The sequence below is a fragment of the Centropristis striata genome, chromosome 22 (assembly GCF_030273125.1).
Source record: "Centropristis striata isolate RG_2023a ecotype Rhode Island chromosome 22, C.striata_1.0, whole genome shotgun sequence".
In the NCBI taxonomy this organism is placed as follows: Eukaryota; Metazoa; Chordata; class Actinopteri; order Perciformes; family Serranidae; genus Centropristis; species Centropristis striata.
The window spans coordinates 6460491-6604669 of record NC_081538.1 but is presented as its reverse complement, the minus strand read 5'-3'; positions in this window follow the sequence as shown (position 1 = coordinate 6604669).

Sequence of the window (144179 nt, the reverse complement as noted above, 5' to 3'; positions counted from 1 at the left end):
CAGATCACTCTCATGCACTCTGTGCCAATTTACATGCCTCTGTGCCACCTACAGGCTGCATAGAGGGGAGGAGAAGAGAGGTCAACAGTGGAGAAGAGACTGCAACAGAAGGAGGGGAGAGACAGTGATAGAAGAGGAGAGGTGGGGACTGAAGTGGAAGTGGGAGAAAAGATGAGATGAGAGGAAGCGAGGGAGGTTTGAAGGAGAAGGCAAAGAACAATAATAGAAGAAAAATCGAGCTCCTACACACTATGAAGTGGCATCCTTATACTGCACAGAGGTCGGTGGGCGATCCAAAGCCCAGGACCTTTAGATGAAGAGCAGGGTTTGTGTGAACATGGTCTCACAGGAATCCGTGAAATAGCCACGGATTCGCTTAACTCAAAATCCGTGGAATAGCCACGGAATCGCTCAAATTTCACACGGATTTCGCTACAATGCATGTTAATGACAGTCATATCCCGTGGCTATTGGTTTGTTCCAAGTCACGTGACTTTCAAGCTTCCGGCGGTCAGAACAAAAAACATGGCGGACAGTTCTCTCATTTTTAGTGAAAAATCAATATTTTGACTTAGTTTCTGCATAAAATGGATCTTGATCACATTTCTAGCGAGAAATATATGTTTTATTTTCTAAATATTCACTCAGTGAATGTACATAATCACTTTGTATGTTGGAATAGCCACGGGATATGACTGTCATTAACTTGCATTGTAGCGAAATCCGTGTCAGTTTCACGGAAATTTGAGTGATTCCGTGGCTATTCCACGGATTCCTGTGAGACCATGTTGGTTTGTGTCCTGCACCCTCCTGATGTTAGGCTCAAGCAGCTAAAACAATTGGTTATGATTCTGTAACATTATGATTTTGGTTAAACCTATGTGCCCAGTTTTAATGAGGCTTACTTACACATTAACTGACTGGGGAATCTAGTTGTCCATCTTGTTCAGTGTGAGCAATCTGTTGGTTGTAATTCCTCCTTCTGGGTGTTTCAGACTGTTGAAAAAAGAAAAAACTGGAGAGTACACTTTTTTATTCTAAATGGTAGCCTGTAACTCGTTCATGACGTTATGATCACTTCCAGGGGTGGAATGTTACTAAGTACATTTACTTAAGAACTGTACTTAAGTACAATTTTGAAGTACTTGTACCTTACTTAAATATTTCCATTTTATGTAACTTTATACTTTTACTTCACTACATTTTAAGGTAAATATGGTACTTTTTACTCTTTTACTTTTGACTGACATGAAAATCCTGATAGATTTAAAGTGATAAGATGTTTTTGCTTTTATTAAACCTCATAACAGTATATTGAGAAGTTAAAATGAGCCCTGTTTTGAGGAAATTAAAATGCTTTTTAAATAAATGCATCAAAAAATATAATTTAATTAAATATTTAGAATATATAACAATCTGAGTTGGTTCATCCTGCTTGTTGAGTACTTTTACTTTTGATACTTTTAGTACATTTTGATGCTGATACTTTTGTACTTTTGAATGCAGGACTTTTACTTGTAGTGGAGTACTTTCACAGTGTGGTATTAGTACTTTTACTTAAGTAAAGGATCTGAATACTTTTCCCACCACTGATATTGTAGTGTTGGACCTTGACACCATATGAAGTCTGCATTAAATGTGTGTGAGTGTGTGTATGGATTGCCTTGGGTAAAATCTACTTGGAGAGATTTGCTGTTGCACGTTGTAAACTCTTTCTGTCAGTCCTCACAGATTTCACCGGTTAGTTGGATTAATGATCTATCGAATCTGACACCTTTAGAATGTTAATAAGTTCATTTTCTGACAGGATTTTTCAAGGCGAGCATAAATTCTATATGAATGTATAATTCATTGTAAATATTGAATGAAATATTCACATTAAATATTTCTTCAGTTTCAAATAGCCTGAAAATAAAAATGTGCATCAATATTTGATGCTAATAAGAGACTTTGAGAGCCTGTTAAGTGGGAGTAGTATATAGTTATAGTATACAATTTTGACAACAAAAAAAAAAAGTTTGACAATACATTTTTTTAAAAAGCCTTCATTGAATAGTTTTTCTTTAACCTTTAAGTGCTTTGAGTTGCCTTAAAGGGGAAAAAATCCACCTTTTATGTGGATGATCAAACAGTCATGATGGTCAATTTTATCAATAGTATAAATAAATTCTTCAGAGTGTGCTGTATTGAGTGCTTTCTCCTGATGGTGTAGCCTTGCCAGTCGTGCCGATATGCACAAGGATGCATTGCACGTGAGCTTCTGTCCAACTGAACAGCACATATCCTCCTCACTGCAGCTTCAGCCTCAGTCTCTCTACGTTGCATTTCTTAGGTTGTGAAGTCTAAATACTCCTGCAGAATACTGCTGCTGGGGCAATATTAGATGCTTAAAGTCAATGATGTAATATAAAAGGGGCACGGTGGCGCAGTTGGTAGTGCTCTCGCCTCACAGCAGTGTCAAGAAGCAGTCTGCCAACTCAGCATGTATCGGAGGAAGCATGTGGCCTCACAGCTAGAAGGTCCTGGGTTCGATTCCCCAGCTCCATGTCTCCGGTGTCCGTAGCGCTTGTCGGTGTCGACAAAAGGGCTTTTCTGTGTGGAGTTTGCATGTTCTCCCCGTGTCCCCCGAGGATCCCCTTACAGGGACTTCTCACAAAAACATGCATTGATCCTGGTCGCTATAGAGCCTCCCTCTGGTCGGTCGGGGTGCCTGATGGGGGGGGAGGAACCGGTGGGAATAACACGATCCCACCGGGGGAAACTCCCCCTGTCAGGTGTCAAGAAGCGGTCTGCTGACTCTGCATGTATCTGATGAAGCATGTGGCCAGTTCAGGGCTCTCCCCAGACCGACAGGGACGAGGTAGCAGGATCATGAAATAGGACAAACTGGGTGATAAATAAAATGGGTTACAAAATCGTAGGATAAAAATGAATTTAAAAAAAGAAGAAGATGTAATATAAAGAGCGTAAAGGTTGGAAGGGACACTCAGATTGGAAGGGAAGGGAGGCGGACAGGTCAACAAACCCTCAACAAACTCTGACCCAGGAGACGTTTTAGTGTCCCATATAAAGCCAAGAATCAATGTTGTTATTTGAAGTAGTTGTTTTGAAGTGCAGCCCTGTTCGTTTACCCTAACCTTAAAAAGTGGGTTTATTGCCTGAAGTTAACCATTTCATATGAACATGGGAGTTTATTTTGAAAAGCCACTATGATTGTAACTAGGGTTGCAACAGGGTGGAAAATTTCCAGTAAATTTCCAGAAACTTTCCATGGGAAGTTAATCTGGGGAATTTTGGAAAACTCAAAATAAAAAAAAACAAAAAAAAACATGACATTTCTTTGCAAGTAGAACTGTATCAAGTTTTAATTATTTAATTATATTGAAAAATCGAATCTTTCATTGAACAACAAAAACATGAATATTGAGTTAATTAAATAAAACTCCCATTCCACATGTAAATGTTGAATTGAACATGTGATGGAGGAGTGCACAGTGCATGTAGGGGGCGTGGCCTCAGCAGCCCTGCAGTAAGCAGTGGGCTATGTGCATGTGATTAAAGAATAGCAGATATTCAAGTGTACTTGAATAAAATCTGGTTGTTTTAATCAAGATCGTGCTAACTATATTTAAGTTCCATTTTAAGGGAGAGCCTTCGATTTAGCAAATCCCCAGTTTACTCCCATTTATTCCCATTAATACCCATGGAAAAATTCAGAATTCGAAAATTCCCAGAATTTTGCAACCCTAATTGTAACTGTACAGGTCCAAAGAGGACGAAAAGGGGGTTCTGTGTGCATCAGTATTCTTCAATTCTATAATTCTAAAATGTAATTTAGCAGATGCTTTTATCCAAAGTAACTTGTGAGTTCATATAACTCAAACAAAGATCAAGTCAGAAAACAACACATGAGTAAGGGCAATGGGTTTGAGTCCGAGAGGTATCAAGCATTGTTATCTGGCAAGCTGAGATGCGTTGAATGTACACTGTAAAGATTTCAGCAAACTTTCAGGTGTTCAGCCACTAAGGACGGCCCATGGAAACTAACAACGATAATGTTCGTCCTCAATATAAGCAATGATAACCGCGGTGCATTTTGAGCCAAAATATTTACCATTAAATTAAACATAAACAAAGGTTCATAATGAAAACCCTTCCTCCTGAAAATATTAATCATTTACATTACATTACATGTCATTTAGCAGACGCTTTTGTCCAAAGCGACTTACAATAAGTGCATTCAACCTGATGGTACTAGACATAGACCATAGGAATCAAGTAAGTACATAACTTCAAGAGCCAACTGTCATCGCTGAAGGAGTACTATATGTTAAAGAAGAAAAGAAGAGAAAAGAATAAGATTTTTATATGTTAGGTGACCATGACTTAACCTTAGAGATAGGTCTTCAGCCTGCGGCGGAAGATGTACAGGCTGTCTGAGGTCCTGATGTCGGTAGGGAGCTCGTTCCACCATTTGGGAGCCAGGACAGAGAAAAGTCTGGAAGTGGTTTTGAGGCGAGTTGACCCACGCAGGGTGGGAGTCGCCAGCTGTTTGGTTGATGCACAGCGTAGAGGACGGGCAGGGGTGTAGAGTTTGACAAGGTCCTGGATGTAAGTAGGACCTGAACCGTTAGCAGCAGAGTACGCCAGAGCTAGAGTCTTGAAACGTATCCGTGCAGCCATCGCTAGCCAGTGGAGGGAGCGGAGGAGGGGTGTTGTGTGTGAAATCATTGTTTCTTTGCTGTTACGTATAATGTTGGAGGTAATTTAATGTCCTTGCTATGCCAGGTGTTTAGTAGGAGACAGCACACATGTATTGATAAGAGTAAAGCAGATTTGGAGGCTGGACGTTTCCAGGGGCCCAGGCATTTCTGTGCGTGGGCCTGATAAAAATCCTCGTCCATAAGAGCCTCTTGGAAATGTAACTAATTTGCAATGCAAGCGAAGACAACAAGGGAGTCCGCCCTCTGGATACCCAGAGATATCCAGGCTAAAATAGCCTGCCTTTCTTTCTCGCCTCCAACTATTTCACTCTTTTGCAGCTGCAGAACTGGGCTTTCTCTTAACAGAACCTTGCAGAGAGACAAATGTAATGGCAGATACAGGTGATATTGCAATTCATCTAAAACTGTTGCTTATCTAACAACGTGAACTTTTAGGAGACAGGAGAGGAGAGGGTGGAAAAAAGAGGCGGTACTATAAGAAAGAGCAGCAAATACAAGCAAAACAACCAAACGCAGCAGCAAGAGCAGTTAGGATTATTGAGGAGTAACTATAACATGTGGTTAATGTGAACCCCAGGCTTAAAACCTTCTCTCTGCCCACAAGACTAATCAAAGCAAGGTTTGGCGACCACACACCGCGCTGTTTTCCTGCGATGAAGCCATAACAGCGCTCAATATAGTCATCACAAATGAGATGGGAAAAGAGGAGCAGCTCTTATTTTAGGGTCTTTTCTTATGTAATTGTCAACATCTGTGCGTAACAATGTGATTTTACACTTTGTCCCTTGAAGTGTGGCGTGTGGCAGAGAAACGATGCTAAGGGTTTGATAATTAGATGAAGTGCTCTCTCATTCTCTCTATCTCTCCCTCAGTCTGCTTTGCATTTGTTCCCTCTCTGTGTCTCAATCACATAACATGACTATCTCTGTGTGCTCGCTGCCTCTGTCTCCTCTGCCGTTACCCTCTGGCTCCCTCTCATTTTGACAAACTAGGACATGAAAATAAGCCTCCACAGTGCCAGGAGAATGCTAAATACAGGGCCTCTTTTCTTTGGCAGTGCCTCTTTAATCAACTTCCTCTTATCTGTGCCTTGCATCCCTTGTTTCTCTCTTTTCAGAATGTAATGGAGGAGAAATCTGCACACCGCCAACGTCTTCTCCTCTCAACACTCTTCCTCCTCCGTCCTCGCTCCTTGCTTGTTCATTCGTCTGCCGTTGTGTTTCTCGCTCTCTCCCTCAATCTCTGGCATTCCTCTTGCCACCTTTCTTACTCTTCGCCATGCTGTATCTTTTTTCTGTCTCATTTCCTCGCGCTTTTCTTGCATAGCCTTGCGCCTATCTCCCCCTTGCCTCGCCGTCTTTCTCCTTCTCTGCACCTCATCCTTCTTTTCGCTCCAATTTCTGCATAACGTCTCCTTTTTTTCTTTACTTCTTCCTTTTCCATTTCCCTCCTCTTTCCATCTCTGCGACTGTCTTACTGCGCTCATTAAGAAAAAAAAGCCCTACTACCGTTGATGTCAGCAAAATGTTTGAGTGAAAACAATTCAGTTCAACTCTGTTGAAAGACGTGCCCCTGGAGTTGAAGTAAATTTGCAATCATGTAAGGCAGAGGTTGCATGAAGATTACCCAGCTTCACCTAAGTGGACACTGACAGAAAGAAACACTCACTTGGCTTTATTGAAGTGAATCATTATGCATATGTCTGTGAGAGAGTGAAAGCAGAGCAGAAGCAAGAAGTCCACCAGACCAACCTGTTCTCACAGGAATCCGTGAAATAGCCACGGAATCACTCAAATTTCCATGAAACTGACATGGATTTCGCTACAATGCAAGTTAATGACAGTCATATTCCGTGGCTATTCCAACATACAAAGTGATTATTTACATTCACTGAGTGAATATTTAGAAAATAAAACATATATTTCTCGCTAGAAATGTGATCAAAATCCATTTTTATGCAGAAACTAAGTCAAAATATTGATTTTTTCACTAAAAATGAGAGAACTGTCCGCCATGTTTTTTGTTCTGACCGCCGGGACCTTGAAAGTCACGTGACTTGGAACAAACCAATAGGAAAAAATATCCATGGAATAGCCACGGGATATGACTGTCATTAACTTGCATTGTAGCGAAATCCGTGTCAGTTTCACGGAAATTTGGGTGATTACGTGGCTATTCCACGGATTTTGAGTTAAGCGAATCCGTGGCCATTTCACGGATTCCTGTGAGACCAGGTTCACCAGACATAACAAACCAAATCCTCCTTGCCTTTCTATCCTCCTCCGTTCCTTTCCTATGTTATTCTCCAACTTTGTTGCATCCCTTCCCTTTCTCTCTATCTGTTCTTAGTTTCCAAGCGTATGTGTTCCTTTTGTGGTATTTATGTCTTGGCTAATAAATCCCTGTTGAATGCACTCCTGTCAACTCCATCAATTAAATTGCTGTGGACTGCAGGGCCATTTTCTCCAACAAGATCTTCAACCTAAATGACAGAATAGACCGTTTGTATATACCACCCTCAACGACAAATATGAGCTTTTCGCAGCTCACGGTACAGCGGAGCTTTCTAAAAATAGCACACACGTCATTATAAATACACGCATGATTCGTGGCTGTAAAAAAGGCTGCGGTTTCAAAACCACTGACCTAGGTTTAGGGCAAAAACTCTCTGGTTAGATGTCATAAAAGTCAGTTTAATTGTACGTAAATGCCGACAATGAAGTAGTTACGTGAGCCACGGAAGTTACATAAAACAATGTAAGTTACATAAAAAAGTTTTCAAATGGGACGCGAACCCCATTCACCTGGAGGAAAGTCTGCTGTTTGTTCGACCCATCCACCATTTAGCTCTGCATTGCCCTCAATCATTTCTATATGTTAGCAAGAAGACGGCAGAGGACAGTCTAAAACGTAAATATGACTCGTATTTTGCTGCCTGTACAAACGCTCAATTATCTCTGCATACACACCCTGTCTGTTGCGCAGCTGTTTATCTTTGTTACATTGCTTTTTGTTCATGCTTTGCTTTCAGCTTCCTCTCCTTCTTACTATTCTCCCTCTTTCCTTCATTTCCCCACTTCTTTCATTTACTCTCTAATTCTTTGCAAACATCAGTGTTGACCCTTCTCTCTCCCCCACTCTCTCTTCTCTGTCTTATTGATTTGAACTTTTGAACATTTGGACTAAACTCTGTTGGAGTTTGGTTGCGGTGAGAATTTGAAGCAGACCAGCCACGAGACTGTGGTAGTCAAAATGACAGTTAAACTATTCTAACAAGCTAGTTACGCACTGCGTAGTTATCCATAATGGGCGATATTGTTACAATGTCACCATAACAGGTTAGAACATCTGCAAATACATTGAGGACTTTTCCATAATAGGAAGGGAGAGAAAATGGTTTAAAACAAATGTGTTGTGATGTGACTGTCTTACAACAGGTCTTCACTAAAAGTGGGTTAAACATAATGACCAGTGGTAGAAAAAGTATTCAGATCCCTTACTGAAGTAAAAGTACTAATACCACACTGCAGAATGACTCAATTTCATATCAAAGTCCTATATTTAAAACTTACGTAATTAAAAGGACAAAAGTGTTAGCATCAAAATGTACTTAAAGTATTAACTAAACTTACTTAAATGTACTTACAGTAAAAGTGCTCGTTATGCAGGATGACTCCACTTGGATTGTTCTAAATATTCTAAATGTATTATTAAATTATTATTATTGATGCTTTTATGCAAGCAGCATTTCACTTTTGTCCAGAAAGGGCTCATGTATACTGTTGTGTGTTTTTTTTTTTATATAAATGTGTAATCGCTGTAAATTTATTGTGTTTTTCATGTTAAATCTTGACTTGAAAAGTAACTGAAAAGTAGCTGTCAGCTAAATGTAGTTGAGTAAAAAGTACAATATTTGCCCGAAAATGTAGTGAGGTTGAATTATGAAGTTACATTTGTATGTACATGTAAATGTACATGGCTACATTCCATCACTGGTAATGACCAGAAAGCTTTTTTTCATGGAAACATTTTTGTAGTTCAAAACACCTCATTTTTAGCCTCTGTTTATTTTTCCATAATTATTTATGATGGATGAGGTCCAGTTGAAGACTTGACTAATGATGCTCATAAACAACAATTTATTTTTGAGCTCTTTGTTACTATTCGAGAAGATAATTAGTGCTTTCAAATGCAGTGAAGTACAGTGTGACTAACAGTCAATCACAGGAATAAAATGAATTGAGATTTTTTCTAACCTAATATACACATTTTTTATTTTATTTCTCCCTCCCTGTCTCTCACACTCAGCTGTGTCTCTTACGGTCTTTTTCGTTTCCTCTTTGCTCTGCTGTTGTTTTGCCTATTGCGATCACATTCCTCTCACCTTTATGTCTCCGTGTAAGAAAAGGCTGCAGCCAATTACTCCGTGACAAGGGTCAAACTCATGTCAAACACTAGTCCTCCAATCTCTCTAAACCTCCAGCGCTTTTTTGCCCTCTTTCCTCTTCCCACTGGGGTTAAAAATTACACCGCCGCTATCAAAGAGGGTCAGACCAGCCAGTAACATGTCGGGTCAAGCCCTTCCTTTCTTGCTTCCACTTCTGTCTTCTCCTTCCTCTTTCGTTTTGCTACTCTGCCACTCTGTGTTCATCGTCTCTGTGTTATCCTTATCATAATGGGGGGATTAAATAATGTATTAAGCTGAGCTATATTGCGGATGTCCAGGGGATGTCATGGAGTGGCTTTAACATGGCCCCTATGAATGAATGTTTTAAAAGGGTAAAGGATTCCTAAAATCCCAGAGACACACTGCCAGTTTGGTAGCACGGATAAGTCCAAAGGGCAGGAGACAATTAAACCTGAGGATTTGATCCCTGTAGCCGAGGCAGATGAGGGAACGAGGGACTGAGATAGACGTAGGGGAGAGAAGAGACGCGGAAACATATTGGGAAGACAGATTGACAGGCGGACTCAACAGGTTTCCTCTCCACCTGGCAACACTGTAAAATGCATTTCATATCCAGAGGTGATTCAGCTGCATTATATTTACACATTCACTGTCTCTCCTATAAACACTGCACCTCAGCTCTCAAACCAAACACGGGTTCTCTTGTATAATTTACATCTTTTCAAATTGACAACAAACATCTTGCGTCGTATAAGTATGCTGGCCATAAATTTTTTACAAGTAACAATTTACATATCTCCATTCCACCTGTTAGTTCTGCTTGTGCTACCTCTCACAAAGTGTATTTCCGAATCATTCCTATACATAGGCCGAATTTGAAGTTCTTCTTTTGGGGTTTCTTAATGCCTGAGGCTGTAAATAATAACTAGCAGCTCTGTAAGGCTGCAGCAATGCACAACCACCACCACCACCACCACCACCAACAACAACAAAAACAGGTTAGTAAAACTGCTAGTCATAGCCTAAAAAGGGTGTTGAAGCTGGAAAGTTTTGAAAAGCTACATTTGGAAAGTTTAGAAAAGCTGCTAAATCCAATTGCTTTTATCCAAATTTAAGTTGGCATAAGGCTGAACCAGAACTTACCTGACGGAAGTCTTTAGACGTGTTTCCACTGAGTACTTTAGTACTTTTTGGAAAGCGGCTGAGTTTTTTGGCTACGCCTACTAGTTAGTTCCCCTCGGCCTCTGTTCCCAATACAGGTACTTTTGTAGCGGCTAACCAATAGAGTTCAAATGTGACGTGAATAGTTCTGTGACAATAGTGACTATTCAGCGAAAAGTTTGACCGTGATACCGTGTTTGACACTGACAACAGACCGACGCGGCAAGTCCAAACAGTTGAGAAATTATCCATCCATCATCATCTTTTCTTTGGTTTCTTGCTCTCGATTCTCTCATCTCAGTCTGCTCTGCTTATTTATTTTAAAAATGGCGCTGTTATGTGGTTGTGTCGAATTCTACTCACGTCATATCCTGCCTCAACCGTATCCAATCAGCGTCGACTAGTTAGTAACCGCTCAGAAAGTACTTGCCCTAGGCAGGAGGTACTCTCTGAGCTACTCCCTGAGCCGCTTACCGGTGAAGTTGGGCGGATCCTCTCTCCCAAGCCACACCCATAGCAGCTCACTAGAGGAAAAAGTACCACGCGCCTTTTGTTGATTGTTGAGAGAAGATTAAATCCCCCCTCCCGCACTGAAACAGGGTTAGGTAATGTCAAACTGAAGATGGAAACAGAGTCTCTGAAGTCAGTGCAGCTGTGGATAAAAACTGTAAGACAAACAGACAAAGAGACAGACAAAAGGTAGACACAGGAGACAAAAAGTTTCAGAAATTCCCCCTGAGCGTATTCGGACTCTTTGTCATCTCGGAATAATGGGATGCAAAAGGTCATCTGGTGTTTTTGTCCCCGTGTCTCTTGATGATGATTGAGGAAACAAAAGACCGGCAGACTAAGAAAATAATCCCTGTGGAGCCAGAGAGATACAATGAAAGCAAAGACAGCACATATTCATAACTACCATCACAGATTGTTTTGGTGGCACGGAACAGCTTGTTTTCTATTGTCTCTTACTTAATTAGTGATTGTATCAGAACATAATAAGAGTCATGAGACCCGACCTGCGCCTCAGCGAGTTGAGGCCCCACTGTTTGGAAATTACACAAAAGAGATGTAAAGGTTTGATCTCTTTTTTTCATCAGAAGCATTGATGATGATGTAAATTAGATTTTTAAAACAATCTAGTCTTTAAAATAGACCGAAGAGGATCACATAAAAGACCAATGTTTTTGAGCATAACAATAAAATGTGCTACAGTAATTAATTCACTGTTTTATCATTTCAAAAGATCGAGTTCTAATTTTCTATTCATGGCACTTTGAGAAAATCAAGAGATGTAACTAAATTTCCATGAAATATGCACTGTCATAACATCAGCGTCTTTTTCATTATGAGGAAAGTGTCGATTGACTTCACCTCTACCCCATTTCACAGCCATGACATTTTTATTCACTTACGTAAGTGTGGAAATTACCGAAGAATCCCAGGCTACATGCATGAATTGAATTATGTTCAAGGTGAATTTAGCCTCTATAGGCAAATCACCGAACAACGTCATGTTAAATCATCCCTCCGCTGTTTCCCATTGAAACACTCTGCACCTCTCCTGTACTGACATGAATACATTGCTTTAACTTGAGTTTCAAATGTGGCATTAAATTGCCCTTTTTAGTTCTGGAGTGGTATGAATGTCTCGTGGGAATTTATGTTAATATTTGATATGTTAATATTTGTTTTGCTGTCAGCGAATGAATAATGCAGAGAAACTGAACTGAGGATTGGCACACACTGGTGTTTTCATTGCTGGATGTATAATGATTGTTCTCTGAAGGCTTTTATTTCTCCCTATGTGGCCTTTGGTTGTTTTGGGGCTCAGTATAGCCAATAATATTGTTGTTAGCTGCATCACTAATTCATATGTGCATGAGAAAGCACATATGCATGCACATTGTTATGCAATCCTATACGAACTTCTGCGCAGCGCTTAAAGGGACAGTTCACCTAAATCAAATTTACATATTTTTTCCTTTACCTGGAATGCTCTTTATCAGTCCAGATTGTTTTGTGGTGAGTAGCTGAGTATTGGAGGTATCAGCTGTAGAGTAGCGGTGGGCGATATGGGCAAAAAAAAAAAAAAAATCTTAATTGTTTAAAAATAAATAAGGTAACACTTTACAATAACCATCATTTATAAATGATAAACAGATAGTTTATTAATGTTTAATCATCATTTATAAACCGTATATAGACCATTTAGAATGGTAAATAGATAATTTATTAAAGTTAAACTATCTTAATCTTTTAAAAAATGGCAAATAGATGGTATATTAATGTAAGTTTATAGTTACTTTACCATTAAACAATTAAATTATAATTAATAGTTTATTAATAGTGTTAGTTGCACTCATTATAACACTTTTAACACCATATTTAGTATGTTAATGATTTTGAAATGATTCATATACCTTTAAGAAATTGGTTGAAAACATTTAAAGATTAAATATGTATAGCACTTTGTAAATGGTTAATAATTGGTTTATAAACAATCTATAAACATCACTTAGTTGGTTATTGTAAAGTGTTACCAAAAATAATAATGTTTCAATAACGACATCTGACAATAACCTTTAAAATGTGATTTTTTTTTTTTTTTTTTTTTTTTTTACCCCCCCAAACAGTTGTTAAAATTCTTCTTGCTTACCAGGACATCTATGGATGGACGCAATGTTTCAGAACAAAAGCCCTTGTATTTTCTTTAAACTTAAGCATTTAAGAGACTCCCAGTTAAACTTCAATGTAGAGACATTAAATGTAAAACACAAGCATGAGCAGAGTGGCACAAAGTGGCACCAAAGTGGCACATTATCATTTCTTTATATTGTTTACAAAGTGACATTCATGCACCTCTCCTCTAATGTCTATGCGCCTTTCCTTTGTTTTCTTTTGGAGATATTACAAATACTCTAATTTAAAATTTCACATCGTCAAAACAAGGTTAATGATATTATCGAAGACAATATATATCGCCCACTTCGTCCGTAGAGATGTCTGCCTTCCCTTAAATGTAAAGGAACTCTATGGCACTTTGCTTGTGGTACTCAAAGCGCAGAAAAAACAGCAATGTCACTGCAACATTCTCTCTCTCTGTGAATTTAAACACACAGCTGCAAACACAAAATGGATTCACAGCCTGACGGTTCAACTACCAAACACAAAAGCATCTCACCAGACCTCGACAATTTTTGCATAACGCATAGAAACACACAATAAATTGGTAGGTTTAAGGCGTCTACATACAAATACTACCAGCAGATCAAAGCGTGCAGCAAACAATCTGAGCGTGATTGTAATTCTGTGTTAATTTCCATAATAACTATCATAATAACATGCTGCTAATTCTGTATACTTTGGCCTTTGTGCTGCAATTAAGGGCAACAATGGTAATTAACATAATCACGTTTGAAAACACACTGGGCTCAATATTTTATATTTATGCATTCGGTGTACTATTCACTGCAATATAAAAGGCTTTCCGAGCTGCCTGTGATGTGGCTGATTTATATCTGATTTATCTGAGGCCTCAGTGGCATGTCAATGAATTAGGCCTAACTGTGCTTGTCTTGCCTGGGTACAGCTAAATACTAACTGTTTTCCGTCTCTTTTTATGCTTTCTTTTGTACACATATTTTAGCAGATCCGACACATTAGACAGAGAAAAATAGAGGAGGCAATATAGCAGCTCAACAAAGAAAATACTATGTGTTTATTGCAGCCAAGTATCTCTATGAATTATGTTCTTATTGGATAATTCTGCAGCACATGATTTACGCCTGGTGCCAACGTTTAGTGCAATCAAAGAAACAGTTTGCCTTCATGAGTTAAGCCAGAAAAGTAATCCAAATCATTATCTCTAACAAATGCAATTAATTGTAATTGCACTGCCTATAAAGAGTATTCACCCCCCTTGGTTGTTTCACCCTTTTGTTGCTTTTACACATGGAATCATGCTCAATATAATTGACCTTTCTTTAATATCAAAGTGAAAAAACAGATTTTTACAAATGAGTGCCAATTAATTAAAAATATATAAGGTAAAATAAAAGATTGCATAAAAATTCACCCCCTTTTAAAGTATCTGACCTAATTCAACAGAGGTCCGGCTAGTTGATAGTAAATGGACTGCACTTTTATCCAAATTGCTTTACACTACAGACGGCGCTCATTCACCTGTTCACCCACACATTCATTATGGTGCCCGAGGCTATCCTACAACAGTTCCACCTGCCACCATTGGGAATTCATTCATACACAGATGAATGCAGCATCGGGAGCCATAGGCTGCCGTGGTCAGGGATCGAACCACCAACCTTCCGATCAGTGGGTGACTGCTCTACCAACGGAGCCACAGCCGCCCCAGTGTCAGTTGATGCCAGCAGTGTCACAGTTAGTGAAATGGAGATCACCTGAGTGCAGTTGATGTGTGTCAAGTGATTGTCTTGTAAAAACACCTGTTCAGGGAGGTCCAGTCACTCAGTTTGTGAGGACGGTCAGCTCTAAGCAGATTTAGACAAGTGCCATACTACTTCTATTTCATAATGATGGATTTAACTGAACTGGGATGTCCAGTGAGTTCTTTTTTTTTGTAATGATCAATGATCTTTTCTCTGAGTTGCTTGGAGTCTTCTTTTGTCTTCATGTTGCAATTGCAGCAGGAGTAGTGATGAACCAGAGACTGGACCTCCCAGACACATGTTTTTTTTTATATACTTAAATCACTTGACACACATCAACTGCACTGAGCTGATCTCCATTTCACTAACTGTGACACTGCTGGCATCAACCAGCTAGCTCTGCTGAATTAGATCAGTTACTTTATTTATTCATTCTTTAACCGCTTGTCTGCACTCGGCCATTTTTAGAGTCACCAATTAAACCTAAGTGCATGTTTTTGGACTGTGGGAGGAAGCCGGAGTACCCGGTGAGAACGCTGACACGGGGAGAACATGCAAACTACACGCCACCGTGTAGCCATCAGTTACTTTAAAGGGGGTGAATATTTATGCAATCATTTACTATACCTGATATATTTTTAATTAATTTACATTATTTTGTAAAGGTCTTTTTAATATCAAAGTGAAAACAGAGGTCCTTTTTTTTTCAAATTCTTGTCAAAAAAGGTAAATTATATTGACCATGATTTTATGTGTGAAAACAACAAAAGAGTGAAACATCCAAGGGGGGTGAATTCTTATAATAGGTAGTGTAGGAAATGACTGATTCAATATGTATTTTATATATAAAATAATGGGGAAAAAAAGAAAAAAAAAACTCAATGAAAAAAATAAGAGTACTATATATACTATACTATATCATGCATGCAAATATGCAATGTGAAGGACAGTGCAAGGATTCACTGTGCTACACATATGTATGCACACATGGTTTCAAACATATTGGAAAAAAATGCTATTAAACCTAATTGGAACAGCTCAGAAGATGAATGTTGACAGAGGTCAACAAAGTAGCCAAACCTAATCACAAAGTGTTTTAGGTAGATCAAAAGACACAAATCTATACGAGGATAAAACCAAGGATGATTGCATCACATAAGTAAAATCACTAACTATCACTAATGAATAAGCCAGGCAAAGAAATTGCCATTCAACTAATTGCAGCCTTAAACCCAGAGCATAAAACAGCTTGGCCCTGTGTATTATGTGTTGTGACTGACCACATTAAAGTTTGATAGATCTTTGTCTAATGAGGATGGAATATCTCTGACCTGTGAGCTTGTTCTAGGCCCGCAGCTTTCAACTCGCTTGAGTACCGTAAATAAACACTTATTAGCACGCTTATTTTTAATTAACTGGCTCAAAACAATAATTAGCATATGATTTTTATTAATATGGAAGTGGGCCACCAGCATCACTCATTAAGTAAATGGAATGCTGACTTGTTTGCTGTTCTCGGTCTGATTTGATGTGACATGATAAACCGAGAAGAAAAAGACAGAGCGCGAGAGGAGGTTAAATATGCAAATGACGGACTGCTACCTCTGCCAAATGAATCAAAACAAGTATTTTCCCGAAGTAAAAGGCATACTGATGTGTTTGATGTTTACAGTCTCCTGAAACTTTAAAGTATGACTACACACTTACATAACAGGAACTTCTGCAAATAAACCTTTATCATAAGCAATCAGATTTGTCAGCTATACAGTATTTGAACCTGAATGACTGACTTCAACAGCAAAAAGGGGCATTTTTTTCTGCTCATCTAGGTACCTCAGGTCTTATTTTCTCCTATTCAGATTTTAGTTAAATTAGGTTTTGAACAAAAAAAGTTAATAGATTGCTGCAATTCGAGAATCCCCCCATATCTTTCTTATAGCCGAGGCAATTATAGGGGACTCTGCTTAATCAGCTGAATTCTAGAGGCCTGCAGGGATATTATCAGGTCCACTTATGCCCCCAATCCTATAGCTGTATACCACTAAAAGTAGAAATTATATTGTCTCAGACCAATGATAAAGGGCAGCCTGTAAAGGCAGGAGCGTGAGATAAAATAGTTTGAAGATGAGATGGGAATTTGCAAATGCGATGAAAAAATCCAGCAAAGTATAAGGAATAAAAGTGAATTAGTCAGTCGCCATCGGTGGTAAAATGTACAAGACTTACTTCTCTGTGTAATGATGAGGAAAGCTTTAACACCAGCACTGGGTTGCACCAGCTATGCATAAGTTCAAATGTAGCATTGAAGTGAGTCATTTCTCACTTAGCTCTGAATTTGCGCACTACGAACTTTTAAAAAGTTGCACTAGCTGAAATAGTTCCAACTTTGGCGAGTTACAACTTAATTCTACACCTATCCTTTTTTCATATAAAGTCCTCATTTTGAAAGGTGGTATAACTTGGATGATTATGCTGTCTAAGGTTAGCTATTATCAGCTAATCATAAGGCTTTGTCCTCATTTTTTCCCCCTTTTTTTGGTCTTTGGAAATTAGCGTTAGCTATTTCTGGTTATTAGCCTTTGCCCTATTGAGTGTTAAGTGTTCCAAGACATACTGAGCATGACAGGTTGTATCCTGTTAAAAAAACAGCAATAAAAACAGTGATTAACAACAACAAGTTCTTTATTTGAGAGCATCATAACATGATAAATATGAAAGCCCCAATTTGTGGTCGGCGACAACCTCGTCCCAGATTGTTTTTATTCTGTTTTATATTATTTGACATAGTGGTGGACTCAGGCTGTCTGAGGGGCAGGGGTGAAAAATTATAAAAGGCACCAGCTGAGGCACCGGCATATTTGCTACACATGATTGAAATGTAGCTGCGAAAATATGTATTATTGAACATTAACATATTCAAATATGAGGTAAGTAAGACACGCAGCTATGCATAAATAGACCTATCTTCCATTTGTATGAGAAAAGCATTATCATAGCATGCGGTAGCTGTTTAGCAATAGTTGTATAATACGCTTTTTTCACTGCAGACACAAGCACAGGTGTTACTGATGACACTAACAATGGTTCTGATTTGTTCAAGTGCCCCAGTAAGCCATGGCAGTGAGCCAGCATGCAAAACAGCTGGACCCTGAAACTGAATCATGTAAATGGGATTCAGCTTTTATTAATTTTATCATTACAACTGTGCTGTTCCTACTGTGACATGTCAACATGTCTTCTGTCAAATGGCACTATTGTAAAAACACACACAGCACCCACTGAGAATGTGGCACCCAGGTTGTTTTTTTTCATGGTTTCAGCTTGTAAAAAAAGTTTGCATTTGTTTGTTGACACAGGTAGTATTTTTGGTCCAGAGTTCTCTTGTGCTCTCCTATATATCGCTCAAACTTATAGTACAAACGACCTCTGTATAAATGGTGCTGTTTTGTTCTTTGTCACAGCTTGGTTCTTAACCCTTGGCTCATTGTTTAATGCACTAAGTACTGTATGCTTATGTGTGTGGGTTACACTAAAAAGAAAGTTTGGATTTACAGAACTACTGCTTTTCTGCCCCCATTGTATTTTATATCCGTATACCTGCAGATGATGCATAGTGTGCTGAAGTAGCGTTATAGCAGATGCTGTGGGTGTGCTTCACCCATGAGTGAGAAGGATCCTCGTTTAGAATATGTAAAAGAAATAAAGACAAGCTTTGTTTTGCATAGTGAGATCCTGTTGCCTTTTGTCTTTTTGAATCACTAAGAAACAGGGCAAAATGTAGCAAAAAATATTGATTTTCTTTTGCTAAAACTAATGGAGCGATGGAACACATTTAAACTCATAAGACCAGGTTCACCCAGGCCTTTCTGTTTGTGTTTTTCCGGCACAGATGTGACACATTCTGCCCCAAACACACGCAGTGTATTTATTAAGCAGACGCACCGGACTTTGCGTGTCATTCATGCGAGTATCTGCAGGGTGCGCCTCACTCCTCATTGCATATGAATTTAAGGGAGGATTGCTCAAATAATAGGAGCAGACATGTCAACAGAGGTTCATTGTGTATGGAGCTGGATTTACTGAGGTCACGCTATCTGTGACTGTCAGTTTTGCAAGGGAAATATGCCTATATGGGGTTTACAGCAGCCACTAGGAAGGTTTTAGTGGTGAAATAATGTATTAAATATGGTCTTGTGTATGCTTTCATTGGATATACAGGTGCTTCTCAATACATTAGAGTATCATGGAAAAGTCCATTTCCAGTAGTTCAAGTCAAATAGCCCCAACCAAGTATTGAGTGCAGATAGATAGACATACTTTTCAGAGGCCAACATTTGCATATTAAACATACTTTTGTCTAATTGGTCTTTTGTAATAGTCACATTTTTTTGAGTCACTGAAATTCAGGTCTTAGTTAAATGTAAGCCATACTCAATATAATTAGAAGAAATTAAATAAATTAAGACATGAAATGTTTCATTCTGTGTGTAATGGATCTATATAATGTGGTATTTCCACATTTTGAATGAAATTACTGACACAAATAAACTTTTCTATGACGTTGAGATTTATTGAGATGCACCTGTAAACATGAAGCAGGGTTTTATAAATGAACACTATCTGAACACTGTATTGGATTTGTGAATTGTGGTTTATGTTAGTAATCATATATGACTGTAAAATCACTACAGACCACTTAGTTTTAAGATTTTTAAGCGATTGTGTGGATGCATTTATCTTATTTATTAACATCCATATCAGCACCATCTCCAATCTCACTGAAATCTCTGCACTCCAGTCATGTTGGCAGTGTGTGTTTGAGTGGGTGTGCATGCTTGTGTGTCTTTGCCCCTCCTTGTTCGACCACATCAGTGTGTGTGTGAGCTTTAGTGTTTCTGCATGTTTTTCTGTGCCGTGTATGAACATGTGTGTGTGTGTGTGTGTGTGTGTGTGTACCCCTGCGTGTGTGTAAATATATTTGATTGACAGCTCTGGGCTGGTGGGCCTAGTCCACTGCTGAGAGGAGACCACTGGAGAGGAGCAGGAACCGGCATGAAAGCAACAAATTATACACACAGCACACAAACATATTTCTGCAGCCCATAAAATGTTCTCAACTACATGTATACATACAGGGGGAAGTCAGCATGAGCACACAGAGTTCTAGCCCTATAAAATGATTGCTGTCAACAAGTAATACCCATGATAGTGTACATACCACACACATGCAAACACACACCTGGCTTTCTTTTTTGCAGCAAAGGTGTGAGGCATTGTGTTTTCCCATCAGGCGTGTTCATGAGCCAGACAGCTACGGCTTCTCGGCCATGCTGGGTCTTAGCCACTTCCTGTGCTGACTGTTGAATAGGGAAAAAAACTAAACTGTGAATGAACTTGAAGAATTCACTTCATTTCATTTTAGTAACTTGTAAATTCACTCTTTTCCAGTTTGAGTGTCAGACTGACCCTCACTTTTATCCTGAACTCTCTGGCTGGATGGTTTAATAACAAAGTGTTAGACTGTAGGAGACATTGACATATTAAACTTCCCATCCTGAGTTACTGTCCCAGTCTAAAGATGTGTTAAAATAGCCTATTATAGTCTCTCACCTCTTTCCATCCTGCTCCATTCCAGGCCGTTTCATTCTGTGTGTAATGGATCTATATAATGAGGTATTTCCACTTTTTCAATGAAGTTACTGACACAAATAAACTTTTCTATGATTATTGAGATGCACCTGTAAACATGAAGCAGGGTTTTATAAATGAACACTGCATTGGATTTGTGAATTGTGGTTTATGTTAGTAATCATAAATGACTGTAAAATCACTACAGACTGCTTAGTTTTAAGATTTTTAAGCGACTCTTTCCATCCTGCTCCATTCCAGGCCGTCTATTACAGACCCCCGTTATTCTCTTCATTTTAATTCTGGTTATGAAAATTTCAAGCCAATGCATTCATTTAAATGTCATTGACAAACAACTGTGTTTGCTGCTTCCTCTTCTTTTAACAATCTGTCATGTACAGGCACTCAAAAAGAAGGCTACTATGGTTCAATATCCAGTTCTGTTCAATTCTAAATTCTCTTAAGCTAAACTCAAAGAATCATTTTAGCGTTAAAAATAAGTCTGGCCTTTTTCTTTCGAATTTTCAACCAAGTCACTGGCAAGTTTTGCAAAGGTGGCCATGTTAACCAGAAAAACCCTGCTCAAGAACTTTAAACATACACAAAAACAAACAAACTTATTAAAGAAATCACTGAAAGTGTGCGAGACTCTTTGATTATAACTCAAGATTGAAAACATTTTGAGTCTAACATTACCAGACCAAATCACAAATTCAGATTAGTCTGGAACCTCTCAGCTCATTTTTGATTTCCATGGAGAGTTATCAACATGTGAAGTGGCACTGAGCAGTGTAGATGGCCAAAGCACATTAGGGTTTGACTTGGTGCAAAGTAGGTGGGGGAAAAACATATACAATTACTAATAAGAACAGTATTTATCGGAGAATTTAGAATTATTTCATTGGTCCAGTTCATCCATTTAATGGCTTGCATCCATAAACGTCTCCTTCCAGCTTCAAGGGGAGTTTCTGATGAAGTAATCAATAAGAATTTTTACTATTTCGGTCCTGACATTCATCGTTACCCCTTAAACCCTTCTGTTTACCTTTATTTCCTTATTGTTTTCATAGAACACTTGTTGAAAGTAGATTTCCCTCTGAGAAAAATCCTCAGACAAATATTGATGTTCAGCCACTCTAAATTTGGCCATTTATTGCTATTTTGGGTCCTTTTCCCATTCAGTGAATACAGGTCAGGAAAATCTCACACCATTGGTACAGGTTGCACTCATGAAAGATAATCTGTCTTTTGCTGACAAAGCATGAAAAAAAATCGGGAAAAGCCATCTGAACAATTCATATTTATTTGACAACTGTACCGCTGGCTTGTGCCACTGGGACCAGCAACTGTTACTTTCTGCCACCAGTTAGGCTCCGCCCACAACACATGTCATTGTTTGTAAACAGTAAATTGGTCAATAGTATATAAAAATTTGGACAAATCCTGTTACAAGTACAGAGAGCATCTCTTCTTTAGAAAAGCTTTAAGTTCAGCTTTTTTTAGCAAATATATACCGTATATATTATAATATAATTCACTGATGTTACAGCAGCTTCAACACGACCCATATTAGATAAACAGTTATGATTGGCCCGGCACTTTGCAGGCTGCTGGAAATCTGTCTGTCCTCTCAGTGGAGGGGGACCAGAGGAGTCTGCCAGTGTAAATAAAACATGAGCTGGCAGATTAGTCTGGTTCCCAGGCAAGTTCATTTTCCAACAAATGCTGTCTCACTTAGTCAGATACACACACTATTTCTCTTTCAACTCTGAGGTCAAGTGTGTAAAAAATGATGCATGAAATACTCACATTCAACCAGATACTACTCCACATTTAAAGCCACTCGACCAGCCCATTTTAATTAGCTGATATTTGCTTGTGTAGTGAAAGTGCTCATCAAGCCCATGCAATACATTAATTTAAACTATTCACAAGCTGAACATAAGTGCTTTTTGTGATGCTTGTATTATTTGTCATTAGGGTGATTGTGGTAAAAGACATTTGTTTGGAATGACATAAATTACATTAGATTAATATAAATGACTTAAATGTCAGTCAGATTTGGCGAAAAAAAGGTAATTACGTCATAAATTAACCCTAAACTTACACAAATTTGTTTCTTAACGTCTAACTTTTGTGAGCCAGATCCTGTGTTCATATGTACTTGTCATTTTCCCTTATGCCATTAATTGAAGATGTTAATGACAAACTTTATTTCCTCAATTAAAGCATTTCTTCGAATTTTATTTTAGGACTTAGAATAAATGTCATATGCCAAGCTGATTTTAAATAACTCCAAGGCACATGTGTAATCCGGGGCAATATCTTATAATAGATGTCTGACCAATTATGAAGCTATCACATGCAGCTAGTTAGCTTAGCTTGCCACAAAGAGTTGCTGTTTTACGCAGGATTATGTGTCGGACTGTTTCTTGGATGGGACCAGTTTACAGGCAGAGCCAGGCCCGCTGTTACATTGTTTTTTATCATTATGCTAAGATATAGACTGTCGGCTCCATATTTACCATAAAGACACAAGAGTGTAGTGGCAATTTCCTAGAAAGTTTTAAACTGTAACTTAATCCATTCTGGTATCTCTGACGCGTGTCCACTGTTCCACAATTTGAAATTAATCACAGCTTTACTCACGGATTTGTTGATTTTCTCTGTATTTATTTTGGTGATCAAAGAAATCCACAACACCATTGTCAACTTATAACATGTCCAAAAAACTGGTTCAAAGCATGGTCAAAAAACATTTACTGTGACGCTCCTCACCACTTTTATCAGACAAAGGAAAAGTCCCTCCACCACGACCTGTGCATCCTGTCATATTTGATAAACAAAATATTTACCAAATGATATACAAACAATGAATCAATTCATCTAACAAAACCTTTGCTAGTTATTTGAATTATCACATCAAACACATTAGAATTTTTTGACTACCTAAATCAAAAGTAACTAATATTTACCAGAACATTTAAGTTATTACCAATTGAACCATGATTAATACGGCTTAGGTATCAAAATTCTCACCAAACTCATCCAAAAATTTGATGAAAAGTGGGCAAAATATTGTTTTGGATCGTATTTTAGCATTGCTGTTTTGCTCCCTCCTTGCTCTTTTTTGTAACAAAGATTTTTAATTTCTGTAGAAAACTTTTCATGTGTATAATTCACTTTGGAGGTGCATTTGTCTCTTTGAGATAGGCTATTCATTCGGAACAAAGCCTGTAATTTGCATCTATGATATCTTTTATCATTTATGATAATGAAAACCCACACAGGTTCACAACTTGAATCTTTCCTTCATTTTCTTACATAAAGACACGATAAAAACACAACATTATAACTGCTCTGTGTCCAGGCAGCAAGTGTCAAACAAGTCTCCAAGTGGCCCTCTTCTTATGCTCCTTGATACTATGGAAGTTATAAATAATCCAGGATATTTTTGCAGTTTGCTGCTGGCGGGTGCATATGTGTCACCACATATAAGCCTATACTGTATGTATGCGTAGGAGCGTCAGTGTTTTCATTGCTGTGAATGTGTTTGTGAACACGTGCATGTGAGAATGTAAGCGATGTGTGGAGGCATAATGCAACATGAGCAAATTTGTGTATCTGTGTGTGTGTGTGTGTGTGTGTGTGTGTGTGTGTGTGTGTGTGTGTGTGTGTGTGTGTGTAATGTGCATGTGAGCATCTGTACTCCCTAGATAAGAATATGGTGTTATTGCTGAATAAAAGCCCTTTAGAATTGGCCCTGTGGGAAAAGTGGACACAGTTATCATGGAGCCAGAGACCCCTACAAGACGTCAAAACTGTAGGAATAATATAACATGAGGATGAAGAAAAGCAAACCTCAATAACATTATCTGTGTTGCTTTTATTAATTCTCTATCATGCTCTCTTTCTCTTCCTGATACTCCCACATGTGTATGACTTTGGCTTTCATAAAATACCTATCTTTGACACTGCAAATCTCTTTTTTTTTTCATTTACATGAAACCAGGACCTGGGAAGATTCTTAATGGCAGGTGCTGGATTTCTTTCTTATGACAAAAGGCAGGCTTTTAGTTTAAACATGCACAGTTTTTGACTGTGCTTTTACAATAGCGTCTTCTGTTAAAGCAGTAATGGAATTTTGACTTCCAGTTTTAAATGTCTTAATTGAATCCCATTTCCACTTCCACTTAAAGCTGAGGTGTTATCTTAGTCATTATATCTCTACATCAAGACCTCAGAATTTATTATTACACCAATAGCATGCCACTTACAAAAACAATAGGAGAAGCTGTTTGACAGTCAATGTCCATATTTGAGTTAGGGCCAGGCAATATTTCAATATTATATGGACAGCATGTGAAGACTGAACTTACCAGACTTTTTTCTAGCTGTTCCATTATTTGGCTGTGGCCCAACAAGTAAATCAGTTTTTGTGAGTTGATATGAATGTAATTGAATGATATCATCTCATATCGATCGCACTCCCCTGAATTGAATTGAATTGAATTGAATTGAATTGAATCTAACCATGGCAGAGAGGCCATGGTTCTCTGCCGGAAAACAGTGGACTGCCCCCTCTGGGTGGGGAGAGAGGTACTGCTTCAAGCGAAGGAGTTCAAGTATCTCGGGGTCTTGTTCATGAGTGAGGGTAGAGCAGAGCATGAGATGGACAGGCGGTGCGGCGTCAGCAGTGTTGTGGGCGTTGTACTGGACAGTCGTGGTGAAGAAGGAGCTGAGTCAGAAGGCAAAGCTCTCGATTTACCGGTCCATCTACATTCCAACCCTCACCTATGGTCATGAGCTTTGGGTAGTGACCGAAAGAACACGATCGCAGATACAAGCGGCTGAAATAAGCTGGCTGGGCTCAGCCTTAGAGATATATATAATAGGGTGAGGAGCTCAGACATCCGGAGGGAGCTCAGAGTAGAGTCGCTAGAGTCGAAAGGAGTCAGCTGAGGTGGTTTGGGCATCTGGTAAGGATGCCTCCCGGGCGCCTCCCGTTAGAGGTGTTCCGGGCACGTCCAACTGGTAAGAGGCCGATCACGAACACGATGCAGGGATTATATCTCTGCCTGGGAACGCTTCTGGGTCCCCTAGGAGGAGCTGGACGCTGTGGCTGGGGAGAGGGGCGCTTGGAATGCCCTGCTTAGCCTACTGCACCCGCGACCCGGCCCCAGATAAGCGGAAGAAAATGGATGGATGGATGGATTGAATTGAGTTAAAATGAATTCAATTGAACTGAATTGAATCCAAATCGTATCATGGCAGACTTTGTGAGATCACTAACTATCATATTGTTCTCCACAGTATCGATAAGGTATCATATCTTGACCAAACTTTTGATTTCCACCTATTAGTATTTGCATTGATGCTATGACTACCTGCCTTTACACCAATTCCAATCAGCAACTAAAGTAATGACCAGAACTATATTTGAGGTTTCCTGTTGCATAATTTTAGAAAGTCTTATTTTCAGTGGCAGTGTTATTAACTGTGGTGCAATGTAGGCTTTAGGATACATGACGTGTATAATATGGTGGTATAATATATGCCAGATAAAAGGCTATGAATAAATTTCCTTTGATTTGACTTACTACATGTTGTTTAGAAGAAGACTGGTGGGCAGAAGAATATTTATCAGACGAAGGGGGACATCATCCAGGCTTTGTCTTCTTTTACCACCATTAATATGTCTGTTCCCGCTGAGAACATCTTTAGCTAAATGCTGCGTCTTTTTATCCAAAAACCCATGGCGCCCTCCAGTCCCAAACAACCCTCTGTCTGTCTCCAGCGCCTGGGGTCCCCTACAATGGCTCTACAGTATCTAGTGATGCAGCCCCCAGACGTGCATTCAACCAGCCTGTTTGTTAATTTCCTGCAGCAACAGCTTCTCAACACCTTGCCAAACCAGCACTAAATATGAGTCAAATGATGAAAATGCACAATATGCCAAATTCTTTATAATAGCTTAAGCTGAAAATGAAGGTGACTGTGAGGTTTAAAATTCAGCACCTTCATGAGACAGATTTTAACGGGAAGATTAGGCCATGGAAATATTACTTTGTGTGGGTGAACATAAGAGAGAAGAAGTTGATATCTAATGTGAACAGATGTTTAGACGTTCTATGTCTCTGGGCTTCCTGGCTCCACCATCACAACCCTGGTGACTTTTCGTACCACTGCTGCACCTGCTGCCAAACTAAATAAGTTGGTAGTTTATTTACGGTTCAAACAGTCTTTAAGGAGTGTCAATGAAATCCTTGCCCTCCATGACCCTTTACAAAATCCACTTTTTCATCTGATAAAGTCTAGAGGACATCCAAAATTTCACAGCCTTGGCTGTCTATAGAAGTAAATTTGGCCATGCACCTCTGGGTTTTCTTTTCTAATGAAATTGATTTTTTTTTTCATGCCTTACAAAACATTTCTTGGCAAAATATTATATTTCAGTCATTTGAGGGATAATAGTTGGGTAATGTCAGGATATAGGCCTTAAAGGTTGGTTCAGAGTATGACTTAGCATGTCATTCTTTTTTCTGATATCATGAAGATATTAGTGCTTTAAAATGAGCGTGGGATTTAGTGTCATCTAGTGGTGAGTTTGCAAATTGCAACCAACTGAATTCCCTTCCACTCACCCCTTCTTGAGAGCCAGTGTTTGGTTGGTTTGTTCCGGTCTACTTTAGAAACATGGCAGTGCAACATGGCGGACTCTTTGGAAGAATACCCAATAGGGGCGTTCACAACCCAAAGTTTTGTCCGTTTTAATCAAACTGGTACGGTTAAATCCTTGTTACAGTTAGTTTGGTTGCTTGTGAACGCTCCAATCGTACTTTGGTGCAGACCAAAAGAAAACGGTCCAAGATCACGAGACCACAAGGGGGGTCTCTGTCCGTTTCCAAACAGACCCTAATGCGATTCAATCGCACTGTGAACGTAATCCAACCAGAATCCGACCCAATTAAAGGAAATTAAACCAAATGCTGAGCTAAAGCTAATTTGTCACCGTCTGTGGAAATAATGGATCAACATATTTTTGACGACGTGGAACCTCAACAGTTGCTTGTTCTGAGCATTTCTCTCCAAATTAGTTTGGTGGCAACACCAGAGCAGATTACGGCCGGTATAATAAAAGGTACTCAATTTGCGCCAACTTTTCAACCAATAAGAAATAATACTGGGACTATATTTCCAGCCCTCCACCTTCATACACACCCTCTTCAAATCTTTTTTTTAAATTGCTCTGCTTTCATTTCTGCACTGTGAAAACAAACCAGACTAAATACAAAACAAACCAAATGTACCAATTTCACTCTGATTCGGACGAACCAAATGGACTTGGATTGTGAAAGCACCCAGAGGTAGATAAGAAGGGCTCATTCTACACAACAATACTTCGTTTCTGGATATTTAACACTAATGAAAACATAGTTATGAATATTACATTCTCTTTCTATCACCTTTGGACCAAACCCGTAATAACAGTTACTGCCATGAGTAGGCTCTATTGTCTATCACATTGTTCTAAATAAACTGTAACCAGTGGCAGCTTGAGAAGTAGGAGAAAAATATTAGTAATAATTAGTTCAAGTTTGGCTAAAAACTTTGCAGCGTGCAGCCAACACAGTAAGTGCTGAAAGCTGCTTGGCTTGACGGTTCCTCTTTGGCCTCATCCAGCAAAAACTGCAGTAGATCTATCTACACTAATCAACAAAAACGATAGAAAAAGTAATTCAACAGTCATATTCCGGACTAAGACAGTTGTCAGATGTGCACAGGTCAGGCAGGTCAGCAGCAGTGTGCACAATAAACAGAGGTAACCGAGGTTGAAGCGGTTTCTGCGAGCAGAGCTGCTCAGCGTGTACAGCACAACAGCAGCTGGAAGCAAGGTGTCTGACTGAGCAGTCTGATTCACTTAGAGGAAGCAGCAACTAGTTGTCAGCTCAGCTGTGTCTTGGTAGCGGGAGATACATTTCCAGTGAAGGATCAAATGTAGCCTGTGAGAGCCATTGGTTCCTTTGAGTATCTTGGCGCTCCACAAACACACTTTTCCAACATTTTAGATGAAGAAAGCTATTAAATTCATTCTGCACTTTTGTGAGCTTTCCTCAGGGTTATCGAGGGTGAAGCCAAATAAAATAACCAATCTTCAATGTTTTTTCAATGGATTCTTTTCTTTCAGACCAAGACCAAGACCAGTGTTGTGTACAGTTTGTCCACATATCTTAACAGAGGCTGCTTTACAAAATTAACATGATTATTAACATAATTCTGTAGAGTATGAACAATATCCCACCAGGTATGTTCATGAGTCAGCTATGTCTTTTGGGCCACGCTGTGTCAAAGCCACTTGCTCTGTGCTTCCTGTGGGGGAACATTTTTTTTTTTTTAATTTAAGTGCACTTCATACTTACTAGGCTATGCCTTAATATTTCATTTACTTGTGTAATTCTAGTCTAAAGATGTTAAAATAGCCTGTATAGTCTGTCAAAGCTATCTTTCCTCCTCTGCCTTTCAATTTAAAAATGCTGTTATTTTTTCTCATTGTTATTTCTGGAAATTAATGTTTCAGTTTTTGATTTTATACAAAAGTGACAAACAATAAAATCACTTGCATAGGCATTAAAAGCATCATTTCAGAAAAGCTGTGGTAATGTTTACTTTGCAAGATAGAAAAGACTAAAGCGTTTCTCAACATTCACCCAAACAAGCAGGGTTGTAAAGGAAAATTAAAATATATTCTCAACAAATAAATATAAATATAAGTATTTCATTTTTGTATTAATCAATAAAAACATAGTAATTTATGTTATAATACAATACTTTGGAATATAATTTGCAACATGCTCTTATTTGCTTATTTGTTTAACAATTTTTTTTTTATTGTGTTTTGTTTTAAAATGCCTGAAATAAAACCTTCATTCATTCAAAGTTTCCACAATGCATACATATTACTTTTTTTTACTTTTGAAGCTTTAAATATATTTTGCTCATTAAACATTATACTTCTCCTTGGGGACATTTTTTTCCCACTTTTTCTTAAAATTATTATCACAATATTGATGATTCATGTATCCATGTTTTTACTCCAGCAGTTAAGGTAGTAATAAAAAAGCAATATAAAAAGCATTTGTAGCTAAAATGCATGAACAAAACATGTTTACAGGAAAAAGTAGCTTGTATTTTTCCTCCAGATGAACACATCTAAAAATGGTTTCCTGCCAACATCATTCAGTTGGTCATTCACTAATGGAAATAAAAGTACAGGTTAATAAAGTGGATGGTCATGGGTGAATCATACAAATGTAAGCAGTGATTATACAACCCCATGCTGCTGCTGCTGTTGTTGTTGTTGTTGTTTTTTGCTATATCGATATTACACAACTTCCAGCACTGGCACAGAACGTTAGCTATTAATTAATAATGCAGAATACTTGCATATAGATGTCTTAAAAAGAAGAAGATCTGAATCAGTTAAAGGCATATAGGTGTCTCCTGGAGGGCTGTTAAATGATCACAAATTTGCTGAGCCTTCTGCTATGCTTTATTTTGACGATCATAAATTCCCTTACAAATTTCCTTTCTATACCATCCCAGCTCCCCTGGCTGCCATATCGAACTCTAATGTCGAGCAGTTTTTCATGATTAATTCAGTGTCTTAATTTCATCATTACACACACACACACATACAAACACACACACACGCACACACACAGTTACAGCATAATTTATTATGAGACAAAGGGCCTCTCTGTGGTGGTGCTGCTGGTACAATGGGCTTTCAAATAACCATTTAAAATGCCTCATCTCTTATCATGAGACAGCAAATTAATATTCCAAAGGTTTTATCTATACGGGCATGTGTGTGTGTGGCTGTGTGCATGTGTTTATCCTTTTTGTCAGTATCTACAGTATTCTCTTGTGTGTGCAGATGAGTATATGGTACATGTGTGCACAGGCTGTGTGTGCTATAATGACACAGTGTTTTTGGCAGAGGTGGGACCATGTCATTGTTTTGCAAGTCACAAGTAAGTCTCAAGTCTTTGCCCTCAAGTCCCGAATCAAATCCCAAGTCCTACATAGTATTTATTTATCAAAACTTATTTTTGCAAGAACATTCTTCAAACATATTTGAAAAAACAAACAAGTGCATAACAAGAGCATATTGCACTTTAACGAGTTCCACAGCAGTTTCTGTCCTGTCTTTTCTCATCTCATATTGTCTGTGTGTGTTTTTTTCTCACTAATTTAGCAATGCTGCTAGCAAAGTTACCTAGCCGAGAAGCTAGCGTTAGCATTCATTCAAAATTTACCGTTCTTTGTGCAACTTTAAGTGACGGACGAAGTTGAAAGTTGTTGTGTCTGTTAAATTCGACCTCGGCGTGTTTTGCATACTGCAATTCGTTTTTTGTTGACCGTTACATAGTTTTTATACCCGAACGAAACTATCTTTGGGATCATTTTTGCCAACTGGTGCCCTGTTCTTCTTCATTGGTTGTCCTGCAGTTTGATTGGATGGATGCTGTCGGATCAAAATAACGTGAATCGAATTTGATTGGATGTTGTGCCGACAGCACACGTCAGACACACACAGACACACACAGCAAGAGACGCACACATTTACACAAAGACAGATAGAGTGGCCCTTAGTAACAGACTTTTAATCTTTGGGTAGCGAGTCTTTTCAAGTCAAAAGGCTCAAGTCCAAGTCAAGTCACAAGTTATTAAGTCCAAGTCGAGTTTTGTCAGGTCGAGTGAAAAGTCATCAAATTCATGACTCGAGTCTGACTCGAGTCCAAGTCATGTGACTTGATTCCACACCTTTTGTGTTGTTGTTTGTGTCAACTACTGTCACCCTCCGTTACAGCCACATTTGTTCTAATTCAGTTAATATTACTATTGTGTTTATTACTCTATGAGCTCCCTTGTCTGTTTTCAAATCATCACTTCTGTTCTTGTGATTAAACCTGCACATACACACACTCACATATTCATCCCCCCTCCCCGTTTATCTTGATCTCTGTCTCTGTTTTCTCACCTTCTTTCTTACTAACCTCATGTCTGCTTCTCGCTCTCTTTCTTTGGAATCCAGTAGCAATGTTGGCGGAAAAGCTGATTTGGTTGGCTGACAGAGCGGGTGAAGGAATGCCTGGCCCGCCAAATATTTGGGTGACTTTTCTGACTGGGATTTTTGGCTGGATGGCTGAATGAGAGTCTGGCTGACCACCAAATGACGTAGGCTGCTTTGTGGCTGACAGACTGGCTGGCACTCATCGGGCCTGCTGTACGGCTGGGTGATTGAGCGACTGCCTGTGTGACTGACTAGCTGGCTCATCGTCTGGTTTACTGCATAAATGAATATTTGGCTTGCTAACTCGACAGCTATCAGAGAGTTTTCTTTGCTAACTTGAATGCTTGTTTGTCTGCTGTTAATTGGTCATGGCTAGCAGGCTTTGCAGCCAAAAGAATAGTTGCAATTTTTTTAGGTTCATATTTGTGTTTTGGGCTTGTTTACATGTTAACATACTTTAATATTCAAAAAACACCTTATTTTCCTCATACTCTCTGAATATACCTGTGTCCACTCTCTGTCTGAAACGGTATGTTTTAATCCCTGTCTCTTTAAGCCTCAATGCTGAAAAGGCCAGTTTAGTCTTTTCTTTTCTTTTCTTTTCTTTTCTTTTCTTTTCTTTTCTTTTCTTTTCTTTTCTTTTCTTTTCTTTTCTCTGCTGGGAAATGACTAACGCCTCTGTAGCAGCAATATATATACAGTAAAGTTGTGACATCACACCCTTACAGAAGTCCTGACGACTCGTTTAAATCGGATTTAGCGTTCGGATACTTTTACAGTATTGATAATAAATGAAGACCTGCTTTATAATAAAGGTGCAAATCTCACTGTATAAAATATAAGGTCTTTAAACTGTGATTTTGGATGGAATAAACTTTAGCTCTTAGTCATATGTGTAATAGTTTGGGGCTGCTGTTATTGTATTGTGGTTTTACATTATGTTGTAACATCTTTGTCATTAGAGTAGCTTGAATAAGTGATGACATTTTGCCAGGTTTTGTAGCGATGTGGCAAATTGTGTGCAAATTGGCTTTCTCTGCCCGCTGTACGCATTTGATTCAGCATCGGATCAATAAGAGCCTTTGTTGTGAGAATTTGTCACTTTGCCTTTCTGTTAGTAAGGAAATGCTGAAGCAGGAGGCAAATAATGCTAGTTAGGATTAGTTCCCCTATCTGCAGTAGATTGGTCCTTATGAGTGTGTGTGTGTGTGTGTGTGTGTGTGTGTGTGTGTGTGTGTGTGTGTGTGTGTGTGTGTGTGTGTGCGCGCAGTGTGTTTTAAGGATGTTCTTTGTGACTCCATAGTATTTCAGATTGTCCACATTGAACAAATTGTACTGTTTTACCCTCATGCAAGAGTTGATGTATGCCTGTTTTGCAATTTGACTAAATCTTTCAACACTCTTGATTGTTTTTATTTGTGATTTGAAGTGAATAAAAAATGCTTTTGCTTGATCTTGCCTTTTTTCTTTTGCAGGACTGAGTGATAACAGATGTATTGATTGTAGGTTGGAATATAACATGGTGACTTTTTCAAAATTTTAAAAGTGTAAAACACAGCCTTTCTGTGACATTGTTTGGACTAACTATACTATCAGGGTTCTTAGGGGACTATTTTGTGATGTTTTGGTGCATTTTTAGACAAATGGAGGATTTTTGTCATTTTTGTGTGACCAAATATTTTTTGATTTTGATATATATTTGAGGTTTGAGCTTGCACAAAGCTATAGAATCCTTAAAGCAGAGGCCTTGCGCCGCTTAACCTTACATTATGGTCCACAGATAGCCCTAAGTTCATCTGTCTTTTTTGATTTCTAAAATTTCTCTCCATTATTGAAATTTTGGGTTGATTCTTTCCTTTAATAATAATTCTCAAATTTTTACTGTCACCTCATCTTGCTGTCATGTCATCCTTCCTTCCTTCGTTCTTTTCTTTTCTTTCCATATTCCCCATCCCTTCGCATGTCTCTGCACAGTTTGCGTTAATTTCCCATCGGAAAATCACAATGCAGACACACCCCAACAGTGGCCGAATCAACAGTGTGAGCCAGTGAGATATCAAGCAAAATACACTTCTCATTTCAGCATAACAAAGCCAGGTGAGGGGAAGTGTATTACCAAGCTTGCTGACAATGGGAGATATATGTTTGGTGCGTCACTAAGCTCTCGCAGCAACAGGCAGACAAGCATATCAGAATCTTATTAAGAGCAACACATGAATTTCTCAAACTAATTCCTTGTCTTCCCCGGTGTTCTATTTCTATGAAACCAAATTTTAAAGTGGTTGATTCTCACACTGGCATCCCTACTGTGGTTTATACTGGCAAGTTGCTTTTCTATAAGATTTCATTTTATGTTTGTTTTTTCTGTACATTTTGTCTTTTCATTTCTCTTTGTCCAGTTTGCTTTTCTCTCACTTCCACGCTGTTGCCTAATCTTTCTTTTTGTATCAATTCAGGTGTTTCCTGTTTTTATATTTATATATTTTCTCTCCATTTCTTTCCTCTTTGTACACTTTATATTTTTATTTTCTCTTTTTCATCCTTATATCTCCACATAGTTGTGATAGAACTTTTATAAATGTCCATGAATCTAACATTTGACAGTCTTTGGCTTCTACTTTTCTCTGAGCAGCATAGTTGACACAGTGCAGTGACAGATTTCTTATCAGTTCATCAATTTGACTTGTCAGACAGCTGATCTTGGCTCTTTTCTCTAAAAAATTGTCAACTTCTCTGTGATCTTTCTGTGATCATTCACATACACTCACACATAATATGCAGGCAAACACATCAGCAAAATGAATCTTGTCCCATTGGCTTTTTCTGGTCAAGTCTGTGTGAGAACTGTGTAATGTACCAAGGCACATTGGCACATAGCCCTGGAAATCAAGCCAACCACGATTCACCAGCAGGACAAGTGACGCACACACACACACACACACACACACACACACTAAAATTAACAAACCAGCAAAACACACACGTTCAAGCACCTCTAAATATATGAATGCAATTTAAAACCAAAATCTGACCCAGGTATTCAGAGGATGCAGATATTTGGATTATTATGTTTTTAAGGTCCCCTGAATGCATCTCGCATAGGAACCATAAACGAGAGCGATTGGAGAAAGTATTCACATGTAATCAGTAGAGGTGGGAATCAGCAGAAACTCCACGATACAATTTTATCCCGATATGATATATTATTATTATTGCAATTTATTTTATTTTATTTTTTATTTTCATCCCACGATTTTTGTAACCTAGTTTGTCCTATCTTGATCCTGGGCGCCACCTTGTCCCTGTCGGTCTGGGGAGAGCCCCGAACTTGCCACATGCGCCATCAGGCGCCCCGACCGACCAGAGGGAGGCACTATAGCGACCAAGATCAATGCATGTTTTTGTGAGAGGTCCCTGTAAGGGGATCCTCGGGGGACACAGGGAGAACATGCAAAAAATGGAGGTGGAGGTGGGGACACGCCACCGTGCCCCCCTGATATCATTGCAATTTTAAGCATTTTGCGATTTGGTGAGTATTGTGATACAATATATCGCAATTGAACTGTGTAATTGCATTTTGTGTCAACAAAATGAAATTCAATCAAGAAAGTATTGTTATTTCCCCACAATAAGAGTCAAAGCCACAGAGTGACTAACAAAGTATTCCGTCAACCTGAACTTAACATGTATGGACTCCAACAATTGCAGCATTTTCTCAAACTTTCCTCAACTTTAAGCCTCACTGCTCTAAATGTTTTTGAATGAAATATAAAAAGCCAACAACTTCCCGACACGATAGATTCCTTAGATCTTCTAGTTTCATATGATATAAATATCTCTAGTATATTTTCAAAAGTGAGCCCGCTACCGCTTCTGGAAGAAAAACAAAAATGGCGAAAATACTGATGGCCCGCCGACTTGACAGTCAAAAAAGACTACTGAATAACAAATACATATACAAACCAGGCAAAAGAGAAGCTACTACTATGATTATTATTTTACTTTACTATTAGAGTTGGTACGTCTAAACAACCTTGCATGTCCTGCAAGAAAGTAAATGATTATGCGCTCCTTTATCTAAACAGAAACAGACATCCATTAAGAGTACTTATCGTGGTGCAATTTGTGTTCAAGAAGATGAGAAAAAAAGAAAATTATACATCTGGATAAAAGGTTTAATCAAAGAGAGGCAAGAACTGGATAGTTTCATTCTCTTATTCTACACTATATATATATATATATAGAGAGAGAGAGAGAGACAGAGATATATAAAGAGAGAGAGGGACAGAGATAGGGAGAGAGATTTATGTATTTTTTATCTTTCACAATATCTATGCATCTTAACCACACACACACACACATAAACACATAGAGGAAAACAAATGTATCATGAGGGATTTCCAACACTTTAGGCTCATCTTCTTTACCCTTAGCCGCAGAGCTCATTAGAGCCACAGTCCTGCTACACACACACACACACACACACACACACACACACACACACACACACACTGCACATCTTTCATACAGCACAGATGTGCTTCAGGTAAATTCACACATGTATAAGCATGCATACAGACACTCTCTCTTCCTCTCTTCCTCTCTCCCACTCTCTCTCTCTCTCTCTCTCCCATCTGACAGCCCAGCTTGTGTTAAGCAGTCTACAGAGAGCTGGTGTGAAAACAGCCAGGCCAGGAGTTAAATGACTGTGGGATTTCTCCTAACGTCAGTTAGAAATCCCCTCTGGTCAGCAAAACCTGCTCTCGCACATGTCAAACTGTCTTGTTAGCCAGCCACCTGTGTGTGTGTGTGTGTGTGTGTGTGTGTGTGTGTGTGTGTGTGTAGTTGTGTGTGTGTACATGTGTTGGATGTAACTGTCTCTGGTCATCCAGTCCGTAACATGCATGTGTGTGTGCAAGACTGCATGATGGTGTTTTGAATTGATCGGTTGGATGATTTGTGGTACAGGCAAAGAGAGGAGCACTCAGGCGTGTTTTACAGGTGAAGACAAAATAGAAAATAACGCAAGACTGTAGCCAACAGGGCTAAACCTCAAACTGAATTACTAAAGTACAGATGCTAAGTAGATGAATAGCAGCCAGTTATGTATCGCCCACTGTCTCAATCCTCGTGGGAACCTGAATCATGCATGCAGTAATTGTTGTTCATGTCTGGCACAGCTCACCTTGTGTTTGGTAGAGCAAACAGCCTGAGAGCACAAGTTATTTATAAAGAGAAAGACTTCTTAAAAAATGTATCCGCATATCTAATCTATTAAAGATCAATAGTTGAAAACAATGTTTTGTTTGGTTTCTTTTGTTTGTGAAGCACAGGTCAAAAAGATGTGCAAGATTTCAAAAAGGTGGTTCAGTCATGACTACTTTTGCAATATTCAGACTCCAGTGCCACAGGTAATCCCAGGTACATATGAGGTTAACTTTGAGGTAATTTTAGAGTTATGAGTCTGATAGTTATTTGACAATTAGACAATTTAAAATGAGTCCAAGCTGCATTTCTGTTTTGTAAATTACGTATTAATTTATTAAATAATTAATCAAACATATGTGTACCATGGGAAACAGAATACAGTAGCAGTTTAATATTGCACTCCTGTGTAATTTATGATATGGGACCGATAAAAGACTACAAAAAGATCTCTTGAAATCAGAGATATGGACTTGGGTCACAATTCTTGGACTGGAGACAGAACTTGGACATTACTTCCAATGACTCGTGACTTCAGTTAAATTTTAGCCTTTTGACTTAAAAACGCTTGATACCTTTCCTTAAGCCATGCTCTATGCTTTGAAAGTGGATTGTCAGCACTTCTATGGTCTTCTATGGGTTCTATCACATTTGTTTTATGCATGTATTTTGTTAAATAGCCTTGCATTTTGTTAAGCATTAACTTTGACTTGGTTAGGACTGGAAACTCAAAGTTAAGGACTTGGAACTTGACTTGAGACTTACTTATGACTTGCATAAAAATTGTGAAATTAGTGTTGCAATGCTGTTGCTCCTATGTCCACTAACAATTGTATTTGTTGTAGTGACTACACCATTATTAAACGGTTGTATAGGTTGTCATGCCCACTCTCCACTGTACCCACTTTTTGAGATTTTCACTCAATACAACTTTCCCTCTGAACATTTTCCAGTCAGGGATAACATTTGTCATTTGGGAAACAATTTAGCAGGATATAAATGCAGTTTGTAGAAGACAGGGTTGCCCTTCTGACATCACCAATGTTAATTTCTCAAACTTGAAGCTCCTTTAGAGCCACAGATGATATTATGACATTGTTTTCACAGACATTGTAGTATTCCCCGTGAGTAGTACACTGATCTTGGTGTTTTCAATTGTTGGAATTATTAAGTAGAAATTTGAAATCAAACCTAACTAAAACCATAAATGAGGCTACAACGCTGCTCTGTTCTCTCATCGGACATTGAGCAAAGGACCGGGCAACCAATAGGTGTTTATGTGTTTGTATTTCTGGATGCTGGAATATAACTTGTGTGCTCAGAAAGACCTTTACAAACCTTCCCCTGGTTCCCACACAAGAGTGAAAAATAAAATAGTTTACATTAAATCTAATATGCTTTCGTGTAGCATAGTGTACAATAAGGGAATACCCTCTCTCCTGCAGGGTATAAATAATATATATAAGTACTGTGTGGTCTACCATAGCTGGATGAAAGAATCCATATAAAGAAGATGTGAGCTCTTGTTGGAAGAACATTTAATTCCACAGACAGATATATACAGTACATATTTAAATTTGCATATGTATGATCTTACGGCTACTGACTGATTATCATTTCTCACCCTTCGTGCAAACCATGGACAAGCTTCTAGAAATGCTTCATCAGACAGATGGACTCAAATCCATCACAAAGCAGATGGCATAAAATTGTTTATAGTTGCAGCCACTGAAATAGCCCACAGATACAAAAAGGCCATCTGGGTACATGTGGGGTTTCCAATATTAACTCATCTTTTCATTTGTCATTTACTATCACAGAATCCAATGTGGCAATCCCCAATGGTGTTGTCAGTAACTACCAATGCAGAAAGTAGCTTGATGACTGCAGAAAAAGGGGTGACTGTAATTGGGGTTAAAGTATAATGCTGGTTTATTACAGCTTGGGTTTTATTTTTGTACTTTTGGCAATGAGTTCTATTGGTCATAATAACACTGAGATAATCAAAGTAATTGCTGAGCTCTGGGAGCACGCCAACATCGCTACAATGAAGTCCAATGGGGGCAAGAAACATGAGGGAGTTAGTAAACTGTGATGGATGTTTATGGTCCACAGTTTAGGGAAAGGTCAAGGCCCACTTACTTGCTTGTTATGGAGCTTCTGATGACGTCATACAGTCTTCGATTTAAGTGGAGTGAGTGGACATGTAGCTGAGATTGTTTTGCCAATTGTTTCTGAATCTAAGAATTAACTGTTAAGATCGTGTTTGAGGCAATGTGTTCTGAAAGTGCTCAGAAAAATGGGAAATTTAAACATCTATACACATGTTTCCAGTATGTACTTTTCCCTCGAGTGAGCCGCTTGGGGTGTGGTTTGGGAGAGAGGATCGCCCCAACTTCACCTGTTAGCAGCACAGGTAGCAGCTCAGAAAGTACCTGCCTCGGGTAGGTACTTTTCCGAGCCGCTACTAACAAGTCGATGCTGATTGGATGCAGTTGAGGCGTATGATGTGAGTAGAACTCAATACAACCACAACATAACAGCGCCATTTTTAAAAGAAATCAGCAGAGCAGACTGAGACGAGAGAATCGAGAACACAGCAACCATCTGTTCTTCCATGTTGGTGTCTCGACTGTTTGGACTTGTTGTGTCCGTCTGTTGTCAGTGTTGCATCACTGACATCACGGTCAAAATTGTCGCAGAATAATCACGTAATGTTGCAGAACTATTTACGTCACATTTGAACTCCATTGTTTAGCCGCTTCAAAAGTACCTATATGGGAACAGAGGCCAGGGGGGCGGCTGTGGCTCAGTTGGTTGGTTGGCCCTCAACCGAAGGGTTGGTGGTTCAATCCCTGACCGTCGCAGCCTACATGTCGAAGTATCCTTGGGCAAGATACTGAACCCCAAATTGCTCCCGATGCTGTGTTCATCAGTGTGTGAATGAATTCCGAATGGTGGCAGGTGGCACCGTTTAGGGTAGCCTCTGCCACCAGTATGAATGTGTGTGTGAAAGGGTGAATGAGCGCAGTCTGTAGTGTAAAGCTCTTTGAGTGGTCGCAAATCGATTAGAAAATCGCTATATAAGTGCAGGTCCAAGTGCAGGTCCAAGGGGAACTAACTAGAGGGCATAGCCAAAACACTCAGCCACTTTCCAAAAGGTACTCATTGGAAACACTTCTTATAGTTCTGTGAAAAAATGTTAAAAAATGTGCTGTTAAAGAACAAGTGATATGGTCAACAGCTCAAGAACAATCCAGTAAGTGGATCTTGAGTTAATTTAAAACCTGCATGTTCATCTAACTGCTTGTTTCTGTTGTCCCATTAACATATTTATTTAATGAACTAAGTGAGCGTTTGTTATTGTTACTAATAAAAACAATGGTAAAAACTTCAAGAAAATAAACCCAAGTTTTAATAAATCTGAATTAAATTTGATTTCAAGGATGGGATGGAGGTATTTAAAGTCTGATTTAGCCCAAGAAGCAACCAGAAAGACCCAAAACAATGTCTCCTATCACATCCACATACTAGTTCTAAACACATATCCATTCACACAATAGCATCATATATCTACACCTAGCTTGCAGCTTTAGCACTGACCACAAATTCAGCAATGGTTGCACAGGTTGATCCTTTCGGCCTCGTCAGCAGTACAGAGATGGAAGTGTATCAGCAATCATATTCTTAAGCAATAGCTGACCCTGCAGTTCAGAGGCCAAGTTGTACTATTAGATACAGTATATTGTAAAAGAAACCTGATTCTGCTGGCTTGGCAGCCCACTCAACAGTGCACAAACTAAACTGCTCCAACAAATATGAGCCTGGTTATATTGAGTGAGTTCGACGGCTATTTGAATTGCAAATGCTTTTCAAATACAGGCTGCGCTAACCTGTTTTGTTTTGGTCAGCTGTGTGTTTGCATATAGAGAATATTTAGTCTGATGAAGTCTCAGAGTTTCCTTTGATGCCCCCCCTGATGACTGACTATTCAGAGGAGGCTGACTCATTGTCAGACAGTTTGCTCTGTGTTGGAGGGGAGAGACGGAGAAGTATCGCATCAGGCCCACCATATGGTTATCTGATCTTTCAGCTTGGACCAATCTACCAAACCTGTGGGGGCTTGGCTGCATTCACCCCATTTCAAACTCCTCAGACATTATTCAGTTGGCTAAGGCATACCATGTATCCATAATATTCTTTTCACAGATGCTATCACTATCTAGTATTAGCTTTATAGTGTCAAATGACTTAAAAAATTCAAAAAGATAATTTAAAAGAACAGTTTGACAATTTGGAATGACTACTATATTAGAGATTAATGGTTCTATCCAGGACTTCATTAATTTAGCTTAGTATAAAAGACTGAAAAGAGGGGCAAACAGCTCACTAATTATATCTCATTTGTTTAATCTGGAGAAAAATCAAATTATGATTAGAACATGTTATGGTTTTCAGGCGTTTTTTTCTTGGCAGCCTCACAGTGATTTCTTTTTCACTTTGGATGTTGTACAGATTACTTACACTACCGCTCAAAGTTTGGAGTCACTTAGAAATGTCCTTATTTCTGAAAGAGAAGCAGAATTTTTTAAAATTAAAATAACAGACATACAGTCTAGACATTGTTAAACAATTGTTGACATTGTGGTAAATAACTATTAAAGCTGGAAACAACTGATTTTCTTATGAAATATCTATTCTATATTGTCAGGAACCATCACTCCTGTGATTCAGTGGCACATTGTGTTAATACACATTTATAGTGTTGAAAGGCTGATTGATCATTAAAACACCTGTGCATTATGTTAGCACAGCTGAAAACTGTTTTGTGCTGATTTGAGAAGCAATAAAATGCTCCTTCCTTAGGCTAGTTGAGTATCTAGAGTTAAAGTTGGAGATTTGTACAAGTTAGAATTAATATTTCTATCCTTGTCAATGTCTTTTCTATATTCATATATATATATATATATATATATATATATATATATATATATATATAGATATATATATATATATATATATATATATATATATATATATGTATACATATATATACTCGATTCATTTTGTAACTCATTCCATGAATAAAACATCATGGAAAACAACAGACATTTTCTGGGATAATTTTTTTTTTCTTTGCACAGAACCAGGCTAGTTAGACAGACATGGACAGATGTGACACCCAACTATCAGCATGAAATAGTTTTGGATATTTGGCTAAATATTGTCTCACATCTCTGCAGCCACAACATGGCCACTGTCAAACTTGATCTTACATTCCTCCTTTGCATTATAGCCATGCTCTGGCCAATATTGGCATGCCAAACCAGTGATGATGCTTAATTGAATCCGTGCAGCAAATGCTCCCCAATCACCGCTGGTTATAAAGTGCCCAGGTGTTCATTACTGGCAAATTCAAACGATAACCCGTTTCATGACGGAAAAGGGAGGAAAATTAGATTTTTGAGGCACAAGTGGTGTTCTGTCATAATTTGAGTTGCAATTAATTTGAGTTCTTGCTTTGGTGTCGTATGAGGTCAAAGCAGATAAAAGCTGGTGATCATATGGAGAAGAAAGAAATTGCTTATTCGCACTTTATCCACAGCTACACACAGTCTCATCCATGTGGGAGACCATCATTGAACATGGATATCTTACACACCAGTGGTGTTGGCCTACACTGAGTGATCATGAGTACTGTACTTTAATAGTATTTTCATTTTATCCAATTTAATATTTACATGCCACCATGTCTCAGAGGCAAATATTGTAGTTTACGCCAATACATTTGTCTGACAGCTATAGTTGCTAGTTTTCATATTACACTTTTTCATCACATTCCTCTCCAGGGAAAACAATGTATTTCTACATTTGGTGATTTTAAATGTGTATGATAGACTGAAGGATAAGGTGTTTCTTTATGGTTTGGAAAATACTCCCACTTCTCTAGCTATATATACCATTTCAAAAATTGATTAGCTGGACTCAAGATCCACTTCCTGGTCCTGAGACATGTAGTTTTGATGATAGTGATGCTTAATATGATGATCTCATACACAGTCGCCTATAAAGTTAATAATAATAAAATATTTTTTGCCTCTTTCCCTGAAATGATTGTGTCAGTTTGGTCTTGACAGATTAAGTGTATATCTTCTCAAAACATTATTAATCAATCTTTTCCAAACGTATCACAATGAAAATGAAAACGTGTATAATATGTTGTATTCATTTATATACAGTAGTAGTTGTATTCAGGCGGCAACCTCCGTGTCTGAGCATGGAGGCAAACGAGGAAGTGCCTTAAGCTGTATTCTACCGAAAATTCCAGTAGGGGGCGCTAAGTTCGGCTGCAAAAAAAATCTGTCCATTCATTTCAGTGCAAAATGAGAAAACTTCTCACTTGATTTATTACCTCAGAAATGTTTTTCAGGACAACATTATAGTCTCACTCGCTAGTAAAAAATCTTCTTCAAGACAATTAGACATTATTAGTTCTAATAATGGCCCCATTTAGATGAAAATAGAAGATAAAGAATCGTATGATTTGGGGCGTGGCTACAGGTCACTGACAAGGCGAGCCGTCACCAGGAGAGAAGCAGAGCTATGCGTATCCACGGCAACGTGTCAATAAAGTTATATAAAATGTTATATAGACATAAAAAAGGACGTCTACCAGTTTGGTCTCATAACTTTGACCCTTTCACTGTATTTTCACTTAATGACAGTTTACTTGGATGTTTTGTTCAGTAAAAATGTCTTGTTCAGCGTTTGGTTGGAATAACAGACACTCCAAGGAGTCGCTGCTCAGTTTCCTTAGGTAAGTAATGTACATTTTGTTTTTTGCCAAAGCTAACATCCCAGTTAATGCTCTGGTTAATGATGCTAACATGAATTAGCAGCAGCTTCTCTCAGTCGGGTTGCCAGTGTAGAGAGGCTGTAGTCAGTGATCAGATCCCTTTGCTCCTCCACAGTCCAAATATGGTCTGCTCCGTGTATCGGAAACAAAATGAATTAAAAATATAGTACAGACATTGACAAGGGTAGAAATATTCGTTTTAACTTATACAAATCTCCAACTTTAACTCTAGATACTCAACTAGCCTAAGGAAGGAGCATTTTATTGCTTCTCAAATCAGCACAAAACAGTTTTCAGCTGTGCTAACACAATGCAAAGGTGTTTTAATGATCAATTAGCCTTTCAACACGATAAATGTGTATTAACACAATGTGCCACTGGAACACACAAGTGACGGTTGCTGACAACATATAAACGATATTTCATAAGAAAAATAGCCTTCGAGCTTTATTAGTCATTTACCACATTGAAAAGTCTAGACTGTATGTCTGTTCCTTTATTTAAATAAGGATAGGGAAATAGAAACATTTCAAAGTGACCCTAAACTTTTGAGCGGTAGTGTACATTTATGCAGCAAAAAGTAATCATTTTTATTCTGCAGAAAAAGAACATTTACTTTTGATGCTTGTATTTTCACAGTGTGGTTTTGTTACTTTTACTTATGTAAAGGATCTGAATACTTGATCATGATCCACATACGTAACAAACACAAACACGTTTACTGAGACAAATGATCCTCGATGAGCTCCACTCCTCCACACTCACACCCTTTGCTTTGCGTCATAATTAATTTACCGAATGATTTCTAAGGGGCAAGCAGGGAGACTGTCTCTGTGATTCCTCATTACAGTAGCTGTGTTCAGGAACATGAGCTGAGGCAAAACACAGGCTCACTGCGATCGCAGATACTGAGACAGAGGGAGAGTCAGAAAAAGATGACAATGGGGTTGAATAAAGGTACTCAGAGATCCCATCATATCTGCAGAACGAGCCTGAATTTTAATTTGTGTGCACTCATACAGTATACACACACCGTGATAATAAGTTGTTGTGATGAAGCAGTTACAGAGAGTGTCTCCTCAGAGACTGAGCACTGTAGCCTACATGTGTAAAGAGTGAGCCATCTCCTCTGGGATGCAACATGTTACTGAATAGAAACGCTTGGATTTGTCACGTTTGTAGAAGTAAATGTTTTCAGCCAATACATTTTAAAAAACAATGCAATGCAATAGAAATGCAACAAATACTACCGCTGAGGGGTTTGTGTGGAAAACCACATGCAGTTTATTTTATCCCTGCAGCCAATTAAAAACGGCACAGATGTGGATAAATCTGCATGCGACCATTTATGACATGAGATGCAATTAAAATGGATATAGCATCAGACGCTGAAGCAGTCATACAAAGAGGATGAAGCAGTCATACAAAGAGGATGAAGCAGTCATACAAAGAGCTTTACGTTATCCTTTTATATCATAATTAGGGCCCATTATGGTGTTTACCTGTTTCCCATTAACTTGTCAGATTATCTATTGTAACATATTACAGCAGAGAGCAGTCTGGACAGAAATTATTTAAGACATGTAATTGTTTTACTGAAGTACCATTCAAGAGACACTCCTGCAGCAGCCCTGTAGTTCTCATGTATAATATATGGGGTGGATGCAGAATGGTGTTGGCTAATACTGTACAATTACGAGTTCATGGCCCATTGATTTCATAGTGACAGCAGGTAGAAGTGACAGGGTGAATACATCATGTTTAACTAGGCATGTGGGAAATGAACAGGGGGGGGATCCCCCTCAGGATAACAGCCATCCTCTTCTTTAGCCAGTTCAACAAGGTGGGTAGGCAAAAGGTCAGTAAGGGTTTACTGTTTTAATACGCTGGCCCTGAGGGCTCACAGCGCTGCAGCTTCAGAAAACCGATACAAATACACAAAACACAAGCAAATTGAGAAAACATTTTTATCAATTTGACAACACAAGCTTTTTTAGAAAACGCGCTGCAAAGACCACAACAGAAGACAATAAGAAAAAGCGCTGCAAATAGACCACAACACAACAGAAGTGTTTCCAGAGGACACTTAAAAGTAATGTACGACTAACGTTAGCGGCCGATCGATAGCATGCTAGCATTAGCATTAGCAAGACCAACTCGGTGCCCTTGAGAGACCAACTTAAACTTGTATCATTCATTTATTTGATTTGTTTAACTGCAATGTGATTAATGTGGGCTAACGTTAGCGGGCTAACGCTATATATCACTTTAACATGAAAATATCATTATCATGAAATAACGTGATATCACAAGCATGTCCAGATGTGTACATCACTTTTAAGTGTCTTCTGGAAACAGCCCGCTAGCCCTTAGCATGCTATCGATCGGCTGCACGCTTTCACTAGCTTGCATGTGCATCACTTTTTAGTGTCCCCTGGAAACACTTCTGTTGTGTTGTGGTCTATTTGTATCGCTTTTTCTTATTGTCCTCTGTTGTGGTCTTTGCAGTGTGTGAGCTCTCAAGGCCACCATAGAGTGTGGACAACGCTACAAAATAGTGTTGTTTTGGATAGCTCAGGATGATTTGGTTTTATGGACCATATTGATCATTACAGTTTTTCTTGTTTTTCCAGAGAAGCACAAACCCACTGCTCATTGTCCAATTTGCAGTCCACAAACTCCATGTGAAGTCTACCTGGACACTTTCTGCCCTTCTGAAAATCATCCATCAGTGAAATTCTATTGGTTCAGTGGGACTCCTCTCTCCCTCCTTCCTCTTTTGTTGCTGCTCTGCAGGCTCTTTCTCTTGATTAACTCTGATATGTTTGCACAAATTACCATTGTAGCGGACAGCCTTCCTGCATAATATTACAGTTGGCGACCTTTTCATTAACAGGCAAATTATGCTTCTCTGCCACCGTGGGGGCCAAGGGCAGGGGGACCGTGGTCAGGTGACTCTTCCAATAATGATGTTGTGTTCGTCAGTTAGTGGAACATGGAAGAAAAAGGAGCTGTATTGTGCTTAGAGACAGGGGAACATTTAAATGTATCAAGTGTTTATGAATAGTCTAAGAAAACTGTATCACAGTGTTTGTACTTTTCTTTCTGTTCATATCTTATAGTGAGTATCAGAATTATCAAACAGCAGCTCCTTTCAAAAGAAGGGAAATTAGAATCGGACTACTTTGCATTACTAAGCCTTGCATTTGCAAGGTTACTCGATTCTTGCTTTTCATTTTTAATTTTACTTTTGCAGTTACTTTTCTTTCTTTCTTTTCCCTTTCTTTTTCTTCATCCAACTCTGTATGTCCTTGCCAATCCTGACACACACACCTTCACAGCTTTTGCCATCAGTCTTCCATGTTTCTCTTGTTAGATTGGCTTAATTGTGAGTTAATTCTGACTGAGCGGCGTGGGAGGGCATGCAACATCTCTACTCGGTCATTCCCTCCTTTTTCATGTGTGCTTACAGTTGTCTGGTATTCATACACAAACAATTAAGTCTGTCACATGTATGAAACATATAATACTTGTATTTCCTTTCCACTTTGAGAGTCAGAGTGATAAATGACTGTTTAAATGAGTTTGGACATTCAGGATTAACACAGTCTGCTCTGTTTCACACTGTTGCCAAAAGTAAAACGCTTGCGTCTTCACTGAGTGCCATTCCCTACGCTAATCCAATCTTCATCACAGAAACAGGTGGGCCTTACTTACCAGTGGGGCGACTTGGAGCAGTGATGAATATTAATGAATCGATGTCTGTAATTAATGTTGACATATCAAAAAAAAGATATGCATCAACACACCATGTCTAATGGCTCTCTATCTATCTATCTATCTATCTATCTATCTATCTATCTATCTATCTATCTATCTATCTATCTATCTATCTATCTATCCATCCATCCATCCATCCATCCATCCATCCATCCATCCATCCATCCATCCATCCATCCATCCATCCATCCATCCTTCCATCTATCTATCATTAAAAAAACAACATTCTGAAGTCACCTAATATTGCATCATGATTTTCCACCTCTCTTTTCACACAAACCAAGAAATTTATTTTTTTTCGAATATATTAACTAAGAATACATTATACATTCACCACTGCCTGAAGGTTAGTTGTAGAAAGAAGAAAGGATCTAACGTTTCTGTTGTGCCTCATTTTCTTTTCCCTTTTGTTTCTGGGAGAAAAAAAGTTATTTCTCTTTGAATCAAGGTCAAGCAAATTCCTGTTGAATTGATTATGTACGTACTGTACAGGAGAAAAAGGAAAAAGGGGAGCAATTTAACTTTGCCCTAAAGTGAGTGCCCTTCATAGAAAATTGGTGAAGTGGGGCACCTGAAAATTGATTTTTGCCATTACAATTACAATGTCGACTCTAGTTACAAGTGAGCATAGTTTGGTAGAGCAGTCGCCCACTGATAGGAAGGTTGGTGGTTTGACCATGGCCAAATTGCTATCGATGCTGCGTTCATCAGTGTATGAATGAATTCCCAATGGTGGCAGGTGGCCACCAGTATGAATGTGTGTGTGAATGGGCAAATGAGCGTAGTGTGTAGTGTAAAGTGCTTTGGATGAAAGTGCTATATAAGTGAGCTCCATTTACCATTTATTTACCATTTTGCATTCAGTAGGAGTAGGACAAAACATTTTACCTCACAGATCACAGGGGTTGATGGTCAACAGCGTGCTGACGTTTAGTTTATTTGTGTTATTATGTGAATTTGGTGAATCAAAGCTAACACTTTAAAACACCAAAATCAAACAATAGCAGATAGAAAGTTAACCAATCAAGGCAGTGGGAGACCAGGATCTCCCATATTCTGCGGGTTAAAATTATTGTTTTTATCAATGGAGTCTGGTGGCTTTGTCGAGAGCATAGAATGGCTTCAGTTCCTCGATGTAAACCTAAAAAGAGCTGTCTGACAGCGGGATAAAGCCTTGAAAATATTCTAAATATAGCGTACACTGGAACTGATATCGATTTTACTGCTCCCCCCATCCTTAGTGGTACATTCATTATCTTCCTGCCTGAACTCCTGCCTGATTCTCCAACTGTGTGTGTGCTAACTGCCATCTACTGACCCTAACCCTTCAAAAGAACAATCCAAGACATCCCTTTATGTTTTGTAAAGGTAGATCAAAGTTTTGTCTCATGAATAATTGTTTATTATACAACAAAGGTGATATTAGAAATACCACTGATGGAGTATTATTCCTGGGGATGTTGGCAAAACAGTTTTCACAATGACTGACAGTGTAAAACTGAAAATTTAATGGACCACTACTGCACCAATTAATATCGCAGCAGCTCCCCTTAACGAGGATTTCTTAAGATGGCAGCAACCAATTAATCTCCCTTCTGATCATGAAATATCTTTTTTGTCACTTCAAAGCAAAAACTCTAATCTGTAACACAGGGATTTGATATTCTGAATGTCAACAACAAAAGGCTTCGATGAAAGGCTTTAATCTATGTCTTTCTCAGTTTGTAATTGCACAGAAAACATCAATCAATTAGATCTCACAGTTTGTTTTTTTACATTCAAACCGTGAAATGTTCCCCGAGGCTACATCAGTTCATGTATGTTCCTTCCTGTGGATTTATTTTGATGTGGGATGATTTGAGAAGGTCGCCATCGACATGTGCAAATTATCCATCAGTGGGAACAACTCCACTGTTGTATCTCTCGCCCTTTTTCTCTCATTTTGTCCTCTCAGTTGCAACTTTCATTAGTTAGTTGCCAGTCACAAAGAAGCTGATTTAGAATTTATGCTTTACTGTAATTGCTTCCTGTTTTGTACACATGAGACTTAATTATCTCTAAACAACATGCAGTATTTATCTTTAGTATTTGAAAGTAAATGAACTGATGATCTGGATGAGATAAAACAGTGATAATAAGTGGTGTGTGACTATCTTGACTCACTTTGTAGAACACTGAGTACAACACCTTTTGTTCTTGTTACAAGGAGCCATGTTTACCCAGAGAAATGCCTCAGATAAACTGTGTAATATGGCAATAACACCCACAAGGCCATTCATTACCATGATGATTGGATTTAAAGCAGTAACTACAGAAATTGTTGAGAAAATGCTACATTATTCTAATAAAACATATAAATACTGCACTCTGTGTTTGAATTATCTAAACAGCAGCAGAAAATATATCAACAAAGTAAATATGATCTTGTCTCTTCTTTATCTTTATCAGCGTTTTTGAACTAATGAGAGTTTTAATAAATTCATGTTTGAATGACTATAATAGAATATGATTTTAAAGGAAGAGAGTTCGCCAGTTGGACTCCAGAGTTTGCATGTTCTCCCCGTGTCAGTGTGGGTTCTCCTCGGTTCCTTCGGCTTCCTCCCACAGCCCAAAATCATGCAGCTTTGATTTAATTGGTGACTCAGGGTGTACCCTGCTTCTTGCTCAATGTCAATAACTCAATAACATCAAATTAAACCAAGTTCACTTACACTTGGTGTTGGCCCGGGGTTGGGGGAGTGGATGATGGGTCTAATACAGTGTTTCTCAACCTCTTTTGTGCCACGGCACATATTTTACATTATAAAAATCACACGGCACACTACCAAACAAAAATGTCAAAAAGACAGTAAAAAACACCCTTAATATGTTTAGAACTACATGTGTCATCTGTCACAATTCCAACCCTCCTCCTTGATCTGGACTAGGAACCGGCAAAAGTGACCCAAAACAGACTGTAAGCCAGCCAGTGGTGACTTTGCACATGCACGATTCATTTGCAGACTATTTTTGTCGGACGACGGAGCACGGCGCATCAATTCAGCACAGAGCAGATCGTTCGGGGCAGGAAGTCGTGCAGACACAAAATAAAACATCTGGTATATTTACAAAATAAAGTACCTCAGGTTAACGGCGGATCGTATTTCACAACTTGAAGACGTGATGATGGGCGGGGACAGACCTGAAGTCAACAGGTTAGAGGTTTTCACTCGTCTTTTTGTTTGTTGTAAACAAACAGAGATCGCTAAATGAACACCTCCTGCAGCAGCACATACACACTGTACTGCTACAGAGCTAACTGAAGCTAACTGAGGTCACGCGGAACAGCGGTTGGGAATCACTGGTCTCATAAGCAGCAACACACAGCTATAAGGACACTTTGCTCTCACACGTGCTGCATTTATAGTCACACAAACACAAACACACACACACACACACACACACACACACACACAGTCACTCTCTAGTCTAGTGGTCTTGCTCCAGATTCCGGGAGATTGGAATTCATTTGCGGGCGTCATATGCGGGAGACTCCCAGAACTGTTGGGATGTCTGGATAAAGATAGGCATAAAAAGAAAAAATGCCCTCCGGTATTGCGTGCCCCACCTATCACGGCTCTATTCCCCACCAGCAGGGTGCGCCCCACACTTTGAGACCCACAGGACTAAGCTATAGAGAGAAAGCAGAACTTCCAGGCTTTGTTCCAGAAGTAAGAAAACCTCATTCAAAATGTCACTGACACCCGGAACTACACTTATAACTACAACCTCAGCTGTAGAACTCTTACATTACAGCTAGAAAGTTGAAAATATTGCGTTAGAAGAGAGTGCTGGTAAGTAGGAAGGGTCTATAGATGCCAGTTTGTCTCAGAATAGGAACAATAAACTCTGGGAATGCATATCATTTTTTTCCAGAAAGGGTGACGAAAGAAATGAGCGATTGCATTGAGTTACAGAAGCTCATGTAGTAACCCACATTTAATTTGATCTGCAACAAGGGTGCTGTAGAAAGATATAAATAAACCATAAAGATTGCTTTTTGTTGAGAATTTCCTATGCTTGCCTTCACACAAAACAGCTTTTTAGCAGGCATCGAGTTGAAACTAAAAGATACAAACTGATTGACCTTTCTCATATAAATGGAGCAACCTTGTAGGGTGAAATCAGTCAAGGTGAGGGGCTACCTGGGCCTGTTTTCCACCACCTAATGGTCCAGGGGGGCAATCAGAGCTTCAGGATTTGATGAAGTGGAGGCTGTTGTGAAGAACAAAGGCTTACTCCATCTTTGTTCTATCTGGCTGACATCTTTGGTCCTCAGGGAGTTTTAGCTCCCTGCCAGTTGTTCATTCTTCAAGTCACGCCGTGCAACTGTTATAGACTGGGGAAACGAGATGAGAAGAGAAGAAAGGAAGAGAGGATTCACTGGAAGCAATGCGTGCGGACCTGAATTAAATAATGATGAATGATGAATTTCATTTGACAATTGACTTGTTGTTAATCTCATTCACTCACATGCACCCTGCACTATGGCACCACAGTTCCATTTGCCATAACCAGTGCTTGAATTGGGACAAAAAAGGTGCCAGGGCTCTCCAGCAGCCTGTACACCATGCAATTATAGCTTTTATGAGAACAGATCCTCCCCGGCCTCAGCGGGTAAATTACCAAGTCGGGGGGTTATGAATGCTTTATGCTGGCTGATAATTTTCAGACACACAAAAAAATGAATAACATGTCTTTCAACATTTTTCTTTCAAATAGACCAAAAACCCATACAAGGATCTGACAATGGACTACATTTCAGAGTAAACTGATGTATTCACTGATAATATATCATTGGAAGCTATTTCAACTGGCACGCTATGATTTAATAGAGGTTACACTCCGACTAGACACAAAAGACAGTTTTTTCATGTGATTTGTTCTTTTTATTGCCAGATTTTTTTTCAGGGGTGTTATTCAGTATCCTGTGGAAATTCTGAATACTTTTGTTTCTGGCCTAGCCAAGAACATCAAACTCCCACAACCGTAGCACACCATGAATATATGTCACGGAGGGTTTGTTGACAGCTTCAAATGATGGGTAAATTGAGTTTAGATGGGTTAACCGTTCAGTCCGTCCATGAGTGAGGAGACCTTGTCAATGAAAAACGTCCTGAAAGTGATTTTACAGGCTCACACACCTATCTGACTGGTCCCATCTGCCGTCCCCATCAGCAGGAGTCTTTACTGAGAGCAGAATTTGGAGGCCACAGCAAAGGTCTCAGCTCTTATCCAGCAGCTGCCAGCTCAAATGCACCACATATTTCAGCTCAGACATCCATAGCGTTTCCACTTACTTTTTTCGGAGAGAAACAGGTGCAATCTAGCATGATGCTTCAAAAAACTACAGCAAGTGTATCTGTATTGATTATTAAGGGGCATTTAACCCTCTGGGCCCATTTTAATTTACTACCCTTTCAGGCTGAAAATGCGCCCTTCCAAAAAAACAAAAAAAAATACTTATTTTTTTTCTACTTTTTTCTGCTTAAACAACTTCCACCCTGCTCAAAACTACCAAATGTTTAAACAGTTTTGGAATTTTAACCCTTTAAATTCCAGTTTGATTGCACGATGACACTGATGTTTTTTATGAAGAAAAAAAAAACCCACAAAAATGTAGTTATTTTCCATATAATAAATACTTTTGGCAGGGGCATTGGTTTTTATCACAGCCTTGGATATGTCAAAGATTAAGAACAAAATTGATTTTGATGAATTTTTAGTTTTGTGTAGTGTCAGATTTAAAATTGTGTTAAAGTGTTAACGTGCAACTGGCATTTAAAGGGTGAAAATCCTCAAAATCTTTGAATGTTTGGTAGTTTTGAGCAGGGCAGAAGTTGTTTAAGAGGTTTATGCAGAAAAAAGTAGAAAAAATATTAATCTGTCAAGTTTTAATAGCATTTTTTGGAGGTAGACATTTTCAGCCTTCAGGGCATGAAAGGGTAGTAAATGTGTAAAGAGTGTATTATAGACCTATTAGAAAAAATGTAATTTTAATTTCAAAATATATCAAGAAAAAAAACCAAATCATGCCATTTGCATTATCACAGTCAAAATTATTGCCAAACAAAAGTGAAAAGCATATGCATTCGACTATAATGATGTACTGAAATGCTGTAAAACCACGCTAATTCCAAATGAGTATTTAAGAGTTCAGTGGTTAACAGATGGTGGATTTGGAGTGACAAGGCATCAGCAGTGAAAGACAGCCAGGGATTTTCCTCTGGGATTTGCATCTCTACCTGTCACATATTCACTTGTGTTCCACTTTGCTCAGTGAGTCTCTTTTTCTCTGTCAGATTGTCTGCATTTCTTTTCCTCTTGGGTATTTGCAGTATATACAGTGGGGATTATGGATATTCAACAGTGATTAGGTCGATTCAGGTAAAAGCTATTATGCCTTATTGATGCATTAATCTGTGTTAGTTACAAAAGAGAAGTGAAGGTCAGGAAAGGCAGAGCAATTTTGACTGCTTGTTCCCCTATCTTATTTTTCTGCATTGACTTTCATTGTCTCTTCCCCCGCCACCCCTGGCAGATTTTCACTGTCTGCTTCTCTCTTGGGAATCACTGCATTGCCTCCCTCGGGGATAAACACACTTGCAAATCACGTCCCTTTGGGCACACAAGCAAACTGACCGGTCACACATCATGTTCCATGTAGATTTTACAAAAGATTTACCAGCTCTGCTCGAGTAACTCATGCTGCGATGTATTCACTTGTGTAATCAGTGGTATTTTCCCATTTAGTTTGCTGTAGGAAGTGATACAGTGCATTGTTGCATATTGGAACTTGTATATTCGCCCAGTTTCACTTGTAATATTTTGGAACCAAGCAGATGACTGTGTAATCGAGGGAGAGTGAAAACTATTCTACTTTTGCAGAATCAGACTCACTGCTTATATTGAGATAAATTACGCATGGTTTTATTATCAATATTTCCATTAGTCTCGACGGTTTATTCTTTTGCAGTGCAGGTGCATTTCTGGATCTCACTTTCACTTTAACGTTCATTTGTTTTTCATCATTTGTCTTTTCTTTGTTTTTGTTTTTGTCCAAAGGAACTCTTTACTTGGTACCCTAGCAGAAGCTGGAGAAACAGTATGCTGCCTTACACACAAGTGAGTTGAGGAGCAAGTCTGGTGCTTAAGCTCTGCCTACCCTCTCTGGTGCACCAACCACTGCTGATGTGCACCACTTGTTTGTTGGCTTTCTTCAGTATGGGCTCGCAATTGTGTTACATCATTTGGCGTAGGGGTTCCTAAAATTTGAATTGCCAACAATCCCTTTATAACATTAGTCTCTGACAATGACCCTCTGTTGCACTTTTTCTTTAAATAATGTGTATGTTATGAGGGCAAATAGCAAGTAAGTTTGACAGTAAATATGTTTTCTCTTTTCTTAGGCATATTTATTTATTACATTCAGTGTTTTCTGTTGTAAAAGACATATATTAAAATACGTGTTAAAAAACATATCAAAGATATTGCAACCCCCAGCACCCCCTGGAAACCCCCCTGGAGGTCAGGACCTCCACTTTGAAAAACGGTGCTCTTACAGACATTTATAAAAAGTGGTCGAGATTATCACTTTAAGCAGTTCAAAGTTTATCAGTTACAGAAAAGGTAGGTAGGCAGCTATAATGTGTAATATGTTCACCATCTAAGTTTAGAGTATAATTGCTCACATGGACAATTTAGTTAGCATAGTCATGTATGGCAAGTGTATTTGTAAGAGCTATATCTAATTTGTATTTATGTCATTTGTCTTCCATGCCACCGGGGTGATGTCCAGCCCAAGGCTGGCCACAGGTCATGTATGGTCATGCAAAGGTCATATACACTGCAAAAAAAAAGCCAACTTGTATTTTTTGCCTAAAACGGTGATTTAAGTTGGTAAAACTTGAGAATATAAATTATTGACATTTAGGGCAATAATGTAAGTTACATTAGGAAGAAAGGAAGCCAGTTGTATGCTCAAAAACAAGTTTGTGAGTTGTTGTTACTTATATCTTTAAGTTGGGGTTCACAACAAGGGACAATAGTTCTGCTAACTCTTATTTCTTTGTTGTGAAATGCGGGAAAGCGGTGAAATTCGGTCATGAGCGAAAGCTAGCGGCTAACTCATGCTAGCAGCTAACTGATGCTAGCGGCTAACAGATGCTAGCGGTGCTGCTTGTTACAGCTACAAGAGTAGCCATTACTAGCCAACACTAACTCAAAATTGTGGTCGCAACATTAGCTCACATTTCATACAATCGTGCCAATTCAGCACATTGCAGAAGTTAGCAGAAGTAAGGATTAAAAGTTATTACAATGTAAAATTGTAAGTTCAAATATCTGAATTCAGAGTTGAGCAAACTCAAAAACAAAACTTAAAATATTTAGTTTAATTGTCCAACTTCAAATTTTGAGTTCACCCAACTTTTCTTTTATTGCAGTGTAGGTGATTGTGGGGCGGTGCGCAGGTGTTGCTAATGGATGGAAGCTAATCATTGCATGCAATTTAATTAAATTTTTCGTTAAGATATGTTGTTGTGGATCAAAAACTCTTTGTGCATTTAAATAAGCTGACTGAGCATAAATATGCCCAAAAATGTGAAGGACGATGGATCATAATGCTGAGTATGACCCGCTTCCTCATGATGACCATTTGTATCGCAAAAACTGAGTAAATCCTTGATGTAAAAATTCTCACGCAAGTCATGCAGTAGGCTATATCTCTAAAAAAAGTTAATGAAAATAGCATTTTTTTTTTATAGTAAGATTTGAGTGAAAATAAATGTCAGAGATGAGCATACGAGCATATGTTTAACCCTCGCAAAGTTTTATATAGTTTTATGATAGCAACCCACATATACCTACTTATATACAAATGGTCATTTTAAGTTCTTATTACTTCATCTGCTTTTTAACAAATTCTAGATGTCTTTTAGAAACTGAAATGCTGTTGAGCAGCTTTTGTACCCAGCTACATCATTTTAGCAGAGACACTTTAACCCGCAATGAGCTTAATAGGCTGAAAACCTCTTTAGCAGCTGCTTTTTAAATGAGAGCACAGCTCAGGTGTATTAGCTGTAATTCACAGACATAGGGTCCTGTCAGTGGCAACTAATGGCAGGGGGACGATGGGCTAATGTGTGAGGAATACCTCCCGGACCACTCAACACTACAAAGTGGTTGACTGGAGCCTATTCTAAAAAACATTTAGTCTGTTGCTATTAGTATCTCCGTATGGGCCCGGTACTAAAACTCCTGAGTCAGGAGGAAAGCGGAGATGAGTGGAAGCAGCAAAAACAGGTGGGGGAAAAAAGTTTTGTAAAAGCGCTGGATGGATTCTTTTCTTTTTGTACCGCAGCTGGCTGAGCTATAGCTTTTGCAACAAGAAGTTTTTTCAGAAGGAATAAAGTAAAACTTCAAAGAGAAAAACTAAAGTCATGCAGTGATCTTCCATAACAAGCACAAAGTTTACTTTGCTGACTTTTTTTTAAAAGTAATTTCAAGTAAGGTAAGATAATACAAGGTGAACTTAAGGCAATTCTTTGAATCTCTCAGTTACACAACTGACTCATATTTCAAAGCAGTAATACAGCCTCCTGTCAGAGTCAATGTCATTCATGCCAAGGACCTGTCAATTCAAACGTCCTGTACGCATTGTTGTAAACCAGTTAAAACACTTATTCTGGTGATGAAAAAGTTAACCATTCACCCCACAATCACACATGCAGGCTTTATTAATCTAAATGTCGCTTAACGTCAGAAATCCCATTATTAATAAGTAATGACGTACCAGTAATGGAGGTTCAATTTGTCTGTTGTGCTCACATCTGTTTGGACTATTACTTGTTAATGCAACTGTTTTTGCATGAAAATGACTGAACGTATTCGGTTCAGTATATTTTTTTATTTAATTTACATTTAGAAGGCCTGAGAGCGCCATCATATGCATGTTTTTTATCCTCATGTGTGCACTTCCATTGTTCATCATCAGCGAGACTTTAATGATGATTGAAATGAATAATGTATTAAGATTTTCTCAGGATCTCCGAGGACACTGTTTACTGCAAATAATAAGAAGGGAGAGATGCACATAGAAGCATATCCAAAAGCACAAAAACATCACAAACTCCTACATTTACCTGTGGATATGACCAAAACCAGACTGGGCAGGAACACCTGCTTGAACTCATTCACATTTGAAAAAAAAGAGCCACCAGCACACACACAGCAGGATGTTCTCATTAGCTTTTGCTAATGAACATAAATTCAATATTGCCTATTAATGAATAAACAGACTAAATAAAGTAATCAGGCTTCAGTCTCCCCAGTGAGGGACTTTAATTAAAAACAACAACATAATACTGTTATTATGGACAAATAACCTTCACGTTATGTAATTCATTGATGGTATTTCAAGCCTGCAATGAAAGAGGTTGAGTCTAAATAGAAAGAGCACATTTGGTATCCTTCACATTGTACTTTGTTGCAATGTATATAAATATATTTTATGTTCTTCAAAGCACTAAATGTTATGTCCCTTAAATGCTGGATTGAAACCTGAGTGTCCTCTCTCACATAATAATCGTTGACATCATCCCTGCAGTGTGTTATGGCAGAGGCCTTGCATCAAATAAAACCCGCCCTGCTGTCATGTCAGAATAAGTTATTACATTTTTTTTAGTAAATTATTGTATTAACCTTCAGAGAAAAAACATGATTGAAGATGTGGAGCTTGGAAGCACCGGGCATATAGGTGGCAGGATTCTCTAATGGAAAAGAAGGGGTTTGACGGAGTTGTCATGGGAAATGTAGTATATATATTAGCTCTCAAAAATCAGGATATCTCAGTCTCTGCTGCTCTTAATTGGATTTATTTTTGTTATCATCCACTACCATCTATTTATCAGCGCATCCACGTTGTGGAGGAGCAATTCAAAATTGCTGGGGTACTCCTTTAATCACTATCTGATCACAAGATGCAATCAAACACATCATGCTTTCACTTAATCAAAGCACCTTCCTAAAATAATGGCCTGACTTTTTTTTTTTTGTGTGCCTAAAATCATCTTTGCATGATGCTATCCCCCCGTTTTTTGTGTTTTCTGAAAAACCTTAAAAAAAGGACTTCAGCCATAATTTTCAGAGGGTGTCTATTGTAATAGCGCCATCAAGCGGCTCTTGTGATTATGAAGGATGCAAAGGCAAAAGAGACATAGCGGCATTTAAAAGTTTAGGGGGAAGTGATGATTTTGTGAAGAAGGAACAACTTGCTCCACTTAGGTCTGGCAGATGGGCTGGTGGACGGGTCAAACAAAAGCCAAAAGTCAGCGTTGTGATTTGAAATTATGGAACATAACTTCCATGCATCATGCTTTGCGTCACCTATTGTGTTTATAACTACTTCACTTCCGGTTGTTATGTCAGCTAAGTAACTAGCTCACTTCCGGCACTTATGTCCATTTATTTTACATGTTTTGTTATGTTTTATATTGCCTAACCACATACTTTTATATCCTATAACCTTTAAGAATGACATCAACCTTCATGTTGACCTGTTGATCTTCTGCCACTGGGAAGGGTGCTAACTTTGTCAATGCTTCTATGGTTTGTGTTTGAGTGTAGGAACAAAAGACACATCTTCTCATTCAATGTTTTTTCTTTATTTTTTTTATTATTTTCAACATTGTAGATTAATTCTGCAGACATCAAAACTATGAAAGAACACATGTGGCCACCTTTTACTGTGTTGACAGCTTTGCACACTGGAATTCTCTCATCGAGCTTCATGAGCTGCTCACATTGAATGGTTTTCATTTAACAGGGGCATCATGTCAAGAGTTAATTTGTGGGATTTCTGGCCTTCTGACACCATCAAAGTAAAAGATGGCTACTTTGAAGAATCTAAAATATAAAAGATATTCTGGTTTGTTTTACATCTTTTTGTGTACTACATTATTCCATATGTATTATTTCGTAGTTTTGATGTCTTAAATATTAATCTAAAATGTAGAAAATATAATAAAAATAAAGAAAAACACCAAATGAGAAGGTGTGTCCAAACTTTTGACTCACAGGTTGGGACAAATGGAGGGGATCTGTGTTCATAATGTGAATAAAAGAGGCTATTTTATCCATTTAAAGTTTCTCTCATGTACCCTGTGATTAAACTAGTAAGAGAGCACATTCGAGGACAAGATTTTAATTTTGTTTTTCGATTAGATGGTAGTTGACGTTTTTTCTAATATGAGTCTGGTGGCTTAAAGTGAAGCTGCATCTGTATTCATGTCAGGATTCAAAGCTGATGAAAGCAGGGCGATAGCTGAGCCTTGAAGATTGAATCCTGGAAATGAAGGAAACAAACAAATCTACATGTCTGCTAGAAAGAGAGTGAGCATGAATCCAGAAGTGAATGTACTGTATGCTTGAACACACATAAACACACATCTAGATTCTGCTCCTTGCATACAAAATAGCGTCAAACTGGTTGGCAGAGCAACACGGTGTAATTTTGTGGGAGTACAAAATGGGTTTTGATTACAGCCCTGCAGAAGAAAAGTTGACCCTCTTATCCGGCATAGAGATGATGCAGTTCATCCACTCAGTTCCTCTGGCCCAGAGTAATGAGAGCCTGCCTGAACCAGCGGACCTTCACTCCCTGCACTGTTAGCTTCTCACAACATGAAGCAGAGCTGGCACATAGGCTTCAAAATGAGGTCTGGAAGTCCCAAAGGCCCTGTAAGTCATTTCAGGACTCGGCGAGCCGTCAGAGGACTACTTAACACTTGACTATTATTTTGCTCATTACAGCTGAGAGAAGACTGATTATTATGGACATAGGTCACACTATGCAGAATAGACGGCACTGCAATTATCCCTTAAATCACACCAGATATTATACTTTTCACATGCGAAAGTGGATATTTTTTTAAAGTCTAATTGTGTGGTATGATGATGGATTTACATAACGCTACTTTTGGAGTCGGAAGTTCAGTTTTATGTCGTGCCTTACTATTCATTACACATGCATGTGGGTGAGGTCAGGGAGAGAAAAAAGAATGTTCGTCCATTTAAACAATGCACGTTTCAAAATATTACAAAAGAGCAGCTTATTTTAGATTTCTTTCTTTTCCCTTTTTGTAGTATTTTACCATTAACTGTACACTCATCTCAGTAGGATCATTTGCAGTGTTAAAGGCAGCTGGAGACGTCCTCAGTTCACCCTGGGCTTGGTCCATTATTCACACCTACCTACAGTAACAGACAAAATGCACAAAATATTCCAGCTTTTCCCTTATTCTGAAGGAGACAATGTTTCTACTAAGCTGTGCTGGTGAAAACAGATATTCTACTAATATTCCTGTTTACATGCAGCAGTGCATACTCGATTAACGTAACACATTATTTATCATGTTAAAATATGGACAAGTGAACTGAAGCAGGTGACTAAAGCATGGAACCAATCAATTACACCAAAATTAAGAGCATGGGTATTAACAGCAGAACAAAGTATAGAGATGGAAAGACTAACTTTTAGAAATAGGGAACAAATACATATTTGGAATAAGTTATACTGTAAAGACAGGCTGGTAAAAACAGTGGAAATATTTAATCAAATTAAGGAGATGAACTAAATGGTTCCCTCCCCAACACTAACACTCACATGCATACACACACACACAGATTCATGAACACGCATACATGCACCACCGCTTATTTTCTCATTATATTATTATTATCTTTTTTTTTTTTTTTTACCTTGAAAAAAAGGGGGGAAAAAATGCAATATTGTAAAGAAAACAAAATGACTCATTATGTTTGTGAAAGTAAGAAGCCTTGCAATAAAGTATTAAAAAAAGAATATATATATATGGACAAGTGGAAGAGCTGGAGCCAAATGTGCCATTTTGCTTCTTTGCATCAAAGTAGGATTTTTTTCTTTTCAAGTTTTCCACTTAAACCTGCAAATACAGCCTCGCTCTTTCACTCCTTCACCATTTAGATTCAGAGTCACCTTTTCTGCTGCTATTTTCGTTTTCTACCTACTCTTAGATGAAATATCTGGATCAGTAGCAGCTAAATGCTGCACTATGGTTCACCATCTAATCACCAACTTTGTCTGCTGTTGCCTGCAGGTAGCACACAGTGGGTTTTATCAGAGCTTGTTTGTTGGAAATAGCTGCTGCTGGTGCTGGGAAGGACACTGGTGAGAGCGGTGAGACTGAATCAAAACAATGCAGTGAGCCATGAAACCAAGAGAATGAGCTGAAAAACATCACTGAAGCCATAAGAGGAACTACGGGGTTGTGTTATAACTTTAAAGGTTTTAACAGGTGACTCCTCTCACATTATACACAGTGGTGGAAAGTAACTAAGTGCGTTTATTTAAGTGTAATTTTGATGAAGTTGTATTCCCATTTTATGTAACTATACTTGTACTCCATTACATTTAGCCAACAGCTTTAGTTACTTTTCGGGTTGAGATTTAACATCAAAAACATGGTCAGTTTAAAGTGATTTGGCATTTGTTGAAATGAAACCTCATAACAGTATATTTAAAAGATAACATTAATTAAAATTACCTTGAAAAAATTAAAACGCTGCTTACATAAATGCATCAATAATAATTATCCAGTAATATATTTGGAATAGATATAACAATCTGAGTGGGTCCATTCTACGACGGCGTATTAGGGCCAAGTATGAAAAAGAAAAAAATACGGACCCAGGGGAGGGGGGTTATATTTTGAGAAAAAAGTCACAAATTTACAGGATTAAAGTGGCAAATCTACGAGAAAAAAGTGGCAGATATACAAGATTTAAAGTGGCAAATCTGCAAGAAAAAAGTTGCAGATTTATGAGGAAAAAGTGGCAGATCTATAAGAAAAAAGTAGCAGATTTATGGGCAAAAAAGGAACCTGAACACACCACAGACGTGTTTTTTTTTTTTTTCATATTTCGCCCTAATACGCCGTCGTACCATTCTGCATAATGAGTACTTTTACTTTTTATACTTAAAGTACATTTCGATGCTGATACTTTTGTACTTTTACTTCAGTAAGTTTTGAATACAGGACTTTTACTTGTAGCCGAGTAATTTCACAGTGTGGCATTAGCACTTTTACTTAAGTAAGAGATCTGAATAATTTTCAACCACTTTCCCACCACATCCATTGTTGATATGAAACCATTGATTACAGGAGTCTTTCGTCGCCTGAAGGAATAGAAGATCCCAGCTTATTCCCCTTCAGGAGCCAATCACTTTTCACCATCTGTTTACAAAAGAATTCAAAAATCAAATAAACTGCATAAATGGATAATTCTTAATGACAAGAGAACCACAAAATGCAAAAGCATTTCCTTCAAAGTAATTGTTTCCCCTGTTACTCTTACTTTGATTCTGGTTCTCCTGTGACTTCTCTCTCTCTGTCTCTCCCTCCCTCTCTCTCTCTCTCTCTGTCTGTCTCTGTCTCTCTCTCTCTCCCTCTCTCAAGCACAGATACTCAGGCGGTCAGGATGACGGATGAGAGGAATGCCCGAGTTGTCAGAAGCTATTCTCTACACACATCTGTCAGCTAACCGGTCTTCAAAGGCAGAGGGACAGAGAAAGATAGAACTGCGGAGAATGGGTGAAATGACAAAGATGGAGAGACTATGAAAATGAAGGAGAGGGAGGGGGAGCGACAAGACAACACGATAATGGGAGAGGTTGAACACGGAGGCGAGGAAATAGAAAGCGGGAAAGGGAAGTCCATGCTAAACAATGACACAGGGACGGTATGGGAACAATAGTGCCTTGTATTATTAAAACAGCGAGAAAAGATGAAAGGGCTTTTGCTGCTCGATTTAATACGAGACATGAAAATGAAAACAGGAAGCAATACCATTAGAGAAAAGAGTGGCAGAGACACATTGTCAGTTTGGTGGATAACAGAAAGCCTGGGGAGAGAGGTGATATCCCTTCAAAGTGCAGCACTCGGTAGTCCTCCACTTGTGGTTTGTCAGTGTGTTGATTAAGCGGTGCTGTGTTAGATCACCTGTCATGGTACTCAGTGAAGTTCGTGTTCCTGCTGCTGCTCAGTGGTTTGGTTTAGCTACGAAAACTCAGATTTAAGCCATTTCTCATCTCTGACTGGACAGCTGACATTGAGAGGGATTTTAACAAAACGCAAAAAGAGACACATCTGCAGATAGACAGCTTGACACATTAGAAGAATGCTTAAAGTACATAAATGCTCTCAAGAGAGATTGATGCTGCACACTTTGATTTTTATTGATATTTATCTCACTTTCCTATTTAAGCAGTCTAGAATACTTATATTGTCTGCCTAAAGCTGGACATATCTGTATGTTTTTAAGCCCAATTCTAACCAGATTTTTTTTTTTTTCAAACTTCTCTTTATTGGGTTTTTTTTCTTTCGTTCACATACAAAAATAAAGAATGTACATGTTAATTTATGCTTAAAATCAACACGAAAGAACAGAATGACAGTAAAAAACTTAAAGCAATAAAAAACCCACAAAAAAAAAAAAAACAAGGTGGAGTCAAATCAAATATCAAAACAAAAATAAGGTTTACAAATAAAATAGATTTAAATATTAATAATACAACGCGGAGGATGGCAAGTTTCTAACCAGATTTTTGAGCCACACTACTTATTGTAAAGTTGGACAAAATGTATTTTGCCATGAAGTGTAGGAGCGTGGAGCGTTCATGCCCCAATCAACTGCTTCCTGACTGACTTTCGGGCATTCGATTCCCCAAGGTCAGAACCTTTTTCTTCACTATGCCTATAGGTGAAGACTGTTTGAGAGTGACACAATGTGAAACTGTAAAGGCCAGGTTGGTCGCATTTTGGAACCAGAATGATGTTTCTTCCTTTTCCTATCATGATCATTATGAATAAGAGAAACTCATTCAACCTGTCAAGAATACTGATAGGGTTATCTGCCTAAAGCTGAGCATACACTGTACAAATTGAGTCGGATTCCGACCAACTTTTTTGAGCCGCACAACTGATTTTAAAGTCCGTCTGAATTTCAGCTTTGTCTGGCATCGTTTACCATGCAGTGTGAGCTACAGGGGGGACCTTAGTGTGATTGTGTCCCATTCAACTGCTCCTCAACAGCTGTAGGATCAAATTAATTTGTCTGGAGAAAGTAGGAAATTCCCAACTTCCTTCCACAGTCCAAAGACATGCAGCCTAGGGTTAGTATTGACTCTAAGTGAATGAGAAAGTGGTTGTCTGGCTCTGTGTCTGGCCAGACCCAGGGTGTACCCCACCTCATGCCCAATGTCAGCTGGGATCAGCTCCACCCCCTCGCTACCCAAGTTCAAATAATGGTTAGGGATAATGAATAAATGAAAGAATGTTGTGGCCAAAAGATCTGTTAATGCACTTTTAATAACACTTTAGATGGGATTTATATTATTATTATTTAGATTTAGATTAGCAAAGGTTGTAGGTTCAAACCAGTGGCGGTTCTACACAGGGGCCTACAGGGGCCACTGCCCCTGTGAAGAAGCCCTTGGCCCCTGCTGTGGCCCCTGTGTCAAATTAATAATAAAATGATCAATTTATAACAATAAACAATGGAACAATTCTTACCTATTTTTTGTTCGAACATTATCTCATTGTACACAAAAGGAACCCAAAATGCGTCCATTGTATAATGGTTTAATTGTGCAATAAAATATTGTGTGTATATATATATATAAATATATAAAGATCATTCTCACTGTACTACACTTTCAAAATAAAAAAAGTGATTGTGCACAAAAATGAGAAATGTCATTGTCATACAAAAAAACCTGCTATTGTTGGTGAGTCTCACTGTTTAAATCAATGTATTTGTATCTTCCAAATATACTTAAATAAGATGTTTAAATAAGCTAAAATAAAGGTTTTGAATGCTTAAATATCATCTTTGCCATTTTTTAATGTGCTAATGTGCCCCTCTGATTAAATACTGGCCCCTTCTTGGCCCCCACAGTAAAATGGGTCTAGAACCGCCACTGGTTCAAACCCGTCAGTGTGCAGCTTACATGTTCTTGAAATTCTTAATTGCTCTTATATCTGAATGCTAGACATTTTTCAGTAAACATGTATGTGTTGTCCAAGGGGTAGACCAGCAAACCCTGTGGGGTATTCTGTCGGAGTTGGACCAACTCTCAGCTTCGTCTGCCATTGTTTGCCCTGCAGTGTAGGCTAGAGGGGGCAGCTTGGCGTGATTGTGCTCCATTCAACTGCTCCTCACCAGCTGTAGCTCTAATGAAATTGTCTGGAGCAAGTCGGAAATTTCCGTGTGCCACTTTCAGCCTCTCGCACAGTTAAAGCAGAGCTACGAGTCAATTTTGCAAAAGATTGTTTGAAAGTGACTTTTTGACACGATGCTGCAGGTGGACAGAAAATATGAAGGCCAGGTTAGTGGAGTTGTGGCAAAAGAATGATGTTTCTTTCTGGTCCGATCACGACTGATGTGAATGAGAGAAACGTAGCTGATGATCTTCAGCTGCCAGGAGATATTTGTTTTTCTGATTTAGAAAGCAAGCTTGTTAGTTTGCTGACTCTAGTCCGCAGGGGCCAGCAGGCTGTGTTAAATTGTATTTTTACTCATACAGAGTGAGCACTCAGGTTGTGGCCTGACGATCTGACCATACAGTGTGAGCACATTAATCTTGAGCTTACTCATGCAGTAGGAGTTATGATTAAACAACAATATTTCTAGCATCATACAGTATATGCCTAGCTGAAACAGTATAAGCATTAACTGAAAATTTCCCAGTGGCAACACAAAGAAAGCTTGCAAGTATAAAGTGGTCTTCCACCAGCAGTTGATTTGCACAGTTCTCTTTTATCACCTGTCACATTACTTTAGTCTCTTTTCCTGCTGCTCCTTCAGAGATGCTTCAGCCAAGAAATGCAGATTGAAATCATTTTTCATCGTGACTGTGGGAATTAGCCATGTAATAAAAAAAAAACTCCTGTGTACTTTCTGTGCTAATATTGGCAGGTTAACATAGAGCATATTAAACATGAAACTATACTGTACAGAAGGTGTTTTCTGCTCTTTGTGAACAGTGAGGCTGATTAAAACTGACAAAACGTGAAACCTCTGTCAAGTGAGGTCTTTGGGAGATATTAGCAATCTAAACTGCGCAAACACAAATGTAATGAACTGGAATGCAGCACATACTTAAACGTGAAATATATTAATGTAAAGAGTGTAAATAAACAGTTTGACATTTAGAAGAATAGAGAAACTACTGTGACCCATTTCACAATAACCCTTATCTGCAAATTGTGAAAATGTGCGCATATGTTTTTACTGCCATTTCTGCATCAACTTATATTATCTTAAATAGGTAAACCCGACATTTTAAAGACATATACAGTGCTTAAAAAATGTATTAAACCTGTTATAAAAACGAGAAAACATACATATTTTATAAATCGTTTAAAAGCTTATTTAAAACTGTTAAAAATGTTATTGTTTTTTTATTTGGCAAAAAACAAACTGAATTCACCTTTTTATACTCAAATTTGAGCCGGCTCACTTCAGAAATTAATCAAGCTTAACATTCAACCACTAAATTTTTCATTGAATACAAGTAAATAACTATAATTTGACATCTGAATCAAAAAATAATAATGTGCTTTACTATTTTACAGGGTTTTTTTCTACATACTGGTGTATCAACCATTACAGAAACATAAAAATTATTTTGATAATTACTAATGCTGTTAATTTAGGACAGCTGTGGCACAAACTGGTGGTCTAATACATTTTTTAAGCACTGTATGTTTGATAAATCACAACTTATTTCAGTGCATACATTGTTGAAAACATATACACATGTTAAATCCTTTGAAAATGAGACCAGATATACAGTATGCTTTAAACATAATGTAGATGACTGCTAAATACTGAAAAAACTAAAGTTCCTGGTTGTGGTCTGTTTGTGTTCTCACCCAAGTGATGTCAGCAGATTATCTCGGCTTATGTTTAGAAACTACAAAAGCTTGCAGTACAAAATCTGGGGCTGCAGAATTTGAAAGTTGCCATTTACGAAACCGTAGGGAGGCTAAACATGCTAGCTTGTGTAGTGGAGCTGGACACATACTGGGAACTGTAAAGTGACAATATCTCTGCCTCTGCTGTACTCATTTTGACCTTTTCTTCTTTCCCATTTCCATACAAGTCCACCAACTTTCTAAAACTGCAAATGCCTGGAATACTTTCTTAAAACCTTACTTCTAGTACTGTTAGTGTAGAGTTGATTCCTGAGAATAGTGCGAGAGGAAAGGCCACATGGATCATTAAAATCAAAAGCGTTTTTTCCTCTTTGAAGCGTGAATGTGCTCAGCAAATGCAATGTTCATGTGCCAATTTGATTATTTTGCTCTGGACCAAAGTTTTGGATAAGCTGATCTACTGATTGATCGACCGATCGGCAGTAACTGAGCCAGTATATATTATAGATTATATAATATATCCAATCCAATCCAATCCCCCTTTATTTGTATAGCACATTTAAACAACACAAACGTCTCCAAAGTGCTGTACATAAAATCAACAATACAACAAACAATTCCATATACCAATCAGCAATAAAATAATAAGTGTATCAATCTAAAATGATGCCATAAATAAAACAATACAATCAAACAGATAAACATAGTAAAATAAAATAAAAGACGTAGTTAAAAGTAGTAAAATAAATAAAAGACACAGAGGACCACAAAACTCACGCAGTGTTAAAAAGCCAATGAATAAAAATGGGTCTTGAGACGAGACTTAAAACACTCCACTGTGGGGGCTGTTCGGACATGGAGGGGGAGGGCGTTCCAGAGTCTGGGGCCCACCACAGAGAAAGCCCTGTCCCCCCTGGTTTTAAGTCTCGCTCTAGGCACCACGGGCTGGAGCTGGCCCTCGGACCTCAATTCACAATTCACAATATGTAGATAATATATAGATTATATATTATCTCCTAGCACCACACGATAATTCTACTCCTCAAAGAATTGTCACTAGCACTTATTGATGCACTAATTATTATTGCACTATACCTTGATTGTTTGCTTTTACTCTTCCTGTAAGTCGCTTTGGATAAAAGCGTCTGCTAAATGAGTAAATGTAAATGTAAATGTAAATAGAACTGTAGAATCCAAACCCTAGTGGCTCATGGAGGTTCTACCTGTCAAGACTATCATTTCCTCATACAGTGAGGCTGAGATGTTAATGTCTTTATTGTATTTCTGCTCTCTTGCACAGTTTCAACAAGTTAGCAGGTTGTATTAAAGCGCAGTGAAGAGAATAGCTCCTGTATTGCAGTGGCAGCATGGTTTGCTAAGCTTTCCCCCCTCTCTCAATTGCTATAACACATACCTCCGTGGCCTTGTGCTGCCAGGCGAGCTCCGCAGAGACCATAGTAGAATACTGTAATGAATTTAAAAAGCCGCCAAAAACTTCTCTCTCTCTCCTGGCCTTAGGACTCAATTTCCCTCGGCAGCGTATTGAGTTGGAATCAGATAACTGCCAGAAAGTGTGGAAAATCTAATGCATATCAAGTGAAGAGACATGCTGACACTCCCCAGTGACAGAAACACTGTGCTCTGTACTCGCAAAATACAAACCCAGCATAAAGCTGAAAGGAGTGGAGTGGAAAGGGGGAGGAGGATAGAAAAAGAGGGGCCAAAGGTGGGAAGGAGATGAGGAAATATATCTTTTCCACCAGGAGACATTCACTAAAATAGTCTTTGGAGTCCAGCAATTTAATTTAAGAATTGGGAGAGAGGATTTGAATGTGTCGTTCTGTACATGTGGAAAGAGAGTGGAAAGGTTTTGCGAACACATGGTCCTCCTAAACATGTTAAATCAGTACTCAGTGGAGTCACCTGGTGGTTCTGGACCAACATGATCTCACAGAAATCCGTGAAATAGCCCCAGATTTCGCTTAACTCAAAATCCGTGGAATAGCCACGGATTCGCTCAAATTTCCGTGAAACTGACACGGATATCGCTACAATGCAAGTTAATGACATAGTCATATCCCGTGGCTATTCCAACATACAAAGTGATTATGTACATTCACTGAGTGAATATTTAGAAAATAAAACATATTTCTCGCTACAAATGTGATCAAAATCCATTTTAATGCAGAAACTAAGTCAAAATATTGATTTTTCACTAAAAATGAGAGAACTGTCCACCATGTTTTTTGTTCTGACCGCTGGGACCTTGAAAGTCACGTGACTTGGAACAAACCAATAGCCACGGGATATGACTGTCATTAACTTGCATTGTAGCGAAATCCGTGTCAGTTTCACGGAAATTTGAGCGATTCCGTGGCTATTCCACGGATTTTGAGTTAAGCGAAATCCGTGGCTATTTCACGGATTTCTGTGAGACCAGGTTGTTCTGGACATACTCTCGGATGAAGTACTTGCACATGTAATTGGTCCCTCTCCGACTGCTAGAGCGGACATTAGGTCCCAGCTGTCGAGCCACAATATTGAAGTTATTAGAGCACATTATGTTTTAATCTCCCTGGCATGAAAGCTTCTCTTATCAATATTTTTATATTAACAATAGATCAAATTACGATACATGAGGGGTCTGACAGGAATATGACCAGACTATATGGTCCATCTCAGCTCTAAAGATCTTTTAGCATTTTTAAGCTCATTGTTTTGGTTTCATTGCCTGCAGGAAACAGCCAACACACTCGTGAACACAGACAAGCATTGAGCAGTTTCATAGCCACATATTTCTCTTAGGAGTTAGCAAAAGGAAGCTAAAATGAGACTTAATATTGGACATGCATTCATCAGATTGCCAGAAACACAACTTCAAACGAATGCTACTGAGTCTGTCGGATGTGCATAATCAAGTGTTTTCTTACAGGTTCGTCATAACTTTATAAGGAGATTATACATCAGATATGTTTTTAGCTTGGTCTGTTGTGGCCAGAGCTACACCGTGGTGTATTGGTTAGCAGTTTCGCCTCACAGCAAGAGGGTCAAAGGTCAACTCAAATCCCACTTTCGCCTCTTCTGTGTGGAGTTTGCATGCTGTCTCCGTGTCAGCGTGGGTTCTCTCCAGCTTTCTCCCACAGTCCAAAGACATGCATCTTAGTTTTAATTGGTGCATCTAAATCGGCCATAGGAGTGAATGAGAATGTGGTTGTCTGATTCTGTGTCTGGTCAGAAAGTGGCACTATGGACTAGAATAGCAAAGGTTGTAGGTCCAAACCCCTCAGCTTTCATGTTCATGAAATTCTTAATTGCTCTTATTTCTTAATGCTATAGTATATGTGCTGTCCAAGGGATCGACCAGCAAACTCTGCAGGCTATTCTCTCTAGGGTCTACCCTCCTTGTGACCCTCTTAACGAATAAGCTGGTATTAGATAAAGGACTGATAGATGAATGGATGGTGGAATTTAGTCATTTTTGGCTCCTCTCTGTTTTTAATCAATTCACTGTGTGACATTTATGACTTTTACACCACTCTGCTTCTATCCTTATTACCATGGAAATTAATTAAACTCCAGCAACCTTCACCTTGCTGAATTCGAACCCGCTTAGTGAATTTCAGTTTGCTGCGTGAGGTTTATTGTTCAGTACTCTTGGGGTCCAGGCAAAAATGACGATAGGTAGGTAGAGAGAGGTTTTTGCTAACAGAAAGCAGGGGAGTATTTTGAGTTTCAGAACTTTAAGGGTACTGCTCAACAGGGAGTCTGAAAGAGATGGGTATGAAAAAGAAAGAGAAATAAACAAGGAAATATATAAGAGCAGCAGAGACAGGACTGCAGAACAAAAGAGCTTTCCTTTGTGTGTATGTGACAGAAAGACTGACACTCACCAGTACTTGTTATCCTACTTGTCAATTGGTTTTAATGGGTTTGCCTATTGCCTTCTGCTTATCACAACCTGACATACAATATTATTATACAGTACCCCAAGGAACACAGTTACCACTGATTTCAAACTAATGGTATTCCACTGTACGGTTTGTTCCATCTTTCCTTTTTTATTCATGCAGTGAAGGATTTTCTGCCGTTTCACGAGCCTGCCTCATATTCATATAAAAGCACTTACATTCATTATTACAGCTTAAGGAAAGAAGTTATTCTTTGTTCATGCTGTGGCCTCTGCGCAGCCTTATAGGAAAGTATGTATATCTGTCTCCCTCTGACCAAAAGGCTGCACTTTATCAGTTGATTTATTCAGTTTAGATTATTGGTAGTTGTGCTGTGTACAATTATGTATTTATGAACATGTGTGTACACATATGTATATATTTATGCTTTGTACCTGATGGATTCCACTTTTGAATCTAATGGCCGAAGGCGAAAGAGGCATTGGCACAAATCGGATGCGGATCTGGCCAAGATACTATTGAGAAGAGGGGTGAAGTCCGGACTCAACCCGTTCGGGGGACGTCATATACCAGGGGGGCTAAGACAGGCCTGGACTAGTTAGCTCCAAACAGAGGATAGCACCTGCTGGGGTCCAGACACTTCTGCTGTCACTTTATTTTTACTTCTACGATGACGATTACCAATAGCCCTCTTCCTGAGGTTTCTTCTTTTTTCCCCCTTGTTAAAATGGTTTTTCCTTGGCCCCTGTGAGGGTCAAAGGACAGGGGGTGTCGTATCCTACAGTCTGTAAAGCCCTTTGAGGCAAATGTGTGATTAGTGATTCTGAGCTTTATAAATAAAATTGAATTGAATTAAATTAAATTGACATCTCTAGGAAAAGGAGGTTATCACCAAAGTCCTTCCTAAAGCTGCCTGGACATACTGTCTTATATTTTATTCATTACATTACATTACATGTCATTTAGCAGACGCTTTTGTCCAAAGGGACTTACAATAAGTGCATTCAACCTGAAGGTACTAGACATAGACCATAGGAATCAAGTAAGTACATAACTTTAAGAGCTTACTGTCATCGCTACAGGAGTGCTATATGTTAAAGAAGAAAAGAATAGAAAAGAAGAAGAAGAAGAGCATTTTTTTTTTTTTTAATATATATGTTAGGTGACCATGGCTTAACCGAGGTATTGTTGGAAGAGACTCATTTACCACCAAGTGGTTAGAACACGTTGTCACACATGACATTAAGACACACAACTGAAGGCAACACTGGCAGAGTCATATTACATGTTTTCACTACAGAGCATTGATTAAGGTGTGATTCCCCTCCCTGTTTAAATCAATGACTGAACTTTGACATTAATACGGGTGCCTTGTTTATGAGGGGCCGTTAAGCCATAATTCATAACTTCTTTCTCACATTCACAATTTTACCTCTCACATACACAAAAATACCTCTTTGTGAATGTGAGAGGTAAAACTGTGAATGTGAGAGGTATGTTTTGTGTATGTGAGAGGTAAAATTGTGTATGTTAAAGGTAGGATTGTGAATGTGAGGGGTATTTTTTTTCGTATGTGAGATGTATTTTTTGTGTCTGTGAGTGGAAAATTGTGAATATGAGAGGGAAGATATCAATTATGGCCTATATGGCCCGTCATACTTATTACTCCTGCTGTACATGTGTAAGAACAGGCCAGTTAAGAACAGACACAAAACATTTCGCAGCCTGAAAGGTTTATTAAAGTCTTAAGTGCAACATCTTATATCTTTCAAAAAATATATATATAAAAAGAAAATCAATATTTACTCTGTGAGATGTCAAGAGACACTGTTTTTTTTCCTTCTCATTTCTGTTGACTGCAACTTGTAATGTGATTCCCAGTGAATTGGGTTCCAAATCCCGCTTCCAAAATGTCAACAAAGTCTGCGAGGACATATTTGAAACTAAACCCCCAAAGTAGTTAAAGCTTTGCTATAAATAAATAAAAGCTGATGACATACTAGCTGTTTGTACAAGCAAAAACAAGGATTTTTCCAGGAAACTAAGCAATGCATGAAAAATGAAGGGAAGGGTGGAATTGTATTTTAAACCTTTTGCACCTCAGACTTTTTAGCTGACACCTTTGGAATTACTTTGCAGGACAGGAGTGTGTTGATGTGGAAATCCTTCTTCTTACCTGTTCATCTTTCCTGTGCAGCCTGTGCAGTCTTGGAGCATCAAGGCTATTTTGCAGATGTGAAATTTTATTGTGTCTTGATGCATAAACTTTGTCTTTTAGACTGAAGAACATTTGTTTTGGGAGAGTGCACTGGAATGGAAGACTACCCGTGAAGGCGATGAAACTTTCTCGTGAGTAGAGAGAAAAAGTAAAACTCATTTTATCCTCAAGGTCAACAGAGTAAAAAAACAAAAACAGACAGGACTGGATAAACTGTGTATTCACGTAGGCGGACGTCCTCTTGGCACACCTGCATGTAAGCTCTGTGTTGCACTATACCATGCAATATAATATCACTATAAGCTTGTGCAGGGCAGTGTTCAGAGCACAGGGAACGAGAGGTCTGAGCCAGTGTTGTTTGCGTGATCGTGTGTGAAATGCAGTCAGCTTTCTGCTGCCTCTATCTCCCCTCAGCATCGCAGAGTTATAACTGCAGTTTCCCACATGGACTGTTTGCTTGTGATTCTTAACTATGTGGAAAAAGTTGTCAGTCAGATTGAGAACCTCTCTCCCCTCTAAATGGATTCAGGTTCAGTCATGCGCAAGGTGTAAAATGCACACGCTCAAGCGGGCATCTACTCCGCCGCACACACATAAACACGCACGATTTCTCCCGCTCCCGCTCCCCATTGCCATATCTTTCCTGGCATGCTGCTCTCACACTTCTTTTGTCCTTTAGCCCATTTCTGTTCTCTCTCAAGCTGGCTGTGGAGCAGAAAGTGAGTGGGGAGCGGAGGTATATTAGTGACAGAGTGACATGTGATAATGACTTACAATGAGATAAAAAAAAAAAGCTTTTACCACCTAGCCTTGGCAGACAGGATGGTTGGGTGGGAGAGGGAGGACGAGGACGACAGACAGGTCGACATCCATGCTTCTCTTATTACCTGCTGGCTGGATTTTTGGCACTGGCACTGCTCCATCTTCCTCTCTGTGTCACGACCTGGCACAGAGGAGAGAGGAAGTGTTTCTTCCACCTCGCCTCTTGTTTTTGTACTATCTTTTCTATCACATATTTTTTTTTTTTTACACATATGTTTATTGCACATTTTGTTAATTTACAAACGGTGAACAACATAGAACAAGAAGGCACATACAAGAAAAAATAATAACAATAATGATAGCAATAATTATTATTAAAAAAATATAATAAAAAAAAAAATAATAATATATATAATATAATATATATATATATAATAATAAATAACTGAGGAAAGAAAGAGAGAGAGGAAAAAAAAGGGGGGGGGGCCTTTATAACCACAAAATAAATAAATGAAAAAATAAGTAAATAAATATATACATACTTATATCTATACACACACACACAGATACATATACATGTCCGTAAAGCTCTAAATGTGTATGCTAAATCAAGATAAAATAAAAAGATAAATAAATCTTCAGTTCAGCTCATCATTCCAGCCATCTACTTCAATATCATTTTTCTCAAGGAAATTACAGAAAACCTTCCAGATTTTCCAAAACTTGTCGAGCTTGTTTTTCGAGGTGTAGCTTATTTTTTCTAAAGCCAAGTAGAAAGACATCCCAGTTAGCCACTGTGAAGTAGTACAAGGTTTATCCCTTTTCCATGCGCAGGCTATACATCTTTTAGCTTCCAGAAAACAAATATTGAGAAAGGATTGTTCATTTTTGCAGGTCACAAAATTGTCCGGGTAAATATTCAGTAAACATAATTTTGGTTTGAGAGGTATTTCTTTTTCGATGATTTGACTGGCCAGGTTCAACACTTTTTTCTATCACATATATACCTCTGATTCACTTCCTCTCTGCTTTCTCACTCATTTCTTTGATCGTCCACCATTGTGTCCCCGCCTTTTTGTCAACGTATTTTTCCTTCATAAAGAATAAAACGTCGATAAGGAATCGATGTAACAGTACTGTTCAATTATAACATCCAAGCCAAGGATAACCTTTAAAAATCCACCAATGAGTGGGCTGCTTTTATCTCCATCTTCATCTTTTAAATTAACTTTTTTTGTTTTACTTTGCACTTTCAGAAATTTTAAGCCACTTTTCCCCCATTCTATTATTTTTGTTAAATCAGAATATATTTCATTCTGAGCAGGTGCTGTGGGTCTGTTGGCATTAACAGGACTCAGCCATTACAGCTGAATAGGCAGTAATGGGACTTTACCTCAGGTAGTTTAGTTTGCAGTATCTCCAGGTTATTTCAGATATCAAATGGAATTATAGTGTTGGCTTTTTGACTATGATAAGCGACCAGGAGTGTGTAAAGCCTAGTCAAATGTGATCAGATGGCGAGATTCAGCCGCCTTGGCGCTGTCAAACGAATTTGGTATTTAAATTGCAAATTTCACTGGAGCGAGCTCAAAATAAATTCCGATTTAAAGGTGTTTTTCAAAGCTTTACCTTCTCCATCTCTCAGTGTGTAATACCTCAACTGCTCTCATTTTCTAGATCATAAGCTTATGAGGAGGGAAGAAATCAGGGGAATTGAAATTATGGATATGCAAATGTAAGTTGGTATACTCAAGTGGTGTTGCTGTGGAGGAAAAACACTAGACTGCTTAGGAACTCTGGGAGGGTAATGCCTACAAATGAGCTCAAAACACGACATCATTTAGCCATCTACAGGTTGGAGAAGTCTACGTGTAACCAGAGGTTGAAAGGTAAAAACTGGAGTTGACATAAAGGTAAATTATTTGTCACCAGTGGCAGTTCTAGACCAATTTTACTGTGGGGGCCAAGGAGGGGCCAGTGTTTAATCAGAGGGACACATTAGCACATGAAAAAATGGCAAAGGTGATATTTAAGCATTCAAAACCCTTGAATGTCTTGAAAAAGACACAACATGACCAAAAAAGACACAAAATGAGAAGACAGAATAACAAAAAAAAAACCACAGAAGACATAAAAATGACAAAAAGACACAAAATGACCAAAAAAAGACACAAAATAACTAAAACAGACACATAAATGACACCAATGACAAAAAAAGACACAAAATGACAAAAAAAGACACAAAATGACTTACAAAGACACGTAAAGACATGAAAAGGACTTAAAAATGGACAAAATAGCCCTATAAGACTCCATAAAGTTAAACTATTATACAATGTACACATTCTGGGTTTCTTTTGTGTACAATGAGATATTGTTTGAACAAAAAAAAGGTTAGAATTGTTCCATTGTTCATTGTTATAAATTGCTCATTTTATTATTAATTTGACACAGGGGCCACAGCAGGGGCCAAAGGCTTCTTCACAGGGGCAGTGGCCCCTGTAGGCCCCTGTGTAGAACCCGAACCGCCACTGTTTGTCACTTTGGAAAAGGAAATGTTATGATACAGCACAGCATACAATAAGTTGGTCTGTATGATAATATGTTACATAGTAGTGTGCTTAGAGCTTTAGGGCAACATTTTGCTCTCATGCTCAAAGTGAGGCCTATAAAGAAATAGTTTTAGGTGTGAAACATGACATTTTTTTTGCACAAAGCCATGACCACAGTTCCATCTAACACCTTTTGGATGAATTAGACAACAGGATCTCCAATCTAAATGACATAATAGACCATTTGTCAATACCACCCACAAATGGAGCAACGCCTGCAAGCTAGTTCAGGCAACTGGAGCTGTGCTGCCATACACATGACATGCCCCATTCCTCATACATCATTTGTATGAGGATATATGTAATCTGGCGGTCTATTTAAGGGTTGATTTAAGATGAGAGTAATCCTCAGCTCTCCCTCTGCCGGGCAATGCTGCTGCTGCTGCTGCATGTGTATTGCCACTTGCTTTCAGCCCTACCACCACCCAGCATCCACCTGTAGGCTATGGCGAGGGATTTTACTACGTCACTCCTTAATACCTCATGCAACTGCCAGAGGAGTGATGAGGTCGGAGCCTAGACGCCAAGTCTAATATGTTCTGCTGTTTCACTAAACATACACCGCATAAAATTAGTTGTCTGACTGAACGACACCTACGAGTCTTGTCAAGATTAGTGTTTTGCAGCTCATGATACACTGTTAACAAAACAAACAATAGCTACTCAATAAAATTGAGGCAACAGATTGCATGCAATATTATTAATTAAATCTTACTATGTTACAAGTTGAGTTAATAACAACTTAACAGGAAAAACGGACTAATTTTATTGTGTTGGATTCATTCAAAATTCCCTTGATTTAGAATTACATACACATGAAGATTATATTTAATGTGATCAAAATAAGTAGATTCTTTCTCAGACATTTTTATATTAAAGTTACTTAAACAACTGCCTCAAAATCAAGGATGCATTTATATTTAATACATTTTATCAAATATATTAAGTAAAATGAAATGACTACAGAATCATTTATTACAGTGTATCGCAAAGCGTTCTAAAAATAGGACACACGTCATTATACATACATGTAAGGTTCACGGTTGTAAAAAAGGCTGCAGTCTCTGTGAATTTATGGTACAAAACCACTGACCTAAGTTTATGGTGAAAAGACAGTTTAAAAAGTAAATGAATGTATGTAAATGCTGGAAGTGAAGTCGTTACGAGGGTGATGTGAGCCACAGTAGTTACGTAAAAAAAACAAAGTTACTTAAAAAGTCACCCTAATCAGAAGACAGTCTTATTTTTATACATTCCTTTAATGGCAGATGTCAGAGGCTTTAATTTAAATCCAGTGACAGATGAGACAACAGTCTCTCAGTTTGAACAAACATCACTATGAAGTGTAGTGGTAGCAAATCATCTGATGTCAAAATCATGTCAGAGAATAGATGAGAAGTTTTGTTTTGAAACACAATTTTGAACTGAGCCATATTGGTTTTGAAAAAGCTGACTCTTCAGAATGAAACACATCACTTTTGTTTTCACACGGGACACAAACCCCATTCTCCTGGGTGAAAGTCAGCTGTTTGTTCGACCATGTCCCCTACTCTCTCCTCTCTCCCTCCTGCCACGAATGTGACATCTGCCATTTCAACTCAACCTAGACTACCTAGTACCTAGTACTCCAACCACTACCTAGTGGTAGTGGTTGGAGACCAAATCCAGAATTTCTCAATAAGGGAGGAAGAGTAGATGTGCTTCTGGCTGCTACGCAATTCTTTATTTTTTACTTTTTACGGGGGGAAACCATGTTATAAAAAATATTCATCATAACAGAGTATTTTTTCTATATAAATTACTTACTGTAAAACCAAGGTCTCCAAGGTCATAAATGAAGAACAAGTGATTAATTCCAGTGTACAAAAATAAAACTTGGGCTAAATGTAGTACTTAAAAGTGAATACTGACCACCAATGGAAGCTAGGGGTAGTAAAACAAAAACTACAATTTCGTGAAATGTAAAAAAAAAAAGGAAAAAATTTAAATGGCATGATATCAATAACATATTTTTTGAGGAATTGCTGGAATATGAAATGATACATTTTTATTACGAAGATATTGCAAAAAAAACCCCTCCTCACTGGGTCATTTTTGACCCACTTATTCATCTAAAGGTTAAAACAAACAGTTGTACCTGTGTCAGCTATATTTTAAGATATTACACATGCACTTGCACCTGTAGAAAACTGTGTAAAATATTGCTTTTGCATACGGTGCAACTTTTCTAAATCAATAACTCAACAATCTCACAAACACACTCCACACTGAATATGAACTTTAGTGCTTAATCCCTCAACAGTGTTTATATTTTACCTTCCTAACTGCCCAAAATGATTCAAAGTCACATTAACACCTGCATTACAATAGTTTTGGGCCCAAAGAAACACAGGCAGGAGTGCTAATGCTAATTACTAATTATCCCCTTGTTGACAGACAGTCATTCTCACACACAAGTACACACACCCAAAACTGAGCACAAACAACACACACACACACACACACACACACACACACACACACAACTGGGCATTAAAATATTGTTTTGTAAGTTTGTTTGTGTGTGTTTGACAGCCCACCATCCCTAATCTACATAATCAAACAAGCTTCCCCTAAACACATTCTGCTGCACTGTTCATCAATTACTCATTTAGTATTAATTAAGACCTGCTTTGTTTTTCCAAGTTGAATTTGATGATGGCAAATTCTCCTGAGGTTTCTCACCACCTCGCTTTCCCTTCCTCCCACATGATGAAGTTTCTCTCAGTGTCATGTGCAGCCAAACTAAAAGCAACCTCAGCAAGTCGGGAGAAGACTTTATTTATCAAAACACTCGCAATGGGGAGTTGGATCTGATGAAAAAAGGCTGAATTGTTCAGAGAGAGGAGAGACAGAAAATGAAAGTGACACAATCCTCCCACAACAAACATTTAACCTTAAATTAAAAAAGGAAGTGAAGGCCTGGCAAAATATTCCTCTCTTAATCCTTCATCCTATGCAGGAGATTTGGTACAAAAACACATTCACACAAAAACACACGCCACCATACAACACACATCTCAATAATAGCTTACATATTTTAAGCCCTGAATACAAAAAAACAGAGATTTGAATATTGTAAACAGGTGCTGAATAGCTTACCAGGATATGAAGGAGAAATAGAGTCTATACTTTACTGTGCTCCACATTCTATAAATATGTTAAATCCACTGAAACATCTATATCTAAACATGTATATATCTATCACTTCTATCGTACAGGCAGATGGATGAACACAAACTATATCAGCTCTCTTTACTGTAAAATACCATCTATTATAGATTATACATATGGAAGCATAATGTATGTGTGTCAGAGTGAAGATGCAGTTATCATAGCTGTTTACAAAAACAACTCAATTAAAATGCATGGAGGCAGTGGTAGGCCTTGTGCATAGAGTGGATTTACTAAACACCAATCCACGAGCATGCATGCCCAATAAAGACTACTTGCACTCATTAATAGATTTATATATACTGCTTGATTCTAATTGTCTAAGTTGTCTTTACTTAAATAAATGTGTAACCTTTTTAATCAACAAATATGTTATTCACTGGTTTTGTGTGTAGTTATGGTTCATTGCAGGGTGAAGAACACAATACTTATTGTTTTGAGAAAAGCTAACTTTAAAGAAGTCACAAGGCAACACAGACTGTTGCTTTAAAGAACCTGAGCATGCGCAGTAGCCAACCTCACCTGCCTCTGGTCTCATGAAGACGTTTGCTAAACGCCTAGCCAACTTAGCGAACAGACGCTGCTGTCAGAACTTGTTCAGGCATGTTTTATTGGTAAAGACTTGCTTTCCTATCGCCCATGAATCACCTGGAAGTATATTTTAAATTTTGCAAAACGTGAGTTGTTGTTCACGTCAGTTCCCTGAGTTGGCGAACACTGGGCCTCATTCACGAACCGTTCTTAAGGACAAATTTGTTCTTAAGTCCTACTTACGAAGATTTTACGAAGATTGTGGCATTCATGAATTTTTTTCTTATCCAGGATTTTTCTAAGGTAAGTACAAATCCTACAAACACTCAGTTCAATAAAAAACATTACAGTGAAAATTCTGTCATATTTATTTATTTATTCATTTCATTTTTTTTCATTTTTCATTTTAATTAAGTTGTGCCAACGTTTTAACATGAATCAAGTAAATTGGAAATCATGCCGTTCATTAGTGATACCACCCTATTTATAGGTGGCATTTCTCCATCCATGGCCTACAAAACAATGGCATATAAATGGCTGCTGCAGGAGGGCTCTGTCTGTTATGGTTCTGTTGCAAGTTGGCTCTGTGGGACTTCATCTGTGATAAAAAATAAAATAAAATAAAATAAAATCAAGCCAAGGTTGCAACGCCTCAGTACAATACTAAAGACGAATGGAATGAGAATGGAATAATAAGGTATTATTCCACTGCTTAATATAATTTTCTTCCTCCAAGTGATCTCCTGCAGCAGAACTTCTAGTTCTGAACTGCTTAAGTTTTTTTCTTTTTACCTGTGCTCCAACGGATTTACGCTTTGCTTTAGGCATTCTGTTGCTGTTTCCTCTGTGTGGCCCTGCAGTCCTTTTGATGGGCCCTTTTATGGGCATTAATGGGCGGTTAATTAGACTCACCTGGCACGCCCGCTCAATTTACGAGGAGATGGCATTCATCAATTTAAGAACACGGCTGCAAACAACTCAGCGGCTTAAGAACACGTTGATGAGTCTGACGTAGGGTCTTCTTAGAAATCTTCTTAAGAAGGACTTAAGAAAGAATCTAAGAAGATTCTTAAGAAGACATTGGTGAATGAGGCCCACTGTTTTTAATCACAGGTTGGAAATTCACAACTCGAATATTCCGAGTTACAAGTGAACGCAGCATGAGTAGTATTTTCTGGAGAGCTAACGCCAAATAAAAAGGATTGCAGCCACAATGAAATGTATTCACTAAAGGTGAGGTTGAGTTATTTCCATTATTGCGCGTTAGAGTTACGTTAGAGCGAAGCGTGGGTCAAGGAAAAGGTGAGTGAAAGACATAGTTATGTTGTTTACATTTACGTGGATATCCGCCTCTTCACTGTAATGTTATCTTATTTTTAAGTGTCGCTGTAAACCTCCTTTCCACTGGAGTAGTGCATGTCTGCAGAAAAACTGAAGGTAGAGATATTGATGGTCTTAAGCTGACTTATTTTAATTGTACAAACTGTGCAGTAAACATTTCATTATATTACATCATGATAAATGATTGCTATCTAAATATTTATATTTAGGTTTATTATTCATATTGTAACTTCTCTTAAATTGAGAATCAGCAGTGTCAACCCATCTACAGTGTTTCCTCTCTGGTTTTATAAATATTGTGCTTTGGTCACTTTTGGGTCCAAGTGTTTTTTTTTTGTTTTTTTTGTTGTTGTTGTTGTTTTTTTTATCAAATTGCACTTCTATGGTCAAAATGCATGAATACTCTTTCTGGGTTTAATTGAATGTTTAACAGATTGTCTTGCAGTAATTGTTTAAATACGGAGGAAATGCTGATCCAGATTTTTTTTTTTTAAATGTAAATCAACATTCAGATCAAAGACAATTATTTTTCTGTAAGCCCTGTAAAGCATGCACATATCAAGGAATATATCTCTAATCTATAAACACATTGCACTTTAACTTCCTTTTAACCAAAAAATGATCTGTCCTTTTTCAGAAGAAAAGCTTGCAGCAACTTCCTGAGGGCTAGTCGCTCAACAGCTGCTTCACGCCAGGAGCCTTTTTTTTTCAGAGGGTCTTTCACTTTAAGGTGTTATAACCAGCAGTAGAGTAGTGTTTGACACAGTTGATATACTTTAATTAGCATACATTTGAGAGGCTCTCCCCAATAAAATCACAAATGTTTGTGCTGTAACTTTTGAATGTTGCATAATCTTGAAAGTTATTTGTTCATTATGCACTTTTAGAAACCAGAAGTGACAGCAATGCCCACTCTCGTGCACCGAGGCCTCCCTGTTCTACTTGATGATGACTGCTGTAACTTCTGCACCACCTGCATTGTAAGTTATCTTTTCTCTGTTAGAAAAATTTCATGAGGAAACCTTGAAAATTGAATAATCTGTCACCAACAGACAAACAAAAACCTCACCATTTTTCTGCGCGGATCGTTGATGAGGAATGAAGAGCAGGAGGTCGTGCAAGTTCTCAGTTTAACAAAGTTTTATTACAATACGTCAAAAAATGTGCATTGTACAGAGATTCTCCGGGTTCAAAAACTCATGTCCCTGAATACACACAGACGGGTTTCAGTTCGTGAAGTCTGAACCACGTCTCTCTCCCTTACAATTGTTTACAAAACATGCTGGTCAATTTCTTCCTGGAAGTTCCGCCTTCTTCATCCGCTGATTCGCCAGTCTTAATCAATACAATGGCACGTCATGCCACCTGGGCATACGATCTTGCTGCCCCGGACAAGGCCATCCTGACCTGGCTTCTTCTCCAGAACATTCAACAAAAACCTCCTGCCTTGTTATGTCTTACAAAGATAGTATGTCTACAGAGCCAAAGGATTTTCACTGTATCACATGGATTCCAAAAGTCTAAAAAATATGAAACAGACAATGAAATATATGTAATCAAAGTAATCACAGTTCTCTAAACCAACATTAACACACAAACATAATCATTGTATCAAAATCATATTGCCTGATTTAATATAAATGCATAGAGAGAGATATTACACCCAAGGTTTGACCTTTCATAGTGACCTGCATCACACACAGAGACAGGGAACAGAGACAGACAAAATAGAAGCAGGATAATCAATTATTTTAACATCTCTCATTTCCTTGATTCACATCAGCCACACACTGCAAAAGCTCCCTGCAGTCCATGTCACTGGGTTGACTTGAATATGAGGAGGACTTCAATACTTCATTTCTTTCATGTTTTTTAACTGGATCTGTAAACTTGTCATAAACTGGTTAAGGTCTATTAATCTTTAAGACTGCTAATTGCAGGTGCGAAAGCAGGTGAAGTGAAAACAAGTCTTGAAGGCAGTGTACACATGCTGACAATTGACAATGGCTACCACCAATTCTCTATTGTAATGTTTGTTTTTCTTTGGCTTCATACAGTATTCTGACGTGGCAGAGGTATCTGTTGGGGTGAAAATGTGCTTCTCTTTAAATTCTCTCCACTTTAACCCAGTGTCTACTGACATCACATGAAGGTATTGTAGTGGATGATCTCCACAACCTACCTCAAACAGTTTGCCTCTTGTTTGGCCTGTGCCATGCTTTACACGAAAAAACTTTCAACTAAATTCAAAGAGTGCTGCTTGGCCTGGGACAAAACAAACTCCCACTGAGGCTGCAAACTTTTAAAAGGCTCCTGTTGAGTGAAAATGTCAGTAAATGTCTAAGGGGGGTTTACTTCTAGCTGTGGGTATGGACCAGTATTTGCCATGACAATAGCTGCAATGTCTTCTAAAACATTCTGAGTTAACAGACCTGAAACCGATGTGTGCTTTGTGACCTTTTGCGATCTGTAACCATTGCTAACTTGTGTCCCAACCCTTGTTTCAGCCCTTTGTGCCCTTTGCCAAGTTTGTTACAGAAATTTAACTTGAACTGTGTCACTACCTTGATTTTTTCGGTATAACTTTAATTGGGGTAATTTTAGTGGAAAAGAACCTGTTATTCAATACTGTTTAGTGGATTTTTTAAGCTCTTAAGTTACATGAGTGTCACTGTTTTTAAGGCAATCAGTTTGCATGGTTTTAACCAGTAAATCAAGTTCAAGTAAGTGCAGCTGAGAAATTCTTTGTTACAGGAAATATAACATAAGTTAGCCCAAGTGTTGTTTGGAATACACATACAGTACATTTTACTCTGAATTATTTAGTTGTTTGAAATAGTAATTGTGCGTAGTCTATTCTAAGTCAAGAGTAGATCTAAAGTAAATGATCAAACTCTATACTGATTTTCTTTTAGTAAGTGTAGTACACTATATTACCATTTTTTAGTACAACATACAATGCCTATTCCACTTTTCTTTTTGCGTGCTTTTTGTTTTTACGTAAGGTTAACTATTAGCATTTACAGCGTGCCATCATGCAAACACACAGCTCAATAATAGCGTACATATTTTAAGCCCTGAATACGGAAAACAGAAATTTGAATATTATAAACAGGTGCTGAATAGCTTCTCAGGATATGAAGGAGAAATAGAGTCTCTCTACTGTTCTCTACATTCTATAAATATGTTAAATCCAAAGCCAAACACTAAAACCCTATGTGTATGTATCTATCTATCACATTCTATCATGAACACACAGACTAAAATACCATTGATAATACATTATATGGAAGCATAATGTATGTGTTTTACATCAGAGTAAAGCTGCAGATTGCGTCGTAGCTAACAGAATACCTCAGTTTAGTGTGTGTGTGTGTGTGTGTGTGTGTGTGTGTTCTTGTACTTCCTACATAGTGAGGACCAGAACACGTTTTTAACCAACAGAGTGAGGACATTTTTGCAAAGTGAGGACATTTCGGCCAGTCCTCACTTCTTTAAAGGCTTTTTTGAGATTTCAGACTTTGTTTTAAGGGTTGAAGGTTACATGATAATGATTATTAACTGAAACTGTATTGTGTGGTTACAAAACTAACTAAAATTATAGTGAAAATGTCCTTCGTTTTCGTCTTTGTCAACTTTTTTCATACATAATGAAGATGGATGAGACAAAGGAAATAAAGGCAAAATTTACTGTGACCTCTTTTAATCACCCACCCAACAAATACCCCATTACAAAACAACTAAAACTAATAAAAACTGAACTAAAACTAGCAAACTCACTCTAAAATCTCATTAAAACTAACTGAATTTGAAAACAAAAATTCAAACTAAAACTAATGAAAAATCCAAAACTATTATAACCTTGCAAGGGAATTTACTATTACAATGAGGGCCCTCACAAAGATAGAAGTACAAGAGTGTGTGTGTGTGTGCGCGCGCGTGCGTGCGTGCGTGCGTGCGTGCGTAAAAGAGGGAGTGTAAGAGGGAGAGAGAGAGGTGTTTACAAAAACAACTTAATCAAAATGCATGGAGGCAGTGGTAGGTTATGTGCATGCAGTGTACTTAGAAGACACATGAGCCTGCATGACCAATATAGAGAGGACATGCACTCATTTTTAGATTTACACAAACACATTGAAGTTACTGCTAATTTGTGAGACACAGAAAGTGTCTGTGTTTTCCATACAGGTTTATTTTTAAGGTGTAGAAGTGTAAAGTGTGTGCTAATTTATGTATATATGTGCATGCATGTTCTGGGCCTCATTACTTTACATGCATACGTGTGTTTGTTCCTGCAAGTGTGTGCTTATCTTATGTGTCTGTGATCTGATTGTAGTCAGTGGTAGAAAAAATATTTAGATATTTTCCTATATGAAAGTACCAATTCTGAAGTGTAAAAATACTATACTACGCGTAAAAGGCATGCATTCAAGATCTAATCTGATCTGAACTCATCACAAATGTATGGACGCCCATTGGGATCCGTTTATAACACACTGTGTACTCACATGCTCTAACACACACGCATGGCTGGACCGGCTCAGATAACAAGTGCAATACAATACGTTGTATTTCATGAGCTTCTCATATGTTATTATTGTAACTTCCTAATCTCAAAAGAAACTAAAGCTGTTGAAAAAATGCAGTGGAGTGGAGTCAAAAGTACCTTTCCCTCAAGAAGAGAACTAATCAATTTGCAAGTATCACAAAACCGTACTCAAGTATAGTGCTTGTCTACTTGTGTAACTTAGACTATGTCCACTATTTTAGTGGACATAGTCACCACAATGTCACCATTGTAGCTTCGGGTGTGCCACTTTGAATGTCGCCATCTTGGTTTTGTGGCCACCGCCAAATTGTTTTTTTGGGTTTTTTTTTTTCAAGAACAGGTCGAGAGAAAGAATAACATCACGCCATTAACTTACACCAATGCTAGCTAGCTATCTTGGTTAGGACAATAGTTAGTCAAAAAAACATAATAAACACACTATGTCTAGTTTGCTCTCAATGTGACCATAATTTGCTAAATGAATATCATACTGTATTAAAGAAGACTTAAAACTTGCAAGTAAGACCATGAATTCATTATGAGAAAGGGTACTGAGGTAATTAATCAAGTAGGTGCATTTTGCTATTGACTTACATAAAAATGGACTTCTTTTTGTATCCAGTGATCTCGCCCCCTACTGGTCGTTAGTAAGAATGCAGGTTCAAAGTACTTTCAGGATTGGCTTCACTTATCAGGCCTGGAGGTCGCTGCATGCTTACTTCCCATAGTTTCATCATGTGTATCTAGGCCTACTATGTATATCTGATTTCTGAAACTAAATGGTTTTATTAAAATAAATGCACACACACACACACACACACATATATATATATATATATATATATATATATGCACTATATACCCAAGATGCCCTGTCATAGTAACACAGTTCACATACAGTACATGTACATATGAAACATTCAACATTCAGGCTTTACATTCAACAGTATACATAGAATACGATGAAACTGTGTGTGCATCATTTTTCTGGAACATGCCTGCAGTCACAATCAAATGCCCTTCACGCAAACCAACTTCGAAATAAACCTATCTGACAGAGCAAGACACGTCCTGACTTAATAACAGCCATCAGTCTCCACAGTGTAAACACCACACTCTCATTACATTTGTGTATGCTGTGCGAGTGAGTTAGTGTGAAGCTGTTTGTACTGTCAGTGAGGTATGAGTTTGTATTGGAGAGGGTGTGTGTGTGTGTGTGTGTGTGTGTGTGTGTGTGTGACACAGAGTGGGAGATTGTGTCTCATTAACAATGTTGTTTACAGACAAGAGTTGGAGAGAGTTGTGAGTTGGACAGAAACAGACGATGACTTCCAATAATTTAATTTTAATTATACTGACCAGATTTTTGGGCTCTCTCTTTTACAAATTGCTCTTCCTGCTATCTGGGTCTTTTGCATTTTGTCCTCCTGTCTCCCTCCGTTGCTTTCAGTATTTTGTATTCTTCTCTCTCTCTCCTTTCTGTCTTTCTCCTTCGCCCAGCCATTTTTCTCTCTGTCCTTCTCTTTACACTCCATTACTGCCAAATTCCCTTACTAGCATGTGTCCCCCTTGGCCTGAGGACTAGTGCGTTCCCAGCCTTGGCAGGACCTCTGACGGGCCGTAGTGCCAGGAAGGCCAATATGACTGGCAGCAGACAGGGTGGCCTGCTCCAAGTCCATCACTTGGATGGGGGGACGAACAGAATCGACTGCATGACTACAAACTCACTTGGGTGTGAAGCAAATGTCATCCCGACTCTTTTCATTCCTCCCTCCATCCATATATCTTCCAAATGGCTTGCACTGTGGTTTTTTGTCGGGTTTTTTTTCAGTAGACCAATCAGTTTTTTCTGAGCTATGTGAGTCAGAAGGGTCGGATGAAGCTCTATAAAGGCTGGAATTGTACTGTGGCGCCCCTGCAAGTAGATTTGTCAGTGTTTGATTTGGAATTAGCAGTCAGATTAATAATATTTATTATGGGATGCTGATTGGCAAAGTCTGACAATTTGAAACAAGCAATGACAGCTGTTGGAAAGTAGATGGCATTTGGTTGAGCACATTTTTAAATCACTTTTAATAATTAATCCATGAAGTCCTGAAGCTACAAAATGACAAAAACCAAAACCCAATGTAGCCACATTATCCTACTTTTTCTTGTGTGCTACAATGCTACAGCCAAACAATTAAAACATATTTTTTGTATAACATATACACATCCTACCACCATAAATACTCACTAAATGTGTATCAATCCACCACTGGAAATAGTTCTGAACAAATGCATTATAGAGTCCTGTTTTGGGTAACATTTGTCTCATTGTACCAGCTGTTTTGGGAAAGAGATTTACATCTTCAGAAGGAACAAAAAAGCTAAGTTGAGTGCTACTGACAGGGAAGGGCATGACTTCATTGGCCCTTATTTATCAAAAGCGTACGTCAGAAAGTGAGCGTAAAGTGGGCGCGTGATCATTTCTACGCAAGGCTCGGCATTTATCAGTTTGGATGTGAGCGGAGGGTACGATCAGATCTCACGTCTGCTCTCAGCTCGTGTACGCAAATTTGAGTCAGCGTGAAGTCCACACGTCTGAGTCTGAGAATTGTTATTAGACTTTTGTATCGATGCCTGGAGCTGATAAAACTCTGCCATATTGTTTTTTAATGGTGACAAGCCAAAGAATGTAAAGGCTATATTATTTATCACTAAAAACCTGATTAAAAATAAATACACCCTGCAACTGTGAAATTCTTTAAACAGAATACTAGCCGAGTCTATTAAATGTTGTTGTCTTCTGCGAGGACAAAAGTGTGAAAACTTTTAAGTCTGCGCTCCAAATGTAAAATATTCACTGACCTTATTTGAGTTGATAACTATAAGTACTTTTATTTCATAAACCTCCGTCGCTGCGTACTTCTGTAATATGTCTATTTCGCTCCTGTTGTTATTTGTAATGGTGCATGTTGCTAATAAAGATGACTAGGGGGGAAAAATCCTCTTTGTGGCCATATTTTTGGTGTCGTAAACTCTCGAGGCGAGCCATCTGAATCGGGTATATATAAGGGACGCTTATATTTAAATGACGCTTGTTTTGAGCCGCCACATTTATCAACAGCCGATCATTCTTATGCTGTGATTGGAGATATACGCTCTTTTGATAAATCACAGGTGAACCCCGTTGTAATATACGCTCAGATCTGCACTCGTTTCTACGCTCGTTTGATAAATAAAGGACATTGTGTTTGGTCTTTTCACAGGATTTTTAAGTCTAAAATACAGAATCACAGCAGTCTTGACCTTTAAATCCAGATGCAAAACATTGTTAACAAATCCAAAAAATGTTTTGTAAAAATAAAATGAAGTGAAGAATTATAGTAAAATCCAAGTGTATGTGCTTTTATTTTGTGTAGCTTTTCACCTGTTGTGCTAATGTTTATTTTTTAAAAAAGAACAACCCTGAGTTAAGATGTGAAAAGTTAGCCAAACATTTTGTTTCACATGCAGGCTCATTTTCTACCCTAGTGCAAAAGTACAGGAGCAGTGTAAAAGCCTTAATACATAATTCACCACCATCTGTCCACAGCACATGTTGTGTAATAAAAGCTGTCTTGTACCCTCTTCTCCTCCCTCTTGTCTCTATCTCTCCAGCTCTCTTTCTCTTGCTGCTGTGTACTCGTTTTTTTTCTAATTTCTTCTTTTTGCTCTCTCTAACTCTCTTGTTCTGTTGCTCTCGTGTAGCCTGTGTTTGTCTGACTGCCTCACACACGTTTTTTTTTTTGTCTTATTTTCCCTCTCCTCTTTTATTTCCATGTATGCTATGGGTGTCTGGTCTTTCTTGCACTCTGACTCTCCCACGCACAAAATTTCTCCTGTCTTTCTTTCTCCCACTCTTTCTCCATTCTCTGTCTGCTTCCCTCTTCCTCACATCTGCACATCCTCTGACAATCTTTCTCACACTTTACAATGCAGTGCAAGCACGTCAGTAGCAGCTCCACTCTACCTGGGTGTCAATTAGCGTTTTTCACAACTCATCAGAGCTATTGTCCAGGATTGTGTATTAGGATTTTTTCATGGATCAGTCCACTTTAGCATTGCCGTGTCAAGACATCACAGCCTCCCAACAGGGGATAGGTGTGCCGCACCGCGCTGCTATAGCAGGCCTGATCACACGCTATCTTGACTAATCCTCCCGCAATGGAAAAACCCTATATGTGTCTCCGTGTGTAGGTGTGTATTTGTGTGGTCTTATTTCTCATCAAGTCTATTGTGGAGGCTGACAATGCAGTGGCCTTGTGAATCACTTTCTTTTGTAGTCCTTATATATTATAGAGTCAGAGGCTGCAGCGTGTGGGTGGATAAGTGTCTGTCTATCTCTACAGTGTGTGTACATGTGTGTGTGTGTGTGTGGGCAGGGTGTCATTTTAGTGCAGAGCAGCAGCCCACTGTTAAGTCTACTTCACTACGTTTAGTGCAGAGGCTCTTCATATGAGGTCCAGCCTCATGGGGGAAGAAAGGAAGGAGAAGTAGAGAAGAAAAAGGGGAGATGTGAGGGGGGGAAAGAGTGACTGCAACGTTTGAATGCTGCAGAGCTTTTTTGTTTTGTTTTGGGTTTTTTTTTTTGCATGTCTATTGATCCTGTTCAAAACCCAGTGTTTCTGCGCCCTAGGAGGTAAATGCATTTAAAGTTTAGGCTACACTAAAATGATCAGTATTGTACTAATCACAGGATTAAATTCTCATAGTGGCTGCGTAGGATTGTTGCCAACTTGTGTGATCCATTTCAGTCCCTACCGCTAGGAGACTCCAGAGACTGACCTTCAGTTAGCCACTGTAGCATCTCAAATTCAACACAGCGGGGGTCTGATCCTGGACTCGATGCCGGATCAGCAATCTTTCTTTCGCTGGTACGACACAGCTTGCTGTAACCCCCTGTGCTGTGGTTTGCGCCGGCTAAGTTTGAGTTGCTGCAGTCATTAACTAAAGGTCCATCTCCAGAGCTGATTTTCGCTCTACACCCAGCAAAGTTTCCCTGTGGCTGGAAATAAGGCGTGGGGACTGCGGTAGCTAGTTAGCTTATTCTTCTCTTATTTGTATGGAGCCCCTAAGGGGACATGGGGGAGAAAAAAACATAAAATGAGGCCACAAGTGACTAGTTTGTGCACTGAAGTTAGTAAAATGAGGTCATGTGGTAGTAAATCATTCATGTAAGAGAAATTGTGGTTCTAACCATTACTTGGACATATAAGCTTCTTGCGCCCTACGACCAACCAAGATATCAGTTTTTCATATTAAATTGGCTGTCTTGAAAGAGGTGTGTTGTGTTCCTCCCGTTGTTCTGGGCAGAAGGATTCTCAAATCCAGCTCATCTGAAGCTAATGGGTGCACATGTGATGCTCTCCCTCAGCTGACTGCAATCAGTCAGCTGGGAGGCTTTATAAGGGGGTTGCAGCTCCATGTTCAGCTGGTTGTGGGTTACTAGAGTCAAGTTTGACTGTTGATTCTTTCTTTTGGCCAGTTATTGTGCCCCTTATTTCCCCTCCTGTCCAGTGATTCCCACTTCCTTTCTGTTTCTCTGTCATTCTTCCCATTCTTCAGTGGGTGGCTGTTGGGATCTATTCTCACATCACCTTTTCAGAACCCAAGGGGCCCATTTTGCTTTGGCCCATATTGTAATTTTTGCAGTTTTTGTTAAGCTCCCAATCTGCGACTACTGTCCTTCAGGCTTTGTTTCTAGGTAAACGTAACACCATTTATGCCATGCTAACAAATGAACTAAAACAAGGTAATTAATTACTCCAAACCAGGGAACAAATTGTTAAAATGAGCCCACAATTTTCTGCCTTTTGGCCTCATTTTACTATCTTGTGCGCACAAAATAGCTATTTTATATTCTATAATAATAACTCTAATAACTGTTTTTTCTCACCCATGTCTGCTTTGGGGGTTCCGTATATTTGTCATATGAGAAACATAAAGAGAGAGTGAAGCAAAGATTTAAGGAGATAAGCAAATAAGATTTTTGTCATTTTAAATATTACAAAAAATTAAATCAATGTGTTGATACTGTGGGGGGTTGCTACAAATACATCTTAAGAATCAACTTATTCTGACAATTTAGTTTGAAGATTTTTTTGCTACAAATACATTTTAAACAGTCTATGATTGCTACACTATGTGATATTTGAAGCTTCATTCACAAACTTTAATTGGAGCTATAAATGTAAAAAAAAAAAAAAAAAGACGGTAAAGCCCCACTTGTGTAATAAAAGTAGAACTGGTGGCCATTCTTGATGATTATGATTATGAATATTTTTATAATTTCACATATTTTCCAATCATGCAACGTAAAAATAGCATCATCCATTAGACCCTTCTAGCAAAACGGCCTTTGAAATGAAAAAATAAGTGTGTCATCTCAAATCCCAGAGCACATCATGAGTGTTATTTATCCAGACACAGGGTAAATAGTACTCCACATGACACTTTAAGTGGTGTTAATGTCTAATATTGATAGAGTTCCCCTTTAACTAAAATGTACTAAATGGTCCTCAAATGGTCATTTTTATGTGCACATCATTCACAAAACCCCTTTTATTACTGATGGTGTAAAAGCAAAAAGATGACATTGACTTTGAAAAGCTTTCTTTCAAACAACAGAGATGATGCTGTGTTCATTTGTATGAATGCCACCATGACAAATCTGTAGAATTGTGCATATATGAATATGAAAGGCCTTGAATCATCCACTTAATCTATACATTATTCTAAAATGATGTCTTATATAAGTGGGAACTCATGTCAAGATATTCTTATTTCTCTCCACCTTAAAGACAAATTACTGAATTATTACATCTAATTTAATAGTTATTTTCTAATTACTAGTCTGTTCTTACCTTTACTTGCTCACCCTGCTCTTGACCGTTACATTAACCTTAATATTTCAATATATATCTTGATGTGTGATCTAGAAATTTAATAGCAGTTTGCAGTTGTGACCCTGAATTAGAGTGCTAAGTAAATTTCTTAATGTAATGTGATGTGGATAGGCAGGTCTGAGCTGATGGAGTGTAAAAGGCTGGCTGGCGGTGAGCTAGCAGCTAGCCAAGTTGACAGCTGGTGTTTCTACATGAAGTGAACCCATGTTGGAAACCTCAACCTCAAAATTCAACCATGACTCCATCCAGGGCAATATTAAAGTAGAAACTGTGTCAGAAAACAACTCTTCTTCCTCTGTATTACAGAAAGTTTGCAGTGACTCCATAGGGAATTGGGAATGGCAAAATGGCAACCTTGTTTATAGAAATGTTTACATATACAGTAGAGACTAAACTCTTTTCTGCATTCACTTAATACTTGTGGCACATCTTGCTTTTTTTTTCGCTGTGGCCTTTTGAACCCATGCTACCCTACAGACTCTCTTTCTTTTATATTCATATTTCATATGAATTCAGACCCTTAAGGCAAAGCTGAAAACCTGCTAGGCTCTGATACACCCTGCTGAACACCATAATATATACTGATGTTGTTTAAAAGCTTAGAGCTGTTCTCAGTGAAATTTGAAATGGAAATCTGTGCGTTTAGTGAGTCTGTGAGTTCCATGACCCATAGGCACAAATGATACTCATTGCAAGGCAATGCATACATGCATTTAAACCTTTAACCCTAACACACATTTACTGTACACCAGTATACAGTAAAATACTGTAGTACAACCTTAGAACTTTAATAAACAGCGTTTATAAATGTAAAAGTCTTAAAGCTGGAGTGTGAAACTTCGGTCTGCCTCCTTCTGGCAGTGATAGTAATTACACAAACACTGTCATAGCTTCTGCCATACTGGTTGAAATACATAAAACTTGTCATCTTGTAATGCTTAAATGTTTGTCACTGTTGACAATAAAGTGTGTTTAAAAAATAAAAAAAAGAGAGTTGGTAAACTACTTGTTCTACTAACAAATGGGCTGCATTTTGTGCAGTATTGTCACCACAGATACCGCTCCGGTGGCGCACCTGGTAGAGCGCGTACCATAGAGGCATTGTCCTCGTGAGCGGGCGGCCCGGGTTCGAATCGGACTCGGAGCCCTTTCCCGCATGTCTTCCCCTTTCACTCTGTTACTCTCAATAAAGCCTTGAAAATGGCCCAAAAAAAAGGATCCTATCTCTCCAATCACAGCGTAAGAACGATCGGCTGTTGATAAATGTGGCGGCTCGAAACGAGCGTCATTTAAATGTCCAGCCCTTATATATACCCGATTCAGAAGACTAGCCTTCAGAGTTTACGACACCGAAGGTCGCAATACGGGAGATCTGATCGTACCCTCCGCTCACGTCCATATTGATACATGCTGAGGCTTGCGTAGAAATTATCTTATGCCCACTTTACGATCACTTTCTGACGTACGCTCGTTTGATAAATGAGGGCCCATATCTCTAAGGTTGAGCCCATCTATCTATCTATCTATCTATCTATCTATCTATCTACTCTCCACTCTCCACTCTTCACTCTTCACTCTCCACTCTTCACTCCCCACTCCCCACTCCCCACTCGGAGGGGGCTGTCCACCGGCAATTTACTTTCTTAAATTACAACCAAATATTTGATTAAGACATAAAACATACAAAGATACCAAACAATCCTTTCATGTTCCAATAACTCCTTTGGAAACGCATATTTACTTCCGACTGATCAATGCCCATTCATTCATAGTTCTTGATTCCACCTGATTGGTCCCCGGGTGAAAAAATGATAGAACTACTGAATACAATTGCTTCTTTGTGTTGAGAAGATTTATATCCATTTCAATCATTAGTACAGTAGGTGGGGAGGAGAAAGTTTAGAACAGGCTAATTAGTGAGGCTTATTTGTTTGATACTCATTATGGAGAACTTGTTAGGTAATGTATGTTTGATTCACTGAGGCTTTAATTTATTTAGTATGTTATGTGGAAGTAAGTTGTACTTCAATTCCTTAAGTGAGGCTCAAATGCAACACAGTGTGGATTCTTTTGGCAAGTCATTAAATGTTCATTTTTTTATGAATTTGAACTTGTTTTACTGTTCAGTGTATGATTGCGACAATGGCTTCATTGAACCACTTTGCAGACATTATTTCCCTTCAGACACTGCAAAACAAAATTCATCATCATGTTCCGTTTTGCAGAAAGATGCTTATTTTTATCATGTAATCATGTTGATCTTGATGAGTTTCTTAAATATTTTATGAGCTAGTGATGTGGTAAGATTGGGTTCAACTTGAGTTCTGCATTTGGTTTAAATGATGGAGTATTGGGGCTACTGTAAGAAGAAGAAAAAGATAAATTTTAAGAGTAAAGTCAAAATATTTTAAGACAAATAAAACTTTATAAGCATTATTAATGCTCTCTTGAAGTAAAAAAAATGTTAAGATTTTTTAATGAAACTGAAGGTAAAGGAAAGGGACACTGTGGTCCAAACATATAAATAAAATAAAAACTATAGGCTAGACCATGGACTGTCTTGGTATAACATACACGTGTAATCCAATAAACTTTACTCTAAAATTCAATCCCTACTGGACACATTTTAAAACCATTTTTTACACAAATTTAATATGTCAATTCGATGTGCGTCTCACTGAGACCCCCTGCAGTTTTCAAGTTTATTTTTTTCCTGTTTAGTGAAGCGTTTTTTTGTATATTCAGCTGAAATCACAAAACGTGGGATTTATCAAACAATCACAGCGTAAGAACGATCAGCTGTTGATAAATGTGTGTGTTCCTGTTTCACTACACTGTTAAATTTTTTACAAATGTATTCTCGTAATTAATTCAATATTTTCAACTTTATTCTCGTAATTTATTCTATATTTACAACTTTATTCTCATAATTAATTCAATATTCTTGCGACTTTCATCTCGTAATTTAATTTAATTTTTTTTTCTAATACTCCGTTGTAGTATATACAAAAACTGCTTACGATTATAATTTTTTTTCTTCTAATATTGGAACTTTTTTTTTCTCGTATTGCTATCTTTAGAAGCCCTGGGAGGCAAGTGAGGAAAAAAATTCTGGTGATCTGTTTTTGCAAGTCTGTTCCAAATAATTTTCTCTCCCGTGGTTTTGTCAGGATGTTTTTAAATCCGTGAAACAGGTGGAAAAGTGTTTTTGGGTAATTTTCTTATAGACTTCTATACAACTGGACTTATTCTTTCCAACCAGTGGAGTCTCCTGCTGCTGGCCAATAAAGAAAAGGCCATTTTAAGGACCTTCCGCTTTACTTTTCACAGGTTGCAGCTAGGTTATACTGACAAAACCTTTTCTTTCCACCTGTTCTCAAGTCTTGGAAACAGCAGAGGAAACTATTTTGCTATTTTTATCACTTGCCTGTCAGGGCTTCTGGAGTTTTCTATTCTTCTTTTTTTTGTCAGTGTCTCTAACACTCTGTCGTAGGTTTGCAGGTCTGACTGGATTTTTACAGACATTTGGTTCTATGCCCACTGACAATAATCCTAATCCAACAAAATGCCCTTTTAGCCACAATGAGAAAAGATACATTTTTCTTCTGGCTTTAACAAGGTTTATTTCTTGCTCCCTGGTGTGTAGAAGAATAAATGTACAATGATTGCACAAAGTATAGTGTGATAACCAAACACAGTAGGGGTGGTGAAGTACTGTAAGTGCAAAACAGTTTCAGGTAATCAGCATTCATTCTTATTGAATGAGTTTTGTACCCTGTGACTGTTATCCGGGGAGAAAATGCTTTCCCAAGTACTCTGAGTCATGTGGTAATATTCTTGGAGTGCTGCATGTCTATAATTTATGATAGAATTAGTCTTTTTACAGCAATTTGTTCCCTAAAATGATGTAAATCACTATTTGATTCGTCACGTTGTATTTTGTCTGATGGTCTACCTGTTTGATTTCCTCCTTGTTATTCCCTCTTCTGAGTGTGATTTGGTTTTTTTTCCCCATGCTTTTCCACATCACAGGAAAATAAATTTACTTTTCGATCCCTCCAGTCTTCCCTGGCCGGCTCCAAACCCAGTAATTTAGAGCTAGAGAGGCCAGGGAAAAGTCTGTCGAGAAGGATTCATCTCTCCAATCCCCAAGCCTCACATTTTATCGCCAGCTCTTTAAAAGCATGTTTAATGCGTTGCTCCAAATGGAGAATTGCCCTTGTAGATCACCACCACACAATTCTCTGTCTTCCTCAGGCCAATAGTGGTTTGTCTGTTTTACTTAAATTGGTGTTCGACTATATCTTCCTCTCCTGTGTTCAGGTGCATGTGTGTGTGCATGTGTAAGAGGGAGAGACAGGTGTCTGAGGCTTAAAGGGGGTCAAGGAAAAAGCACACACCACATACATATTTAAGGAAGAAAGAGTATTCCAGCATGTCCTTGTACTTCTATTTATCCTTACGTTATTTCTGCCTTCTAGCAGGGAAACTGCAGAACTAAATCCCCTTATTTAAAGATGTGAATTCAGTTAAACTGATGTGAGGTTACACAATGTCAGATTTCTGACATTGCTCAATTTTTAAAAATGTAAGAGTGCAGCGTGATGTGTGAACATGTTCACAACAGTCTTTTAAGAAAATTGTGGAAATGAAAACATCACTTCTCCTCTATGATGGAGAACTGGGTGGAAGTTGATTAGCCTTTAGGTCTACAGCATGTATTCCATCCCAAGGCTCATATCACATGCTGTTCTTATTCACTTTTCATGCATATATATATACAGAAAGGAATTCATTATAACTTGTATAAAACCCACAAAATTGTGAGCCAGAAGGCACAGTTTATTACAACCCATATTGACTGTTGCTAGGCAGCCACCTCTCGTTGCCGTAGTTATTTTGACAGAAACAAAGGAGGAAATCATAAAGTATAAAGAGCGAGAAAGTCTGCAAAAGGCAAGTAGGTCTATCCGCTGGTACACAGGAGGATGTCAGCGTGGATTGATGGATTAAAAAAAAGCACAGGAGTTTCACTGCTCTTTCCGATGTTCAAGTTTCCTGTCGCCATGTTTCCATTAAAGTCAAATTTAATTTTTAAGAGAAATTTTGCAATGTTGCATGAAATAAAATACGAATTAGGGACGTTTCCATCAACTGGTTTCGAGCAAATAAACAAAGCTGCATAAAAGTACTTTTGTCAGAAGGTGGCAGTGAAATGTACTGCTGTTGGCTAATCCGTCAGTAAACAGTAGAAGAAGAAGAGACTGTGAGAAAAAAAAACAGTAGAAGAAGAGATTGAGCAAGAGAGAAAAAAATACTAAAAAAAAGAGGTTGCTAATCGGACAACTTTGGCCACCCATGAGAGAAAATATGTCATAAATAATTAGATTCAACTGGGCAATTTATAATTGTTCTGTCATGTCAGCTCGTGATCAGTCATGAGAGGTAAATGTTCGCAATGTCAGAACTTATTCGCAAAAATCGTTTCCCTCTCCCATTTTGCGCAATAACTATTTTTCGAAAAAGACAAAAAACACCTTAAATGAGCATATTTAAGGTTCATATTATTTGTTTAAATGTTGGTATTTCCCCCACGCTTTTCGCATGCGAATCTTCAAAATATGCATTTTTTTTGCACTATATGTAGTTAACTTGTAAGTACACTTCTGTATGTAACAACATCAAGTTCTATGTGACCTACGTAACTACATTACACTGTCATGTTCGGTTTAATTTAAGCCAAATTATGATCTTTTTTTAAGTTAATCAAATAGTTTTGGTGCCTTAACATAGCCAAATACTTTCATTTCAATATGTTTACCACATAAATTAAAACTGTAAGCAGTGGTGTTTAATAGAGCAACTGTTCGATGAGGATATGTTGAGTATCAGTATAACAGAAATATTAAATATTCAAGGTTCGGTTGAACAGACTTCTACAGGGTTTCTCCTAGATCAGGATGGCCCAGCTAATTGCTAACCCGAATTGTTCCCCTGTCCCTCATAAGGTTGAGCCGTAACTGTTTTTAATCACATAACCGGATAAAAAATACACAACATTAAGCACAGGAGGCATTGTGTGTTAACTGAACTGATAATACTGTAGCAGAAGGCAGTGACATCTTCCCCGAACTTTTCCACTCTTCCAAGTCTAATTCTGGCCATACTTTTGTTAATTAAGAGTTCTGAGGTGAAATTAATTGAAAATGACCACTCAGTATGCAGAACATGCAGTAGGAGAGTTGCTGGAAAAGTGAAAAACACTTCAAATTTAATGAGTCATCTGCGTGACCACATTCTGCTGCTTTACAGTGAACGCAACATAGTTAACTTTTAGTTCAGAGCATGTGAGGAATTTGGAATGAGGGAAAGGTCAGAGCGGGCGTACTGGCTATCCATAACTGACTGGATTCATTACATTCCTCCCAGACACATAGCTGCTGATCAGTCGTGTGCCATAATTTGCCATCAAGTCACCCTGCCTAAGAAGGTGGAGCTGTTACACTGTGTAATAACTTCCAGGAATTTCCAACAAAAGGAAATTTCCGCTGAGAAAAGTCTGCATCACGAATGTGCTTCTAACTTAACGTTGCAAATCCCTCATCACCTGGCACCATTTTCTGAACCATAACAGTGTTCCACTTTCATTTATTCTCCCTAATTTTTTCAGTCTGCTCTCTTTTCAACTCCTATTTTTGAGCAACCCACAGTCTACCACACCTTGTTCACGGTCCAAAGCTCCACAGCTGTTATGATGGGGGTTGAAGGAGAGTGTTAAACAAAAAAAACTTTCAAAACATAAAAAAAAGCATTTTCCATCCATGTCTAGGGACAAAGAGCAACCTGCATCCTATTGGAGTGGCCAGGAAGCTGGGATAAGTGTAGCCTTGGGCATGGTTGCTTCTCTGCTGCAGTATTCAACTCAAAGATGGAGAGAATCGTTGCACACTTACACACAACCATGTAAACAAATGCACACATAGATGGGAAAACCTGCAGTAGATTTTAGAGAGTGAAATGTGCAAGGGAGAGAGAACAGAAATGTTGTGAGTGAGTGAAGCAGAGAAAGAGGGACGCAAGAGTGAAATGAAACGCATCCAGAGAGGAGAGAGGGATGAAGAACAGTTTTGGAAAAAGAAAATTGTGTGAGTGAGAAAGAGACGCTGGCAGGTTCTTTAAAGTTCTGCTTGTTATGCTGACAGCTGCTGGTACTTGATACCACTTTGTTCTTCATGAAGGGCAATATTACAATATCATTGCATACTACAATGCAAGTAAGTCATTAAGTGATGGTGCTAAACTGTATGTCTTCAGTCATGCTTGATTAGTTCCCAACCTTTTTGGCTTGAGGTTCCACCACAGCCTTTCAGTTGAACTCATGTACCCCTTCATTTAATCCAAATGTGTGCCACTATTCATTAAATAAACACAGATAATGTGAATTTTTAACACAATTTAACTGTCAGTAGGAAGTTTGGTTTGGTAAACCATCGCACCATGACTACTATTTGTTGCATAGCTGAATGTTTGAACCTTTTAAAGTTATCCATTACCAAACTATTTCAGCCATTTTTCTAATACTTTTAGCTAACTGTTTCTCTGTAACTTTCAACTAATTATTTTTAACAAACTCAGTATGTTTAGCTCACCATTTGAGCAGCTTGTCAAATACTTCATGCTCACTATTTTACCTGTTCATTGATTTTAGCCGGTTTAAAGTAATGGATGAACCATTTTTTCAACTATTTCAACCATCCATTACTTTAATCCGTCACTTTTAGCTAATTGCCATCACTTGCACTATGTCGTGTTAAGGTTTGACAATATGTTGATTATTTTAAACAAACAAATTAGTTACACGTTAGCTTAGTGGTTAGCACTCTTGCCTCACAGCGCTGGTTCGACTCTGGCCTGCAGCTCTTCTGTGTGGAGTTTGTATGTTCTCCCCGTGTCAAAGTGGGTTCTCACCGGGTACTCTGGCTTCCTCCTACAGTTCAAAAACATGCACTTAGGTTTAATTGGTGACTCTAAATTGGTGTGAATGAGAGCGTGAATGGTTGTTGTCTCTGTATGTCTGTCAAGTAGCCCGCCTCTCACCTAATGTCAGCTGGGATCGGCTCCAGCCCCCTGCGACCGGAGTGCAGATAAGCGGTTAAGGATAATGAATGAATGAATAATTAGCTGAGATACTCTACAATCTTTTCGGGTGTCTCCTGGCAATAGAAAAATTAAGCCTCCCCCCTTGGCTACAAGTAGCCATTATCCTATCGGATATCTAAAACATCTCATGTTTCAAATTAAAGGATTATTTCAAAGAAAATGGTTTTATACAATCCCTCATTATATCTGGTGAACAGTCTCTCCATCCTGCACCGCTACCATCTGGTTTGCAAGCTAAAGCATGCACTGAGTCTCCTGGACCGTCCAACGAACACTGAGTGACTGAGAGAGCCTCGCTGACTTAAAATGTCAATAGTAAAAATCCTGCCTTGTCCAGATTTGAAGAACAAACGTTTTTTGTATTCCTGCCTTACCTCTCTTCCCAACTCTGCATCCCTAATGTCTGCATCAATTTCCATTTAGCACAGCCGTCTCCATTTTACTATAGGGAGGGCACAGGTATGCCGAATGAATATTACAGCTATCCTTTAGACTAAGCCTTCGGATTCAAATTAATGTCACGCTGTCAGACCCGGTTTCAGCCTGTACTTGCTTGTGTTAATGTGGAGAGATACTGTTCCCTGAGTGACCTGTGCATTTGCATAAAAACACACATACAGAACTACACACCGGCAGTGCTCATGCATGCAAATACATGTGCACTAATGCATACAGATGCACACATCGCAGCGGAATTTGTCTGAACATTCCTTCACACACACACACACAAACACACCCTTAATCATTCTTTCAGCAGTTTGAGGATAGGTGGAGAGGGTTGTATACTGAGAGGGTGGTTTGACTTCTGCTGGGTGGTAATAGGGAACAAGTTGTCTTGGTGGGCAGCCAATATCATTTAATCTGAAGCACAGGTAGGAGCTGGCCAACTACACAGGGCAGACGTGTTTATACCAAGCTTATCTGAAATTAATCAAAAATGTTGGCTTATTTCACAGAGATCTGGCAGTGTTAAGTGAAAAATAAAAAATAAAATTGACAAAATCCAATCACTTGGAGAAAAAATAGTTGGTATTGTTTTTTGTAATAATGGTTATTTCCCAACTGATACTGATATGTTTTATAATTTTACAAAGATTGAGGGATTTCATGGGCCCAAACACAATATATCAGTATATAAATGTTTTTAATTTAAAGTTTTCTAAGTTCCAAGGCTAAGACCAAAGTTTGAGAATGTGCAGGACACTGAAAAATAATATTGTTTTGTGAATTTAGCCTCGGTATTTCTCTTTCGGAGCACATTCTAGTCTGTGTGTTTTTTTTCAGGGTTAGAGTTTTAAAAAAGTCAAAACAAAACTTTCTAAAACAGCTTTTCTCCTGAGTCTGTTTATGAAGACTAAACTGTATTAACAAGGACAAGTGAGGTGTCACATTTTACAAATTTTTATCTATTTGTCAAAGTGGTCAGTTATTGTTGAGAACAGACTTCTACATCACAATGTGTTTTGTGTTCAGAAATAAAATCAGTAGTACTTTCACAGCATCCCTATTTAACATTCAGTGCAGGTCCAGCAGAGAGGATTAGGGGAACTAAAGGGTAAATATATACAGTGAATCGGTAATAACATTATCCAACAATAGAAACAGGGGCACATCGAGTCCCAGGTGGTTTTCAGAGGGTGACGAACAAATATGCTTCATATCAACAGCAGATTCAAAGGTGAAGCCACACATAAACATTGTTTTTATTCATGACGCTTTCTCTATCTTTCTATCACAGCTTTTTACTCCTAACTGACCAATTCTGTGAACTAAGGGCAACGTTTATAAAATTATAGGTCATCATCCCCAAATAGGTTGTGTGCTTGTTTTGAAGTGTGCTTGAGTACAAGGTTTGAAAACAAGTGTCCGTAAACTGAAAGAAATGCACAGGTCCAACCAGTTTTTCCAAGGCTCTTTCATAAGCATTACTGCTTGGGACGTCATGTTAGAAAATGTTGTGTGAAATTATAGAGTGATAAAACCTCCGGAAATGGTTCTCCTTGTTCTGAAACTATCCTTTGATGTCACTTTTACTGTCATTTGTCCTTAATTATTGCTGTTATTTTATTAGGGAGCTGTATACCGCTTCAAAGTGTGCCAAGCACAATCACACAGCGCTTCAGTAATCCAAGCCATTAGAAATGACATTTTAAAGCAGAGCAAAAGGACCTCTTTCATATGGACTAATTGAAACGGCTTTGCTGAACTGCAGTACAGTCATGGTTTATTTTTCATCTAATTTCCTGCTCACCTAACACTGTCCTCCTTTCTTTATTCTTCTTGCTGATGCTATTTTTCTTGCTTTTTTTTCTTCCCTTTTTCATCTCACCCTTTGTTTGTGCCTCTTGTACTTTCTATGCTGTTACTGCAGGGAAAAGACCTTTTTAGGGAGGGGGCGGCTGAGGCCACGTACAAACACGGCACGCGCGGTTGGATGGTGGGGCCGGTACCCCTTAAAAGCAGTGTTAAAAAGCACTCCAGCAGACAAAACACTTAGTCCACTTTCAGATCAGTCACGACATCAAACAAACGACTCCCTCGCCATATGCGTAGAACTTTGTCTGCATACACAAATGCTGCATCATGTTGTGAGTCTCCAAACCTCCACCAGATGTACAGTATGTGGGTAGGATCATACTAAGTGTAGGTCAAAGTGACAGCTTTTTGTATTGTGTTCTGTTGTTGCAAAGTGCCTCTTGTCCACTAAATATACAGCATGTGTGTTCGTTGGCTGAGTGTGTTTCCCAGACTGGATCAGCAGTTGTCAAGCATTGTGTCTGCAGGACCTGGCTGTTATCTAATATCATCATATTCGAAACCGAACTACATCCAACTGAAATGAACATTTAGGAAATTGTTTTGAACACTTTTTGCTAGCCTGATGCGACAGACTTGTTATTACACAGAACCATCCAAAAAGGTCATTGGAAACAGTTTGGAAAATATTCACTCTCTAAAAATACATGCCACATTATTGGATAAACCATGGATGTCCATCACACGCACCTAAACCCCACCTCTAGGGACCAGTAGCTCCTCACAGGACACTGGCTGATGCTCTCTACTGTGGTCTTGACACAAATGCATTTGAAACATGAGAAAATCGATTTTCAGATATGTAATCCTGCAATTCTTGGGATATTGTAAGAATACAGCTGCCATGCAAGTTAGACTTTCTACAGGAATGTGAAAAACTAATTTTTCGAACAAATGGCCGACTTTCACCCAGGAGAACAGGGTTTGTGACCCATGTGAAAACAGATGTAAATAATGTTGTTTATGTAACTGACGTTGTTTATGTTACTTATGTGGCTCATGGTTTGTGGATCACATTTTTTAATGTAATTTCCATGGCTCACATCAGCCTCGTACCATGCATTTACGTACATTTATCTACTTTTCAAACTGTCTTTTATAACGCCTAATCTGGAGGTTTTTTGCACTAAACCTAGGTCAGTGGTTGTGTAGCTTAAATTTACTGATATTGCAGCCTTTTACAAACACAAACTGTACATGTTTGTATAATGACGTGTGCTATTTTTGGAATGCTCCGTGGCACCATGACCTGCAAAACGCTAATTTTGACAACTGCTCATATGTGTCATTATGGGTCGTATTGAAAAACTCCTGAAGACCCAGCTCTTCAGAGAGCATCTTCTCTCCTAGACCACATGATAAGTCTACTCCTCAAAGAATTGTCACTAGCACTAATAGCTCTTATTGCACTATACCTTGATTGTTTGCTTTTTACTCTTCCTGTAAGTCGCTTTGGAAAAAAGCATCTGCTAAATGACTAAATGTAAATGTAAATGTAAATGTATTGACAAACGGTCTATACTGCTGTTTAGGTTAGAGATCTTGCTGTTTAAGTCTGTTTTCTGATTATGTTTAATGGTATAGGCGAAAGTTAATCTTAGAGCAATGACAAGTTTCCAATTTTCTCTGTGGCCCAGAGAGTTGATGTGGGAGGGATTTATACAGGAGGGTAAGATTGGCTGAGACGAAAGACCCAAGAATGGGACAAAAGCTGAATGCACATGAGAGGATGACTCAGTGCTGAATGACGTGTGTGAAAATGAGGAAGATAGGGTGTGAGGAGTTTTGAGGGGAAAAATAGGGAAAAGAAGAGAGAGACAGGCAGGCTGCGGGGAATAACAGAGCCAAAACCAAAGGGCCGTTTCCAAACCCTGATAAAAGTCTCCCTATTTTTTTTTTTATACATAATGCTGCATGGTAGACTGTGTGTGAGAAAAAAGTCAGATAAGTAGCAAAGAGAGAACAATGCAAAAAAAATACTGAAAAAAAGGCCAGTGGCTCAGTAGATGACAGGATGAAGGGAAAGAAGAGGGAAAGCAACACCTTCCTCCACTCATAACACTTCCTGGACACAAAGACCAATTTTATAAAGAACAATAAGCCGGTCATGAATGTCTATGTGGCCCTGATCTTAAATAAGTCTTTTTTTTGTCCATGTGTGTCACTCTCATTCTGTGTGTGTGTTTTGTTCTTAACACCTTACTTCTCTTTTCCCCCTCTCCACTCTGTTTCATGTTATGAAAAATTCAGTAGGGCCAAATGCAGAACTGTCATACTGCTGTATATTTGTTAAAATAGATCCAGCCTCTGACAGGGTTTATGAATAAGTCATTAAAGCGACAATGGCTCAGACTATAAACTCTGTTTGAAACCACACAAATAAAATAATGAAATGTTCTTTTTTTGTGGGGGTTTTATGTGCTCATGAGAAAATCTTTAATGGGGCTTTCCTGTCCAGAATGATAAAAATCTCAAAGGGGTAGACACTGACACTTTTTTTTTAAGATATGATGAAACTGACTATGAATTCAGTTCTCCAAGTGAACATCAAGGTGTGAGAGTGGTTTAATGATGGAACATCTGTGCTACGGCCTATGAAGATTTACTTTGATTACTTCAAATGAATCTATAGTGACCACTGTTTTCTAAATGATATATAAACTGCTACTACGAACAGAAGTGAGATCACGATCAAGAGGGACCTGAGAACGATGTGCATGCACTTTTCAATTAAATCACACCAATCAGTCTTTATATTTTATATCTTACATATTTCAAATGCCCACTCTGTTTGATTTGTTTTTGTGTCTCTTTTTTTCTTAGATGGAGAGGTCTGTACCAGGTGCTGCTAACCATGAGAACTGCCCTGGAGTTGGAAGGAAAGCCACATTTGACATATGCCACAAGGTGCGGAAGAGAGCCACACTGAGGGCATGGAAGACGTCTAAAAGCTGGCTTGGCCGAAAGGAAAAGTTTCTCCTTTCTTGCAAACTCGGAGGTGCTCGCATTCTTATGAATAACAAAGTGAGAGGATCACCTGAGTTCGAGGACTCTGTTGATTGGAAGGACAAAACAAACCTTTTGAAAGAAGACAAAGACCATTACTAGACATCGGGTGAATGCAATTTAAGAATTGGAGTACTCGACTTCACCAACGAAAAAAAGGATTAAAGTGATAAACTCAAGAGTCTTTTAACATACACCTGGATCGGCTAATCAGTGGATCATCGATGTACCACATAAATCCAGCGCATTGGCTAACATAACTATTGTAACCAACTTGGATTGTAACATACGAAACGAAAAGCCACCCTACTGCATGTATCAACAGACTATAATAAGACAATTTTGAGAGTATTGGGGCATTTCAATTTTTTTAGACTTTTTCAGCTAAAAATTTGACATGCTATGGTATGACTTTTTCGCCAAAAAATTCTGGAAAAGCCACCCTACTACATGTATCAACGGACTAAAACAAGACCATTTTGAGTGTATAGGGGCATTTGAAAATTTAAAGACCTTTTTTACAAAAAATTCTGACATGTATGACATTTTTGCCAAAATTTTAGACATCTCAAAATATGTTTTTTTTTTTCTATTTCTGAAAAGCCACCCTACTACATGTATCAACAGACTAAAATAAGACCATTTTGAGAGTATCGGAGCATTCAAAAAATTTAAGAATTTGTTCTTATTTTGGAAATCTCAATTCCAACAGATTTTAGTACGACCATGTCGAACATTTTTCAGGAAAAAGTAATGAAACTTCAAAATGCCCCGAAATGCTTCAAATGGTCTTATTATGTACTGTTGATACATGTAGTATGGTACAGAAAAACACCATATTATGAGATGTCAAACATTTTTATAAAAAGGTCATACTAAATAAAGTATGTCGATTCTTTTTTTTTTTAATTGTCAAACTTAAAAAAAGGCTTAAAATGATACAATTATTGTCTGTTGACACATATTCAAGCATAATATGGCCAGAAATAACAGAAAAAACACCATATAATGGGATGTCCAAATTTTTAAGTCATACCATAGTAGGGCTCTGTTAATACATGTATAATATGTCTAAACATGACAGAAAAACACCATATTATGACATGTCCAAAAACTGAAAAAAAAGTCAAAATGGTCAAATTTTAAAATCAAAATCAAAGAAAAATTATAAAAAAAATACTGGCTACTCTAAATTTACCTAACAAAACAGAAATACAACAAAGCAGCCCCCCCAAAACTATTAACATTAAATTAACAAAGTAAATAACCTAAGTATGATGTGAATGTGGCAAAGAAACAAGTAGCCTAAAGCCCAGTTCCCCAAAATAACACAAAACTAGTGCCTTATATCTGGTTAACGTCTACATTATATCAATCAAAATGGAAAGCAACAAGAGCTCTCCACTACCGCGCAAAGCTGCTCTTAAGGCTGGGCTGGAGGCAGGGGCGGCAGGTAATTGCCAGACCGAGCAGAGCAGAAACACTGCGGCCTACAGTAGGTGGTCCAGGGGCGTTTCTCAGCGGGGATTCCATCTGGCAGCACTGGTGACGTCTGCCGCGGTGTACATGTAGTAGTTTGTACAAAAATGACAGACAAAACACCACATTATGAGATGTCCAAAATCTGAATCTGAATGTCAATTTTTGTAAAAAAAAAAAAAAAAAAAAAGGTCAAATTTTTAAATGGCTAAAAATGTTTAACATGGCCAAATTATAGCCTGTTGATAAATATTAGAACATAATTTGGCCAGAAATGACAGAAATCACCATATTTTGAGATGTCCAAAATTTGGAAAAAAAAGTCTTACTATAGTATGTCGATATTTGAGTAGTTAAAACATTAAAAGGCTAAAACAAATGGCCCAATCAAAGAATGTAAAGTAGAATTATGTATCCAAAAATGACAGTAAAACACCATATAATGGCATGCCACAAAAAATACATATATATAACACATCATAAATTAATTTGACAATGTAATGTATAAAAACAGTTAATCAAAAAACTAAGTAGACAATGCATAGTTCCTCGAGGTCTTGCTCACTAGCCAATTGCAGCCCCCACTGACATAAAATGCATGTTCTATATTTCATACGTTGTCCATTTCAATACTTTCATTTTAAATACACACTTCAGCTACTGTGTCAAATTGCACCCCCCACTAACAAGTACAGGTTCAGCGACTTTCCACCAGTAACAGTTTTCAAAATCAGGTTGTTTCTCTGGTTAAAATGTGGAAAATTGTAAAGTATGTGCAATAAATTTGGAACATTCTGCCAAGTAATCATGCCTGAAATGGATGACAGCGTGCTTTAGCTGCTCAGTGTTGCCTGTGCGTGTGCCTCTCAGTGTGTGTGTCTGACTGATACTCTCTGACAAATGGAAAGTGCATTAGAGAAGACAGTTTCCCACCTCTGTGTGACCTCAAGACAATTTCTTTTTCTACTCCTAAAGCTTCCGTTTCTTATTCCTTAACTTTCTCTGTCCTCTTTTTCCTCCGATTTCTTCCAAGTATAGAAAGAGCTCAATGTTATCACAGATAGCTACTTAAACTATAGTTTGAAAGTGCTGTGACTATGAGAGAGAGAGTAAGAGAATATAGAGCATAACGGAGAAATAATGTATTTTTGGTATGACTAATTTGATTTATTTTCGGCTATTTCAGGGTCGTGGTTTATGCTACGTCAGTGAGTCTGAAAATGGAGTAGTCTTCATTTCTAAGGTTTCATTTTAAAAAGACACACACTGGAGGCAACAGACTCATTGAACTCATTTTATCATCATCTTCCTCATAAACCATGTGCATCTTTTTGTGTGTGATATGTTTTATTTGCCTTGGTGACTCCGGGACAAATAATATTTAAATACAGATGGCAGACCATACAAAATTGGTTTAATCAATCTTAAATTTCAGTATGCAAGGATGAGAAACTCCATGCCTCCCACTGCTGATATGTGCAATGTGTGACAATCACCCACGTCTCCCTTGTTGTGGTGGCAAAATGGTGGCAGTATTCAATTAATCAAATGTGTCATTGTCTGCGAAGGCTGTTTACACAATCTGCCAGGGGCAATGAATTTCCCTCTGCTTCTCCTGGCAACATGGCATACGGATCTGTGGTGTGTGTTTGTAAGCGTGTAATGTGTGGGCGCTTGGGTAGAGAGTAAAAAAATGTAATCAAAATAAAAGGTTAAAAAAATAACTGATTACATCAATAAATAATGTCCACTAATACATACACTGGTGCTACAGCAATACGCAATGGATGGATAATTAACATCACCTGCATAAATTTGGCAAGTTAGGTAACCTTATTTCAACCCTAACCCAATTAGTGTGAGTGATTAGTAATGTCAGGTGGATGAAATAGGGTATAGACAAACAATTGAATGCTTTCGAAATACATGCACACTGCAAAAAACCCAACTTGTATTTTTTGGCCTAAAACAGTGATTTAATTTGGTAAAACTTGGAATAATGTAAGTTAGCACAACAAAGGACGCCAGTTGTATGCTCAAAAACAAGTTGATGAGTTGTTACTTATATCTTTAAGTTGGGGTTCAAAGCAAGGGACAATAGTTCTGATAACTCTTATTTCTTTGTTGTGAAATTTGGTCATAAGTGAAAGCTAGCGGCTAACTGATGCTAGCGGCTAACTGATGCTAGCGGCGCTGCTTGTTACAGCTACAAGAGTAGCCATTAGCGTATCAATGCTTACTCAAAATTGTGGTCACAACATTAGCTCACATTTCATAGCGGCTTTACAATCGTGCCATTGAAAATCAGAGTTGTGCAAACTCAAAAACAAAACTTAAAATATTTAGTTTTATTGTCCAACTTAAAATTTTATCGAAGTGTGTTGCCTTGAAATTTTGAGTTCACCCAACTTTTTCTTTTTTTGCAGTGCATGCAAAATACAAAAAAAAAAAAAAAAAAAATACTGGACCTATATAGCTTTTTTATTATATAAGTGGTGGTGATGTACATTCACTATACCAAATGTTTCCAAAAACTATCAAACCAAGATTTGTAACAGATGGCCCATTGGTCAATGGTGTCTATTTCTGCACTCACCAGTTGTCTCAAATTTACTCTTCACCCAGTTTTAAGCCACATTTTTGCAAGATTGTCAATTTTATACTATTTATTTTAACCGGATGGCGGATTTTGGATGGACATCAACGTTAGAGGCAGCTCTGAGCCCCTCCAGGACGTCCTTTGAAACATTAATTTTTAGCAGTTATTTAATCATTGTGTTTTTACTTTACTTTTTTACTATCACCGGGTCCATTTGTGTTAGACAGGAGACTTCTATACGGACAACTTGGCTCCTATTTAAAACCTACTGAACAATGAACACTGAAGGAATCCCTACCAAAAGAAGCTGGCTGCAGTGACAGCAACTCCCATGTTCATCATCAACAAACTGTCTTTTGTTGTTGTTTTGGTTAAGAGACCCCTGGCAAAATTACACATTGTGACTTCAACAGTGTATGTAGAACCTGATAATGTAATAAATTCCTGATAATGTAATAACCCCGATAATGTAATAAAAATTTGCACTTGAGTCCATTGAAAATGTAACAAAACCTGATAATGTAATAACTTCCCGATAATGTAGTAAAGTGAATTTCCCAATAAAATAATACACTTTTTACCAATAATGTAATAAAGTATAACATTAATGGGAAGTTATTACATTATCAGGTTAGCCTTCATTTTGCAAGTCCTGATAATGTAATAATTCCCCAATATTGTAATAATTTAACAGCAGACCACCCATTACTTGGGTTCAAGTGGTGATACTGTGTAGAAACTCTAGCTCAAGAGCTCTAGCGCCACCAACAGGTCAAAGTTGAATGTTTATTAACTTTTGACCCGTTCATCCATTTTTCACAAACAAGGTATCCATGACACACGAATGCATTCAACAGCTTCTTGAAATCTAAAGGTGCTTGGTGTAAAGTAATACACTTTTTACCAATAATGTAATAAATTACATTATTGGTAAAAAGTGTATTATTTTATTGGGAAATTCACTTTACTACATTATCAGGAAGTTATTACATTATCAGGTTTTTATTACATTTTCAATGGACTCAAGTGCAGATTTTTATTACATTATCAGGGTTATTACATTATCAGGAAATTATTACATTATCAGGTTCTACAGTGTATATGTGTGTGGAGGGAAAGTTGAGATAATTCTGTCTGTCTAGAGCAGCCAGGAACCATTCATTCACATTTTCATCGATGTATCTCTGACTTATTCTTCCATCTTGAAGCAAAGTTATATATTTCTTGCGTCTCCTCCTCCTCCTCTCTTACCACAACCCTGTCTCCTGTCCTCTCAGTAGTACTCCCACTGTAGTGACTGGCTCTTATGGAGCTCAAATGGGAGCTGACTCAATGTGGATTCCCAGAGCTACAGGCACTGTGTGTGTCTGTGCGCTTGTGTGCATTTGTGTGCAAAGGTCAGTCATGTCCCTGTGGCTCCTGAGCAGTGAGGGTTAGAAGGAGGAATTACATTTTCCATTCAGAATTAGAAGTAAACACTAAGCAACACTCACTCTCTTTGTCTCCCTGCCCTTCTCCCAGCCTTATTTAGACTTAAATCAACCTGTCTGTGACAGGAGTTTTAAGTGCAACTAATTCCACCTCCACCAGCTTGAGTAAAAATAATTAACTCTAGGTTGTTAATTTTTATGTTCACCTCTGTGATGATTGACTGTGTGACAAACTGCAGGCTGAAATGAGCAACACTGCATAGCTTTTATTATATACAGACCTCACCCAAAAAAACAGCCGAACTCTAAAAGCTGTAAAACACTGCAAATGATTTGTTTCTTACCAAGATAAAAAAAAAAAACAACCTTGGATTTAGAAGTGTTAGATATTTTATGTTTTAAGAGTTAATTTCTTATTTTAAGTGTTCAACATGCTTATTTCTAGATTTAACAATCCAATACATCTTATCAAGTGAAATTATCCGTCCATGCAGCAAGATAATTTCCCTCAGATTTAGTAGTTTTATCTTGTTTTTGGACACACTTTTTTTTGCAGTGTACTAATGACAGAAACAAGGGATTAAGTCGGGTGACGTAGTATAAAGAGCGACAAATTCCGCAGAGAAGTTTGGACTGGCTGTATGGATCAAAGAAACACAATACCCAAACCATTATCTTTTCCTCAACCAAATGTAACCTTACTAATTGATCTAACACACAGGGTCTCCGATTAAGGAGGCCACAACAGTCAGTGTGGGTCAAACACATGCCATTTATTTTATAATACCTAAAACTCTAAAGAACACAGTCAAGGAAAGACAAGAGGACAGACAGTCATATCACGGCTGGGAAACCAACCACCCACTGCCTAGGACACTGGGAGCATACTAAATATTCAAAGGAAATATAAACCCAACACACTTCAAATAAAAATACCACACTAATTCAATGTGCAACCACAAATCATATCACCATCTAAAGTGAACTCCAAGCATATCAACCACACCGGTGAATGGAGGTCCCCACCAGCCGCAATACTAGAAACAGAAGAAGACAGAATGTTAAAATCCTAAAACTAAGCAGACTCATATCTAAAATAATAAAAACAATAAAATCAATATGGCTAAGATATAAAATACTAAAATAAAATAAACGGCAGTCAGTGCTATGCCTAAGAACAAACAAAGCACTGTTAGTTTGTATCAAATCAAATCAAACTTTATTTATATAGCGCTTTTCATACATAAAAATGCAACACAAAGTGCTTTACAAAAAATAAGAATAAAAACAGACAATAAAAATGACAAAACCCACCCCTCCCTCCCCCACATACACATCTGTAGGTATACATACACAAACATGCACACACACACGCATTTAGTCATGCACGCACACAAACACACACTCAGACTCACACACAGCACATATTAGGACATAGTACGAGGTTTAAATGCTGATATTTTGCATACCTCTGTACTTTGAGACAGTCAGTGTTTCAGTCCTACAAACAAATGACAAACCCAGAAATAAAATCATTAAAATACAAATACCTCAGGGTGCATGCACCCCTACATAACCCTAACAAATAAAATGCTACCCTGATTCGAAAAAAATGCTAAAACCCCCAAAAGTCCACCTTACCACAGAACAGAGTCACCAGTCACAGCCATGAGTGCAAACTAAGGATTTCAAGAGAGTGACTCTGCTGTTAATCAGCCTCTCCTCCAGCTCCTGTCTCCTCTGATTGGTCTCTGCTGCTTCCTAGTGACCTACTGCTACACAAACAAAGTAATTTTATTTCGAAGATGGGTAACGCTTTATAATAAGGTCCTTAATAACCATTAATTAACAAGTAATAAGGCATTGTTCTCGCTTTAGATCTGGTAGTTGCAAAAAGCATAGTTAACTTATAGTTAACTTATAATAGATGAGCAATAAAGTATATTTTAATATCAATAAGCAAACAAAATAAGATTAATAAAGGCATGGCAAAGACATAATGGGTGGGTCATGGGTGTTTGTAATGCCATTATTAACACTTATACAAGCTTATAAACACACAATAATGTTAATAAGCATCTTGTAAGGACTTACAAGGGCCTTAGTACTTGTTAATTAATGGTTATTACAAGGACCTTAGTATAAAGTGTTACCCGAAAATGTTAACCACATGACCACAGTCGCAACGTAGACTTAATTGATTAATTAAATTAATTGATGTATAAGGATGTGTTGCTTTAGTAGGTTCATATTTCAGTAATATTTCATATTTCATAAGAGGAGATACTGCTGCACTTTAAGTCCTTGCTTCATGATGTCTTGGTTAAATGGCTTGGTCGATAGGGGACATCATAGTAAAGACATACAAATAACCTGGTTGACAATGATGTTACAATTGCTCCATGATCTCTGATGTGATGACACAATTATGAGACAATGAAATAATTTAGTCTTAAAAAGACGACCTGACTGAAGAATATCCTTATCAATGGACAAATAATTCAGTATGATTATGACAGCAATCATTCCAATCAGACTTCCTCTGACTGACTGTGAAAGTTCATTTTCAGGTGTCAGTTCGTTGGTAAATACGGCACTGCTGCATGTTGCTGATAGCAGTGCATTTAAATAGCAAGATACTGCTCACCATCTTTCATATTTGTTATTCCCAACTCCAAATCTTTATCTGTAACACTTTGCTCCCTGAGAGAGATAGTGAGATGCAGAGAGGTGATATGACAGGAATGGGTGAAAATTGAAAACGCACGGGGCGTAAGGAAAAGAAATATCTAAGTCATGCCAGCGACAGAAATAGTTCAGTCAAATGAAATTATAAACATCTTCTCTAAGCCTAAAGGTGCCTAAACGACACCCTTGTTAGAAAAACTTAACTGATTTTGTTGTCAAAAGCTGCATTTAACAATATACTCACCAAGCACTTCGAAACCCTTGTGGGTTGGATTTGATGGACTCTTTGAATATGTCCTCCATCTAACTTCCTCCCTCTCATGATAGTGCTTTGGCAAATGAAAATGAATGTCCTGTCAATGACAGTGTCTTTTGAGAGGCTCCCAATTACTGAAGTCTTTATGTTTAGAGGTTTAGAGATTGATTTAGATGTGCTTCAACCAAACAGCAACGTTCGGGGCTGAAAAATGAAGCCAAAAAAGCCAAATTTTTCAACCGGCCACTGAGGCTGTCTTTATTAAAATGCTCAACTTCACAAATAAACATGTTTAAATCCTGGTACAAAAAAGAAACAGTTTTGGTCTCGATAATTACTTTTCATATAACTAACCAGTTTAACTTATATTAAGGCCTAAAGTTATACATAATTACGGAGAATGCTTTATGTACCCTATGGCTCTAATGTTATCATGAGTACATTAAAAACATTGTGTTTGTTTTATTGTGTTTGTGCTCTTGATACGATTTAATTGTTGTAATTATTTGAATGTGTGTTCATTTCTCTAAAGAACATTTGCAATAATATGCATTCTATTTTCTGAGTACATTAGGCACTTTAAGTGCCCAATATATTCAACATTAGTCTCAACTTGTCAGATATTTCCTTTGTTTCCATAGTGATATTCATTTTCCGATTAAAAGTTTTGCTAAGGGAAGTTTTGTGGCTTCCCCTCAAATACTGTATACACAATGGCTGAGGAACATCATACTGTATATTAAATAAAAACTGTCCCCAGTCGTATCAAAACATGGCAGGCATACACTGACAATAAGAAAATGAAGGGATAGGAAACTCAGCAGGAGAGAGCAAGCTGGAGAGGGGAAAAGAGATGGAATATTGCAGAGGAGGATGAAAGCTAAAAAAAAAAAAAAAGGACAAGAAAGGGAAATATCAATGCAAGCATACAACAAAGAAAGACAGCAGGAATTTAAAACTAAATGACACAAAAATACTGAAGAAAGATAAAACAATAAGAGAATGACAAGAACAATGAGGGAATGTGATACATTGAGGCTGAAAAGAAGACAGCCAGAGAGTACGAGTGGGAGGTAGGCTGCAAAACAAAGGAACAGTAAACATATAATCCCATTAGAAAACTGTACATTCCTTTGGGCTAATCAATACGATATGTAAATATGGTTATTGTTGCAGGTCAAATCAGAAGATGAATGTAGGAAACGCCAAAATAAGGAGTATAAGGAGTCATGTAAGAGGGGATAAGGGGAACAGTGCGTAACACTATCATGTGGCGGATGTCTGCCTGTCACGGTCGGCTGGTATAGATGCTCGAACGCTCTCACTCTCTGCAGCTTGCAGAGGGGGACACAATCTTGTCATGTGCCAACATATTGCATGTTGGCGCCGAAGCATATGGACTACTAATGCCATCCCTTGCTCCAGGAAATAATATTATCAAGAGGGGGAGAGCAGGGGAATATAAGAGAAAGGTTGAGATAAGGGAAGGGTTGGAGAGGCGAATGGAAAAAAAAGAGAGCAGAGAGCAGAAGGAGGAGATGAGGACGGGTGTGAGGGGCGAGAGGTATGGTTGTTGGAAAGAGAGAGGGCATGAAAAAGGAAGGAGAGGATGAAAGGGATACAGGTGAGAGAAGGGGAGATAGGAGATGATGGGAGAGAGAGGGAGAGAGATGAGTAGAGCTGTGACACTATGTTGAATTATAAATGTGTTGGAAGCGAAGCATGGTCTCATGCTCTGAGCTCACTCTGCCTGCAGTGTGGGTGGTTCATTGATGCGATCTGGCATACAGGACGCACAAATACACACACACAAAGCTGTAATAAAACTACTACCAAGCAGTGAAATGGTGATCTTCTTATTGAAGTTACAGGGGTTAATGGACGCCCATTTTAGGATTAGGTTTAAATGTGGTTGGATAATCAAGTGTATGAGGTGTGTCGGCCTAGCACAGACACACTAGATTCACTATTTCTACCCAAGTTTCATAATGGAAAAGAGATAGTTCTGAGTTTTTGGAGTGTGGTTGTATTTAGGTGTATTTTGATGTGCGATCTGCAGTTGATGTCGGTTGGTACGCCCAAAGTTCGTAGTACAAGCACTGAAGGAAACAGTGTTTAAGACAAGACAATCAATTTAGACAATCAATATCGGTTTAAGTGTACGCTACATTTGAAATATTTCCACTACTTTACCTTGCCGTCATACAGCCCTGTTTAGGTTTACACGAGGGAAACGGATGTCTTCAAAGCCACCACATTCCATTGACGAAAACAGTCATTTTATCTTCCAGAACACAGGAGTTGCTGGTCTTCCGCTGCTTCGATCAGTTAGTTTGTTTGTGTAATTGTGTGACTTTGGTGAGTTTGAGTTTGAACTAACCTTTAAACACCAAAAAACCTTGCCGTCAGACGGTTCAGTTTAAATTTACATGGGAGGAACTGAAGCCGTTTTATGCTCTCTTCAAAGCCACCAGGCTCCTTTGACAAAAACGGTAATTTTACCTTGCAAAACAGAGTTGCTGGTCTACCACTGCCTTTGCCAGTTAGTTTGTTTGTTATCTTTTGACTTTGGTGTTTCAAAGGGTTCTGTGCCAATATGCCTGCCTGCTTTTTCTAACTAGAGGTGTGCCGACAGCCATCAGCTTCAGGTAATACACTCAGTATGGATAAATACCTCATACAACCCCACTTCAGCGAATCTGGACTATCCCTTTAAGACACGTAAAATCATTCTTTCTTACATTGTTTTTCAAAGAAAATAACACTTACAGGTATGCAGACATATACATGAGAAATGTTTTAACCTCCTAGAAGAATTCTACTTCCCTTTATATGAAGCTCTTTCAACTGTGAAGTCCATTAATGGGCTTAATTTCACTTCGAGGATTAGCAAAACAACTTAACTATTTGAACTCCTGCGTCAGACAAAGATGAGTCACCCTGTAATGGTATGTAGGATGGCGTGATGAAAATTATATACACAACATTGGCTTTGACATTTTCGCCTAAGCTGTTCGTCTTTCACAAAGTCTGTCATGGTGTAATGGATTTTTCCTCAGCTTTGGTCAATTAGAAAATGGAGGAGATGGAGAAAGGAGGAGAAAGGAGAAGAAATAGACGCAGCGAGATGAAAGGAGACAAATGTAGACATAAAGATGGAGAAAGAGATAGACTGATAGAGAGGAAGGACGGAGAGATAAACAAGAGTCAGTAAAGATAGACAAGATAGAAAAGGGTTGGGCTAAAGGGGAAATTGTGAGAGGGACAGTGATAAAGGGACGATGAAAGTAAAGTGATTAAAGTGACTAAAAAAAGAATGACAGAGGAGGATTGGACGGATTTAAATTGATATATGAAGGAACAGAGGAAGCTTCACAAGCAGAGCAGTGAGATTGAGAACCAAACAACAGTGCTGTGATAGAGAGGTCAAAAGAAGAAGAAGTTAAGATGTCAGTGTTTGGGCCTGATATTTAATCTGACCCAGACATCATTAATCACAGCGGGACCAGCTTCTAGTGAATATAGTCCAGATAATGGGAAGAAAAGTGAGATAGGAAGGCAGAGGAGGAGCCGTAGACACACATTTATGTTTTTGCTGACTCACAGTAACTTAAATTAGGAGGGTTTTTAGGATGGATGCAGAGTTTGTCACACCCAAGCACACAAACTGACAGTATGTAGACCTATAGGTACACACAAAGCCTCACAGTCTGAAATGTTTTCTCACACACACACATAAACAGGGAGACTACACAGCAGAGTCGGCAGTATCTCTAGAGGGAGGAGAGCAGCGACTACAGTGTAATTAGGTCTTGCTTGGTCAGGAGTTTTATTGGAGGCTGGGGAGTTGTCTGGAGCAAAAACCATAACTTTTCACCGAATACCATTAGACAGGGAGGGAAAGCATCATGGTTAATATTGTCCATAAAGAGAGCAAGCGTACAAGGAGCTCTCTAATGCAGGGAAGCACATTGTAACAGCCACTTAAACTGATAATCAGAGTGGAATGTAAACAGCAGCCACGGCTTTTGCATTTTGAGTTTTAAGGAGATTAGGATAATAGCAGCACACTCATAAAGGCTAATTATGTGTGCCTTGCAATTATTATGTATGTGTTGTGTTCAGTGGCTCTGTGCAGATGTCCAGGGTTGCTGGTTTCAACCTCATATTTTCATTTAAACAAAATGTCTTTATGGTCAGTAAACACCTACCCAACTAGATGCTGACAAACTGCTAGCAAGGACATCTTGGAAAAACTGGGTAAAGTTTTCTTTATTCTTGATATATTTCAATTTTTATTTAACATATTATAAATATGCATATTTGTTTGTATTCCTAATAAGCACTACCATCTTTTTACACCGTGGAAGTAAATACAAGTTTGCAGTCTCTTTCATTGGCTAGGATTAATTTAGAATAATATTTTGATACTTAAACAGACAAACTCACAGACAGACTTGGACCCTTGATCAATAAATGTAAACACAGTTCAAACACTTCAAGTTGAAATACTTCTCAAAATGTGCAAAGTGCAAAAAACCCAGATCTGATGTGTGTGCTATTAAACATACACATATGGTTCACAGTTGTAAAAAAGACTGTAGTTTCTGTGAATTTAGGCCACAAAACCACTGACCTAGGTTTAGGGCAAAACACTTCCTGGTAAGGTGTTATAAAAGATGCCTGAAGTGAAGTAGTTACAAAGGTGAAGTGAGCCACGGAAAAACGTGATTCACAAACCTGGAAGTTACGTATAAAACGTAAGTTACACAAAAAGTAATTTACTTTTGTTTTCACATGGAACACAAACCGCGTTCTCCTGGGTGAAAGTCATCCCTATGTTCCCCAGGTCCTATGTTCCCCGTTTTTCCCAAAAAGGGTCCTTTGTTCCCCTGTAGCAATACATACCGAAAGCATAGGACCCTTTTTCTGAAAAAGGTTCCTATGCTCCCCGCAATCTATCAATCTTTATGGTAGACTCTAAGCATGGCCAGCAGGCCAACCGTCGCATGGCCCACCTTAGCTCAAGCAGCCCAAAACTTAAATTTGCACAGCAGCTACTTTCTGGTTACTTTGCAGTTCATTTTCTGGCTTTTTTAATAGGTTAGGCCTATTTGCCATGGAATTTGGCAGTAATGGTGGGAAAAGTAACCGACCAGGGAACATAGGACCCTTTTTTGGAAAAGCGGGGAAAAGGGTCCTATGCTCTCCAGCCTCATAAAAAGAGGGGAACATAGGACCCAGGGAACACACTCCCCAATCCAGCTGCTACTGAAAACAAACATGTTTGCTTTCAAGCTAGCGAGATAGCTAGCCAGTGACCGACGATGGTAATGGATTAGACACATTAACACTACTATAAGAAAAAATCAGAAAACAAAGTGATACTTAGAATTTCACGTGCAGAATCCCCATGTCAGCCTCTGTTTTGAATCCCTCCACCGTATAGCTCACGCCATTCCGCGTACGCCCACTCAGGGTTTACTCTTATGGGGTCCTTTGCTACCTCACCTCCTCCGCCAACAACCGTTTATTAGGGGGTTTTTTGGTGGCTAGGCCATGGCGAACATGTGATAGTATGAACATGAACAGCTTGTTCTTATAACTAGCCGGTTTGGCTAACCTTGAGGTCCGGTTAAAACAGGATTTCTAAACTTTTTTATTAAGCTAATAATGCTGCATGCTATAAAAACACTTCTAAAAATACTTTCTATATGGATTGGCTGTGAAAATCTACAGCCATTCTAACAGCTAACAGTACAGTACTTAGGGTCAATGCTTTGAGCTGACCCTTAATGTCAGTATGCTAACATACTTACAGTGGCAACTAACTTATAAAGGGCTAATTTACTAAGCTAACTCACTGATGTTCAGCAGGTCTGTGTGATGGATCAACAAACCAACATTGCCATCCTTACAGTCTTATCACTAGTGTGGCTCAAAAAGTCTGTTACATCAATTATCGTGTTTAGTTGTAGAATCATGACTGCAGCTCCACTACAGAGAGCATGAAATAACCTGCTGTCTGTCTTTCTGTCTGTCTAGACGACTTTAAAGTACAGCCACCTGGCACTGCAAGAAAAAAGCCATGACCTTACAAATGTTTATCCCACAGCACAGCAGGAGGCATCAAATGGCAAATTCAGGTCAGGCAGGTGAGCAAATATCTTTGAGGTTAAAGGACTTTCTTGGTCTGAGTGAAACATCAAGCACTTACTCCCAGGCAGTTCACTCCCTTGAACAAGTTCACCAGTCAAATTGTTATGTTTTGGTTAAAGGAGGCGTTTGCAGATCTGAGTGAAGCAGTGAGGAAAGGTTTAACTCAATAAAGCCCAACAATATTACAAATGCTTGAAGTGTGTGATAACCACTGCAGCTGTTTCATATTCAGTGACTTATGAATAGACTTCATAATTCAATGGCTTATCTGCAGGTAGGAGACTTCCTGTGTTATTTGTGATCCTTTAATTTCTCTGATAATGATGTCGGTAAATTCTGGATTCTGTTTGATTTCTCTGTTCGTTGTCTTTGTTTCTATCTCAAAGAAAAAGGTGGGGATGTACTGTATGAAACTGTATGATCACACATTTCTCTAATAATAACACAGTGTTGAAGAATTCCACTGAATTAAAATAACACAATTTTCTGGAATGCAAGATTGTCACCCTAACCCTAAGTCACAAGTTCATAATGAGTTTTTCTTTGTGCATTCAAAGAGTGACGTGTGGCATTTTGTGAAAAGAAAAAGCTGTTGTTTGATTTCCTTTGGCCCCTTTGTTACTCATGTAACGGAGTAGTCCAGGCTGCCTTTTCTTAAATACACAATAAGTAATTTTCTCCTGCTAGGGATCTTTCAGTCAGAACAATAATTAAGACAGAGTTTCAATACAGTCTAGCTGCATGGAGCACCTGCCGTCAGCTTCTCCTGGTTTGAATTTCCTCAGTTTTCATTATTTTGGAGAGTTTTTACCAGGAGCCAAATTATCCACAGAGTTCTCCTGTGCGCAGGTGATTAAAACCAGTTGAAAAAAGAGAAGAAAAAGCACTGAATTAAGCAGTTTCACATTTAAAAAATCAACATTTTTCCGAGGCTCTTGAGCAGACAAAGGACGATCACTTAAGATACAGATATCTGATTACTAAAATCCTTTATCCAGTTAAAATATAACATGACCAAGATCTAAAAAGTGTATTGTAAAAACATGTCTAAAAATTGGATAAAACGTCAAATTGTGACAACATTTGGCAACTCTGACACATGCTCAGAGGAATATGACGCCATTGACAGGTGACCAAAATGGACTGTTAAAATTGGGATAACGCAAGTACATAACTCAAAACAATATATCTATTTTTTAGACATTTTAATGCAGAAAAGTTATACATTTGTACATATACAAAAAGGTTTATTTCGATTACAGTCACTAAAAGCTACAAGCAGGCCGAGAAGGCAGCTGGTCTTCTGGCATCAGACACAAAGAGCCAGCACATGGGAGAGGTCGAGGCTGGGAGCCAACCGGCCGGGCTGGCGGGACAATGAGGCACATGGAAACTAAGAAAAAACACAGAAAAACTTGATTAATACTTACTCAGAAAATCACTTTAAATACCAACTACTGTATAATTTTCTTTCATTCATTCAGTCATGCATTCTCTCCCTTTTTACACATTTTTTTTTTATTCCTCTGGGTTTAAGAGGGTTTAGGCTAATTAAGAACTGTACAATAAGGTCAGAACCATGTGTGCCAAAATGCTGCACTTAACCAATAAAAGTTCTATTTTTCGTCCCTGAGGAAATTTAAACATGTTTTGTACTCTAGGAAAGTAAGTTTAGTTGCTGTTACTGTCGCAGTCATCGCTGACAGAAATCTCATTAGGATGAGCTTATATTTCATCTGCACAAGGTCTAAAGTGTATCGCTGTCCTCCCACTCAGTAGCACAAGGTCAGAAATTTGCATTTAATCTGACAAAAATTCTCTAAAACAACAGCATATACTGTAGGAAAATCCCCCGAATGAACCTGTTTCCGCTGTCTGCTTTGCAACATCCCATGTGGTTATACATCTTTGTTATGAGAAGGAGGAACATTCCTATAAATAAGATGACAAACAGAAGTATAGACCCCCCTCCACCCCCGCCAACATGTCCCACGTTGTTATTGTGAGCGCCTCCGTTAATAAGCTGGTGAACGATAAAGCTCAGCAGAGGATGGGTGCACTATTAACATCTGTGATTAAATGACCCACTAAGTTTCACTGCTTGTGGACTTATTCCACAGGAGCTTTCCAATTTTCTCTCTAGATGCCCGCTTTCTTTTATTAAACATAAAGTTGGGTATCAAAGCTATAACCTCAACAACTTATTGTATCTGCCTACAGCAATAATGTAAGGCAGAGCAGCTTTTAAACTCATTTTCAGAGTTGTTTTTTTTACCTGGATGCTGACTCACAGAAGGAAGGAGAAAAAAAAGAGGACAACATTACAGATGAACATTCATGATTGGATCCACAATCTCCAGGAGTGTGCGTAATAGCTCATTCCTCCGAGCTACTGACTCTATCAACAGCTTAGCCTGTTCAAGATCGTTTCAATTTTCTCCTAGCCTGGGTTGTCAACACTCCAATATTCCTGAGGGGGTGCTTCAACACACAACTTCTGACCCTCTGACTAGCTGGTAATCCTGTTATGCTGAGAGAGATAGACTTCCATCTCGGCTGCAGAATAATGCAACACAGCATCATGAAGCAGGAAACCAAGATATAGTGTACTGCTTCATATTGCACCACAGATGTCATACATAAGAACTCTGTTATTGCTCAACAGGACACTAAAAGTGCTCTAAAATTGTCTTTTTACCAAGAAAAAAGCACAGGAAATTCTAAATTAAAAAGACAGTTTGCAGAATCAAACCATTAAATTATAGCCATTTGGATTAAATGTTTAGGAATAATTGGTCAATTGGTAGTGTTTTTTGTTTTTTATGTAGTATACTTAGATTTATTGGTCTTTTGGAGAACAACTGATAGTTTAATGTCTATAGAGATGGATTGTAAGTCTGTGGAAGATTTATTTTGGTCAAGTGATGAGGCATCTGACAAAAATATAAGTATGTGACTGTTCTGCATTGATGCTTTTGTTTCTTTGAGGCTTTTATCACCGTCCTTGTTTTATTACTTTAGAGTGCAAGGGCCTTTTTGGTCATGTGAACAGCTGTATATACGTAGAGTTGCACAATTCTGGGAATTTTCAATCTTGGAAATTTTCCAGGAATTTATGGGTATAAATGGGAATAAACTGAGAATTTACCAAATTGAAGGTTGGCCCTTAACATGAAACTTAAATATAGTTGGGGAAATATATTTTAGCAAAATATTGATTAAAAAAAAAAAAAAGAAAGATGTTCAAGTACACTTATATCTTTATATATCTATGCTATTCTTCAGTCACATGCACATAGCACACTGCTGCTGAGGCCACACCCCATACATAACTTAACATTCATGTTTTTGTTGTTTAATAAAATAATAGATTTTTCTATAATTAAAACTTGATAAATGTCTACTTATAAAAAAAATGTTTTGTCATAAGCAGACACAAAGATGATGTATTAAAAGATGTATTTGTATTTATGTTTGGATATGATACCATTTGTTTAAATTACCCCCAAGTTCCAGTTAATTCCCATTAATTCCTATTAATCCCCATACATTTTCAGATTTGGAATATTTAAAAAATTTCCCATCTTAACTTAAGTTTCTGGAAATTTACTGGAAATTTTCCATCCTTATGCAACCCAATATGGAACAGTTTCTGTGTTGGAGAGAGAATGCTTTTTGTCTTCTCTCCGTGCTGCATGAAGTAAAGGAGTTTGATTCATAACAACTGGCTCTGTATTTCTTCACACAATTAGCAACTCTTAGCATGTTAGAAGAAGAGACTGCTTTCACAAGTCGAACTGGAATTCAGGTTTGTAGCCGTGTCTGATCATTTCTGCAACTTCCAGAAACTGACATTCTCTACTACTTCATGGAGCCAGGCTTTCTCTGTCCTTTCTCATTCTATTCCCAACTATTCCTGTCACATCTCATGAGAACAACTGAATGCAACACTATGAATTCCTTCCAGGAGAAACTGACTGAATATATGTGCCATTATTCACATATTTAAACTAAATGGCGGCCCTCTTCTATCTGTGACAGCTAGTGTTTCACCCAGTCTTCCAGTGCAGCGTAAACACTTCTGACGGGGTCGGACAAACACATCAAACAAACTTCTTTTTTTCAGTGTAACCTACTGCAGGTATATACTGCTTCCTTTCTTGGGATATCAACAGCTGTAGCATGGTCCTAACCTTCACAGAATCTATGGCGGTAATGTTTTCGGCCGAGTTTTTGGTTCAAGAACAGCCAATCACAGTTAGTTTCAACCTATGCAGAGTTAATAGAACTGACATAAAAAGCTTTAATCAATGGCAGCAACCTCTATTTTAATCCAGTTGGTGTGGAAGTATTAGGTCTTTTGCATGTACAGACTATCCACATTTATCTTTAAACCGAGAGCCTGATTCAAGTGGGAAAATGTCAAAAAGTTGACACACATAATAAAGTTTTACACATTGACAGTCGAACTGTGGCCAAACAAAAACTGAAAAAACAAAAATGTGACAAGCGGTCGAATCTGACTGTGTATTGAGCTGAAGGCTGCTTTACATTTTAAATATATTTGTTCAGCTTCAATCTGACAAACAGCAACTGAAGATGAAAGCTCGATCAAAGACTAACATGATTGTAAACTCACAATCTGATCAACTCATAATGTGTTCAGTGATTTGGCTTTATTTCAGCACAGCCACTGAAATTCTCTTAAAAACACTCACAGCCTATTTAATAAACATTGCACAAGTAAATTCTGCAGCTGCACCACCATCCTGCTCACTCTGAAATATAATAATCACAGAATTATCATAGAATTTTCAATATTATACGAATTATGTTCCAACAATCATGAGTCATTCATTTGTTCATTCATTCAATGCCCTCAACCCTTTATCGGGCGAAGAACCGTATTTGGTAACTTCAGCGGATATCCAAAATAAAAAATAAAAATATTTCGAGAAAAAAGTTGCAAATTTACTTGATTAAAGTGGCAAATCTACAAGAAAAAAAATTGAAGATTTGAGAGATTTAAAGTGGCAAATCTGTGCGAAAAAAGTGGCAGATTTACGAGAAAAAAGTGGGAAAAAAACAACTTTTTTCTCGCAGATTTACCACTTTAAATCTCATAAATCTGCACATTTTTCTCGTAGATTTGCCATTTTAATCTCGTAAACTTTTTTTCTCTAAATATTACCCCCCTCCCCTGGGTCCGTATGTTTTTTTTACACATTCTGACAGTATGTAATATCCTCCAATATTCTCTAGGGTTGAAATTTGGAATTTGCAAGTATTTCAATGAGTGCCCTATTAAGGGTTAACCGATTATCCAAACTCGTGTTGCGGAGGGCGGGGGCCGATTCCAGCTGACACTAAGGAGGGGTACACCAGACTATCACAGGGCTAACAACCATTCATGCTCTCATTCACTGCTGCGGGCGATTTAAAGTCACGGATCAACATAAGCTGAATGTTTTTAGTCTGTGGGAGGAAGCCAGAGGACCGGACATCATGAGTGATAGAGATAATTATGCATTTCTCCTAGTGTCTAAAGCTTCATACAGATTTGTACAATGTAAACTTAAATTACACATGTGCAAAAAAACATGCTGACAATACTCCTCTAATAAACTTTGACTTGTTGTGAGCCAAAGTGTTATGGTGTTAATATTAGGGCAAAAACTGCTGTTCAAAGAAATGACTGACAGAGCATAAAAGTGGCAACTTTAAATAGTGAGTTGCAAACTAATATCCAACCAAGATTTGAATGGTGATGTACAGTAAGCCTCCATGAATTAATGTGTTTTGATACAAGCTTTGTTAAGGACAAAATCAACAGCCGTGTTTCCATTAAAGTGCATTAATGGAAGCATGCAAGCATTAAATAAAATGTGAATAATGGGACGTTTCCATCAACTGGTTTAGAGGGAATAAACAAAGCTGCATGAATGTGCTTTGGTCAGAAGATGGCAGTGTTATTTATTGCTGTAGGCTAATCTGTCAGTAAACAGTAGAAGGAGTAGAGATTGTGCAAGAGCGAAAAAACAAAGACAAAAAAGAGGTTAATAATCGGAAAACTTTGGCCACCCATGAGAGAAAATGTAGATAAGTCTTCAGGAATTGGATTCAATTGGGCAACTTGTAATTGTTCTTTCATGTCAGAGCAGAAACAGCTGATCACTCATGTGAGTTAAATGTTTGTTACATCAGAATTTATTCAGAAAAAGCATGAACTATTTTTCGAAAAAGACAGAAACCATCTCAAGCGAGCAAATAAAACTTTTATGTGCATTTTCAAAAGTTGTATCTGATTTTGGTGTTTCCATCAAGCTTTTCTCATGCAAAATGCACATAGAAATGTGTTGATGGAAACGTGACTAATGACAAAATAAAAATGTCTAGCAGGTTAGGTTCAGAGTTTAAGTTACCCTTAGTACCCTAAGTTTTACTAACTCAGAGTTTTCACTAAATTCCCTTTCTGTAATTCACACCTAAATCACATTTTGCCATGATGACAAACACACTTACACACAAGGTGAAAACAATACCAGCCACACCCTGTTGCAGGTAAATATGATGGTAAATTTCTGGTTAAATGATATAACATCTGCACAACATTTTGCCACTTGACAGTGCTTGTGAAAAGCACAGCACTGTTTCAGCCTCTCAGCCAGGAGCTCGACACTTTACAGTCCAAGTCAATATTTTCACAATACGGCCCTTGTTGAACTGTCTTTTTCACCTGTGATGTCGACACCTTGCCATGTTGTCGCATTATGCAGCAGAGGTTGCTGAAGTTCTCCCATTGCATGCACACACATACTGTACAGACACATTCCCCTTCATCTCTGCCTCTTTTTTTCCTTATGTCTTCCTTCTTGCCATCCTTTCTCCCTCCCACGTCTCTCCCTCACACACACAGTGACAGATTTCCTCCTTTCATCTGTGTGTGTGTATGTGTCTCTGTGGATGGTTCGAGCCAGTAATGGGATTGAGCAGATTATGCTCCAGCCATTGTTGTAATGTCCATGTTTTACAAATCTCTCCCTCCTCAGAAACTCTAATGCCAGCTGCCTCACAGTGGATATGAAATGATGCAGCTGTTACAGTCTCCATCTCTCTCTCCTTTACTCCTCTGTTCTATCTGTGATTCTTTACTTTTTGCAGACTTCAAACACTGAACATTCTAATCGAGTTAAAATCTGCTTCCCAGATCAGTGCGAAAGCTGGTGATAGGCTGATAGCTTTCTAGCTTCCAAATAGGAAAAACACAGGCACTCATGCATTTTCAGAGGCCATTCTTTTGCAATTGATATACTACAGGACCATGGCCACACTCTTGTGTTTGCACTCTTGAGTGAAGAGCAGTTGGAATTTGATTCTGATATGCAGCCCAGTGGAGGTTAATGAGGGTCTATTCACACTGCAGCACTAATACTTCTGCCAAGTTAATAATTACTGGGATATTCCACTGTGGTAGAAGATATTCATCTGGTGGTGCTCAAATCTCTGCAGGAGCAGTCAAACCTCTACAGTCTCTGATCTGGAGACGTGCTGTCAGTTTCTGGCATTTTCACAGCTCTCTGGATTCACAGATTTAATTTTCTCTGTGTTTTTGCTTCAGGTGAACATTTTTTTTACTCAAGTGTATTATATGTTTCAGACTTTTCAACAGCTTGACCTATGCCATGTGACAATGTGACTCCAGGACAAATAACGTACTTGCTATGTTTATAGTTTGGTTTGTTTGTCTGTCAGCAAGATGACAGAGAAACTACTGGCCTGATTTTCATGTTCATGTTCATTTTCATCTTCAAATCTGGTGAAAGGGTGTAGCATGGGCGAAGGAAGAACCCACTAGACTTCAAAGTGGATCCAAATCACACTTTCATTTTTTTTTTAAGATATTTTTTTGGTTTATTGATAGGACAGAGCGAAGGGGGAGACAGAGGAAGACATGCGGGAAAGGGCTCCGAGTCGGATTCGAACCCGGGCCGCCTGCTTACAAGGACAATGCCCCTATGGTACGTGCTCTACCAGGTGTGCCACCGGGAACGCCCCACACTTTCACTTTCATTAACATTGCAATAGGGCATTTATGCTGCATTCATGTGGTATCAGAATAATCTCAAGAATTTGGTCCTGACTGGACAAATTCACCTCAGAACAACAACTCGCAAAGTCAGCAAAAACTTTGGTACACATTTCATTCACTCATTCAGTCAATTAGGTATGGGTTACTAGGGGCCTGCTCCTTCTTGTAGGTTCAGAAGGCCTTTGCAAACCTGTAAATGCACTACTTTATTAACGTTAATTGTTAAATGCTGACCTCTAGTGGCTGCAGTAATTATTACAGCAGCGAAGGAGGAAGTTAAATATTATAAGAAGCAAAAGTGGCTATGCAAGGTCAGTTTATAAGTCCCCCTGTATACAGTGTATGCTCATTAACGTAAGGTATTTAATCCAAACCATGATCCTTTTTTTTACTAAATCTAACCATGTAGTGTTTGGGGTTGTCTTGCCTAAACCCAACCATATAGTTTAATATAGTTTTTCTTAAACTTAACCACAACAAAACTGCGACCAGCCATTTAATGTTGTAATTAAAACTTCAACACATACAGTAAGGGGAACTGGCACCTTATTACACATATGTATAAGGCTGATAACAACTAATAACAGCCATTTAATGGGCTGATAACATATAAGAAAGGGTGCCCCTAAGATGTTTCCTTTGCTTCTTGTTGACATGCAAATACTGAAAATGGCTATCAAAGTGTTATTTAATTACAACACATTTTCTTTGTAGCGTTCAGGTTGTTTCCACATTACAAATGAAAGCTCATGAACACAATGATGTTGGACAAACGACTTACCAACTCGGGAAATGGGACCATTCAAGGATCACATTATACATGATTTGGCCTTGGCAGAGGTCTGGGCTCTCCTAGTGCCATTCTAGTTTATTATGCAAAGTGTTTGATGGGGAAACACTTCAGAGGGAGGCTGCAAAATCATTCATAAGGAAAAATGTATCTCCTCTATTCACTCACACACAGGAAGAAAATATTAGTATACCAACTGATGATTCCTCAACATTCAACTATTATCATTATATTAAAATATTAATTACTTAATGTGCGTTATTAATATAATACAAAAAATGAACTCTCTGTTTGTTCATAGTATGATTAATGATGTTTGGCTGGATTAAAAGTCTCTCCCTCCCTACTTATATTGTCTCTCACATTTTGCATGTATTTTCAGAGCATTGTTTCACAACATTTCTCTCACTTTTTCCCTCTTTCTATTCTTTTCTGCTTTTTTTTTTTACTACTTCCCCAAGTCCCCTTTACACAGATTCAGGCATTGCATCTGTCTGTTTAGAGACACATCTTGAAAATCACAGATGCTCTACCACACACACACACCTCTTCGTACATCTCCACTCTTCCAGATAGTAACCTCTGATGGATGAATGGCGGAGGATGAAGCACCACACATCTGCGCTGTATCACAGTCTCAGCTGGATGTGGAGCGCTTGTGCACAAAGACATTAACACAGCTTGTCCTTGCCGGGATAAATTACTACCTGTGTGCACACAAAACACATTTCCTCTCCCTCATGCAGACACACACATGCGCAGAAACAGGAACCCAACTTTTTAATAAATAAGATTGTATCGCATTGGGAGATCCCTGCCGACTGAAGTCATTTTTAGGTTGTGCATTTACACTATGTTGCACCCCGTAGCTCAGCCCAAGTAACAGTTTTCTAAAGCATAGAAAATCTGCATTTGTGTTTGCAAAAAAGTATGAACAGGCTCTCAAAAGTCCTCTCAGAAAACTGAAAAAAACTGTTTTTCCCTATGCTCAAAACTCAGAATGACAGGATTCAATAAACAGGGAAAGCTGAATTTCTCTCCCCTGTTTTGTAAATGCCCTGTATAGTACTTTACCACACAGTAAACAGGATTTAATGCTTAGGTACCCTTCAGAAATCCTCAAGATGAAGTACATTATGCATGGACAAATAGGAATATGCTGTAGATGCCAGCACTACATGCAGTGAAATAAGACCTCCAACTGTATGCTGTAATATCACCTGCAGAGCCATCTCTACACCAGCGGTGTCCGAAGTCTGAAACTGTGGGGCCCCTCGTCCGTCTTTACCAGGTAGTATGGCATAATACTGCAATGGAGTCATTGATACACCTTTTCAACCAATGCATGTCATTACATCACTGTGTACGTCTGTGTACGTCTGTGTACGTCTCAGCTCTCCGCGACTGTAATAACACCAATGGCAGACTACATTGTCTCTCTACAAATGTTGCTCCTGGCTTTGTGAGCCAACACTGGCATTCATTCATTACCATTAACCGCTTATCAGCATTCGCCTATCCCAGCTGACATTGGGCGAGAGGCAGGGTACACCCTGGACAGGTCGCCAGACTATCGCTAACACATAGAGACAGACAATCACACTCTCATTCACACCTGATATTTAGAGTCAATTAAGAGTCACCAATTAAACCTAAGTGCATGTTTTTGTACTGTGGGAGGAAGCCGGAGTACCCGGTGAGAACCCACGCTGACACAGGGAGAACATGCAAACTCCACACAGAAGAGCCGCAGCTGTGACCCTCTAGCTGTGAGGCGAGAGCGCTAACCACTACACCACCGTGTAGCCCCTCAACATGACATGTACACATTTTTTTCTGCTCATCTTGAGTGCTATGTACGGTGATTACACTGTGTTGCTTATTAACACTGAACGTAGGATGTTAATGTTAGACTTTGTTGTAAGCTAACGATAACCGGGTTACGCTTACCTTCCAATGCCTGTATCAATCACATTGCAGTTAAACAAATTAAATTAAATGAATGATGCACATTGAAGTTGGTCTTGTTGGTCGTTTTAAACCCGCCCCCAGCCCCTGACAGAAGTGGTTCGTGGTTCAAGATCAACAAAGAGTTGGTGCTGCTCTGAAACCAGTTTTCCTGGCCGATAGCCGGTTCTTTGCAGTCGAAAAGCAAGGAAGTGGTTCAAGGCAGGCACCAGCTCCGAACCAACCCTGGAACTGCATTGGTCAAAAAGTGGTATGAGTTAGCTACCACTTGAGCACCATTTTTTTTAACCCAATTTCTTTAAATTCTGGCATATTGGCACTTTTTCAATTAGTTAGCAGTTCCTGTTTTAATTGATGCACCGAAAACTAATCACTAGATTACTTTGATACTGCAGAAAATTTGAAACAAATTATTCTAAGACAAATTCTGACATTATAAAGGAGTGTCTTTTTTCTATTATTTTTAAGGAGATTTATGAAAGTTTATCCAATAGATTTAATCTTACATTGCTGAGGTTAAAATGTTCTCTGATGTCTATCAGATAGTACAACTCAATCTAACATTTTTTAAAAACATCTTCATGTATCTCCATGAGCTGTGTGTCACAGCTGCTGCTGCAACTGCTGACCGTGTTGGTAAGTGGACCGAATCAGCAGGCCAAACTACAATAACTAACTTCACGTTGTTTTTAGAGCACCTGCATGCACCTGTGCCTTTCACCTCACAAAGAATCTTTGTCTTACTTACTTCTCTTTCTCTCTACCTCACAGTTTAAAAACTCCTCTACACAGAGAAAACTGTGCTGAAAAACTATTACCTATACATGCGTTTATTTATTTTCTATGACTGTACTGTGTTTCCATGTATTCCTGTATATAAAACATGCAGAATGTGTCCAAACTCGAACACAGTCCTCTTTTTCCCGATTTATCAAGTTGGCAGTCTGCTTGACTGTGTGCACTATACCCTTACAAACACCTATAAACAAAGTTATATTTCATGAGCAGTTCTACTGTGCAGTATTTTACAGCTTATGTAGTTTAACAGCTGTTGTGCTACTCTAAGGACACAATTCCTGCTGTCCTAAAGAAAAATCCTGCATGATCTTACCCTGCACTTCTACAAACTGTTTCCTCTAAATAGTCAAGATTACAGCACAGTCCCATTTGTGTGCCTGCGTCTGTTTACTATGCAAAGAATACCTCCCGAAAGAGCCATAAGGAAGTGTCACAATCATCATGTTAGTTACACTGACTACACAATGAAATCAGTTAAATGTCTCTGTACTGTGGCTGCATGTTTGTCATTTGCATAACATATGGAGCATTTCATGGCGTAATGTAGTGTAACGACTGAAACCACCTATTTCACTGTAATTCAATGCACGTTTTATTTGATCAAGTCAGTTTACACACACACATGGTATGTCTTCTTGCATTTCTGTCTTACTCGTCGTGTTCGTTAGCTCATGTTATCTCATTATCTCTGTCCTCAGATGATCAGTTTCTTTCTCTCGCTCCCTCACTGGACCACCAGTCTCCAAGTCAACACCATTAGATCCTGAATCCATCACTGTCTTCCTCCCTGACAATCACAATCCATTCTCATCCTGTCAGTCATAATTCTGTTATGCTTATGGATACATGTGGGTGTGTAATGCATGTCCTCAACAATTTGTGTTTGCCCTCGCGTGCGTGTCTGTGGTAATGCTTTCTGAAAGCATGACCAGAGTTCAACTGCAAACTTAACACAGCTGATGAAGCAAAAACAAGCTTTATCAAAAGATGAGCACAGGTTGGGGTGGACTTAGGAGCCCCAAAACACGCATTTAAACACATGCAATGCTAGCTCACAAGTGCTATTTCTCCCTGGGGCTCCATGCATGAGCGCAAATATAATCAAGAGCACCCCAGAAACAGCACAAATCAGGTTAACGTCCTGCAACAAAGAGCTGATCGAATCAACATCAGCTACTTTAAGAGAAGTTGTCCTCGTGCTTGTATCCAGGAGGGCCAGAGAATTACCCACTTTCACAACCATTCACACATATTTAACAAAGGCTTTCTTTATTGGTAGCATGCTATTGTCCCATGTTTCCATGGAAATGTAGCTTATTATAAGCACTTTTCCCTTGAAGCTCTATAATTTCATTTATGTTAAGTGGTACAAAGGCAAAGCAGATTGTCTGTCAATTGAATCAACATGCAGCTGTTTCATGTTTTCATTACTGTACATTAGATTCCCTCAGGCCTTGTTCAAGATCAACCAATATACATTACATTATATCAAAGAGTGATTATAAAAGGTGTGCATACCAACTGTGATACGACTTACTGGATTGGGGGCTACTTTGAATTTGAAGCTTTTTTGGCCATCGTCATCTTGTTTTTTTGGCCATATTTGCACTGAAGCTTGGAGCCAGAGAAGTCATCGGCCAGCACTAGTACTAAGCTGGCAAGGTAAATTAAACAGCTTACTCTCTTAGAGTGTCTTTCAGTATAACTGAATGCTAAATAAATCATTTAAAGGCAACCAAAATGTAATAATTGAATCTGAACTGAAAAAACACTGCAAAAGGGTTAAAGTTGAAGACGAAAAACATTGGAAACACCCAAACCGGACAACACCATGGTAGTTACTTGTCAATCACAAGGTAGCCGCTCCCTTAAGCATTCCCTGCTATATACAGACAGCCTGTACATCTTCCGCCGCAGGCTGAAGACCTATCTCTTCCAACAATACCTCGGTTAAGTCATGGTCACCTAACAGATATATTAAAAAAATAAAATAAAATAAAAAAAAAAAAGCTCTTATTCTTTTCTCTTCTTTTCTTCTTTAACATATAGCACTCCTTTAGCAATGACAGTTAGCTCTTAAAGTTATGTACTTACTTGATTCCTATGGTCTATGTCTAGTACCATCAGGTTGAATGCACTTATTGTAAGTTGCTTTGGACAAAAGCGTCTGCTAAATGACATGTAATGTAATGTAATGTAATGTAATATTGTCTATTTTCCTCTAAATGGGACCATAATTTACATGTATGATATATGGCATAAATAATGTTTGTCATGGAATAAAATCCTCACTTAATGACGTTCATTTAAACTGTGTAACTGGCCAGTTTTCGGGATATGGAGATGTTGTTTTGATTAATCATTATCTATTTTCTTTATTTCAAATAGAGAAGCACTTGTGAGGTTAATGCATCAAAAAATACATTTTGTTATAGTCAGCAGTCATTTCAGCACCACAGTGAAATGGACAGCTCCTCTGCTCTCAAAAAACTGTTTACACATTTCAGTGTTGAGACCATATATCTATGGTTGTTATGGCTCTCTCTGATTGCTCTACTTTCCCAATACAATAGGTACAATAGGTGTGTGTGTATGTGTGTGTGTGTGTGTGTGTGTGTGTCATGAGTAGTAATTAGCGTACACTAGGGCCTGTTATAATAGCGTGAACTTCAACAAAGTTTTCTTTTTCTCCCTGCCAGATGCTCTAGCTTCAATCTCATACCAACTGCAGCCTGGTGCTGTGTGAGTGGTCATTTCATGCAGCGTACTATAAAAAGACCACCTCAAACAAATTGATTTTTTTTGTTCACCTTCCTCACCCTCACTTCACTGACTTTTGGTCCCATTGTGAGCAGGGTGAGGCGGCATCGCGGTTCAGTCCCCCGAGATGGATAACAAAGCCTATCTATCTTTAGAGATCAGTAAACTTGGCCTCATAAAACCGTTTTACCCCTGTCCGGGGGCTCCAGGCTGTGACGCTGGAGGTTTTGTTGGACCTCGATAAAAGCTCAATGTTTACAGCCAGGTGTGTGTTTGTAGGCGATGACAGGTTGCTGTATGTGGCATATTTTTGAATTTGAATGTGTTTTTCATGTCCACGTTGGTGTGTCTGCATCGTTCGTGCGTGTGTGTGGTCTCTCCAGGACGGAGGATGGATGTCCTTGTCAGCAGTGATAGGCAGAGCTGTGTCGACTTGTCAGGTAGGCAGCAGTCGCAACATCCAGAGTGCGTGTGTGTCATCAGGCCATGTCTCCGCAATGTCACGGGACAAGGATCGACAGGGGTAGCAGCCTGTGTCATCAAAATGTATGAGGGCAGACATTTCCCCGTCTTCCTCTCCCTTTTGCCCTCTTTCTCCATCCATCTCTGGGCCAAGACAAAATCTGTCTGTCTCTCCCTGTCTGTCTGTCTGTCTGTCTGTCTAAACTGAAATGAGACTGAAATGCGTCACTGGAATGTGTCAAGATTCACTTTCACCGTCCTTCGCCAAGCCCGTGTCAATGACGGAGACCAACTGGAGTGAGAATCTTTTCTTTCTCTCCCGCTCTCCCTCCTTTCCCCTCTTTCTCTTTCTGCTACGTCTCACTTTCTGACAAGAGAGAAATGCAACAATGAGCACACTCAGGACCTGTATCAAGGGAGGGTGTCGCAGAAGACAGAAAGACAGAACCAGTTTGGCACAGGCAGACAGGAAGATAATGAGAATAGATGGAAGCAGACGACTAACTGTCAGCCTCCACCTATAGAAACACACACACAAGCAGTAGAGAATGATACATCCCAATCAAATGACAATGGCTGACAAGTATTTGTGTTTCTATCGTCGATTTTGTTATCTGAACCTTAGTCTTCCCCTTTCCTGCAATGGAAAAACAATTTGGCAGCCATACAGTGCTGTGGATTGCATAGAAATTATTTATGGAGTGGCAGAAACATTGTGTCGGACCGATTGAAGAAAATGTGTTGCTGAAATGCCCACTTGTTGTTTCTGCTGCTGCATTGTATCCACCGAGTGCGTTTGTCATTATTAGCTGATCGAGACTGCTGTGAGCAGAAGGAGTGCCAGCAAGCTGACTGCCAAGATACTGTTGTTACACTCACACAGAAAACTCAGCCTGAACCAAAGGAGCATAACTGGGAATGTATGCAAACTATAGAAAACATTCAGCAGATTGTATGTGTCAGTGGCTCCACTGTAGCTGCTCCAGACTTACTTCATGTTTAATCAACAAAAGTCATTCAGCAACTAATGATATTTATTCAGTTATCCATCAATTATTGCAACAGTCTGCTGTTTAACTGCTCAACTTCCAAACCCAAAAGTCTCTCTCTATATATCTATATATCTATATCTATATCTATGTCTATATATATATATATAGATATAGATATAGATATATGGTAACATATTCAAATACACGGTCGCCCATAAAATTGGAATAAAATATTGTGACAGTGTGATTTATTCAAACAGATAAAGCGTCTCAAAACTTTAGCAATCAAACACAATAAAAATGAAACTAAAATGAACAGTCCGAAAACAAAATTATTCCATCTTTATGAGTTACCATATATCTTGTTTTGCAGACATGTAACTCAATACAGTTGGTCCAAGTCACCAGTAAGTCCCAAGTCACTTTGTCTTGGGCAAGTCAAGTCAAGTCAGGTTGAGTCCTTAGTTAAGGCAAGTCAAGTCCCAAGTCAAGTCGCAACATAAAACAGAGATTTTTCAACTAATAAAGGCCATTTAATGCGGCATTAAAAGAAACATGAACATTTCTAAAACCGATCAACATTGAAACATTACTTAACTTAGAGATTGGGAAATTTACGGATCCGAATGTTTCTTCAAATGTTGTATAAAGTTTGATGTTGTAGTGCTGGATAGCATTTGTAATATTGTATTTAATAATTAAACAGAAATCATGAAATGAACACATGAAACAAGTCATTCAAGTCAATCTTAAAATCATGTCTTAAGTCATTTATTTTCTGTCGTTGCAAATCGTCAAAACAGTGACTTAAGATGACTGTAAACAATGAAACAATAATCATAGCTTACATCTTTTACAGCTAACATCTGAATCAATTCAACTCAGCTCTAATTTATAAAGGATTGCTATTAATGGTGAAGATATTAATATACACACAATACATTTAACTATTTATAAAAAAATTACATTTCTAATACCATAAAATGTGTATGATACACTGAAATGTACTGTTGAATAAGCTGCTGTATGGATGAGGAGACAAATATGAATTTTGAATTTTGATGGCATGCTTGTATTAAAATGAATGATGAATCTATCACTGAGGAAATATTGGGCACTGCACACAACACTAGCTTTATGTTCCCCAGATAAAGAATTTAGTGTTCCTAATAAAATAGATTCTCATAATCACACCATCAAATTCTCCTCTATAGTCATAAGTTTCGAGTTGAAGAGCAGCTCCACACCTACGCCCTCGTGTCAGGGATGTATATGTGAGAAAAAAACATTCTTTGTTTCCTCTTTCAAGCCTTCCAATGTCAGTGCACTTGGCACAACAGCTGCTGAGGTCCCTGACAGCAACATAGTGAATGTACAGCTATCAACATGTTGCTTTGTGTAGACTTTGGCTTTACAAATCATCATGAGCTGTATGCAAGTAAATATCTGCCCATCTGGAATCCACCACCTCTATTATTGTGCTGTACTTTCCTGTTAACATCCACGGACGATTTCTCTCTAAGCACTCCTCCTTTATGTTATTCAAACAATTAGCCGGCGCACACAGTGCTTTACAGTGATTTAAGAACAGCTAAGAGGCATAAAGCAGACCGAAGCTGCTTATTGCTTTTCTAATCATTTACTGTTTATGCGCTGACACGCAACATAGTTCTCGAGGAGAATTTGAATAGCTGAGCAACACAATAAAAAGGAAAGTATTTTTTTGGAACAAACTGTAGCCGTTTGTGATACAGCTTTCATTGTGTTTCAGCTAATCAGGGATACAATAATAAATTAATCAATTCGGTAACACTTTACAATAACCATCATTTATAAATGGTAGACAGATAGAATGGTAAATACATAATTTATTAATGTTTAACTAACTAAATCATATATAAATGACAAATAGATGGTATATTAATGTAAGTTTATAGTTACTTTACCATTAAAATTATAATTAATAGTTTATTAATAGTTTTAGTGCACTCATTTTAACATTTTTAACATCATATTAAGTATGATAATGATTTTGAAATGATTCATATACCTTTAAGAAATTGATTTGAAACATTTAAAGATTAAATATGTGTAGCACTTTGTTAATGGTTATTAATTGGTTTATAAACCATCTATAAACATCACTTAGTGTTACCATCAATTCCAATATTTTCAACAAGTTCAAAGCTGAAGTAGGAAGAAAAGCAGCAACATGCATGGATGCAGCCGCCACTATGGGTCTGTTAAACACACAGATATTATTTTTTATGTTTTTAAGGCATTTTCATGCTTTATTTAAAGTGATAATGACAAAGCTTGAAGGAGAGAACCTGGGTCGCAGTGACAAGGACTCAGCCTTAGTGATTCACACTCTACCAGCCACCAGGGCGCCCCCGAAATATTTTTTACATGAATTATAGAAACCAGGTTTCACACAATCTATCTCCCATCACACAATATTTTCTGAAGTCTGAACACCAAGAGCCAAGAGTCTGGTTTTCTCTTAGGATTATTATGGAGTTGTTGTCCAAGGACACCCAATAAAAACCTAGTCCAGCTTTAACAATTATTTTTTTGAGTCATTTATAAGCCAAATTAGCTGATTCCAGCATCTCAAATGGGAGGATTTATAAAGTTTTGTTTGTGTTTTATATCTTTGTCAATTAAATTGTATCTTCTGTGAGGTGAAGAAGTCATTTGATGATGTCATTTTGGATTCTGAGAAATTCTAATGGGACAAATGAACTTTTTCTAAACTGAAATAATATTTTGTGAGTAAAATTGCAGAGTAGAGCATCAATAGACCATCATCTTTGAACTCACATCTGAAGGTGGGTCACTAAAACTACACACCTAAGATCACCAGATTTGCTCCGAATACGGACTGAATAAGCACAAATGATCTGTGGGTACACTGTTTTTTTTTACTGCTAAAACATGACAGTAAAAGATCGTAAAACGATAAATGGGTTAATTCAGTTTCAGTAACAATTAAACACTGTAAATGTATATATCATCCAAAACAGTATTTTTAACACTAAAAAAAAACTTAAAAAAACATTACTCCACTGTAAAATACACTGGCACCATGTTTGTGACAAAAATATACTGTAATATATCTACACTGTAAAAATGTTTGTAGAAATAACAGTAAAACACTGTCAAATAGGGCGTAAAATTTAAAATTGAATATCACCGTAGTAGACACTTTAATTACCGTAAGTCAAAGAATAGCACAAAACTTTATCTTTAACTGTCATGAACTGGAAGAAACGCATAGTTTTGCTGTAAAAATATAAAATTTTCATGCAAAATTTATGGAGAAATACCATGATGTGTGAACGAATGACACAATTACCCTAAAGATAACGGGAATATTCAGTCTAAATTACAGTTTTTGCTGATATTTACATTTAAATTTAGAATAGAAAACCCACTTACTGTATTTTTACGGTGAAGTTAGTATTCAAGTAGTATTTTACCGTAAATTAAGCAGATTATTTTTTACAGTGTACAGTCGCAACACTATAGAGTAAAATGTCAAACATTAACCATTAACCATAACCCTGTTGCCCTGTTGCATGCTGGGAGGCTCTCCAGTACACCTAACCTCCCAGGATAATTACAATCATATTTTCAATGTGCAGCATTTTGCTCTTTCACATGTAAATGAGTCTATTAATTCAATTACTAGAATGGCGAAGCAGTTAGCTGATGTTTATCTTCCAATCTCACTGACACACATCCTGATTGTTCATTGTAAGCAAAGAAATGAATCCTCCTGGGTCCTGTCTGTCTTGTGCGTAATTCTAAAACACTTGTGACTCAGCCTCGCCGCTTTGATTCTCAAACTGTTACGGAGCCATTCAGCATGCTCCCTCTGCACAAATGATGTGCTTTCTTCTTGCCGGGGTCACTTAACAAAACCGAAGATAAGTACACCCTCAAATGAATTGAAGAATGTTTTTTCGATTGTACATCCTTGAAAGGGACGATTTGAAAGAGCATATTTGTCGAAAAGAGAGAGGATAAAAAATGACTTTATAACTCGTGTTGTTAAGAAGTGACGGACAGTGAAAGCAGCCTTGGTTCCACATAGTGGAGGCGTCTTTATTTGAATTAAAACCAACTATTCCTTCATTTTCCCGTTATGCTGCTCAATCTGTGCTCAGAGCAAAGATTTTCTGTTTGTCTTGTTATTAGTTCTGTGTGTGTTAGTCTATATATTCACTGTATCATTTCTCTTATAGTGACTGTTCATTGTGCCCACAGGTATAGATGCTGGAAGTGGTGAGGGTGAGTGTGTGCATATGTGTGTGTCTCTGTGTGCACATGTGCAGTCATGCATGAAATGCGGTGAGACAGTGTAATTTATTCTGTCTTACCGGATCGCAACAATGCAGGCGTAGATGTGACAATGTGTGTGTGTGTGTGTGTGTGTGTGTGTGTGTGTGAGGAACAGCAGGTGTAATAACATCATAGCAAAGCAAAGCAGTGTAGAAGAACTCAATCTCAAGTGCTCTCTACATCCACTACATCCCTGCTTCCTCCCACTCATAGGGTTTGGGAAACTTTAGTTTTATTTTTGCTTTGCATCTGTTGTTTCACGTGAAGAAATGCAAAGAAGTTACTGCGTGTAGCCCTGTGGAGTTCTTTCAGAGGGCTGAAAAGCAGTGAAATTCTATTTGTTTACTCATGTTTATACTGCCTTCTGTGGAGTCATTTTACTTCCTTTCTATCTCTGTTTTTAGTCACTTCCCTATCCTGCGATCTCTACTCTACCTAGATTTTGTTGTTTCCCTGCTCCTCTCTTTCTATTCATATCTGTCTATCCTCTCCCTTATCGTCCCTTCTTCAGGCGTATGCATTAAATAGAGGGTGATACTGATTTAAGAGGTAGAATATCTGATAACAATATAGTGGTTGATGTGTGTGTGTGTGTTTGTGTGTGTTAATCGTTAATATATTTTATTGTCAACAAGTCCTCCACCCATATCACCTCATAGGTCATTTGTTGTTACCCTTTCCTGCAGCCCACACATGGGTGTAAATATAGACAGTGCAGGCGATGCGGTTGCACTGTGGCCCGTGGAGAGAAAAGGCCCTCTAGCAATGTGTTGGACAGAGAACGGGTCCTCCAGACTGTCACCTCTGAAATATGCCTTTTCCTATGCATGCCCTCAAAAAGGCAAACCCATTTCCTTCAAGGTTAATATGAATGATGATATTCTACATAAACTGTAACCCTTATTTCATGGCTTGGTAGCGTTCTCCAGTCTCTCTGGCTGGTGAGTGATGAGCATGGGCTACAATATCTTCTGTTTACTTATTATTTTATTTAATCAATTCCAACATCAGCATGGCAATGTACACCCAACTTAACTATTTAACTTTAGGCCAAGGTGACAAATACTATAAATTTAAATATTACACATGAAAATATATAAATAATAGTTAAACTGTCATCAATAATATTGTAATACTTGTTGTATATAATAGGAACTTCTATAATTCAACTAACCCCAAAATGTATTGGATACATTAAAAAGGGTAACCAAGTCATTAATTTCTCATTTTCTTTGGTATTTTTTTCTTGTACAGACATGCAATAATGATTTATAAAAATTAACAACAAAAAGAACATAAGACAATATTAAGTATATACCATATAAGGACTTTGTCGCTCTTTATACTACGTCAAGTGGCTTCCTCCTTTGCTCCCGACCACTAGAGGTCAACGTGTAACAACAGACATCAATATGGGGCATAATGCGCTGCAGCTCCTTGCTCACAAATATGTGGGTTAAAGATAAAGGGATAATGAAATACTTATTGTATATAATAGTAACTTAAATCATTAAAATAGTCCCAAAATGTATTGTATACATTAAATAAGGTTACCTAACAATTACAAAAAACAAACATAAATGAGCATGAAAAAATTGTTAAACTTAATTATTAATTCCTCATTTTCTTTTGTATTTTATAGACATGCAATAATGATGAATAAAAAATGTACAAAAATAAATAAATAAAATAATGTCAAGTATATAACATACAAGGACTTTGTCGCTCTTTATACTACGTCAAGTGGCTCCCTTCTTTGCTCCCAACAACAAACATCAATATGGGGCATAATGCGCTGCAGCTCCTTGCTCACAATTATGTGGGTTAAAGAGGGATTAGCGTATTACTTTTCATATGTTTAACTAGGAACAGTGGATGAAATCAGCCTTCAGAAGCATATAAAAATTTGTATTTTTAAAAACTAGCAAACAAGCTCTCAAGCCCCCTTTTCTCCCTGTGTGTTGTATAATGGTTTATCTCTCTCCCCACACTGACAGACGGACATGGCTCCAGACCCCAAAATAGAGCTGCTCTCATCCCACTCCTATTCACAGATTGGTGTCGGGAGCCAAGAGGATCTCATGCGCACTTACACATGCACACACACACACACAAGCATGCATTTGCAAAGACATGTGAAAGCATACATTTATGCACACATTCATGTTTGGGAAAGATCGATCCAACACAAATGGTTCACATGCAGAAACACAACACGACAGAAAGGCAGCATATTGTCTAACAGCAAAACAGAGCGAAATACAAATAGCCCTGCCAGTGTGTTCCTCACCTTAATTTCATCGGTTTCTCCTAATTTATTTCTATCCTCATGTCTCTGTGATCCTCTTTTACCTTCGCCCTCCCTTTTGTCGTTTCTCCTCTCCCTTGTTTTCCCTCCATCTCCCAGGGGAGTCCTGCTAATATTGTCTAATTATGCCACACATTATGCACACATTATGTCACTAACGCTTTTAATCACGCAAACATCTTAGAAATCAGATTCAGGCCTGGAAAGTTTCTTGGCTAAGAGCTGCTAGGACAACATGTTACATCACAT